General features: G+C 34.8%; 5 protein-coding genes across 10 annotated transcripts in view; 2 read left to right on the top strand and 3 right to left on the bottom strand.

Moving 5' to 3' along the window:
• The window catches only part of LOC118746052 (alanine--tRNA ligase, mitochondrial), a 4,011-nt gene extending 282 nt beyond the window's left edge, over positions 1-3,729 (bottom strand). The window contains exons 1-11 of the mRNA XM_036479786.1: positions 3,429-3,729; positions 3,178-3,351; positions 2,962-3,107; positions 2,699-2,902; positions 2,498-2,642; positions 2,302-2,441; positions 1,263-2,245; positions 933-1,089; positions 582-867; positions 298-518; positions 40-241 (exon numbers count right to left, since the gene is read on the bottom strand). Coding sequence (XP_036335679.1) covers positions 40-241; positions 298-518; positions 582-867; positions 933-1,089; positions 1,263-2,245; positions 2,302-2,441; positions 2,498-2,642; positions 2,699-2,902; positions 2,962-3,107; positions 3,178-3,351; positions 3,429-3,596 — 2,826 coding nt within the window. The 5' untranslated portion in view covers positions 3,597-3,729. The remainder of the gene's footprint in view (positions 1-39; positions 242-297; positions 519-581; positions 868-932; positions 1,090-1,262; positions 2,246-2,301; positions 2,442-2,497; positions 2,643-2,698; positions 2,903-2,961; positions 3,108-3,177; positions 3,352-3,428) is intronic.
• Positions 3,730-9,310: 5,581 nt separating this feature from the next.
• On the bottom strand, positions 9,311-27,018 carry LOC118746051 (85/88 kDa calcium-independent phospholipase A2). Of its 4 annotated transcripts, none has more exons than XM_036479784.1 (15): positions 26,597-27,018; positions 21,743-22,035; positions 21,398-21,568; positions 21,199-21,327; positions 20,376-20,729; positions 20,039-20,304; positions 19,740-19,928; positions 19,571-19,674; positions 18,972-19,508; positions 18,820-18,907; positions 18,638-18,640; positions 18,334-18,457; positions 9,815-9,938; positions 9,646-9,739; positions 9,311-9,583 (listed from the first exon to the last, which is right to left on the bottom strand). In XM_036479784.1, the coding sequence occupies exons 1-15, from the start codon at positions 26,604-26,606 to the stop codon at positions 9,445-9,447; spliced, it is 2,625 nt and encodes an 874-aa protein (XP_036335677.1). In that variant the 5' UTR covers positions 26,607-27,018; the 3' UTR covers positions 9,311-9,444. The 4 variants fall into 4 exon arrangements, with proteins under 4 accessions (XP_036335677.1, XP_036335675.1, XP_036335676.1 ...); XM_036479782.1 differs by lacking the exon at positions 26,597-27,018 and adding an exon at positions 22,587-22,721; XM_036479783.1 differs by lacking the exons at positions 18,638-18,640; positions 26,597-27,018 and adding an exon at positions 22,587-22,716.
• A 4,515-nt stretch (positions 27,019-31,533) lies between these two features.
• Positions 31,534-46,788, top strand: LOC118746050 (akirin-like). Its single transcript, XM_036479781.1, has 4 exons — positions 31,534-31,839; positions 44,172-44,488; positions 44,560-44,919; positions 46,547-46,788. Exons 2-4 carry the CDS (start codon positions 44,251-44,253, stop codon positions 46,555-46,557), a joined length of 609 nt encoding a protein of 202 aa, XP_036335674.1. The 5' UTR covers positions 31,534-31,839; positions 44,172-44,250; the 3' UTR covers positions 46,558-46,788.
• A 13,161-nt stretch (positions 46,789-59,949) lies between these two features.
• Positions 59,950-109,939, top strand: LOC118746049 (cytochrome b561-like). 3 transcript variants are annotated; one of them, XM_036479780.1, is made up of 4 exons: positions 59,950-60,405; positions 101,259-101,462; positions 106,096-106,459; positions 109,235-109,939. In XM_036479780.1, exons 2-4 carry the CDS (start codon positions 101,264-101,266, stop codon positions 109,395-109,397), a joined length of 726 nt encoding a protein of 241 aa, XP_036335673.1. In that variant the 5' UTR covers positions 59,950-60,405; positions 101,259-101,263; the 3' UTR covers positions 109,398-109,939. The 3 variants fall into 3 exon arrangements, with proteins under 3 accessions (XP_036335673.1, XP_036335671.1, XP_036335670.1); XM_036479778.1 differs by lacking the exon at positions 59,950-60,405 and adding an exon at positions 65,446-65,679; XM_036479777.1 differs by lacking the exon at positions 59,950-60,405 and adding an exon at positions 80,299-80,812.
• An 8,333-nt stretch (positions 109,940-118,272) lies between these two features.
• On the bottom strand, positions 118,273-138,485 carry LOC118746048 (adenylyl cyclase X E). The gene is made up of 20 exons (XM_036479776.1): positions 138,336-138,485; positions 136,184-136,330; positions 135,945-136,104; positions 135,502-135,872; positions 135,284-135,408; positions 132,215-132,253; positions 131,252-131,396; positions 131,055-131,191; positions 130,699-130,990; positions 130,547-130,612; positions 130,356-130,480; positions 126,424-126,642; positions 126,055-126,301; positions 125,890-125,976; positions 125,565-125,833; positions 121,779-121,873; positions 121,552-121,703; positions 119,077-119,239; positions 118,756-119,016; positions 118,273-118,697 (listed from the first exon to the last, which is right to left on the bottom strand). Exons 1-20 carry the CDS (start codon positions 138,441-138,443, stop codon positions 118,375-118,377), a joined length of 3,531 nt encoding a protein of 1,176 aa, XP_036335669.1. The 5' UTR covers positions 138,444-138,485; the 3' UTR covers positions 118,273-118,374.
• Between the last annotated feature and the right edge of the window lie 5,694 nt (positions 138,486-144,179).

Genomic DNA, 144,179 nt, shown 5'->3' with positions numbered 1-144,179 from the left:
ACAAAATAAGTGCATACATGTATTTTGTTTTCGTGCTACCTTTGGAACACAACAACGTGCTTTTACAATACTCTCACACATGCTAGCTACGAGTATCGGACGATCGGTGCACAGTTTTGTAGCTTTTTGCAGAGGCACCTCTTCGACTAGTGCTGAACTTGTGATGTAGTGCACAATGAACGGATGCATATCAATTGTTTTTTCTTGTAGTAATGCTTTCATTTCCACTTCAACAAATTCTCTATAATTAAAGAATGTATTACACCATTTAGAACTGAAAGTATTAATGTTACTTACTTTAAGGTTGTGCGTGTGGTTTCTTTGAGCTTTTTGAGTATATCATATATACGCTCTAATGTTCCGATTTTAAAAACGTATGGCAAAACAACTTCCGTGTGCAATAAATTATGGCGTATCTTTTGTAACTCGATTTCTGTAGCGTTTGTGAGCTTATCAGTCTTAAACTGTTCCTCCAACATATCTACACGATGCTTCAGCAGTGCCGCCGTTTTAAGAGCCTACAAAATAACATTTAAAATAATTATTGGCTTCAATTATCTACGTATTAAATATAGTCCCACATTTTCAGCGGCAATTCCAGCAACTGCGGTGAAAGCAAATCGTGCACGATTGGTTTGTCTGAGGTTTGTGATGGTGAAATATTCCAACTCTTGCGTGTTTGTGATATGCGTTCCACAACATAACTCCTTTGAGAGTAACTGCGGATGCTCGCATTTTATGCTAATCAAACGTAAGCCAGTCTCAGGGTATATTTCACCAGGTACCATAGTGATATCGTCTTGTTGTAACACTTCGCTGGCATTTGTATATGTTACGACTACTGGCACCCTCGAGTTAATGGTCTGTCTGTCGGTTTTATTTTGAATAAGTTTCAATTATTTTGGACTCTTTTGGTTCAATTTAAAATTTACCCAATTAAATCCTCTATTCGAACAATATCGTCTTTTGTAATACGCTTGCCAATTAAGCCAAGTTCAAGTTTGCAATTATCACTGGTAACGGAGCTAGATACTTGATAGGTAACTTTGTTGAAGAGCGACCTGATGGCACCATTTAATAAATGTGTTGCTTCAAAAAAAAATATATAATGATTATTTTTTCAAATGTCTTGTGAGCGGACGTATCTATGTATATTCATCTCATGGTGATATAATTTTACTATATATTCATCCAATCGGAGTCAAATATTTTTAACTAATTTGTTTTATTGTTGGGTTGCCTAAAAAAATAATTGAATTTACCTGTGTGATGGCAAGTTGTTCTTTGACGGTGATTTTCGTTTACTACAAGCTGAATTTGCGCACCAGTCGTTAGAATAAACTCCTCTTTGAATTTCGGCAGTTTGCACACGTGCACAATGCAATCATTTACATGCTTAACTTCCACAACAGGCAATTGTGGTTTAGAACGATCATCTCTTTCAGATGTCAATAAGATGGTACCGACATCTCCTTGTTGACCACCCGATTCATAATAGAAGTTACTGACGTATGTTACAATGTGCAGGAGATCACTATCGGTCAATGAACTATTTAAAAACACTGTGTCCGATTCTGAGCCACCATATACCATTCCGGTTACTTGGGCCGAAAGTGTAGGAATAATGTACCGTTTATTTTTCGCATCATATTTGTAAGCATATTTTAAACTATTATCCGTTGGACCCAACTTTTGAGTTAGACGCGCGAGTGCTTCGTTCGAGCGTATTTGGCTTTCTAGTTTATCTTCACTATTGCCATTGAATGAAATTTTCGATTTAAACTTAGCATTTGAAATCTCTGTGAGGTATCCCCGCAAATCACATTCCATGTTTTCTAATTCCGCTAATTTTTTGAAATGCTCCTCCGTTAGTCCATACGTATCCGTAAGTTTGTAAAGAAATTTACCGGGTAGCACATTATTTTTAAATGTTTCTTTTTGTGCTTGAAAATCACGATATGCGGGCACAAATCCGGGACACTCCCTCAAGTCTATATCTTCCAAGTTGGGAAATTCTGTCAGAACCTCTGCAAATGCTTTTGAAGAGCTTTCTCTCAGCAATTTAAATACTTCTTGTTCGTGCGCTATCAACTCGAGGATTGAGGTCTGTTTGTTATTCATTTCGGGATAAGCTGTTCCTATAGTCTCTACAACCACAGGTATGAGTTGTGACAATAATTTCTCATTTGTAAAAATATTTTCGCTTATGGTAAGGGCTTTGCGTAGAACTCGACGAAGCTTTTGACTATATTTTTGGAAAGATTAGTAATACTGTATTTTCATTCTAAATACTAGACATACTTTTGATCCGGCAACATGCCATCCGCAAGACACGCCGTTATCATGCGTGCATGGTCTGCTAAAATTCTGTACCCTGTGTCCAAAGTAGCGGCCTCAGTGGCAGTTGGAAAAGTACCACCATAGTGTGGAGCTTGGGTAATCTGAAGAACTAATTTGTTATAATCAAGTTTTTGTTTTCAAGTAACAGAAATCTTACTTTTTGAATTGCGTTGAATATGGGCGTGAAGAGATCTGTATCATAGTTTGACGATTTTTGCTGCAAAATTGCAGTTAATCGCTCAAACCCCATGCCGGTGTCTACATGTTGAGCCGGCAATTGTGTAACGGATCCGTCTTCGTTTCTAAAAAAAAATCTGGTGTAGACATAAACGTTATTATATCTTAAAAGTGGTTATACCGATTGTATTGGATAAAGACTATATTCCACAATTCTGTCAAATCTGGCTTATCAGCATTAACGAACTTCGCACGTTCATGACTATTGCTCGTTGTGGGAAAATGGTCAATGTGTATTTCGGTACACGGCCCACATGGACCTGTCGTACCCATTTCCCAGAAGTTCTCCTTGCAACCAAATGGCAAAATACGTTCAGCAGGAAATCTATTTTAAAGTTTGAAATGCATGTATGCTAGGGATTAGCAATGGTAATGGCTACAAACCCCAAGCTGCGCCAAATTTCGAAGCATTCCATGTCAGCAGGTAAGCCAAGTATCTTATCACCTGCAAAATAAGTTACATACAATCTGCTGGGATCGATGTTGAATGGACCACGTAAAAGTTCGAAAGCCATTTCGCAAGCTCCTTGCTGTCATAATTGAATTTAAATCTATCATATCCGATAATAGTTTATGTGCATATGTAGTTAAGAAAAGTACCTTAAAGTAATCTCCGAACGACCAATTCCCTAACATTTCGAAAAATGTATGATGATAGCTATCTTGTCCCACAACGGAGAGATCATTGTGTTTTCCCCCAACTCGCACACATTTTTGGGAATTAGTTACGCGCGGATAGGGTGCTTGAGCATTTCCCAAGAATACTGATTTAAACTAGAAGCATTTTAAAAATATTACTTCCATAGTGTTACTTCAATGTGTGTATTTATATGTAGTTATTCGATACCTACTTGATTCATGCCAGCATTAACAAATGCCACAGTAGGGTCACAGAATGGCACCACCGGGCTGGAACGCACAAATTTGTGGTCATGGTTAACTCTGAAGTAGTCAATGAAACACTTGCGTATTTCTCTAGAAGAGAGTATTCGTTGCAACTTCTTTGCGGAAGAATACATGGCACTGAAGTAGCGTTCCCTAAATTGAATAATAGGTTTATCTATTATTTGTTAATTTCCATAACCATTAAAAAAGCCGACACAAAAGATTGCCATGAAAAGCACAATAACAAATAAAATAAGGGTGTTCGCGCAAAATAATTTGTACGAGTTACTAACTTACGGCGCGTTTACATTGGACAATGCTGATATAATACAAGATTCCGCATTCCCAGCGACGATGTAATTTCTCAAGTAAAAGTAAACAAAGCCGAATGGGAGGATAAAATAAACTGTAAAATAGTAAATTTTCTTAATTTTTCGACAGGAAACGCGGTTTTATTGTGTTAAATTGCAAAATATATGATTTATAAAAATAATTAATAGCGAAAATGTTAAAAAACGGAGATTTTTGTGAAGATTTTTTAGCAAGTTTAAGTGCAACTAAGGTTTCTGAGGCGTTGTTTACTTTTACTTGAGAATTGTCAAAATCGGCAAATCCCAATTAGCTATTTCTGGAACGTGTCACATTTGTTCGCTACTTCGTGATGTGATAAAAGGAAAAGCTGGCAGTACTCCGCAAGGTTGTTGAAATTTCTTAAAATATGTTCGAAAAATATCTTAATATGGAAAGAACTGCTTTACACTGTCAAGGAAAAAAATTGCCACTCAACTCATCGCAATTTTTAGCAACTTCAATCTTGCACTTTATTATACTAAAATTAAATTTTTCTAGAGTCTAATTAAAAAGTTTACCATTTAGGTTAAACCTTGCAGAAATTTTTAAATTTTTGTACAAAGTTTGATCCAAACCCAGAGATCTACCACATTTTTTTGAAATCTACCACATTTTTTCCCAGATTCTACCACACAGAATGTTTTCGGAGTCCGATCACTGACGGTTACCCAGTACTAAAATAGGGAATGCATTCCTTATTTTTCTACCACGAAACGTTAACGACTATGAACGAAAATATGCATCGCAATATAAGCCAGCGGGTAGTCTGTGTAAAATAAAAAAAATTTTGATATTTGTTCCCGATGCGCAGACCTAGTTGTGTTTGGAGATAAACAATTTCTGTTAAATTTCTTTTAAATGTCTATGTGGTATATGGCGAATTGTGGTGAATTGTGTTGTATGCAAATCGCGGTGAAAGTACTCGCAATACCCAGCACCAAGGCGAATTAATATAAGGTGATAGATAGCAGGAGTACAAAAACAAAAATTTACATGTATTTTGTTTTTGCTTTGGCGACATAAACTGTCAAAATCTGTAAGAGTGTGTGTAGAAATTCAAACAAAATTTTTCAATTTGATAGAAGCCGTGCGGCGAAACACATACACAAAATCAGCTGAGCTAGTAACACCACCTTATATAAATTCGCCTTGCCCAGCACTGTGCGTCGCCTGGGCAAAAGATTGTCGTACACCCGATTTACATGATTCAAGTACATGAACGAAAGACACAAGATCACGCGGGAAGGAAAGAACGAAAAGTTATTTTCTATCTGCCGAAATCTCGACGCCATCTTTGTTGTAAGAAGTAAACAACGAAGAGAACGGAGAAAACCGCGAAATTGTTGAACGCATGAATAATCATTTTTATTATGCAAATTCTTCTATAAATCACGCCGTTGTGTTAACCCTGCAAAAATCGCGACTACTCCATGCATGCGTGTAAAGAGTACTCCCTAAGGACCAAAGAGTACTCCAAAATTAACCACAATTCATATAAAACATATGGTCCAATTAACATTGCGATGTCCTAGGGCAGGACCATATACTCCATCCCTGCATTACATCAGAGTAGCACAAAACTACTCCAACATATTAACAATGGGCATTGTTGTTATATTTTTTCGTTTGTACACGCTTTTGTTCTTCACTTCTCAAATGCTTTTTCGAAATTAATAAAAACCAAGACAAAAATTAAAAATTACATGTTGCCTCTGACGGTATTCGAACCCGAACATGCTGGGAGCTAAGAACTAACAGCGAGCATCTCTACACGTTCAGCTACAGCCAGACATGCAGATGTGCTTTCAAATGCTCAACTTCAATCACGTTTCGTTAAAACACGAGCAGTGATCGGATAACAAACAATAAGCTGGCGCAGAGACACGAGTTGGTCCGCTACAGCATGACAGAGGAACACTTTTGTAAGTACTCCAATTTACCACAAATAGAGTACATGGTCCAACGATTTTTGCAGGGAAATTATTCTTTACCTTATGTGTACACACGTGTTCACAGGCGAAAAAGAAGAAAATTGCAGTAAAAAGCCACGACCAAATTGTAAACAATGAAGAAATGTAAACAAACGGCTATTGTCAAAATCGTTAAACTTTTTTCCTAAATGCGATTCTAACGGGCTACTCTCCTGCCCGCGTGATCTTGTATTTTTGGTTCATGATTCAAGTACTTGAAAGATTCTCTTTTGTGTTTTCTATTTGCTTTACCAAGTTTCAATTCTGTTGAATTCAAGTTGTTGATTCTTTAAATGGGAAGCAACGAAAATGCCAAAAGCAAAGCAAGAAAGTTGAAACGACTTGACGGCACAGACGCATGTGTACTCGTCCCTTTTCTTCTCATCCCCTCTCTTCCACATGCGGGCAGAATTGAATTCAATACTTGAACTGTGTAAAAGCAGTCTTACGTTACTTTCGGCAGGTTTTGGGGAATCGCGATTGAATTTTGGAATGCAATTTCTCAAAAACCCGAAGATTGATTTTCAACAAATTCTCGGAGAATGTTACTAGTGTTGAGGCCGATGTTTATTTAAAATAAATAAGTAAATTTTTTTATATAAGTACATGCATACACATATCGAGCCCTACCCGCCAAAATAACGTAAGCGAAATTTTTCAAAATTTTATTTAAGATGCAGAAATGCATCTAGATGCTCTAGGAATATTTTTGCATCAAAATGAAAATTTGGAAAAAAATGTCGCTTACGTTATCTTGACGGTTAGGGCTCGATATACCCAGAAACAAAATTTTTAAATTATTTCATTTTATTGCTTATTGTTGATTAGTTTTGAGTTTATGAAGGATTTTATTTAGTAACACTTTGTCGTATGCGTTATTTGTGCACAATTTTGCACCCACTTTGTATGAAATACGACAAAATGAAATAAAAATGTGTACTAAGTTAACGATACTTTTTACTCAATGTCACGGAAACTAAAAGAGGTAATGCCACTTTTATTACGGGTCTCGAACAGGACCTATATCAGAAAAGTAGCAGTTACCTACATATCGTGTAAGAATGATTTTAGCAAATTAACTTATATTTTCAGTCTTACGCTTTTGGATGTAAATGAAATTTCGATCAGTTGTACCTTAAACTTGCAAGTTTTTACAAATTTTATGTTCGCGTACCTTTTGAAAATAGTTGTATTTGAGAGAGAATACTCTCCTGCAAGTTGCTGCAGGATAACTCCCGAGTATCTATTCAAACATAGTAATTTTCACGCATGCTTGTGTTCTTTTGCTTTTAAAAATATGCAGAAAAAATAATCGGTATGTCTTGCTCAAAATGATAAAATGTGGAAGATTGCACCAACATTTCTTGCTCCAAATGTATCTAAATATTATAAATTGCATATTCGGTACATCTCAGGTCATCTAGAGGTTTGTCTGAAAATAAAAGGGAGTAAAGTAATAAATTTATTTACCATTTTTCCGTGGCTCACATGTCCTTGGTGCTTGTTAGTTCTTGCGAAAATCATTTGAAAACACGTTTTCATTTTATTTGAATTTCCGTTATGATTCTATTTAAAATTTAATGAATATATACATCGACATAAATACTCAGATGATAATTTTTACATATATGTAATGCAATAAATTGAATTAAAATAGGAGCTTCTTATTGCATTACAGCTTGCATATTTGTGATACCAAAAGGAAATGTAAAGCTCCAAAAACACAAGAACAGTTTTAAAATTCTTTCTTATCACAAACTATTATGTTAGTTAACACAATTTCTATAAAAATATATAAACTATGCCCAAATACTTATAATGCCTTACGCTAATGGAATAGACAAAAGTAAAGAAATAATGAAAAAAGCTTGACTTAGCTACTTAAAAGTTTTTTATTAGTTGTAAATTTAATTTATTTGCTACAAAATGTGTATTTTAATATAAACATCCATTCAATTAAGTGGTAGCATTTGGCATCTTTGAAATAAATACTTGCGATTCGAAACTATTATTATAACACATACAAAGGTATTTTTCAAGTTTTTCTATGAAATTCAAATAAGCATTTGGCTAAATTTATAAAACATTTAATATATACTGACAAAAAAAAAAGAATAATTCATTTATAATAAACTACTAGAAAAATATTTGATATAAAATGATAAAATTATTTAAAATAGTATGTAGTTTCAATTAAAATGCTGCTCGCGATGATAGGCTAAATTTAAATATAATTTTTTCGAAATCTTTTTTAGTTCTAACGTACATACATATATACATACAGTGACTCAAACAAGTGACGTCGTGTTGATTTTTTTGAATATCATACTGATTTTTCGAGCTATTTTTTTTTGTTATTTTGCTATAAAAATACCGTTTAAGCTTTAACCAAAGCCATATAAATCACAGTTTAAAACTTAACACAAAATTTAGGAAATTAATTGATTTTTGAAATTTTTTTGGGTGACGAATTTTTTTCATATAAGCATGAATTTCTTATGAAATAAAATGCGGGAGAACGTTCGCAACAAAATTTAAAAAAATTAACGCCAGTTTTTGTAAATTGCACTTGTTATATAAAAAAAAAAACAGTCTCAAAAAAAAATCTCAAAAGTCAACGTGATTTTTTAGCCGGCTGAAACTTGCACTTCAATGGAAAGTTTAAAGATTCAGATTAAAAAGTGGAAATTTTGTTGAATTTACCAAAATTTTTTATAGTTGAAACTGTGATTTATATGCGTTTCGTTAAAGCTTGGACGGTATTTTTTTAGAAAAATACTAAAAAAAAGCTCGAAAAACATTACGAATATTAAAAAAAAAATCAACACGGGGTCACTTGTTTCAGTCACTGTATGTATTAGATTAAACTTATTAATAAAATTTCTCCGTAAGCAGAACAATAAAAAGTAGAATAAAGGCATTGAGATGATCTTTGAATTAAAAAGTATAGTAATATTTTCTCCGTGAATTTTATCGAACCTAAAAGAGATAATAAAGCCGCTATTATAGGCTACACAAATGTACATGAAATATTTATCCGACTCAGCCCAGCTAAAATTGCCATCTTCAAATTTGTTCGCGTTTTGATGGTTTTATATGTAAGTCGGTTGGTTCACAATTTGCTCGAAAGTGACATTTGTGAATTCGTATGTTAGTACACATTGGGCTCATATCAAAATCTAAAATACATGTACATAAATATAATTTTAACTGTTGGTACTAGCAGTAGTCGATTTACTTTCGATTTTGTAGATGGCGTTACTAAGATATTGTCATGCGTATAGCAAACGCTTACCTATCAGGTGACTGACAGTTGATAATATTGGTAAATATGTATTTTGAGAAAGTCGCTTGGACTTCTGCCATCTATGTATCTAGTTTAAGATATTCTGCGTTATTTTAAAAAAGATTTACATATGTATGTATGCCTGTATGTGCAGCTTTGCATTCGTGTGAAGTGTAAGTGCCACCGAATTTTTTAAAGCACTTGCTCATAAAATTCATGATTATATTTTTAAACCGCCTCGTTTTTTGTGAAGAACCAGCTGCACTATTTTATTTGTAACTGCGTACATACCCTAACAAATAACTATTATATCTAAACATTTTTGAAATTACTTTAAATGGATATATTGGAAACGGTCTAAATTTTTCTTATATGCTATTTTAATAAATTAATCATTTCTATTATTTTGTTACGATTGTTGTGCATGTAGGCCTTAGCATGCCATAACATATTGATTAATTTCTGATCATCCTTTTCATCCATAGCAATGTCTTCATATAATTGTGGATTGAACCTGATGCCGGAGATAGAAATTAGTTAGGCTAAAAAAGACTGGAAAAACTTAGTTGTATCTACCTGTAATAGGGCACTCCAATTGTGCTGCACCAAGCCCGTGCCCGATCAACGACACGACCATCAGAAGCCGTTGCTTGATCGACGAGCAAGTTGCCTAAACATTTTGAAAATAAATATATCAGCGTTATTTAATGTGCGAGCACAAAAGTAGCTCAATGTGTACACTTACCAATTGTTGAGATCCCATAGGCTAATTTAGCGGTATCCCATATACTTTCCGGGCGGAATACATCAATATCTTTGAGTGCGGTTACTGGTATCAGACCGGTACCAAGAGAAACTACAATAGAAACCTGTAAAGCGTACAAGAAGAGTTCATTAACTGGGTACATATCTACAAAAATTACTCTATCTTATGAGTATATGTGAACGTTTTTTGTTTGTCCGCTATGCGCACCTAAACTGTTCCATATGTGACGAAATTTGAAGGAGTTATCAAAGTTCATCAATTTAGCTTGATCCGCTAGATGGTGCTGGAGCAGAAATATTTGTAAAATTGACATTTAACCATAAAAAAAATGATGAAATTTGAATGCCCATTTCTGTAATTTTGTTGGCAAAAATCCAAAGTATAAAATGGAGAATAAGGACTGGCCGAATAAAAACCTACAAAATTAAAGATACATTTTTAACCAGTTAACGGCTGCATTTCTTTATTAATTCTGAACATTTGGAATCAACTTTTTTGTTTACTTATTCTTTAGAACGTTCCTGATGATATGTTAACGTATATTTCAAACGCGTTCTGTTTATTCTGGCTGTGAAATGGGATTATCCGGAATGTATAAAGAAACGCAGCCAACAAGTTTTCAAAAACTAACGAATTTTGGTTAAAAGCTTGCCATTTATCCAAGGTAGTTTGGTATTGAAAATGGGCGAAATCGGATGGGCGACGGATTTTGTAGTGGCATCACCAACATTACGGCAGCACTATTAGCTAGGGGCAGGACTGGAAGACAGCAAAGCGTATCTTCACCTGATCAAACGCACGATGGGCCTTAGATTCATTTGAACCTTATAAGCCCATAGGATGGGCGGCCTATGACCGATTTTACTCCAGAAAGAACTGGACCTGCTAATCCCGATCCTAACCAATGCTACGAGGGAAAGTCTGGCACTGGCCTATCTCCTGCAGGCGTGGAGGGGAGCCTTTGTGAAATTAATTCCCAAGATTCCAAATCTTTTCGTCCGATTAGCCTAACATCGCTCCTTATCAAGGCGATGGAGAAGGTTATAGACAACCATATAAGGACTACCACCTCACCGCCTTTGATAGAAATATACAATGAAGCAAAGTATCTAGGGGTTATTCTCGACAGCAAAATTTTACGGAAAAAAACGTTGAGTACGCTGTAACAAAAGCCATACGAACTTTAACGGTATGCAGAAGACTGACCGGCAAATCATCGGGTGCAGCCCTTACAATCAGCGGTGGATATACACAATGATTGTCAGGCCAATAGTTACATATAGAGCAGTGGCATGGTCCGAGAGGACTGCTCTCATAACAGTAAGGGCATCGCTTTCCAGGCTTTAGCGACTGGCGTGGACCTGTATAACAGGTGTCATGCGTGTCTGTCCACCCGCGGCCCTGGAAGTAATCCTGAACCTGTCGCCACTCCACATAGTCATAGAACAGACTGCCAAGAAGGTCCTACTCAACTTCATGAGGGAGGGTACTAGAAAAGACAATGTGATCCCGAGCAGACTGGGAGAGGAAATCAGAATCGAGATTCCTATCTCCCAGCTCAATAGAGATGAGATCGTTACGATAAGAACCTTGGAGGATTAGTTCAGAACTGAACAAGGCAGCAAGGTAACCTGGAACGAGACAATCTTAGATAACACCTTTCGGCCCCACCCCAAAGGTGGTTCACAGACTGCTCAAAAACTGACGAAGGTATAGGGGCAGGAATACATGGCCCTAAGGTCAATCTCCATTCCCTTGGGGAACTACCGCAGTATCTTTCAGGCGGAAGTTTTTGCCATCAAATTTGTGCGGAAGTAATTCTGCAGAGACCATCAAGAAGACAGCACATTGTCATCTGCAGCGACAGTCAGGCTACACGAAAAGCCGTATCGTCGTGTGAAATTCATTCACGGTTTGTATGGGAATGTGTAACGAGACTGATCGCCCTGGGGGAACTCAACACGGTACATCTGATGTGGGTCCCTAGTCACAAAGGCATACAGGGAAACGACAGCCTAGCTAGAGAAGCAGCAGCAACTCCACCTATGGGACTAGAACCCTTCCTTGCTGTCGGCTCTCAAACTATCAGGGAAGAGTTAAGAGCAAAGGAACGACACCTAAGTAGAACAAACTGGAAGAACACGTCTGAACTAACGCAAGCGAAAGAACTTCTAGGAAGCTATAACCCCAGAAGATCTAGAGAACTAATCACACTTTACAAGATTCATTTGAAATTTATTACAGGACTGCTAACAGGTCAATGCAGGCTGCGGGCCCATATGCACACCCTAGGGATTAGCGCAGACAACTCCTGCCGCTACTGCGACCTGAAACCTCACGGCATCTCCTCTTAGAATGTGATGCGGTGGCGAGAAGAACACATTCACTCTCTACAGCCCTGAAACTGATAAGCTTAATCAGAGCACTAGGGCTGGACGAGGTGTGAGAAGCTCTGAGGGCGGAATAGACCTAAGATCGCAGTGCACATCCTCTAACAAATCTATATATCTTCAGACAATTAATGCAGAGCTAATGTGATATGAAACATCCGAAAACGGACTGAGGCTGATTGACTTCGCCGGGGCCCGTAACATGGTAGTACGCAGTACTAGGTTCAAGCACAAAAACATCCATCAAGCTACGTGGCTGTCTTCAGATCGAAAAAATAAGAAACCAAATCGATCATGCTGTGATAGACGGAAGGCAGGCTTCCTGGGTTTTAGACGTACGTACTTGTGGCAGCCAAGATACACAGCCGCCTCTATGCAACAAAAAATGTGCGCACAAAAATGCAAAGAAAGTTTAACGTCGCAAAGCTGCAGCACAACAGACGTCCAATGCATTCGCTACTCGACTCTCACACGTGCTCTCAGAGAGGACTCTTCAACAATCCGACATATGCGGACAGCGGAACCACATTGCGCGCCCATCAATTACCGCCGCCGAGGAAGTAGGGTGCGTTCACATAGAAAGCGGAGCCGAGCCGAGCGAATTCGTTCCGAGCTGAGTGAAGCTTTCAAATTGCAATATGAAAGTGTTCATACGCAAGATTTTTGATAAGCGTTTTGGAGCTGAAAGCAAAGCAGTTTTTGATTTTGAATTTTCTATTTAATTTTTATGTTTCATAACGCTGCTGTTTGAAGATATCAAAATATTCAAATAAAAACGAATTTTAAAACGAATCTTTTGAATAAAATTGGGCAAGTATTAATTACCGCTTTTCATTGACGGCAAGTTTTGTGGTATCTTTGCAGCAGAGTCCATGAGAAGAGCTTCGCTTCGCTTCTTTCAATGTGAACATCAGCAGCTTCGCTTTGTTCCGCCTTGCTTCGCTCGGCTCCGCTCGGCTTTCTGTGTGAACGCACCCTTACAGGTCTATTCTGCGCTGGTAATAAAAATTTTGCTACCGGTAAATAAAGTTCCTTTCAATTTTAAAACACTTTTCGCATTCTGTGTACTCTTGTTACCGATAAATTTTGTTACCATCTCATAAGCTGGTAGCAAAATATTGCCCCGTGAAATATACAATGCCAGAATTTCCACAATTATTCATAGCTGAATTGCTGAATATTTTAACTGCATTACCAACGTACCTAGAATCGCGGTGACAAGAACTGGTAACATTTTGTGGTAATATAACTTTCCGGTTACAAAACATTCGGTAGCGTGCAGAATACACCTGTTAGTCGGATTTCAGCGAGCAAGAAGCTGCAGAGAAAAAATATGCCGCCTACACGGCCACGCTGCGATCGGGCGCAACGCGAATTATGTGGGACTGTTATAGGGAACTGAAGAGGGAAGCGAGACGTATTTTTCGCAATAAGAAGAGAGAGGCCGAAATATGTGAGTGCGAAGAGCTTGAAATGCTGGCCGATAGGAAAAATGGAAAATTCTACCAGAGAGTTAGGCGACTTACGGAAGGTTTAGAGACCAGGGCGAACTCTTGTAACAATAACAATGGCGACCTAGTGTGTGATGTCCACAACGTACAAAATTATGGAGGAAACATTTTTCCACCCTAGCTGTGGAGAAGACCTGAGCTGCCAGTCTTTGATCATGGAGTCGATGTTCCATCGCCTGACTATGACGAGGTACGAATAGCAATAGCGCGCTTGAAAAACAACAAAGCTGCCGGAGCTGACAGCCTGCCAGCTGAGATATTCAAGTACGGCGGCGAGAGTTGATTAGGTACATGCATCAACTCTTGTGCAGAATATGGTCAGATGAAGGCATGCCCGACGACTGAAATTTAATTGTGCTCCGCCCAATCCACAAGAAAAGGAACGAGATACGCGCCGACTACCGCGGGATCAGCCTTCTAAGCATAGGTTACAAAGTCTTATCGAGCGTATTGTGTGAAAGACTGAAACCCATCGTCAACGAACTGATTGGGCCTTATTGGGCAAATCCTCCATAGACCAGGTATTCACAATACGCCAAATCTTGTAAAAGACCCGGGAGAAAAGGATCGACACTCACGATCTACTTGTCGACTTCAAAGGTGCTTTCGACAGCACTAAAAGGAGTCACCAATACACCGCGATGTCTGAATTTGGCATCCCCGCGAATCGCATACGGCTATGTAAAATGACGTTGAGCAATACCACCAGCTCCGTCAAAATTGGGAAAGACCTTTCCGAGCTGTTCGCTGCCAAGCCGGGCTCAGACCTTTCATGATGTATTTAGTCTGATGTTGGAGAAGATAATAAGAGCTGCAGAACTAAACCGCTCAGAAACAAATTTTGTACAAGAGCGTGCATTTGCTGGCGTATGCCGATGACGTCGACATCATCGGTAAAGAGAACCGCGAAATCTGTTCTGCCTTTTCCAAGTTGGAAAAGGAAGCGAAGCGATTGGGTCTGGTGGTCAACGAGGACACGACGAAGTATCTCCTGTTATAAAAAAAAAGTCAACGCATTCGCGCCTTGGCACTCACAGTTGACAGTTAAATAAAGTGGAGAATTTCGTTTATTTGGGAACTCGCATGAACACCGATAATAATGTCAGCAAGTAATCCAATTAATATACAGCGGCTCCGCGTTCCCACGACAGTCGGGTCTACGTAACCGGAACGACCCAGATTTATATCTGTCCAAGGACTGTCACTCCAGCACTCCCCAAAATCTCTTTGGGGAATTTGTATGCTGTTACAACAATAACACCAACAACAACAGCGGCTCCGCTGGCTTGGCCATGTCGTTCGAATGGACACCGACGCTCCAGCTCTGAAAGTATAAAACTCGGAACCCGTGGTAGGAGAAGAAGAGGGAGACCCCCTCTGCGATGGAAAGACCAAGTGGAAAAGGACTTGGATTCAATTGGCATTTCCAATTGGCGTCAGTTGGCACAGAAGAAAACGACTGACGAGCTTCGTTGAACTCGGCCAAAATCGCTTAGGCGGTTACAGTACCAAATAATAGGAAGAAGAGAAGGCGGATGAACTTACAAAAGAAGGCACATCAGTCCGATTTCGCAGTCTTAGAAGGGTTATGGCATGGCGCTCGCAACGCTCACTCTACGAGTAGAATATGATAAATGGACAAGTCACAAAACTTAGGTGGCTAGAATGGAACGAGAAACGGTCGAAGGGTCTTCTCATTCTGGGCATAAGTGACTTAGCCATGAGCCTGCCATAACGACTTCTGCAGAAGCTGCAGAAATAATGAAGAACTAGAAATCTTGAGGCAGCTGTTATGCAGATGTTCCGCACTCTGTAAAAGAAGAAGAAAGTTCGTGGTTTAATTTTTCGAGGGTTTAACCGACATAGCTGAAGTGAGAATACGGTAAATATTCGGTCTCATAGGCTACCAACCGGCTGGAGTAGGAGAGTGTTCACGATCTGCGTGATATAACAACCAGCTAAAAAATACGAGGTTGGTCACTTCAATCTAACCTAACCCCTGGACCGACATAATGGCTAAATCAATTAATTTTTGCATTCTTCCATGATTCGATCAAATTGCTTCCCATAAACACTTGTCTGCATGACTTCTATAGATATTTGATAAGTGTAGAACACGAACAGAGATTAACCTTCGTAGAGAATTATCGAATGACTGGATCCTTATATTAAAAGATAGTTTGGCGGTACTTTTGGCTCTATCATTCTTCGAGGTCAAAACCTCATTGGTCCTGTAGCTCGTTTCTGTAACTCTTCTCTACCGATTATTTCTCTACTGGTATACGAATATACACTGATATGGGTACCGCCCTTCCTTGCGTTAGCTCCCAGCACGATAAAGGAAGTGCTCAGAAAAGAAAATACCAAACTGGCGAAAGATCACGGGTCTTCGTCAGGCTAAGATCTTATTAGGGAGGTATAACCTAGAGATACAGGTTACTCATAAGCCTCAAAGTGAGGCTAAGGATTGTTACAGCTTTTTGACGGGTTATTGTAACTAAAAGCATGCTCACATTATCGTAATTTACGGCTCATTTGTAATTTGCAAGCAAATCATGATGAAATCAAGTAATTTCGCTTTGTAAAATCTATCAATGAATTAAATAGAAATGAGATGATTTATCATAAATCAGGAAACAAATGAAGAAAAAGACCCCACTGTTGAGGAAATTAAAAAAATACCTAAAGTTATGCAACCATTTTTTTTTTTGTTTTGAAATCAAGTACAAACCACACACTCGTACGTGCATGTGCTAATCACATATCTATAGAAATTATGAAAGAAAATGTTAACGCACTTGGTTTATGTGAAGTCATTTGATCGAAACAAAGTAATTTGCGTTGTAATGTGAACATAGTTTTACTTTATTTCAACAAATGTGCTCATAAATTACGAATGAGGCGTAAATTACGACAGTGTGACATTTCGGTGGAGCGGAACTAAAAATTTTACGTTTCGAAATTTATTGGACGTCAATAGAATACTCCTAAATTTATTTGGAAATCGGTTATTACATTACTATATCGAGAAAATGAACACCTTCTACAAAAAAGTGTTTAAAATCAAGGACAATTCTAGAGAGTATTAACTGATTTCAACTATTTTTTGGCCTAAGGCTCAGTTAGTCTAGACTTAATTTACGTAACCTAACCTAATATCGACGCCTCCAAACCATACTATGCTAAGTCTGGCTAAGTCTAAGGTGACTCCGCATGGTACTGTTTTGAAGGGGTCGATATATTGGCCAACGCATTATACTTTTGTTCAGAAATTTTTTGATGTGGCTTATAAGTCGGCAAAGTGACCATCAGCTGAAAAGGGAAATACAAGAACAAAATATTTTCGCTTATGGCTAAGTTGTAGTGTTGAGTGATAATTGACGATATCTTACGCAAGTTAAGCCTATACTATTATTAGCCCTCTTCGCGTACGCATTATCCAGTAAATCCAGTACTAATTTTACTGGTTTTTTACTGGATGTCGTTTTCGTACGCAAAAACTTGCAAGAAACTAGCAAAAGAGGGGAAATTGAGAGAGCAAAATTGACAGCTGAACTTGCAAGTTTTACTGGATTTTTACTGGATAAATTTTTACCAGCAACTATTTTCTAGTAAGAAAAACAGCTGATGGCACGAAGCTTAATCTAATTCACATTAACAAAATACATAATTGTTTGTGGTGCTTTTAGAGTTGCAATTGACAAAATAAACCTATTTGAATATATAATAAGATGGAAAATACTAGTTTTCAAAGAAAGTTGCATCGGAAAATAACAAATTAATCAGCTGTTCATAAAACTTCTTGCTGGTTTTGCGTTTTCGTACTTTCTTGCATATTTCACTCATTGGGAGTAAATATTGGCTTACTCTACGAAATTTGGTTACTGGCAAGTTACTGGATATTTTTTGCTGGAGATTACGAAAACACAACTAATAGTCGTCCAAATTGACGTCCAAAGGCAACGATGCCCCACTATTAGAATTTCGAATCCTACATTTTCTTGTATCCGCTCCACCCTAGTGAACATACTTTTAGGCTGTTACAAGCACAAATGCGCGAGGGTGCAAAATAAGTCTCAATTGATACATTGGCCCGAGCTGTAGGTTACTCATTTTGAAATATATAAAAGTAAGGTTAGTTTTTAAAGAAAAAACAAAAACAAAATTATTATGTTGCCAAAACAATTTCTGAATATAAGCAAAATATCTCGAGCCAATTTTTCGCCGTAGGAGATCTTAGCCAATAATGGTTTCAAATGTGGGCTATATCGCACCAAATCTACGTTTTACATAAATGTATGTCGACACAAGCGCTATTAAGAGAATCAAATCAAACTTACATACTTATTTATAAACATCCAAAGGTAAAATTTTGTCACAATAGAGAAAACGGTTTAGATTTGCATCAAACAATAGTTGCTTCTAAAAACTATACGAATTTACTTCTTGAAAAAGCTATAACGCTCGCAAAAGAGATTTTAAAGGACGGATTAGTAAATTTCTTATTAGTCGGTCTCAACATAATATTTGTATTGCAAATATGGCAAAAGTATTATGAGGCCTCGCGAGTTAGATAGCTTTTGTTATAAAAATTTACCGGAATTGCCTCCTTTTCACGTCCAACACTGCGCAGTGCCATATTGTATTCATGAATTTCGGTCATAGCGTCCAAAGTCGGATTGTTGGCGATTAATCCACCATCGAGAAAACGTCCGAACGCACTGTAAGAATTTGAGTAAGAACAAAGTTTTATTTTCATTATTTTACATGTACACAAATAACATAATTAAAGAACTATCAATAACGCAAGCAGAAAAGTAAATCAATTATGCAAAACCGAAAATAAAAATAGCAAAATAGCCTTTTAATTAATCAAAAATCTTAAACAAGTTTCAACTCACGAACTTAACGTTTGTAGATAAGGTTATATCATAGAGTTAGCATTTGAAAATAGAACAATAAAATAATGGTTCTAAACTTTACAAAATATTCAAGGTGTTATAAAAATTGTTAAAATATTTCTTGTTTTGTGTAACACTATTGTAAAATTATTAAAATCGCGACGTACTGAATATCTGCTTACCGGAAATATGATGGTGCTGCGCCAGTAGCTCTAGCTGCACGCCAAACTAGTTGCTCTTCCGGAGGTGGTGGCGGTACACGGCGATTGTCTGAAAAAAAGTAAGTTCATTTGTAATTATTATAAGGATCGTCTTGATTAAAAATCAAACTTACTTATTGGCGTAACTATTCCTAGGATATCACTGGCGCTGTGATAATTTCTGAACAGATGCAAATCTACCGGCTTGCGATCAGCCATTACACCGGTTATCATAATTTTTGGATGTTTGATATCAGTCATTACTGTATATTCACCTAAGTTATCCTTTAATATATTTTCGAACAATTCACTTGGATAGGGACGTGACCCGACAAAGCATTGTTCTTTCATGCGCAAATACAGGCCCATACACTGGCGCATTGTTTTACCACAGCCGAGACCAAGTGCTAAGATGCCGCCAGTGCTAGTGCCAGCTATCCAATCGAACATATGCGCAATGGGAGTTTGTGAGAGCTTTTCGATTTCGAGTAACATTTGGACAAGCACAAGGCCGCGGATACCGCCGCCATCCAGGCACAATAAACGTCCGCGGCCATAAGGTTTTTCGCTTTTATTGCTAGATTCGCTGCCGATTGAAGCTGGTGTAGTTGGAGTTGGAGCTGCGCTGGCATCTCCACTACCCTCTCCTTCAAGGCTGTTGCTAGGCGATACTAAAATATACAAAGCACAATTTAAGCTTACTAGTATTAAATACTATACATTTGAATGCTACCTTTTTTGCCGTCGTTATTTACTTTGGTGGTAAACATTCCGAGCAACGCATCCATTATACTTTGGCCCTTTTGTTCTTTTTCAGTATCAATGATAACTGTAGGCCTGCCAGTAATGAAAGATCGTTTTATTGATCGAAAATCGTAATTTGGTTGGCATTTAAAACTTACTCCGGTGTCAATGCGCTACCATTAGAGGATGAACCAAAGAGACCATCCATTGCTTGGCGGCTAGTTGATGCCAGCATACTTTCAATATGCTGACGTTGCTCGACTGGTTCTGGGGACTCAGGTGGTATACCATTGTAGGTACCTTTAGCGTTACAACCAGCTGGGCATTTTGTACTCGATCCTGGACATCTAAAAGGAAATGGGTATTGATGATAGTTATACAAAATAGGTAGCAATGTAAGAAAATTTGGCTTCTTCATCTAAGCATAACAAATCATAACAAAATAAAATTTTCTCACCGTTTAGCCCCAACTGAATGCAAAATATAGAGCATTTCACTTTCTTTACCGCCGTTTGAATCACTACCAACCATGTGTCGCGGTGTTTTCCCATCCTTATTTTTTAAATTAATATCGCAACCGAAAACCACTAGGCATTGCACGATAGGTACCAATTTCTTTTCGATGGCAATGTGTAAAGCGGTGTTTCCATCTTTATCGAATACATCAATATCAGCATCATGAGCTAGGAGTGTAACAACACATTCAAAACGGTTTCGACCAATCTGTGGATTAGAAGTTGTAACTAGCGTTTTGTGTTTTATTTAATCATGCAAATTAAAAAAAGAAGTTTTACCATCACATGTAAGGCGGTGCGTCCGTCAAAATTTGTTGCATTGACATCGCATCCCTGCTTAATGAGCGCATGTAATGTCTCACGAGAAGAAGACCAATGCAACGGAGTGCCGCCGAATTTCATATCCTTAGTGTATAGCTTATTTGCATTGGTTTTGAGAAATTCAGCAACCGAAGTAGGTGTACTAGTCTTGTATATTTTGCTCATATTCTTGGCATTTAAGTTAACATCTGCGCCAGCTAATAGTAAAGCTTTTACGCATTCGGGTTTATCCGACAAACAGGCTAAATGTAATGGCGGGAAACCATCCGAATTGATGTGATTGAGGTTTTCTGTACTTTTTGCGGTCAACAACTGGAGCGAACAAAAAATAAGGAATATCAACCCTTCAATCTAATATTACAAAATGTATTAACGGGTATGCATTTAATTATATTTTTATTGACATATTTTAAGAAGGTATTTTTTTTAATATAAATCACAAGAACGATTATCATTCTTGTATAAATCAGATAACACAAGCTGGCCTTATTAAAGTATGTATTCACATTTCTTAATAATTATACTCCATTTTTTTCATTCATATAAATTATCCCGTGTAGCTTCATTCCATAGCCAAACAAAACTTATTCTAACACGACTATGAGTGACTTAAATTTTAAATTAAAATTTCGTTTTAAGTCGAAGGTCTTTTTAACGCCCGACTATGGCTCCGGCCTATAAATCTAAGGCAAAGATGAATTGGTAAAAAAAAATCTTGAAATAACAGCCTGAATTTTACCTGGTTTTGCGGAGGTTAAAACAGTAGGTTTTTTGTACTTACGTTTATGATTTCTTTGTTTGTACTAGCGGCATAATGAAATACGGAGTTACTATTGTTATCCAGATGTTCCATTTTACAAAGCGGCAGCAACGTCTTAACCATTTCATTGTTTCCGCTTTTTATGGCAAGCTAAATATATACAAATACGTAACGTTAAAAATATTACATTATCTTTATTCGATTATGCAAAAACTTATACCTGAAATGGCGACATCAGATGCACATGATCCGCATAATCGATGAATTCCAATACTTTCGGATTACTTACGTAATCAACGAGATTGAAATAGGCAACCAAGTGTGCCAATGACCAGGAGGGATTTTCTGCCAACGCATCACATACTTTTTGTAGCCCGTTAACGTTGTAAAACTGTAGGGAGATACGATTTTAATTAAATAGAAAAATAAAATAGCGGATTATTAAGAGTCGAATTAAAAAAGCGAAATCTTTTATTAATTCAGTTATATGCTTTCATATTCTTCTTTAAGTTTAAATTAAGAAAAATACTTCAATTTTATTACTGCACAGTATGGATAATATTACCTCCTTTACGATAGTAACGAACACAGGCAAGCGATGTACGAAGGCGTTGAACCTATCCTCGGCGTCCTGTTGAAGGGGTGAACGATATAAGCTGAAGCATGTGTTTGCGGGATCATTGACATGACGTTGGAGCACAATTTCATAGCCCGCCTTCTTATCTACAGAATTGAATGGTGGCGAGTACAGTACCATACCTTCATCCCGTCCTATTACCAGCAAGCTTCCCAATGATTCGCCTTTGATTTCAAGAACTTTGTTAGGTGGTGTATCCCCTCCCAAAAGGCGCTGGAGAACTATGTAATGGAAAAATTAAAAATAAGGAACATTTAAAAAAACATAAGTAAGGCAGATTCTTAGCCAGGTTAAATTGTGATATGTTAAATTTAGTTTATCAAAAACCATAGAAAAAAGCGTTTCGTTGCTTTAGCTACAATTCACCCTACAAAAAAATTAGTTTTCATTTTATTTCTATTTTTATTTTTTGGTAAATGCAAAGTTAAAAATTGTCGAAATCAATTAATGAAAAAATTAAGAGAGGCATTCAGTTTCCAAGTTAGTTTTTGTTGAGTTTTGCTCGGAAACAAATTCAACCGAAATTTTTTCATCCATCCGCAGTGAATATACATAAGCGAAAGGTGAACGACTTCGGGCGAAAATTAAACTCAAAACAAAGCTGAATATTTTTAATCACAACCATTCCAAAAAGTCAGTTTGAAAACAGTTAAAAAAAGCTTGTTATCAGTTTTTGCGTGGTGAAATATACAGAGTTTGTGGAATGTAAACGAATTAAAATATATATATATATATGTATGTAACTTCCATGCATTTCAAAACTAAAACTAACCGGATCCAAATATTTCTAACATATTTCACTGACTTGAAGTAACCAGCAGAGGTTAATGAAGGAATATGCAGAACGAACTCTACAGATTGTTTCTTTTCTACATACATACAAGAGTATTCCCAATAAACTGAATTGAAAACTTATCAAGAGCGGTACTATTTATATATATGTATTTACTTATACATATGTATACATATATGTATGTATGCACATGTACATTTTTGTTTTAACACTTGCACTTCACTACGTCGTTTTGGTAAATATGAGACCACGTGTGTCGAGTGATTATTATTTGTTTGGAAAATGATGAACAGATTTTAAATATACATACCCAAAAGATAATTTAGGTAGGCCTTCTTAAGTGAACCCATTCTAAAAGGTTTATCCAAGAAGGGCTGGAAAAATTGCTTCTCTGCTTGCCTTCTAGGAGGACTTTTCCTATTTACAATTGACGCGAATTTATAAGTTCAGATTATTTAGCAATACAAACGAATTTTGATTTTGTATTATATAATGTATTTTAAGTTGGAATAAACCGAATTTGGTATGAACGTTAAACAAATATATCTAAGAAGTACAATTTTTATTAATTAAAAAAGCAGCTTTAGGAAAACTTCTCCAAAGGGCCTTCTGAAGTTCGTCCAAAAAAGCCCTTCCGGAAGCCCTACTATAGGTAGCGAAAGCAGGAGACTTTCAATTCGTGCCCCGCCATACAAAAAAGAAAGGAGGAAGGAATGCAAAGTTGAAGGTCTATTGTCTCTCAGGAAGGCCTTTTGGAAGGGCTTTTAAGTCTTGAATTTATCTACTGGGTATCTGAATGTGCATTAATACTCATGTATTAAAATTCGTATAATAAATGAAATGGATGAAATGAGAATTGAGTATATGAAGCCATAGAGAAGTAAATAAGATTAATACTTAAATTCTTATCAAAGAAATTGTATTTATTTATTTCTGAATACGTTCGTTCTTCTGTATTTCAATTAAGAGATTCATTTGATATTTTAAATTGATGCAATAGTTTAAGTCATACATTTTGTGTGAATTCTTTACATACTACTTGCTACTAAAAAGAGGAATCACTTAACTAAAGAACGAGCAACAGATGATCTTATTCCATAGATTAACAATAAAAATAATTACTTTTCGCGTTTTTTGTTGAACAATAAAGCAAATACTTTCAATAGAATATTCCATGTTTATATCAACCTGAATTTATATACATAGCTAGTTATTAGAGCCTGTTTTTGCAATGTTCAGTATGTTTGTAAATTATCTTTGGGTATGTACTCCTATGTGATATGATGCAAGCCGGTTAAGGGAAAATCAGCGTTTTATTACCTAAATATTCCAATAATCAAAAAATTAAATGTGTTTGATTGCATTTCTTAGGTATTACAAGTAATTAATTAATTACTTGTTTTTTCTTTCTAATCACTAATTTCATATATGTATCTACGTACCTATGTATGTATGTGTGCAAATACATATGTACAAGTATAATCATCGGAAGAGGATCATTTTACAACATTTTGAAAGCAAATATTTTTTCGCCCCGATTTCAATACCGAATATTAATATCAGGAGTTAACGCAACAGGTGTTTGTGGAATTTGTCCTTTAAGTTTATGTACTCCAAATACATTTGCATGCACTACGATTTCGGTTACGTATACCCGATGCTGTGGGGAAAGAAATTCGATTCGCAACCCTTTGTAAGTCTTACATTTTCTATGAACAAATGTAATATATGTATATTAATTACAACACTTTACTAAAATAATTAAGCTAAGAGAGCAAAAATAAATTTTCATGTCCAAAGGTTCAAATCTTGATAAGCACTAAAAGCAAATATACAATTTACTGCCTAATTAGAAATAATATATCTGTGGTCATAAGCAATAACCGCCTAAGTCGACTTAAGAAATAATTGAGTTATATATGCTATCGTATTCTGCAACTGCTATTCCATGTGTATATGAAGTCCCTATCTTTCCATCTAGGCTATTTAAAAAGTTATAGACGAATATATTTTGGTTTCTCCATAAGGTTAACATTTCAATCCAAATGTTTAAAGCGTTTTTTCTCGAATTCAGGTTTTTCGACTTACATTTACACATTTCACATAGAAGTAATTATTATGAATCAGAGCTCTTTCTTTTTTTCATAGAAAGATAATTAGTAAATCCAACTATGCAAGTACATGCATATGTAAGTAAAATATGTACGTGAATCGGAAATTAAGTGAAGCTGCATGACGTGTTGGCTCTGACTCAAATGGTATCAACAACAGACGCACCAGCTTTGTGTTTAGTACACCGAGTAAGTAGTATGCAAGTAACCCTGTAGGCAAATCTTTTCATAAAGTCGCTAAAACGTTAAAAATTTAAAACGATCAAATAAATATGTAATTGCAAATTTTCTAACTCATTGTAACTACGCCAAAGTGTTTTCAAACTGTTGGAAATATATAACGTCGCGTTTCTGAGTTAACCACGTAACTAATTTTTTGGGAAAACTGATATAACCACTTATAACAAAAGTTTCAGCGTCACACAATTTTAAAATAAAACAATAACCTACTATCGGTGCTCACTATGAAGTAAAGAAGCATTTGCTCTATCCTAGTGGAAGAAAATAAGAATTTTTTCTTACATTCTCTAGAATGACTCTATTGCGAAGTTAATGCATAAAAGGGACGATAATAAGCTGCGGATCCCCTAAAACACATTTAATTGTTATATTACATTGACTAATTTTACGACTTTAAGACTTTACGATGCTTACGACGTCTTGAGAATCCCTTAATTATTGTCTCTACAAACGCAGATTGATATTACAGTATTATTTCATAGTACGACTGATAGTATTATTTCAAAATCTATTTTTGATTCATTGTGAAAACTTTTTAAAATAGCTAATGAGTGAAGTTCCGAGGTGGATGATTATCATATCAATGTGTTCGTAAGTGACGAAGGGTCATTTACATATGGACGTTAAAACGAATATGTATGAGAATGTTCAAGAATGCGGAATAAGTGTAAGACTTTTATAGATGCATATGTATGTAGTTCTATATACATAAGCCGGTAGTTATTTTTTTATTGAGTAATGGCACGGTAAAAAAAAATCATTTATAAAAACTAAGTTATCATATGAGTAGTCCACTTGCAAACAGCGTTATGTCATTTTATAATAGTAAGACATAAATAAAAAAAAACGTCTACAACAACAAGTAAAATTCAAATTTCATTCATTTTCATCAGCCTAATAACTTTAAAAGACAAAATCGCAGTATGGTAGTTTTTGCAAAGTTTATGTATGAAAAATTAATATAGCGTGTTTTGAAACAGTAACTTTTACATAGCTAGCTTTTTTTAGCTTTTCGCGTTTTCTCTTCCATGAACATTGGTCGACTTTTTTTTACGACGTCTTCCACTAGGCACCGAAGGTACCACGTTTTCTTGCAGTTTTCTAAGTTCATCACAAGATGGACCACTTTTAACTTGTATAAATACGTACAATAAATATTAAAGCGACTTTTGAAAGTGTATATATACTTACAGTTAGTATTATAGCGACTTTAGCTAGAGTAGGTAACATTTGATGCTATTTTTTTCAGAATATATAAGGATTTTGCAATGTATTATTAGTGGACATGAAACTACTTTAAATACTGGTACGTTAACCACCAAAAACCAAAAATCGAAAAAATTTTACATAGAGCACTTTGCAAGTGGACTACTCATATGTTTTTATGATTACATCCTTTTATAGAAATATAAATACATAAATATGTATGCATAGATTCGTAAACATATATCAGATAAATCAATAATTTGCAATAGTTTTTCTAGCAAAAGTTGTAATAAAACCTCATCAAATGAGAGGTTTTGTCGAAGATACCACTGGGTTTAACTGAAGTCGAAAAAAGTTGAATTAATAAATAACTAATATGTATATAAACCAATATGAAAAATACTTATTTTTATTATTAGTACTGCTGCTAACCATTAAACATTTTGCACGACTTTGTTTACGCCACTTATGTTTCGAAATCCTTTACTCCTTCACTGGTCAAACCGCCAGCTTTCCCGACACATAGACTTTTCGCTCTTATTGTTTCACAAACTTTAGAACAATATAGATATACTTATATATTTTTTCTTATCCTCGTTTATGTAAACAACTGCGTTTTCTCCACCGAGCACAAATTGCAATTTGTTTAAAAAATTTTGTACCAATAATCAGCTGCTAAACTCGGGGTTGCTGCGCTCTCGGATTTCCCAAAAATCCTGCTAAGGAAATTCACAAAAGTAGTGCCATGTTCAATCATGTACATTAGTATGTGCAGGTTTCGAAGAAAAAACTTTTGAACATTTAATCTAATCTGACCAAAACCACAGTCCCGGTATAGTTCTGTCGCCACCAAAATAATTGTCTACATAAGAGTACGTGCTAAAATAATTTGGCAGATGTAGCCCGTAGCTCGTCGTTTTCAAGGTGTGTCAAGCAAAACAGCAAACCCAATCCAAGCGCAAGCCGTGCAGTTTGACGCATTCTTTTGCAACCGAGATACAAAAGAACGCTCGCATATGCGATGTAACAAGATAAACTCGGATATTTATCCGAGTTCAGCAATGTCGGTAAAAAAACACGCGAATTGAAGCGGAAAAACTGCGCTATTGTGAATTATTCTAATTTTAAATAAATATATATAAGGAAGAATAACACTTGCCAACAGATGCTACTTTGGGCTCGGTAGGAAATTAAAAAGTTCTCTACAACCAAAAATTATGATTTACAAGTCTCTATTCGTGTCCGTTGTTCTATATAGCGCAGAAATTTGGACGATGTCGAACAAAGATGAGAAGGCTTTGGGGGCTTTCGAGAGAACTATTCTACGCAAGATCTACGGCCCTGTTTTCGTGGACGACGGGTATCGGAGAAGGTGGACTGACGAACTGTATGAGCTCTTTAACGACATGGACATAGTTGGCGCATAAATATACAGCGATTGCGCTGGCTTGGACATGTTGTACGCATGGATGACGACGCCCCGGTGAAAAGATCCTTCGACTCCGCACCCATGGGTGGACAGCGAAAGCAAGGGCGCCCACGAACAAAATGGAAGGATCAAGTGTTGTGTCTGTTACTCGGGGTGAGCAACTCGCGCAAATACGCACAAGAGATAGGCAATTGGAGAAGCTCTTTGGTCTCGGCCCAAACCAACAAACGGTTGTGGTGCCAAATAAGAAGAAGAAGAATACGCGAGTAACTCTCAAAAGTACTTATTCCATTGGTTTTTGTATGTAAAGCCCATTAAATTAATCACATGTTCAAGGCGAATTTATACATATATACATATATATATATATATGTATTGTGGCGAATACTGCGGCAACGCGAAGCGAACTACGAGAAATAGGCAGAATGTTCGAGGGATGACGTAGATGTTCCACAAAGAGAAACGTCAAGTTGGATGAACACTGCGAACAGCGAGAGAAAGAAAATGAGCGATAAACTTCAGAACGTTCTAGAGTTGCCATAAGTGCGAGCGCAGGTATATAAGAGCCACGACACAGCGGAGTTGAGTTAGTGACGAGTTACAAGTCAGCAAGCTACAAGTAAAGTGAGCGGAGAAGTGAGTTGCGAATAAGCAAGCTATAAGTTTAAGGGCCGGTTACTCAATGTCTGGTTAACTCTAATCTGCGGTTAAACATAGTTATCGACGTTACCGACTCCATGTTGTATGCATGGAGTCGAACACGTCGATAAAGATGTTTAACCGCAGATTAGTGATAACCAGACATTGAACAACCGGCCCTAATAGGCTGTTTTTGCTTACGCGTAAAAGCACATTTAGCGCATTTAGCTCTAAATGCTACTCTAAATGTACATTTATCCATACAAAATTCGTCACCTAAATGCAACTCCATTTTTGCATTAAGAATCTAAATGCTAAAAGCAACCCTGTGATCTTCCAAAATTTCCACGATTCAAACATGGTTTAAAGAGAAAAAGTGGCCACATTGCTTTTTCGAGTATACAGTTGCTAGCTGCGTTTCAGTGATCGCCGATCGAGATTTCTTTTATTTTGCATTACATATTTGGATAAAGTAAAGTTAAGCAAATTCAACATCGATTTGATGCTGATAGAAATCTGGATCAATTTGTGATCAACTTTGTTTGGTTTGTTTTCTAATTAAGTGAGGAAATTTTAATTGACAGCACCGACAAATGAATATATACACAAACAAATGTTCGGTTATGGTTAAAACAATTCAAGTTTTTGTATTGAATTTTTGGTTTAAAATTTATTTTTTCCTTTCCAGTAGGGTTTTTGCACATTATCTTCTGCGTGAGAATTGATCGTAATATATACCCATCTAAATAAGAGACTGGAACACGGCTGTTTGTCAAAAGCATTCGATTTCGAACTCGCGTAAATGTACATTTGCTAAATGCTATAGCATGAAGCGAAGCGCACATTAGCGCGATTCCATCGTTGCGAATACGTTGCGAATTCGGCTGTTAACTTCGAATCCGCAAACGTGCGCACACTTGAGCGATTTTTTCGCGTCGATTTCCGATGTACAATTCACTCAATTTTCCCTTTATTTCGTGTATTTTCGCACTCGGCGTGCCCAAATCGTACAAAATACTATTATTACGAACGTTTTTATTAGTTTTTGTAACTACATTACACGTTTTTTTTTCTTTGCCTTTATTGCTGTGACACCTTTCTTCTTCTTCTTTGACGCCTTCAAAACGCTGCAAGCCGCAAGCCGCAACCTTCTCGCATGCCCCAAAACCCCATCCAGCTAACGCCCTTGTCCCTATGAACAAACCCAGTTGGAGTCGCGCACGTCCTGGGTCTCTCGTTAGTTGAGGTTAGTGGTGAGTGGGGTTAAGTGGGGTTAAGTGGGTTAGTGAAAAGGTGGTTGGAGCTCACAAGACCACATTATCCACCCCTTAAAGGCCCATCTACATGGAACTTTTGGGCTGCATTTGCTTTTGCCTCGTTTTGACAGCACTGCGAGTAATACTATTGCTTGCTACAATGAACGCTTAGTAGCGAATGCTTTGACCACTAAATTAATATACTAAAAACAGAGAAATTAATATTTCGTATCAACAATTGCATTGAAAACTATGTTTCTTGTTGTTATTATTGTTGTTGTAGCGGCTTACATATCCCTGCTTAAATCGGCTTGTCCCTCAATCGTTGTCGTCAAGCTCAACTAATGGGAGATCCAGAGAGCATTTGTGCCTCTCGAGGTGAGGGAGAGGGGGTCAGTTGAGTGGGGCTTAGGGGGCGTGCGAAGATATGTTGTGAGTCATAGTCAAAAAATCGTCTGTCGCCTGTCAAAAAAACGCCTCATGTAAAGGCAGCTTAAGGTATGTAACCATGATTCAATAATAGCTCTGATCCAGTACTCCATGAACTTACAGGCTTTTACACGAACTTGCAGGAAGTTACAGGAAAAATGATCCCGTACTCCAAATTCCTCCAAAATCCTGTAAATGAGAGCGATTTTTGGAGAGTTGTGTAGAGAATGAAGTTGCAAGATTTTACCCGAACTTTTTCTTCTGGTAAAATCATGAAAAGTGTCAAGCGATCTTTGGTTGACGTTTTTACAGGAAAAATGTTTTTTTTTGTTCCCGTACTTTTTGTTGTTACTCACTTTTTACTCTCACTTCAGAGAGTAATTTTGCTGTTTGACTGTTTTACAGGATTTTTCACGAAAAGTATTTGATCAGAGCTTATACAAGGTTCGATAAACTGACAGTTGTCTCTCTCGCACCGCTCCCTTACCGGCCGTCTTCACATGCTTGAAAATCTCGCTTGCGTTCTGCTTTCTTCTCTCGCAAGCGAGATAGAGTTTTGTTGACTGGGCATTTGACAGCATACTTTTTCATTTGTAAAATGTCGCCAAACAAGAAGGTTCAAGCCTTGCAGGCTCTTAAAAGTTTGAGAAAATTAGAAAATCTGCATAAAGAGATGTATACTATTTTCAAGTGAAAAATGGTTGCCTCTAAATTTGTATTTGCCTCCAAAATAAACGATGTTGCTACTCTGAAGAATTCTGCGAAATGAGAACATAGCTGTCAAACAACAAAAATGACAGTTGAAAGCGAGCGAAAGCTCGCATACCGCTCGAAAGAGCATGCTTCGTACTTTTTGCGGTCTACACGTGCGGTTTTTTTCCGGATTTTCCAGCACGTGCAGACGGTCGGTTAGCAGTGGCACCGTGTTGCTTCTTCACAAATTTACTTGGAAAAGTGTAGCTTTGTTGTGAAATAGAAGATAAGCTTTTGTGCAATATAATATATTTGTATATACATATGAAACATATTTAACTGATAAAAACATAAATTGTTTTTAAATTGGATGGTTACATCAATCTCATAGCAGTTTTATTTTAATTTTGAGCAGTTTTTGTTCAGCTAAGTAGCACATAAATTACGTAATTCACGTAGATATATCAATATTACTGTCAATATTTCGTTTAAAATGCCAGATTTCCTGCAAATACATTCGAATTTACAAAAGGAATTTCACTACTAATTGCTTACTTTGCGTACTTTTCTACTACCATTTTCGCACCAAGAGATTTCATTCTCCCCTTTCTTCGTCCTTCGTAAAAGCAATCTTTTGTGAGGGAGTGTCAAACCGCGACTGTCAATAATTATCTAACCTTGTATTAGTTGCGTTCCCTAACTCGCAAGAATTTACAGGAATTTACCAGAAAGCGTTCCCGTGCTCGGTTCACTGGCTTATTTTGCTTTTTGACAGTTTTCAGGTTTTAATCCAGAAAAGTTCGGGAACGCAACTATTATTAAATCATGGTACGTAACAAATGCGTGGTGTGCAAACATGGTATAAAATATTAACCCAATGCAACCTTGCATTATCGAAAGTGATTACTTCGTTCATTTTTCTTCTGAAGCTTATCGAAATTAGTCGTCAGATATCGTCACCAACTTTCATTGTGCTAAGAATTTTACAAAATTTCGGAAATTTCAATATAAAAATTATATTTGATACTCGAAGAAAAGTGTAAAATTTCTAAAAGAAGAAACTTTCAATATAAATTCACTGTGCTTTAAAGTTGCCTTTGAATTGTATGTTCAACAAAAGAAAAATAATCGACTTTCCAAGTCAGTCAAATTGTGCAAATAAAGTAATCTGAAGAAAGGAAAACGAAAAGGTTGAGAACGACGAATTAAAAAGTATTGGTTGTGTACTGGTAAGAAAAAATTTATATTAAGCCCCTTCTATAAGCAAGTGCATTTATATTTTCAATAAATGTGTTCTTTTCTAATTTATTGGCGTATATCTACGATCTATTGCAGTCGTATCTACATGCATACATTAAGTATGTACTATGTATACATATGTATACATATAAGTATGTTCATTTGGTGTGGTTAGGTTTTCAACATTGGAAAACCTTATTTGTGCAACCATCGCAATTCCAATAATGTGATACGCGTTTGTAGATGTAGAAGTATACGACGAAAGAGCGTAAATTAACAAAACGTATCACCAATCCATTGGAATAAATAGAATTCCATATGGAGCATTGGGTGCGATTAAAGTACATTTCCTTACAAGTAAATTTAAATATTTATTTTTAAATATGTAAATATAAATAGTCTATCTTATATTAAAAAACAGTGATGTAGGCAATACAGGAAAACGCGATGGCTACGACTTTATTGGATTTATAAGGATTTCAACGTTCTGCTGGCATTAGTTTTTTGAAAATCCATCTCTGGCTAAAATTGTGGGAAAAGGTCAAATAGAAAATACTAATATCTTATTCAAAAACAGAAAAAAAACCCTCCTTCACTGTGTTAATTGCTTTACGTATGGTTTATGAATGCATAGATGCCCTTCGGAGATTTCTTATATCAGCAAATTAGCATTGGTGAAACTCTTTCCTTTCTGTAGGTTATCATATCACTCCCAAGGTGTGTTAAGTAGAAATATCGCACACCGTCTTCAAAAAAGTCACAACTCAAAATAATACGTTTGTCAGAAAACGCGAAAAACTATTCCTTAGCACATGATAATTATAAGGGCAAGGGCGACTTTACCTTATGTTTTTTTTTTAATTACAACAAAAATTTGCTCCAGCTTTTGCTAAAAGGTAAATAAAAGCTCTGTGTACATTTTTAGTGCTTAATTTCAAAAGTACTAAGTTTTGAGCTGTGACTTTTGAAGACGGTGTGCGATATGTTTAATTACGTTTTCCAGAATTAGGTACTTGTCTGGTCCTATATTAATTATTACTTTTTTTTTATAAAAGTGCAGCTCATTATCTAACAAAAACCATATAAATTCATATTTCAAACTTTGTGCAAAAATTATTAAAATTCTGCAAAGTTGCTTGCATCTAAATTCTCAACTTTTTTGTATAATTTCTTTTTGAGTATGCAGTTTTATAGCCCATTAAATTTTACTATGATAAAAAGTGTAATTTTTAATATAATAATAATAAAAGATTGGCGCTTACACATATGTTAGTGTTCGGCCGAGCTTCTCCTCCGATTTGTGGCGTGCGCCTTGATGTGTAAGTTTTAAGTTGCTAAAAAATCGAGTTGGTGCTGGCCATTTTTTTCACGCCATGCCTTCCATACAAAGTATGTTCGACAATTTTTTTGTATGAAAAAAAGCGTACAGTTAGAATAAAAATCTATCAAAATTAAAGCATTTCCTAGCAACTTAAAACTCGCAGTTTATTATGCTTGACTATAATGGGCTATAAAACTGCATATCGATGGCTGAGTGTAAGATCGACCTATCTCGGCCGCCAGTTCGAAAACGCCCTCTCAGAAAATGTTTCAACATCGCCCTATTTCAGAATTTGGTTAAAGAAAGCCCCATTTTAGAATTTAATTGAAAAACGCTCTACCTCAGAATTCGTTTCAAAAACGCCCTATCAGCACATTTTTAGTGTATTTTCGTTTGATATAGGGCGTTTTTGGCGAACTCTGAGAAATGGCGTTCTTCAACCAAATTCTGAGATAGGGTGTTTTTCAATAAATTCTAAAATATGGCGAGTTCAGTCAAATTCGGAAGTAGGGCGTTTTCGAACTGCCTGGCGGAATAGATCGATCTTCCATTCAGTATCGATAACTCAAAAAAAAATTTAAAATTTAGTTGCAATTTTGGAGAATTTTTATAATTTTAGGAGAAAGTTTGAAATATATACTTTTATACTTTTACAAAAAATAATTAATATTAAATAAACAAAATATATATAGCCAAAACTGGTCTATTATTTTGGCCATGGGCGTATATTGTTGATCATTGTGCCGAAACGGTTGCCCCGAAATAATGTTTTTGCAGTTACCTATAGCGAAAAATATCCAGACGCCTAATTATTGAATTTGTTCATAAAATGTGCAATTTTCGAATTGCCTTGTAGAAACTAGCTCAAGCCAAGCTTTATGCCGTTAAATTTCGTTCTTAAGTAAATTCACATACAGTGTCGGACATGACATTTTGGAACAAAAAAATCAATTAAATTTTGTACTAATTGCAAACTCTTTTTTTTCAATAGTTCTAAATTCCTTTAATTATACAGTTTTATATGGTATATTCACAACGGTGTCGTAAGTGTCGTATTGTTGTATGTCGTAAACGTTAAACGCCTAAAAAATATATTAGGGGTTTGCAAAGTACCATCAAAGACATATTACGAATTTTCCAGGTGTTAAAAAATAGTTGGTTGTGGTTTTAAGCAGGGTTGTTGCGAATATTCGCATTCGCATTCGCAACTGCGGAGCTTCCGCATTAATTTTAACATTCGCATTCGCTTTCGCATTCGCAATAATCAATGCGGAGCTTTTGCGAATGCGAATATTTTGCAAGTGGACCGATAAAACGTATGTATGGCAAAAAAAATTACACATTGTAGCCAATATTTTTGCCTGTGGTCGTAGGAGTATTTGTGTAACAAAACTGGTCAAATGTCATATGTATCAACTTTGATAAAAATGTCTTTAAAATATTATTTCTTAAGCTATATAAGCGAGCTATCAATGGGCAGCCATAAAAGTTCTCACTTCTACTTGACCTTTGACGTACGTCAAAGAGAACATAGTCCTTTTAATAATATATTTTTTCTGTGCTTTAAATATCTACTTTGGGTTCTTTCTTTATTATGATTTTTTTGGACCAATCTTAAAAAAAAACTACACAAAAGAAGAAAGTGTACACTGTAATTCTTAACAAAATTTTCGTGATTTGCTTTTGATGTTATAGGCGGCATACACGGTGCGTCTGACTCGTGAGTGGATGTGTTTGTGAAAATAAATATGTGTTAGTTACACCAACATGACTCCGGGCATGACTCTGAATGATTCAACTGTGTGTAGTCGAAGGCGAGTCAACACGTACACAAATGATTCGCGAGTCGGACGTACCGCGTATGCCACCTATTACATTTATTCGTTTGAATAATTTCAAATGGGGCTCTTTGGGGAATTTATTTTTAGCAAAATTTAAAAAACAGTAGTTTTGTTTACTTGTTGGATAATATTTTTTTCATAGGGATATGCATTGGATCCTTGGCTAAAAACTTCTGTGGTAAACTGTCTCTTTTTTGCTATTTAAAGTCAAAGAGTAAAAGCATAAACAGACGGCAGCGTTGATCTGGATCAACTCGGGAATTAACTGCACAGGATTAAGTCCGAGTTAGCTTTTAAGCTTTTAGCTCCTTCAATAGGGATTTCCAGTAGAAATGATCAACGTCTAGCTGCAAAGAGAATCGATGCTCAAATAATTAAAAAGCTATAGGTCTGACCTTTAATTAGATAAGAATTACGAAACTATCTGTTATTCAAATGATTATAAGAAAACGGGGTGCTTAAAAAAAAATAACAATATTCTGATCCGATTCGGCTGGCAGCCACGACTTTGAAAACAGAATTTAGTTCAAAAATAATAATCTATTTTCCATATCCATCTATTTAGCTCGCTATAAGCACAAATTTTTCACAGCAGTCGCAGAAGAAAGTATTACAAATGAATTACAAAAACTAAAATCGAAAAGTGCTCTAAAGTTACAGGTTCTCCAAATTCTGAAACAACATGACATATGTATCTGGTTTGGCTTGTAAGCGCTGTTTAAACAACGATCTCGCCATTATGCTAGATTCTAATTGTTTTTTAAAAATACTTGACATCCGCATTCGCATTCGCATCCGCGGATGTTAGCTGTTAGATATTCGCATCCGCATTCGCATCCGCGGATGTCTAAAATTCCACATCCGCAACATCCCTGGTATTAAGTTCTTTAAGCATCTATTTATGCTTTTAAAGTTTACGACATACAAATACGACAATAGTCCCTTAAATTTTAGTATACTTATGTGAAAAGTTAAAGTGTATTAAAAGTATCGTAGATTTTTTAGAAATTTTTGTTCCTACGCATACAAATATATTGTACTTATTCGTTATACGGAAGAAAACTACAATAAATCTGAAAATTCAACGGTAAGTCCTAAACACTTGAAAATGTCATATTAGCTTCGTTTCCTTGCAAACGAGCGGCAAAAGAATGCTCAACTCGTGTAAAATTTCCTTTTACCTACTTAAGCAACCCTGTTGGTATCTGGCAAGAAAAATATGATTAGTTTAATGGGATTTATAACAAAAACTAATGAAAATGCGTAATATTTCGAACCAAAAAAAATTGTACATTGAATATCTCTGCCGTTAGTTAAGCTATTTAGGTAAAACTAAAAAAAATTAAAATACAGATAGGTATATACTTCGGTTTCATGCCAGCTATAAAGATTTATCTCAAAAACTACGCTTTGCTCTGAAACTTAAAGAATACAAAGAACCTCCATTTTTAGAAACAAAAAAACAATTTGTACACTAAGTTCAAAATGATAAAAAGTTATCTATTCAATACAAATTAGTATTAAGTTTAGCAACCTTCGGTTTCTGGCATGATTCTAATGCTGGATTTCCACTAGGCATTGAAATGACAAAAAATGTATGCCATTTAAAATAATGCCATGTGGAAATGAACTTAGTGACTATTGTTTTAATGTAATGACACGATTATTTTTTAATGCCCGACTTCGTCATTTGTCATTTTTGCCATTTAATGCATAGTGGAAATCCAGCATACGCCTTCTATTCATAGAGTGAACTAACTTCTATTTATAGAGCGAGTAAATTTTTCTCACTGGCTTTAAAACTACCCAGCGGCGAACTGCTAAATGGGCTCCATCCACAATATGCATTGCGTGATTAAAACACCGCTGACCCAATTTAAAATTGTAATGCGCACTGTAGGCACTCTGCCCACAGTGTGCGTTACAATTTACGAACGAATACGTTTTTTAATGAACGCCCGAAGGTATTCGGTCACATCATACTTTCCGATTACAAACAAAACCTGTATGTAAAGTACGCTAACCATAAAGCGGCCATGCTTATAGAAAAGTAATCTGAATTGTAAACGTTTCATTCCGATATACCTCCTTCGAGGAGTATTCGATTATGTATTGTGGATTTGCGCCGCTGGGTGTGCTCAGACGTTGGTATGTACTAGGGATGTTGCGAATGTGGAATTTTAGACATCCGCGGATGCGAATGCGGATGCGGATGTTTAAAAGCTAACATCCGCGGATGCGGATGCGAATGCGGATGTCATGTATTTTTAAGAAATAATTTAGGAGGGTAAATTAGGTGATTTAGGTAAATAAAAAATGGAAAGGTTAATAATTTTTAATAATCTGCCTTATCCTGATTTTTTCCCGAAAAAAAAATTCACCCGAAAATTTGTATTCCGCCCATAGAAAATATGTATTTATGTACATGAAAACCAAAAGTGAAAAGTCAACCGGTTCGGGGAAAATTAAACTCATAATAAGACTGAACGTTTTTTGGTACTTGAATTTAAAAATTGGAAGATTGTACTTAATAAATACTTTTTGAAGGGTCGTAAATCAAACCTGCGCCATTATACAACTACTCGCTCGAGGCGACAAACTTGAAAAACTGGAGACTTGACAAAATTGTACATTTTTTTCGATTGACACTGCAGGAGAGGACTTTCAGTTATATTTATTTATTTTTTATTGCGGTGCAATAATTACTTTTTGAGAATTTCATCGGGGCTGCAAATGTCGGATGTATCCTCCTGACTTTCATCTTCACAATCTAGCATCATGGCACAATCGTTGTTTAAACACCGTTTTTTTCGAAGGAATTCTTCATTCTCATTCCTTTGGTTGTTTCGGAATTTGTCACGTCATCAGCGTTTCTCTATTTTAGTTTTTGTAACTCAATTTTAATGATTTCTTCTGTGACTGGTTAGATATACGTCTGTGCACTTGCACAATATTCCAGGGACCGAAAATAACAGTTATTTTTTTTCCGAGTTAAATTTGGCCTAATATTTTTTATTAAGAAATAAACGTCCTATCCGAATAATAAAGAAACCGCTTATCCAAATTAAACAAATTTGGTATCATATGAAAGAGGACTGAAATAGCTTTTAAACAGAAATAACGAATGAAGGTTACCACCTCTATTTATATATTTTTATAACTTAATACTAAAGAAATTCATGTAAATACATGACCCAATGTTTGTTCTATGGTAATTAATTACCATTTTTTATTGAAATATTTTTCAATGTGTGGCTTTCCTCTTTTAGATATTTCAGTTTTAAAGCTATTCAAGTCCTCTTTCATTGGATACCAAACTTTTTTAATTTGGATAAGCGGTTTGTTTATTATCCGGAAAGTACTTTTATTTCGGAAAAAAATAACTGTAATTTTCGGTCCCTTTAATATTCGCATTCGCATTCGCAAAAGATCCGCATTGATTTTTGCGGAATTTTGTTAAAATTAATGTGGAAGCTCCGCGGTTGCGAATCCGAATGCGAATATTCGCAACAACCCTGTTACATATATTTGTAAACGTACAGTTATGTCGTCGCCTCCGACAGCTAATGTTTGGGCTCTTTAAGCACTTGCTGACTCCCTCCTGCTCAGGCTTGTCTATGAGAGACGCAAACATTTCCTCTCTCGCGCATGGCGTCCACGGAAGCTAGCAGGGCACGCGATATTTTTTAAAATATGTCCGCGGCAAAATTATTCTTTTCACGGATAATTAACGGCAAATTATCAGATAGTTAGTTTGGGTTTAGCTGGTTTCCTTAATTGGTTTTCAGAAGGTGCCCTGCTAACTTCCGTGGATATTTTTTAAAATGTGTCCGCGGCAAGATAATTCTTTTCACGGATAAACAACAACGGAAGGTGCGATATTTTTTAAAATATGTCCGCGGCAAAATTATTCTTTTCACGGATAATTTACGGATAATTAACGACAATTATCCGATAGGAATTTTTGCTTTGAGAAAAAGTTGTCCTGCCAACTTCAGAGAGGTGCCATCGTATCGATTTCTTATTATCAGTCGCTCTAAAACGTCCGCCGAAGGCAACTCGCCTGATCGAGTCATTTTCTTATTACCTGAATGAGCTGTTCTCTTATCACTTTATTATTGCTATAGGCAATGTTTGGACAATTTTTTCTTATTTAATATTTAATTTATTTTTGATTAAAAAATTACAATTTAAAATTTGGTTAATCCCATCTTTGGCATACATTAGATGTTGATGCAAAATTCATCAGTTTGATTTTTATTGAAAACATATTACTAAAATTACATGAAAGAAATGATGTTGCCGATTTCTCACCATGTCAATAAATCGACGAGTCGCCAATTGGTTGCCATTGACGATTGTTGCCTATTTCTCATGTTTTGCTTGGTGGGTTATTTTTGGTGATATTTTGTATTACTTTTCACTACGCTTTATATACAAAACTTCCCGCTTTAATTCAACGAATATTTATGAATGTACATATTTACGTTTTCGGCAACCCTTAGTAAAACTGGGTCATAAAGGCCCGTTCTGGTGGAAAAAGTGGATCAAGATGGTGGCCAATCTAAAATCCGAAAATCAAGTTTAAGTATTCTAAAGCTAAATGCATTTAATATTTTAGTTCAAATTTATTTATTTCATTTATTCATTAAATTTAAAACTAATTCAATAACGGATTAAACATAGTTATAATCTGAATTAAAGTATATTTACCTATAAATATAATCTCAATCAAAGTTCGTATTTTAATCACCTCGTTTACCCATGCAAATCTCAGATTATTAGCTGTAAAATTTGTTGTGTCATTCTCATATCTCAAGGAAAAGTTAAAACTCTGATCTGTGCCACAGTGATCACTTTTTTCTGCTATATCAAGCAATTTAAATATATTTTAACTTAATATTTGTTTAAAAATACTTTTTACTCTTTTCCTTACTAGCGTCCATTTTTGTTTACTTTTTCATTTGGCATTTCTCCTCTTCGCAAAAATAATCGATAAAACTCGGTTGGACACCGAAAAGTTATCGGTTTAATTTTAGATTATTTTATAATTACAGATTAACGATGACTTATTTCCTTTTCTAATTACAGGTTAGGGAGCTAAGCTCGAAAATGAGGATAATCTATTTATATGTAAACATAGTATTAGAGTGGCGAATGCCTAACGCTGACCAGATGACTGCTTCATGGTTTCCTATGCTCTTTGGAATCCGTGTTGTGGACAATTGTGTTGGCGTTGTCGACGCGCTGGCGTCGTCGTTTCATTTTAAAGTTGCCGATGACGCTGCCACAAAGCCCATCGGCGTAAACTTTAAAGTGCTGAACACCTTGAAACGACTCGTAAAGCCACAGCTTCCAATTTGTTATCTTCATTATCAAAACGCTTTGTCGATGGCGACATGATTTTTCTGAACGCGGCAGCGACATCATGAATTTTTTATGAGTTTGGCATAATAGAAGAGGAAAAACCTATATAATAGAAATAAATCTAAACTGGCCACAACCACAGTCGTCAAAATAATTTTTCTAATTTTTTTTAGATGTTTGAAATTTGGACTTGCATGGTTTTAGTTAGATAACGAACTATACTTTCGTAAAAGATAATAAACATTCAATTAAAAAAAAAAAAACATTATTAGCCAAAACTTGGTAAAATGTCCTGTCTCTATTTATCTTTTTGTCGCCGTATTAAGGCTTTTTTACACTTTTGGCTGACAATTGCGAAAGCCTTATCTCATACATCTAACTTTCTAATGAAATTAAATGAATTGTTTAAAGTAACTTATTTTGTAATTTTCAATAAGGGACACTAAAATGGTGTTTAAAACTAGCATTCATGTTTTTTCTACTAATATAACCCTATTAAACATAATTAGTGCAGTAGTAGGGACCTGATATTTTTATACCCGAGCCAGTAGTTGGCACCTGATATTTTTATAACAGCCAAAACGAATGCTCAGAATGAAGAAAGAAATCGATTAAGCGGTGACTGTCTGTCCATCCGTCCGTCCGTCCGTCTGTGCACTTGGTACGCGTATTTTTTTGAGCCTAGGACGGATTGTATTGAAAATGAGCAAAATCTGACAATAACCACACCTTCCTCCCATATAACGGTAGTTTTCAGAAATAAGAAAACTGCGATATTTAAGTAACTACTGAAGCTTATTCGCTCAAAATTGACATTTACAATGATTTTTAGGTGAAAAGTAAGAATATTGTAAATTTTTGGAAAGTGGGCGTAGCCACGCCCACTTATGATTACATATGTATATCTTAGTTACCGCTCTACACCAATTTCCAGTCAGTTGTGTTGGTCTTGGCAAAACACCAAACAGATGAAAATTAAAAATAAATTGGACAATAACTGCGCCAACAACAAGGTGAAAAAATATATTTAATACGTTCGCTGGGTAGTTAGTGTTCGGCTTTCCCCGAACTTAGACTTTTTTACTCGTTTTTCTTAAGATAGTACCGATACTATCGAATGGTGAGGCCCAAAACTATCGAACAGTTCAACCATCGATAATTTTGCAGGTCTATACCACACTACGGGTACTTACATACAGGGTGTAAAATAATAACTGTCGCACCGGTTTTTTGAAAAATAAAATGATCCTTTCTTTTCCACAGATTTTATTTTAAGTTTATTAATTCGTTTTTGAACGTCAAACTTTATTTCGGCTTACCAGCGGTAAACACTTTGAGAGAAAACGGCAAATGGTACGCAATTCTTCGTCGGTTAATGTAACAATAAAATCCTTTTTTCGCAAAATCTATAAAGGACCCTTTAGTTTTTCAAAAAATAAGTAAATAAGTTCCATTATAAGAAATGTTTAACACGAAGAAAAGAGCTTTACAAAGGTTCAAGCAATATCACAGGATAAATCAAAATGATTAGTTGTTCCTCTACAAAGTCATTACCGGCTCGGCTATTATGATATGTTTTTCATATGCATTGATAGTAGATAAAGCCGACGCACTATGTTCTTGCTTGAAACTCGCCGCATTTAATTTCCGAGGCGAACGTGCAAGTTACGTGCGTTTGCTGTTTTATGTGGATACAATGGCAACGTAGGTATACCAAAAAATACTTGGTACCTGACAATTCCCTCACAATTCTCAATGATACCGCCATTGTGTTATCGTTTTACAAGTAAAAAAGGAAATACAAGAAAATTATTTTTGTACATACTATTTTGTAAAATAAGCAAAAGAAGTAGTGGCTTTGGATTTAGCTTTGATCATAGTACATAACATGAAATGCGTAAAATTAAAATTATCTGGTATTCATAGAAATTTATTAAAGATACCCCTGCAAGAACAGTGACCATCATTTGACAAATCATTTGACTGGCAAGGCTGATAGAGATTTCTGTCACTGGCTACCTACAAGTTTCTATCACATTCTAAAGGGCAGTGTGAAAAATCTGATGTAAACATTTGTGTACATATGATCTTCCGTCTTCTTCCAACTTATGGCCTTATATATTGGTCTCTTTTTAACCAACGCAAAATTTGCAAATGTGTTAGTAAGATAAATGAGAATGTGTTAGTTTCCATCACACAATTCTTGTAGGGACGTAGTCTTGATGTTTTGAAATTTTCCTTCTAAGCCAAGGGATAACTACCCTGCAAGAACAGTGACTATCATTTGACAAATCATTTGAGTGCCAAGACTGATAGAGATTTCTGTCACTGGCTACCTACAAGTTTCTATCAAACTCTAAAGGGCAGTGTGAAAAATCTGATGTAAACATTTGTGTTCCGTCTTCCTCCGACTTATGGCATTATTTAGTTGTCTCTTTTTAACCAACGCAAAATTTGTATATGTGTTAGTAAGGTAAATGAGAATGTGTTAGTTTCCATCACACAATTCTTGTGGGGTAAGCAGGTATAGACAAACCCGTTTGGTCTGAGTTAGCCCACAAAGGCGAGTTGCTACTGTAGTTCATTTTTAGCATACATATATATGCTATGTGCATGTACATATGTACATATCGTCGTTTAAAGTACAAAACCGCGTATCAAGAAAATGCAAAACCTCGTATGTGAGGCCAAGATTTTGTAGGTGAGAAACAATATTTTGAAATGTGAGTGTTTTTCTCTAGAAAATAATTTATGCAACCTAACATACGCGGTTTTGCATTTTGTTGATACGTGGTTTTGTACTTTAAACAACGATATATAATGTAAATACAACTGCTACAAAATTATAAAGGGCTCAGTTTGGAAAACTGCTTCAAGAGAAAAACAAAAGTGTGCAGCAGTTCCTTCATTTGATCTTAAATATATATACATACATACATATGTAGATGTACATATGTACTTTTGTATGTACAGCAATGTCCACGAAAATAGCAGTGTGACGTATTGACAAATATATTTTCTTGTTTTTAATAGGGGTATTAGTCAAAAGGGGTATTACATGAACGCACTACAAGATCAAGTAAAAATCAAAAATTTATTAATTTTTTAAACAAATTCTCTCATCTTATTTAATGAAAAAAAGTTTGATATTTTGGTGAAAATTCGTTTAATTTTTACAATTTTTGTAGAAAGTTTGGAACTTTAATTTGTATGATTTTTGTTGTAGAACTAACTATATTTTTATAAGGAAATAATCAAAATTAAATGCAAGGAAATTAAATTGTCAAAAGTTGTCAATACGTCGTGCTACAATTTTCGTGATCACTGCTGTAAATGTCTATGTGCTGATCTTTCTAGCATTGTTACCACCACTGAGCGAATTGCTATGTTCTCTTATTCTTGACTATTACTGACCCTTTCTGCAGGTAGCTTGCCATTTATGTGGACGTTATTTGAGTTTTTAAGTCATCCCTTGTATTTTACTTTCTCCCACATTTCTTTGAATTCCTATGGAATTCTGGCGATTCTGTATATTCTGAGACATAAGTATATACGCATGCACATATATATGTATACATATGTACACACGAATGCATCCTCTAACCAACCACGCTGCCAGGTGCGGTGCCTTTTAGTGCGTTATTTTGCTTTCATTGTATTCCTTTACCTGTGAACATTTTTAATCTAAATCAGTTGATTCAGTTCTGTAGCCTATTGCACACATTGATTTAAAAAAAAATTTTGTGGCTTAAATTTTTAATTATTAAATACATAAAAATTTTTTTAATTTTAGTTTTCGTTTCGTGACTTTAAGCATATAATACATCATATTCAAGACGGCACAACTATTACTAAGCTATTATTAACAAAAAATGGCATGTGCAACACTCAAACGTACTTTAGACTGGGAAGCGTTAAATCAACGGCCTTCGAAACGCAGACGTTGCAATCCGCTCGGGCATTCATCAGGAAATGGATCATCACCATTGCGCTCATCTGCAGCTGCCATCACTTCCTACGAAAACATTCATAGTCCCAGCGGTAGCCGCATTTCTAAGGAACCACAGCCCAATCCATTCACAGAGGCCAATCTGTCAAAAATTTCTCCAGGTAAGTATAAAGTGGCTTTTCAAAAAGACAAAGAACTAATGCTTCTCTCCGTATTCAATTTTATGAATTAGATAAAATGGCTCAGGATATTCGAGATGAAATCAAACGACTGCACCGCTGTAAACGTCTTCAATTTTCATCGTCCACCATAGACGGTATGCAACAGGACTCAGAATCTAGTGGTTCCGAAATGGGCGCCGAAAGTCCACGTCGTCCAGACACCCCACCGAGCTTGGTGCGTAACCCGGAGAAGGCGCTTTTTACATTTAAACAGGTGCAATTGATATGCGAACGTATGCTGAAGGAGCGAGAAGATGAGATACGTGAAAAATACAATGCTGTGCTGACTACGAAGCTCGCCGAGCAGTATGATGCGTTTGTAAAATTCACTTACGATCAGATACAGAGGCGCTATGAAGCCACGCCAAGCTGTGAGTATAAATTTTAGTTGCATTTACCTACATATTTACAGTGTCGAACATGATAATAGGGTCGTAAAATTTTGGCGTATTTGTTTAATGCTTATTACTTTTTTTATTTATAAAAGTAAAGATAGCTTCTTATCTAACAAAAAGCATACAAATAAAAATTTCAAAATTTGTGCAGAAATTATAAAAATTCTGCAAGGTTTCAACAAATTTCAAATTTTTTAATCAGAATCTTTAGAAAGAATTGTAGCTCATTAATTTTTAGTACAATAAATTCTGCCAAGTTTCAGAATTTTAAATCGAAACTCTTAGAAAAAATCGAAGCCCATTAAATTTTAGTAAAATAAACAGCAGCTTTCAAGTTGCGTTTTGACATTTTTTTTGTCGATAAATTAACGCTTTTTCTTCCATATAGAATAGTTTTCCAACCTACGTGCTACAAAACTGCATACCAAAGTTTTTTCTAAAGATTCTGATTAAGAAGTTTGAAATTTTGGTGAAACTTTGCCGATTTTTTATAATTTTTGCACAAAACTGGAAATTTGGATTTATATGGTTTGTATTAAATAATAAGGCAGCAATAAAAACAAAAGAAATATTCAAAAATTGCCAAAACGAGCGACCCTTTTAATTTTTACGTATGTAAAAATAGTGTTAATGGTATTGTTTCTAAACAAGCATCGTGATTCTTATTTTGTTGCTATCTTCTTAAACGCATTAATGCAAAGCATCAGCCTATTATTTTTTAACTAAAGGTGAAAAGAGTATTATATTAAAAATTGGCATTTTGTATGATTTCACATATTGGACATATTGATATGTCATGATTTGGAAATAAATGAGACTGATGCTTTGCGTTTATGCGTTTAAGAAGACAGCCAGTGTTAAATACAATAATATAATAACTTACACCTGGAAAATGCCTTAAAATGTGTATAAGCAGAATATTAATTTTCTTAATTTATTTCTTCAGTTGTTTATGGCGAACTTTTGCATTTGAACTACAAACAGTGATCCAACCGATCTCAGTGTTTCTATTGCTCATGTTTTTACCTTCCTTTTATTATTACCTTCCTTTTATTAACTCGGGATGTAACTATGTAATATTGATGCGCCTAAAAGATGCAGCGATTTCTATTCTCATGTTACATACCTGATGACAGTACGAATGGCAATTATAATAGGGAGGTTTTAGTTTTTTAAACTATAATTTTATCTGTTCATATACAGCTTTTTAGCACTGGTATGTGTATATGTATGTTTTTCATATCCGGTTTGATACTAGTTCATTGAGGATGTAGCATACCTTTAGGCACTAGGTATTGTAGGTCACTCAGGCATCTTTAATTATGTACATCCGTTTTAAATGATTTTTGACAAATTATTGATATAAATCGAATACTTATTAGAACCACATACAATTGAAATAAATCATTTAACATCCTTAAAACAATCCAGCCTAGTGACCATTAGATTATAATTATTACAGTATAGGCCAAACTCTCCAAAATAAACATTACAATTCATAATTATTAGACTAACAAAACTGATAAGTTTATAAATAGATAGCTATGTATTTATGTATTAATACAGTTCGTTATATAGTTCTATCTTTTATTTTCTATTTCAGATCTTTCATAATCGGACCTCAGGCGTACTTTATTACTAGTCGCTAAGATTTCATCGCAAATATACATAAGTACTGTATGTATATGCGCATTTTTTTTTTGTTGAAAACTACAATGGAATGGAACGCCCATCCTAACTATTGACAATTTGAAGAAGAGAACTGAAGCGAAAGCATTGAAATATTCGTTTAAATTATGAAAAACGCCCGAAATATAAAATGAAATTGATTGACTCATAAAATTAGCTGGCGTATTTAAGTTTTTGCATTAAATGAAGTCATCGTCTTGAAATACCTTTCCGTTAAGGCAATTCTGCTAAAAATATTACTATAGATAGAAAACAAAGAGCCTCATTGCGAGAGTCGTATCGAAGGCAAGTCGTTTGTCGAGAGTATAGAAAATTTCATGTTTTCTGCATAGTTTTCGACGATTTTCGTCGTTTATATTTTTCAGCATGACAGTAGACAATGCCCAGTAGTCACTCCAGCAACACTCCCCAAAAAGTCTTTGGGGAGTTTGTATGCTGTTACAACAACAACAACAACAATGCCTATGTTGGCGAGTCGTACAATTTAGCCTAATTTACGTCTTACGCAATGAGGCTGAAACTATAAGTAAATACATCGCAAAACATGTTTGAAAGCGAGTGTTTGTTAAAAATATATATTCTAATTTTTATAGACTGGGTTGTAAGTTATAAAAAATCTTGTGGCAGGCACATGCGAGATATTCGTAAGAACTAATTTTTTCATCACAACCTTTTTTTATTGCAATAATTATTCGAATACAAATTTATTTTTTCACTCAATTATGCATGTGTGAGAAAACATTCAAATGCTTACGAATGAAATTGAAGAAGCAGAACTTATCAGCCAATCGTTCGCTCGCTTTCTTAACATAAAGACGCCGAAAGTATACTAATAAACTTTTAAGCAGTCTGCGCAATATTTAAGCAATTGCAAGCAAATGCAAATTGTTTAAAAAATAAGAATTCAAAGCTTTGAAAGCCATAACAATTCTTTGAACTACACTCACAGCAAAGAAAGCTGCAAAATTTGAAATAAAACAAAAACACAACAAAGCATCAATACAACCAACAAATAAACAACAATTAAAAACCTCAGCATCAGTAAAACATAATTATATACACAAAACTATATATTATATAAACTTAGTATAGTGCAGATATTAGGCTAAACAAATGAATTGATAATATTATTATTTTAATAATAATAATGAAGTGAAGAAAAAAATAAATAAAACTTGGAACTTATTAAAAGTAAATAACCAAACTATTGGAGGTATTCATTTTTGGAAAGTCATATTTGGTGAATTAATTACCGCTAATAAATTTGGTTTATGGGACGATTGCGGATGGCAACCGTTTTGTTCGATGTTAACTGAAAACTGGCACTTCATTTGCTACACTGGGCATTAGGAAGGAAATAAATAAAAAGTAAAATTTGTACAGTTAAGCAACGATTACAAGAATCCTCGGATAATACGATTTTGGTAGCCTAAAGAGGAACAAGAGCCGAAAAGCAAACGAAAGACGACATCTAGCTATTGTTGTTGCAACCGTTTTGGTAAATAGTCACTATCGAACATAGAGGCCGGGAGGGTTTCTTGATTTTGTCATCGAATTTGCTATTTGATTAAAAAATTTACTACAACCGTTTTTTATATTAACAATTTTTTTATTTGTTGCTGATATTGTATCAGCACTAGGGCTGTGCGTTTATTTGATTAGTTGAATAATCAATTGCTCAATTACTCAATTATTAGATTAATCAAAATTTTGATTACTCAAAACGAGTATTATATGAGTAATTTAAAAAATGATTATTCAAAAAACTGTTCATTTTGTTCATTTGTCTACATAAAGTTTGCTGCTAAATAATTGTAAAAAAAATATAAAAAAACATGCTTCAAAAGCCAAGCATCAAAAATTATAAAATAAAAAACTATTTTGATGTGATAGCCGACCGGGAGTGGGCAAAGTGTCGAAGATGCAACGAATGGCTTAAGTATCAAGGAACTTCTAGTTCCTTGATTTACCATATCACTCGTGTGCATAACATCGCTTTGAGGAAAGAAAGGCCAGAAATGTAATATACTTACATAAAATGTTTAAATGAATTATATTATGAATGTATCTTAAATATTTCCAAGCAGAGAATGTAACAGCAGTGAGGAGCTTCTCGAAGCAGATTGGAATATTACCGATGTAGATTCTACAAGTTTTGAAGCAGAAACAAGTTTGTCCTGCCATAACACAAAGCTTGTGGGTACTAAATCACAAAACCCGCAAACGGTAAAGGTGATTAACGAGGCTCTTTACAAAATGATCGCACAGGACATGCTTCCTCTGAATTTTACAGAAAAATCCGGATTTAAACATTTTTTAAACATAGCACTACCAGGCGGTTCGAGAGCTTCAAGATCGGTTTTTAAATAAAACTTCTACGGCCAATTCCGAACCCACATGCGCGCTACTAGCTGAAATTCTTTATCCTCGATACAAAAATTTAGCTTTCGAAAGTGACGAGCTCCGAAGCAGTGTGTTAGAGAAGCTAACCCGTATGTTGGAATGTGAAAATATCAGAGAAGAAGAACAATCAACACCAACGACCGAGGAGTCCGCACTAAATTTTCTGTTTTTTGGAACAAAAAACCCAAGACAACAAACAGGATATAACCGGTTCGAAGAATTGCAGAATTACATGCATGAAGCAGAATCACCAATACATATAAATCCCCTCATTTGGTGGCGCGATAATAGCAATCGTTATCCAAATATAAGTAGATAGAATTGCACGCCAGTTTTTGGCTATTCCTGCTACAAGTGTTCCTTCCGAGCGTGTGTTTTCCACAGCAGGTGATATTATAACCGCCGAACGGAGTTGTTTATCGGCTGAAAATGCGAGCTTTTTGATTTTTTTGTCGGAAAATAAAGGATTATATTAATGTTCTTCTCTTGAAAACATCTTGTTATATGAAATTAAAATTTTAATAATTTTTATATTAAATGCTGTGGTTTAAACATAAAAAAGGTATTTTACTATTTCTTTGGATTGCTATAGAAAATCATCTGAAACGAAATGGCACTGTCTTTATATACTATACGTATATGGTGCATTCAAATGTTCTTTTTAATATGTGATTAACCGTTTTATTCAAAGGTATGATTAATCAAAAACTCGATTATTCAAGTAAAATGATTTTTGATTAATCTAAAGCTTAATTACTCGAGTAAATTTACTTCTTGATTAATTAAAAATTTAAATTAATCGATTAATTGAGTAACTGGAATTATGATTAACCAAAATTTTGAGTAATCAATTAATCGCACAGCCCTAATCAGCACCTATTTCGTTTATAAAACACGTACTTTTTATATTGGGTAAGGGGATGGTAAAATGAGCTCTAACTAAACCTTGGTTTCCAGCTCTCAACAAATAAATCTGTGTTCGTATGGAAGAGTAGCTTATTTCGAAAGGCTGGCTTTAGTATAAATCGGCATTCGCAGCATACGATTGCGAATCACTTACTGGCTCTGAGCCGTTGAACAACTTTTGGCAAATAAACGTGCAAAAAATAGTTCCGAGACTAGCAAGTCAATATTCTTAAGTCTCATCAAAAAATTCCTTGTCGTTTAAAGAATAAAGGGAATGCCGCATTATACTAAAGCCAGCCTTTCGACATAAGCTACTTTTCCATACGAACACAGAAATATACGAGTATTGTGGTTAGGGATGTGCAGGGTATCCGGTAGATATTCGGAATCTGGCTTATCCGGCCGTTTTTCTGTTATACGAAGATTTCCGGATTTCGATTATAGAACATTCAATTTAAAAGTCTAGTACAGAAATTTTTTTATTTTTTTGTATTTTTATAATCCAATTTAATGTTAGATACCGCTAGTAATTAAAGTCATTATAAAAATAAGCATTTCAGAATTATCGGGCAAAAATATATTTCTATTTTAATCATAAATGCTACCGGAAGCACTAAAGTAGTGGTCTGAAACTATCTATAGTCGACACTATCGATAGTATGCGATAGTTTTTTAGAAACCATCGATAACTCTCGATAATAGTAAAAAAATCCAAGTTCGGAGTTAGTAAAAAATCGCGTTGATTTTTGAGAATTTTTTTTGTTCCATATAAAGAATTTTCGAAAAATCATTTTTGTATGGAAGAGACTGCGTGAAAAAAATTGCCAAAAATCAACGGTAATTCCTAGCTACTTAAAATTTGCACTTTATTATAACAAAAATTGATTGGGCTACAAATCTGCATACTCAAAAAAATTCTAAAAAATCTGATTAAAAAGTTAACATTTTCATGAAAATTTCACGAGTTTTGCACAAAGTTTAGGAATTATATTTTTATGTTTTTGTTGTAGAAGGAACCATATTTTTATACGAAATTAGCGGAAAAATATTATAATGAAAATTGTTGCATATATTGTGAAAAATTTGCTGTTCTAATACTTTGTTCCGGCAGAGTATAAGCGATAAAACACGGCTAATGTAAGAAAAACCAAAACTATCGATAGTATTGAAAACTATCGGTGGCGGTACGATAGTCAAAAACCATCGATAGTATCGTTAGTGCCATCGATAGTTTCAGACCACTACACTAAACACAGTTTCTGAGTTCACTGAGGAAGGTGGTGCGCAGAGATACTTCATTGTCAGTAAAAATAAATTTCGAAATTCTTTGCGATTGTGCTTCTTAGATTTTATAGTCTTGCTATTGACAATATTCAATATTACTAAACCGAAAATAAAAAGTTCAAAACAATTGATATCGGCACCCCACTTTTTGTTTTCCGGTAAAATTAATTTTACTGTCAAGTACTTAAAACCTATTTTAGGTTAGTTTTAAAAGTTTAATTAAATCAAGTTAGGGAACTTTCTATTCCCCTTAAACGAAATCTGTATTTCTATAAATTATTTTTTACTTTTTAGTTCAGATTGTAATAAAGGCGAGTTTTTAGTTTTTTAAACTATAATTTTATTTCTTGTACGGTCGCCGCCTTGTCTACCCATCGTTTGCCTATCCACATCACTACAAAAACTGGAATCAGTATCATAACCGTTGGCGAGCTCCCGCTTGAATAGAAGCTTTACCCAGTTTTTAGCTTTAGTGATGTCAGAAAAAAACGAGTTTGAAACTTGTGCATAGTAGTACGATTTTCACCCAATTTTTTTTTTTTTTTTTTTGATAAAAATACATCAACCACGCATTTTTGCTTAGTGGAGTTCATTGTTTTTTATCTTTTGTCTTTGACGTTTCTCCTCTACCGAAAATTATCTATAAATCAGGGATGCAGACGGAAAAGTTATATTGTTAATATAGGATTATTTCCAGGCCAATTCTTGATACGTGCGGGGAGTTTGTTCTCCGGGAATTTGTTTTTGCCGAGAAAGAAATCTCCCAAGAATAAAGTCCCAGGAGAAGCATTTTCACCGAAAACTTGGGAGGAAGAAATTCAAACTTCGGAAAAGCTGTTCGAAACTTTTTTGAGAGCTCGACTTCGCCATTTAACATAAAAATTTTTATTTATGATAGAAGGAAAGGGGAAAGAGAGAAAACTTTCGGGGAGTTTCTGTTCAGAATCGGCCTTTTTATAACTTGGATTTCAGGGGAGAAATCTTGTAATCTTATTTACGTACTGGATAGTTCAGCTGGAAAAAGCCGATAATCTGGTAATAAGTATATCGCTAAACAAAAAAACCTAACAATATTGTGAAATTTATATAGGGAAGCAGTGTATCGGATATCCGAATCCGGCTGTTATTTTTTACATACTATCCGGAATCCGGCTATCCGCAAAAATCTCTATCCGGCACATCCCTAATGTATACATTTGTCCATAGTTGCGTTCCAGATGCTTCACGATTTGCAAGTTTATACAGGAAGCCGTTCCAGGTCACCACCTTCCATAAGGTTTATTAATGGAGAAAACAGCTTTTCCTGCAAATTCTGTAAAACATGCAAATCGTGAAGCATCTGGAACGCAACTAATATCTATCACGACTCGTTTTGGCTGTTACAAACAAACGGGTAGAAAAATAAAATGACGAAAAATAATAGTTTTTTCACCTTTTCTAAAACTACTGTTACAAGGTAAGCAAAACCTGTTCAGTTAGACTTACAGGTCTATTCTGCGCTGGTAATAAAAATTTTGTAACCGGTAAGTAAAGTTTCTGTAAATTTTTAAACCCTTTTCGCATTCTGTGTACTCTTGTAACCGGTAAATTTTGCTACCATCTCATAAGCTGGTAAGAAAGTATTGCTCCGTGAAATATGTATATAATCAGAATTTCCACAATTCTTCATAGCTGATTTGCTGAATATTTTAAATGCATTACCAACGTACCTAGAATCGCGGTTACTAGAACTGGTAATATTTTTTTGGTAATAAAATTTTCCGGTTACAAAATCTTTGGTAACGTGCAGAATAGATCTGTTAATGAGATTAATAATAATTTTACTTTTTTCAAGCGTTTGTTTGTTGTTTGCTGTATCAATTTTGAGTAAATTAGCGTCGTTCAATTTCGAATATCGAAGTTTCAGCAATTCTGAAATTTACCGTTATATGAAAAGTAATTTTAGTCCGATTTCAAGAATTTTCAACGTCTTTCTATTATGTGGCAAGTACGATAATTATACCGAGTTTGGTACAAATTGAAGGGCGGTGTCACGCCCATTTTACAAAAATTTGTTATATTTAAACTTATTATTTGCTAGAGAGTTATTCCAGACATCAATTTTGAATAAATTCGCTCGTGTAGTTGCTGATTTATCGAAGATTTCGTATTTCTCTAAATTACCGTTATATGGGATGTGGGCGTGATTATTGTCCGTTCTAAAACGCTTTGTAACCCGGAAAAAAGCCCATTTTTATTAATGATTTCTATGTAAAAAGACCTGATCTTTCGATTGAGATAACTAAAAAGAAGATTAGAAATAATGACCATCATTGAGAAAAATTACAAATAAATTTTCGTTTGAAATTTCACCATGAAAATGGGAAAGTTTTGGAAAACGCATACCGCCGTCGGATAGCCCGTAAAATCTTTAGAAATCATAGTTTTCGAATTATTTATCCCATTTTCTGTCTGCTTCCCCAGCTAGTCGCAAAGTAGTTGGTTTTGCACCGCTCAGGGCGCCTGGGACATTTGAGGACTTATACAAACTCGATAACATCCTCAAATTTCGTCTTTCTTATTTTATCAAAAATTAACTATTCGTCCTTGTGAATCCAAAAACTCTTAATTTCGTTTCAATTCTAAAGAAATTTCCTCTTTTATTTGGTACCCATATTTTTATTCTAAATTGCATTGAATTTTTTAAATAATTTTTGGAATTAATCATATCTTTGAAATAACAAAGTTCTTTCAAATAAATTCTCCAGTCAGAGAGAAAAAATAAAAACGCCACTTTAAATAAAAAAAGAAGGTTTTAAACCCATTTATTTATTATTTATTTTATGGTAGGAGAGATAGAAGCGATTTTTTCGATTTGAGTCGTTGAAACGTAATGAATGTCTAAATCCCCGGGATCCCGGGACTGTGATAACGACATCCCGAAAATCCCGGGATCGTAAAAAGCGAAAAAATTAACATCCCTAGTACATACATATGTATTATCAATACCGTACTTTTACCAAAAAGTGTCAGGCAATGGAAAAGTGGCGTGGCACCTCCCAAGCCAACTGAAATTTCCACGTCGCTTAACTCTGGGGCTGCTTATGCTAACGTTTTAAGATTTGATACAGCTGCTGTTGCTCATACGCCACCGCATCATCTTAATTGAAACCAAAAAAATGTATGTGTGCCATCTATAATTTTAAGTCTATATTTTAAAAAGATATACGTACAAAATTTTGAAAGTTACTAACATTAGAAACACCATTTAAAATTCAAAATTAATTGAAAGTTCTTACCTTGCAGGACGCTAAAGAGAACAAACAAAAACATAGACTTATCTTATTTATTTATTTGAAAACAATAGCTTGGCAAATGCACGACCAAAATGTTGCATACAGCAATATAATTTTATCGAACGCAAACTATGTAGTCACTTTGAAGACAATGTACGATCTTAGTAAATTTACTACGATTTTAAAAATTTTAATATTTGCTACCCCATTACGCTTATATGTATATATATTTTTTTCATTCAACTTATGGCCAGCAACGATCTATAAATAGCTATTACTCAAAAAAATGTAAACATTTTGCGATTTTTGTGTTTTCGGTCAAGAATAATAGTTATTTATGAATTTTTATTTTTTCAACCAATTTTTTATTTTTATTTTTTTGGCCGTATTATAACCGGTGTTTTAAAAATTAATCTTTAAGATCATAAAAGATTTAAATCGGTTATAAAAAAGCAGTTTGCATTACAGCGGCTAAAAACGATAAAAAATCCAAAATAATGATTATTTTTGATCGAAAAATATAAAAATCCCAAAATAATGATACATTTTGACTGAAAAAATAAAAACCAAAAAACAACGATTTGGCAATGATCTAAAAATAAAAATCTGGATGTTTAACAGTTATTTTCGGTCCCTGAAAATTTCTTGAACAATTCAATTAGTCTTAAAGTTATAAGTCTGAAAAATGCACTGGTAACGTACAATTATAATTTCGGGGAAAACTCGCTTTTGAATCTAACGAAATCTTACAAAAATTGTTTCCATTTCCAAATATGTTTATGTATATATGTATGATGATTTTCTTAACCTTAACGAAAATTATAATTGCGTTCCATAGGTACTCTTTAAGCCGACTTATCCACTTTTTCCTTTTCGTTACATATTTAAATTATATATCCAATTGTGGGCATTGCACCTGATATAATGGACATACATGTATGTATGTATGCGTCCATATGTACATATGTTTATGTATGTATGTATGTGCAGATATTTGCAGGAAATTTTTCAATTTACCAATTAGGCGCCCCGGGCGAATCATGTATTGGCGCCCTTTCATATTTGATAATAAAAAAATAATTTATTTTGAATTCTGTGCTATATTTTTATTGAAACAATACAAACATGCATTTGCAGTTATTATTAATAGCTTTCCGTATCTTCAAGGAAAAACTACTAAAACGGAATTTTCCTTTTTCTGTCTAGATTTTCTGCAATTACATATATTTATGGTGGACAGCGAGGCCAAACTACGCGTACATAGGGCCGAGTGCCTCTTTACTGCGCTATCGAGTTTCACTCTCGCCTGCCAGCGACAAAAAGCTAATACACTTTAAATTAAAATTACACGGATCCCCTTATATTTCGGGCCCCGGGAAAGTACATGGGTCGCCCTACCCTAGAGCCGGTACTGCATATGTACGACGTATATGTATGTAGTATGTGTGAACATCTTACATCTGCTGAATTCTACATCCGATTTTTGGCAAAGGACTGACCAAAGCCGCTCATACGTGTTTTTATACATATGTATGTATGTATGTATGGATGTAAATATCTAACTCAAAGAGAAAACGAAATTATTTTCTACTTTTGGCAGGTGTTTCTAAATAAGTAAAATAAAAGTCTGCAAAAAATGCGCTATGCACACGGTGACCATCCGTACTGTATTATACGGGACAGTCCTCTTTTATGTCAATTGTCCTGGTAATTTATTTATTTTATACGGGAAGCTAAATGTTCTGTTCTTCTTTTAATTTCTCTTATTTGTCTCGTATTCAGTATTTTGCCGCCTTAACGGCTCATAGAAATGACATGCCTATGAACCAGTTTTCATTTTTAAATCTGGACGCTTGTGATTCGAATCGAGGAGCACATATGTAGATGGCGATCGCCCCTCCCCCTCAGAGCTCGAAAAAGCAAAATTTTGGATAAAATATATTACCTCAAACGAGAAATTTGAAAAAAGAAATTTTTTAAAAGTTTTTTTATTTTCTTATTTTAATCTTCAATCGTAACCATTTTTAAGGCTTGCACAAGATTATTTATAGAATAAGAAATCGTGTAAAACTCTTCGTCAACGAGAAAAATTAAAACAATGGGTATGTAGATACTATCAGGCCGATTCTGAACAGGATCTCCCTGGGAGTTTTCTCTCTTTTCCCTTTTCTGTTGAGTTGTTCTCCTTCCAAATTTTCGGGGAAAATGCTACTTCCTGGGAGTTAATTATTGGAGGATTTCTTTCTCGGGAGAAACAAATTCGCGGAGAACAAACTCCCTGGGAGTATTCAGAATTGGGCTGTATGAATGTATGGATGTACGTCAAATCGAACTTTCTGATACTACTTTTTGTCTATTTCCGCGGTGCACGTATGTAGGAAATTTCACTTTCAACTGTGTAACCAGACATTTGTATGCGCATAAAAATATTAATGACTTGAAAAATATAATAAAAATTAAAAAGTTAAATTAAAAAGTTAAAAATTAAGAGTTTACTTATCCAAGCGCCCTCGCTTGACTTGAATCGTGCTGGCGAAGCAGGCAAATTCTGAATAAGTTGTTAAGTTACTTAATTACATCTTTCATTTTACCAACATTGTAAACAAGAAATAACTATTTATATTTATATATTGCAATAATAAACCCAAGGTATAACTTTATATCTTGTGTATTTTTTTTTAATAGTAGATGCAATTGTTCTATTAGACCTTGCATCAAATTCACAAAATAAAAAGTAATATTAGGTCCATTCAATAACTTTCCCAGTAAGTAACGGGTGATTTTTTTGAGGTTAGGATTTTCATGCATTAGTATTTGACAGATCACGTGGGATTTCAGACATGGTGTCAAAGAGAAAGATGCTCAGTATGCTTTGAAATTTCATCATGAATAGACTTACTAACGAGCAACGCTTGCAAATCATTGAATTTTATTACCAAAATCAGTGTTCGGTTCGAAATGTGTTTCGCGCTTTACGTCCGATTTATGGTCTACATAATCGACCAAGTGAGCAAACAATTAATGCGATTGTGACCAAGTTTCGCACTCAGTTTACTTTATTGGACATTAAACCAACCACACGAATGCGTACAGTGCGTACAGAAGAGAATATTGCGTCTGTTTCTGAGAGTGTTGCTGAAGACCGTGAAATGTCGATTCGTCGCCGTTCGCAGCAATTGGGTTTGTGTTATTCGACCACATGGAAGATTTTACGCAAAGATCTTGGTGTAAAACCGTATAAAATACAGCTCGTGCAAGAACTGAAGCCGAACGATCTGCCACAACGTCGAATTTTCAGTGAATGGGCCCTAGAAAAGTTGGCAGAAAATCCGCTTTTTTATCGACAAATTTTGTTCAGCGATGAGGCTCATTTCTGGTTGAATGGCTTCGTAAATAAGCAAAATTGCCGCATTTGGAGTGAAGAGCAACCAGAAGCCGTTCAAGAACTGCCCATGCATCCCGAAAAATGCACTGTTTGGTGTGGTTTGTACGCTGGTGGAATCATTGGACCGTATTTTTTCAAAGATGCTGTTGGACGCAACGTTACGGTGAATGGCGATCGCTATCGTTCGATGCTAACAAACTTTTTGTTGCCAAAAATGGAAGAACTGAACTTGGTTGACATGTGGTTTCAACAAGATGGCGCTACATGCCACACAGCTCGCGATTCTATGGCCATTTTGAGGGAAAACTTCGGAGAACAATTCATCTCAAGAAATGGACCGGTAAGTTGGCCACCAAGATCATGCGATTTGACGCCTTTAGACTATTTTTTGTGGGGCTACGTCAAGTCTAAAGTCTACAGAAATAAGCCAGCAACTATTCCAGCTTTGGAAGACAACATTTCCGAAGAAATTCGGGCTATTCCGGCCGAAATGCTCGAAAAAGTTGCCCAAAATTGGACTTTCCGAATGGACCACCTAAGACGCAGCCGCGGTCAACATTTAAATGAAATTATCTTCAAAAAGTAAATGTCATGGACCAATCTAACGTTTCAAATAAAGAACCGATGAGATTTTGCAAATTTTATGCGTTTTTTTTAAAAAAAAAGTTATCAAGCTCTTAAAAAATCACCCGTTACTTGCAGCGACAGCGTAAAAGAAAAATAGAGAGTAAAATTGAGAGCAAGAGAAAATTTTCAGAAAAAGTTATTGAACCCAAAACTAGTAAAAACTTGCAACTTAAGTCATTTTGACACTTTCTGACGACTAAGTTTTGGCGCGCAATTTTCGTTTTAATTGGAAATAGTCCCATCGTCATCCATTTTTCATCCATATTTTCATTTCACTAATTATGTTTCATCAAATCATCCTCTTAAACAGTTTGTTTACATTTGAATTTGAAACATAACCTTACTTTTTGACTCCTACAAATTCCTGCTAGTAAAATTTTTGCTTGCAAGAATTTGCAGCTCTCTCGAATTCGCTCTCTCTTGCAAATATTTTGGGTTATTAAATGCATTTCCAGTAAAAACTTGCAAGTACTAGTAACAATTCGTAACCATTTTTTGATATGGAATGGACGTATTGGGCCATATGAATACAAATTAAGCAATTACGTTTTCTTACATTTTTAGACCTTTTACTTAAATTTATTTGAATAAGTCGAGTAAAAGGTTTGGACTTTTAAGAAAAGGCAATTGCTTAGTTTTTATTCATCAGGCTCATTATATCACAAAACACTTTACTTCACACTTCATAAAAATACTCGAACCTACATATATTTGCATGAAAAATTAAGGTTAGATGCCTGTAATTTAACGTTATTTGACAAGTTGATCCCATTCGTCGCACCGACAGCGCTGCCGGTGATAAGATACTTCGACTCGATATCCATTGTTGGAAAACAATGGACCACAATGTAATGGAATAGGGCCAGTCTACACTTGATGAAGTTTCCTGTTCGCGGTTGGTACCAAATAAAAAGGTAAATAAGAAGATATCACATAGCATATGCAGTACGTGAAAGATACGAAAAAATGAGCTTACAAACTAATGTTTGCCTAGTCGAAAGCAATAGATGTTGTGTCAGTCGTTAAAAAAAAAAAGGGTTGGTTATTGCACATAGCCTTCCTTCGCCCCTTGTGACATCTTGTGAAGTGTTAAGAGGCATGATATGTCTTCACTTTTTCTCCACAGTATACGTATAAATTATCTGCGTACATATGTATGTATGCTGGCATAAATTCGCACATTGGTCCATTATGCACTGGATGATGAATCAGCTGAAGCGGCAGCGCAGCAAGAATATAAACAATGGAACTTTGTCTCGTTTCGAGCTTTCGAGTAGAATTTAGTCATTTGTACATACGTTTGTATGCAGGTATTTATATATCTGCATTTATAATTATATGTATATGTATGTACGTACGTATATATTCTGTGCTATATACCGAACAAACAACATCCCATTACCAACCAAAGAGCGGTCGTTTCCATCACCTCGCCATCCATAACAGTCAGGGCTTTTAGTTGCGCGCGTCGACCGCCTGACAGAGCTTTCGTTATAATAGTCTGGTTGTGCTCGCCAGCCGTTGACTTATTCTCTCCTTAATTGCTTTTTTGCATTTTTCGTTTATAAAATTTTAATAATTGTTTTAAATTTGTTTTACTTTCATTTTGCTTCGTAGTTTGTTTGGTTATATCGGTGGCGTTTCGTTAACAAAGCGATCTCGTATACACAAAATTCAGAAACTGTTTCGCCTGTTGCAAAGTGTTTTATGATTTAAACAAAGTATCTAGTTATTATATTAGAAATAATATCTACAAAGGCCACCAAAACAATTGCTTGAATAAATAGAGTGTAAAAACGATTGGGGTTAACATTAGCAACTCGTAAGAGATATACATATACTACATATTGCTAAACATTAGCGGCATTTAAGAGACGACAAAACACATTTACGGTAAGTTTGGCGAGAAAAAAACACTTGTATGTAGATTCCATTGGCAGCGATCTAATTACATACAATGCAGCCACGTCAATTACTTCCAGCTCATAACTTGTGGTTGGCAAATTTAATTGTCCGTACAAGCATTTTCTGAGAGTGAGTGATACTTTACACAGTGTTGTCGAATCCATTTTAAACATCTGCATATACATACGTACAAGTTACGTATGTACCTAGATATTATTTTAAAAGTGGCATAACTAACGATAAAATTGCATGAAATGACTTAGGCCACTTTCTAAATAAACGGTCCATGCGTATCTTTGTACAAAAAATAATTATCAAAAGTTCTCGTATTTCTTTCTATGATAGACACAATCCTGCAGATTGATTATTTTACTAGATAAGAATTTATTCTCAAATAAGTTTATTGTCCAATCAAATATGTACATTAGAGTAGACCAAGTTTTGTATGGTAAAAAAAAGAAGATCATCGTTGAAAACGGAGCACCTCTCAGTTTTTTTCCTTTTGGTATTTGCTAAATTTATACCAATTGTCAATTTTCTACTGTAACCAGTGTTTAATGACCTTGAAATGCGTTACTTTAAACTGGCAAAAATAGTGAGATTTTTTATAAAAAGCTATTGTTGTCATGGCAACTGAAGTTTGTCGCACCTCTTTCGGCCCGGTGGCGAATTTCGGAAGGTGCCCCGAACCATATCCCGCAAAATTTAAATAATAAATTAAATTATTAAATAATTTGAATTTTACTTTTAAAACCAGTGGCAACCCTCTTCAAAATGTTTTCAAGCTGAAACCTTAAAGCTCTTTAGTCTTGCACCCATACGCTGATACATATGTATATCAACTGCCTTATTCCCTTAATTAAAGGTGAATTTGATTTTTTAACAGGTGGCAACCCTCCTACATGTAGTTGAGAAATCAGGCCTTTTCAAAACCATTTGATTGATTTATCTTAAAAAAAAAAAAATTTGAATAAAATTTGTTAAAAGCTGGCAACAGCGAAACAAAATAAAAATAAAAAACTTTGAAAAAATAATGCTAATTAAAAAATATCCTCTATATATTTGCCGAATCAGTACCTCAGAACTCTATAAAAATAATGCTTTTGAAGCAAATTAAATTTTATTTTTTATTTTTTTTTTTAATCTAATGAATCGAAAAAATATTTGACATAAAAATTAGGTGCAACCCTATTAAGAAATACGACAGGTTGAAGAGTACATATTTTTAGTGCAAATGTACTGTGTATACATACATACATACTTACAAAAAAATACTCGTTGACATTAGTAAGATACAAATTGGTATTAAAAAAACGTGGCAACCCTCAACAAAAATGTTTCTCCTTCAAAGTTCTTAAAAATACATTTCATTTGATATCCATATTGAGTTGTTTTACTTAAATTTTGTAGAATCGAAAATAAGTGGCAATTTTATACTAATCAGCCTCATTGCGTAAGTCGTAAATTAGGCTAAATTGTACGACTCGACAACATTGGCATTGTTTACTGTCGTGCTGAAATAAGTAAATGACGAAAATCGTCGAAAACTATACAGTGCTGCCAAGTTTTTCCGTTTTAATACACTAGTCGAATGGAAATTTTAGGCAATGACGTGCAATTTGCGATACGATTCGACTCTCGAAAAACGACTTGCATACGACACCACTCTCGCAATGAGGGTGAATATCTTAAGGGACAACCCTTACTATATAAGCAAAGCATGGCTTAAGGGATTTCTTTTAGCGCCCGGAAAAAGTAATATTGTATATTAGTTTGCTTAACACAAAATTAAATAAACATACGATAGAAATAGGTGGCAACTCTATTCAAAAATATTTATAAATTGGGGCTGTTCGAAACACTTTCCATTAATTAGATGCCCATATTATGATGTGCTATTTATTTTGTAACACATTTCGAATGGGTGGCAACCTCATACGAATATTTTCGAAATCAACACCTATCTGAATACAAAATTTCAACAAAATCGTTAGAGCCGTTTCCGAGAAACCTATGTGCCCAGACATTTCATTATTATATGGCTGTCACTTGCCAGACGGTATCAAAACAACTCTTGTCAGAAAAAATTTTCCAGCAACAGGATTGGTTTCTACAAGAAGGATGTTTTAGGATACAACAGCACTGCTAAAAATGATCTCAATTAAGGAAATCTTTGCAATACCAAAAGTGATTATCTTAAATGGAAACTATTATTATGGAGCCAGTCCAGGCTCTAAGAAGATAAATTTGTTTCAGGATAAGCTATCCTGTGCTATCCTTACCCTTTTAGTCCTGGCGCTACCAACGTAAACGTACTAGAGGAAATATATCTAGCAGCTGAACTGGTGACTGAACTGGTGATATTTCGTGATGGTGCCAATCCGGACACTACGAGAGATAACCGTTGTTAAAAAAATCTGTTCAGCGTTCAGTTCCCTCTGATTAATTTTTGTATGCTAGGGCGTGTCCAGATTCTATTGGGTGACAATATTGTTAAGAAAATCTATTAAGCGCCGGAATAGATTATCTGTAGAAGAAATTTCCATGCCAGAAGCTGCTTTGGCACTGTCAGGAAAATCTCAGTTATAGAAATCTAGCCAGGCTCTACACGGAATCAGGTAGTTGTCTTGAGAATTTCCGACCGGGATTTATTCAATCAACAGTTTTTTTTTACTTTACCGGTATTTTTCTCCCATTTATACTGAACTCATCCACACGAGGTCTAATCGATCAGAAGAATGGGATTTTCATTAAAACGGCGTTTTTATTTTCTTCGGAAAAACTACGTCCGAATTCATTTTTTTTACACAATATTTCTAAAGTGCGAACCTTACAAAATGTCCTCAGACACCTTCAGAATCTTCTAATGCAAAGCTACCGTCGTCTGCGGTTACAGCAGGAATGTAGACAAAGTTTTGGTATGTGAATGAGAATACGGCTTTTAAATATGACTACTCGACTATCGCAAAAATTTATCTTTTGATTTATCTATTAAAGCGTAGAATATAACGCTTTAAGGTCCTGGTTTTGGGGAGTAATCTTTTGCGAGTTCCGTATCGAATAGTTGTCATCGGTACTAGCAACGCCAAAATTTATGATTGAGATTAAACCATTTGGGGTTCGGATGCTGCGTAAAACTGTAGGTCCCTCCCCTTTGTGTGACAACATCAAGACGCACACCACAAACTGAAGGAGAAGCTTGGTCAAACAAGTAAAATAATGTGTAAGCGCCAAATTTTTTTAGAGCTGCAATAACGGTCACCTTTTGAACAAGTATCTAATCTAATGATAGACACAACAAACAATATTAATAGACAAAAGAAACAAAATATAGTTTAATAGTGCAGAGGTACTCATCAACGGTACGTAATAACAACACTGATAACTCTCTCGTAAATATGTATGTGGTATAACGATGTTTTGTATCTTTTATCTACTTAAACGTGGCGAAGAGTAAAACCACAGCAAATTGTTGCGTTAGAGATGCTCTTAAAAAGTGAACACACTATTGCTTCTGACCAGTGTTGCCAGTTTAGTTTTTGTAGGTAGATCTAGCTAATATTTTCGACGTTTAGTTGGTACCTCATAGGTCCCATACTAATTTTGTTTAAGTCCAGGCATTGGATTATGAAGAAATTAACGGTACTCTAAAATTTGTATATGGGAATCGAAGTTGGTTCGTTTTGCTTAAAAATTACTTGTTGTTATATCTATTACACCGTACAACAAATACAAAAAAATTTCCGAAACACTCGAAGCAATCAATATTCTTTCGAAACTATAATAAAACTGCGTTTGTAGTTTTTCTCTCTAAGTCAGGGTTTTTAAAGGACCTTGTAATTTCAAAGATATGATTACTTCAAAGAATTATTAAAAAAAAAAAATCAATGCAATTAAGAATAATAATATGGGCACCAAATGAAAGATAAAATTCTGTGGATTTAAAAATATATATATATTATTTTTTTTTTGCTTTACGGGGATGAATGGGTATTGCCTTTTTAATTAATTTTATTTTTTTAAGCGAAATTCGAGGATGTGGTCGAGTGTATATTAGTCCTTACCATCTACGTTTTCAATACTTACTTATCCTCAAGCACCAAAAAATTTAATATGCCTTAGTTCTATAGATTTTTCTCTTTAATTTTTTGCCCATGCGGTTTTTCTACGTTGCACTAAATTTTTTAAAATAATATTTTGCAAATTTCAAAGTTCTTTAAAAAATCCTGACGTTACAGAGAAAACCTATAAACACAGTCTTCCTATATTTGGCTTAAAATAGACTGTCGCACGGTGGTATTATGTAGTATGTAATCGAATCGTTATAAATTATTAACCGCCTAGTTTTGTTCACAACGTTTTCTCTTAAATATTGTAATATCTTCCCTGGCTCGTCGAAATGGAAAGGAAACTGTGAAACTAAACCAAGCTAAAGCTCCATAAATCAGCTTATATAAATATATAAAATAAACCAAGGATATTTTTATATTTTAGGAATAGATTTGCAGATTTGAGCTAATTTTATAAGGTATTTTTCTACTCCAATTCAATGTATGTGAATATTTAAGTTCATATTTGTTTGCATTATAATAATCTACTTATTTAATTTATTTAGATATTCTTAAAGAAAATATTTTTAGCTATTTTGTTTGGCTATGAAACAAATTTGTTTAGCTATTTTTAGCTATTTTTTTAAGAATGTAGCTACAAGCCTAAAGTTTTCTGGTAACACTGCTTCTGACTACAGCATTCTCTTTGCCTTACAAACGTTTAACTGCAATTTTTGGGGGTTGCGAAGTGAATATAACTACCATATGTTTGATAATATTGGAAGAAATATGTATTGTGTTTTTGTTTTTGGGGTAAAATCAGAGTGAGGAGTCCTTAGAGATTCCTTGATTTCACATCCTTTTAGTTTAGAGCAAAAGCTTTGCGTCATCAGTGGTGAATTGCATAGCTATTAGCGAATTGAACAAAGATTTTCTTTTTGTGAAAAAGTTCCAATTATACAAAAATGAAGTAATATTGTACAAACAAGTGATTGTATCGACATACATATGTATGTGTACTCGTACATAGGCAGTGCTTTCAATTTATCAAGTGATTCTGTGTGACTTGCAAATAAACTAAAGAGAAGTGTATTTATAAAAATTAAAAATTCGCGCAGTACAAAGGGAAAGATAAGCGTTCAGTTATTAAATACAGGCCGACAGTGAGGCAATACACAATTTTCAACCATGAAAATTCCAATTTTCATAATAGGTAAGTCAGAAGAATGTTGTTTAAATAACAAAAAAAGACATAAAATATGCATGCAAGAAAATAATAGGTAAAGTAAAAATGAAAGTCCATTTATGTGTGTTTTTATATGTCAGTATACATATATATATTAGTTTATTTAACTGTGTGTGTTTACTGCATTCACATATACATACTTACGTATAGAAAGAAGGCTATATCTAACATTTTTGTTGCTTTACAGAGTAGTCACAAAACTTTATAAAAATAAAGATTCTTAATTTGCGAATTTTTTCTAAACACTGACTGTTAATAAACGCCGAAACTAATTTATTAATGTATTAGTTGTTTTCAAATTCTATTAGGTCATTAAAGAGTAATCTACGGACTTTTGTACAAAGCGGTGAATTTCGAAAGAAAATTAGTTAGAGTTAGTTAGAGCCTTTCTATGTTAAGGTAACGATATCTGCATACTAAATATGTACATACATATAATCGTATATTTCCTATTGAAATATGAAGATGTGGGCAGATAGAAGTTTTCCTTATCTCCTCCTACATACATATGTATGTACATATGTGCATACACAAGTGCTTAAATATTATATCATTTACAATTCCAGAAATCATTAGCAAGCAACAAGTTTATCGAGAGAATATAACAAATGCAGTTCACTCTCTTTAAGAGAGAAGTACCTGAAATAAATGCGCATGAACACATTACGAGCACGGTTGCCACTTACTTCTTTTTGTGTTTACCAAAATGCGTACCAAAATTAAAAAAAATTTACCAAATCATGTTTTAGATATATGGGTGTTTCTAGCGGAAGGTCTACCGCGAAAATAGTAAAAGTCATATAAATATAAGGTATTTATGGGCCAATTTGTCTGCTTTTTAAAATACATATGTACTAGGTGGCGCCAGTGTCGTATTTATGGTCCGATTTGGTTCGCATTTGGCGTATGTATGTCGTTGAAACAAAATAAATCATAGATTTTCAAACAATTTACCCTGAATTGGTGGTGAAGTCAAAATATGAAGTATATTCGTCCATAAGGCCATAAGGTATCAAAATGCCGTCTCTAGTAATAATAAAATAATTACTAGCATGTTCACTCAGTTTTTTAAATGTAATTATTCCATTAACTCCCATGCTAACATTGACTATCCTTTTAAACAATGACCAATTAACACAATACCTATCCCAGTAATATCTCCCGATGACGTCGTAGTTTATCTGAAATCCTTAAAGCAGTCCTTTGGTTATGGTCCTGAGCAGATCCCTACTTGTTTTCTTACAAATTGTGCTGATTATCTCTATGAGCCGTTAATAGCTTTATTTAATTTGTCTCTTAAAGAGAACGTTTTTCCAACTGTATGGAAGGAATCGTTCATTGTCCCCTATTTTTGTAAACTTGTAAAATTAATTTTAAATTACACGAGCCACTCCGTTGCTTATGCTAGGATTTTAACTCTCATTCCAGCACATTTGATATAACTGATTCGCTTCTCAGCATTAATAAAGCGATACTATCCTCTCTCAATAAATGATTGACTAACATAAATACTTAATAATCAGCTGATGAATTTGCCTCTGTAGCTGAATAGTTTTAGATCTCGACACTTAAAAAACTCCTTCCTTTCGTGACTCGGCGCAAAAATTGAAAATAATGGTCTCGTACGTCATGTGGGCTGCGCCCCTCGTGCGGATGGGTGGGAAAGGAGGGTAAAACCGTTCTGACTATTATTAAAAAAAAAATTATGTTTTTTCCGTTAGAAATTCATTCAAAAGCTATATTACCAAAAATATAACGATGGAAATTTATGTCACGTAACGCCATGTCACGTCACGTTTCAAACATGGGGTTGTAAAGGAAAACTGAAACAAGTTGCATTTATTCAAAAAACTCTAAAAACAACAAGAATTACTCCAAATCATATTAAAACAAATTTCATTAAAAAAGGCCATCCACAATTCGCAGAGTTTTGCGATTTTATAAGAAAAGAAAAAAATCAACTTAAATTTTTGTCACATAACGTCACTCTCTTTAATTGCGTATACAACATGCGGTTCGGTTTTCTTTTTTTCGGCTAAATATAGAACTAATTATGTGCTACACAAGCACACAAGGTTGACAGTCTTACGTGATGTACGGGAATACCCTTATATGGTATTAATTTTCACAGTGTTCGTGGAAACACCTTATAAAAATGCATATATGGTCCCCATTAGCGCACACAAGGGGTGGGTTTCGGCGTTCAAATATGAATTTTTCATTTTTCTTTAGAGCTCTTAAAAGTTTAACTGCGAATGAAAACATTGTCCTAAAAATACGCAATGCATACCCACTTACTGTTGTTTTTTACACTTTACGGCCTAGAAGAGTTTACCACTGATATGTACTTTACATGGATTCGAAGATTTAATTTGCCAACTTCGAGTTCGGTCCACCAAAATGTGCTACATAATAAAAATACAAGTTCAGCGAATTTTTTCGGTATTCGAAATATTAAAAAAGTGAGGCAATCGTAAAAAATCACCATATCTATCGAAACCAGAAAACAGAAATAGAGGAAAATGAACATAAATGTGAAAAATTTCATGGAATTAATTAATTTATTTTTATTAAAATCCTTTTTAAAATGCTTTATTACTTTTGAACGTTGAGCGCATCTTGTGTTTATAGAACTTTTTTTTTAAACAATTTACTTTTAAGCAAAAAACACAACCTACTTCAGTTCTCATATACAAATTTAGGAGTACCGTTAATTTCTTCATGATCCAATGATCGGATCTAAATCAAATTACGGGACTACGCTTGAGGTACCATCTTTCCCATAAAAAAAGAATTATTGAAATCGGTTTGCGGGGTCCAAAGTTATGCGGTAGCATACATAAGAAAAGAAAAAAATATTCCGACGAATTGATAACCTCCCCCTTATTTTGAAGTCGGTTTAAAAATGTTTGAGTTCTTTGTTAATTTTATGTAAATAAAGTGCAATTTATGAAAGAGAAGTTGCCGCCCAAAAATACATGCTTAGTTTTAATTTATCTACTTTTAGGTACAATTTTTTCATATTTTTGTATAAATTAAAAAGTGTTGCCATGAAATAATTTAAATTTATCATAAGCTTATAACTAAACTGAGCATTACTTCGTTGAAATGGGTCACCTTTTTTAACACATATATGGTTCGTAGTTGGGCTTTTAAAGCAAATCCTTTATTTCTCATTTGTCCCGTTAAATTTTTGTAAATCCCGTATTTTCGGGACAAATTATGCAATTGTCCCGTATGGCTAGAAAAAAAATCTCTTCGTCGATTTAACACCACCAAGGGTGGCCCATACTAATTTGGTTTAGTTGCGATCATTGGATCGTGAAGAAAGTAACGGTACTCCTAAATTTTCAAATGAGCATTGAATATTCTGCGCATATTTTTGGAACTTGACAAAAAATTTGATGAATGCCAAAAGTAAATAAAGTCTTGAGAATTTTGAAACAAATGTTACTTGGATAAAAATCAGATTTTTAGTTATGAAGCATTAAGAATTAGTACCACCGATTAACGCTTCATACTAATTGATACTTTAGTCTAAATACATATATGTATGTATGTATGTACAAATTTAAATATCGTATTAAATTAATTATGTGCATAATTACACATAGATATTAAGTACCTATGTTATTAGATAAAACAATTACAGCGTAATAGAATTAAAGTTGAAAATAAATTGCACTCTGCCCATCGCGCGAAACTATGTACATACATACATAAATACTACAAAAAAGAATTGCACATAGCGTTCAATGACGAATAAGTCAACTCAAAGCACCTGTTTATAGTGTGAATGCATTGGATTTATAAAATGTTGCTCCCTACTTGGAGCGGTTCACTAAACTCAAAATGCGACTCTTCAAATTTAACCCTTTGGGAGGTGAATATTTAGGGCATTGGTTGGCAGCTAAGTAATTTCATCATACATACATATCACTCATAACAGTTGTGACAGTCTTTTAGTAAATGTGTCCATTGGTTTAAACTTTTTGTATATTAAGTTTGAGATTATATTCTAATACTTAAATTTGAAAGAAATAAGCACAAATTAATCTAAGCGAAAAAATACAATATCAACTAAAAATCCTTACAATAACTCTCCTGAGAGCTGCCTCCGCTTAATTACCGACATCTAACTTTCCGAAACTAACGGTTTAATATGACATTCAAAAAAGGTCATCAGTCGCGCGATCAAAGGGTTAACCATTGCGATGGCACAATTACCGGTTAACATCCAAATGTGTGGGCGTTTATATATGTACATACGTACGTATGCAAGTATTTGTTTGTAAATATACACATGTACTAGGGTGTTCGCTTTTTTCCAAAACCGGTTTAAGAGTTATTCGAAAAATTTCAATTTGAAAAAAAACCGGTGGCCGATTTTGAAATTAAGAAAAAACCGGATATACCGACTTTATTTTACACATTTTTTATATAGTGAAAATGCTTATCTTGGTATCAAGTCATGACCAAAAATTACTATAAAAATATTAACAGTAAAGATAGTTTTTATTTAGAAAAGAGCAAGGCAAAATAGATACAAAGCTTTTTTAGATCAAATAAAAATCAGTGAAAAATTCACGTCTGGTCTTTTTTTTAACACTTTATTGCATTTTTTCTGGCTTTGTTCGGTTTTGAGTAGTGCTCTTGTCGCCGTAACCGAGCGCTTAGAGGTGCCTAGTCGGGAGATCCCTTGTTCAATTTCAGGTCCCAGCAACATCAACAAACGTTTTTTTTCAAATAGTTGTCGCCCCTCGCAAGACAATGGCAAACTCCCGAGTGTACTTCTGCCATAAAAAAGCAGAACAAAAATTGGAAGAGAAGCTCGGTGAAACAGGCGTTTAGGCGCCAAGCATTCATATATTGGAATCAAATATGATATACTGTTCATCCCCAAAATAACCTAGGATATAATTTTAAAACTATTTATTTAGGGGTGTCCCTTAAACTGGAAAACTTCGAAAAACTTAAATCTTTTACTCTGAGTTCAAGATTTGGATGAAATGAAAAAAAAAACGAGTTTGTTCGATCGAAAAATACGGTTTGTTCGATATTCGAAAAATCAAGATTTAAAAAAAAAAACAGCCTGTAGATTAAAAAAAAAAAACATAAACGGTGGTAACCGGTTTGGAAAAACCTAATATATACAAAAATGTGTTATTTTATGAGAAAGAATAATTAGTCTAGTTTTAAAGTTAAATACATATGTATCATAATTTTATTTTTTGAAGATTTCTGAACGGAAATATTCTTAGTCGATCAAAAAATATTTACTTTTAACGATTTTGTTGCATGTTGCACCATGTAAAATAGTTATATGGGAAACTTCAATGCCCCGGCGATTTCAAAAAAAAAGGTCTCCGTATGTTCGATAATCTTCAGTTCTGGGTGGTAACCCGGGGAAAAAGTTGCCTTTCCTGTGTATTTTTGGATCACCCTAATTTATATCCATAAATAGTTTTGCAAATGTAAATTAAGAAAACAATAGTAAAGCAATCACATCTATGTACAAACAAAAGAACCTACTTGTCTGTATGTAATTCTTGACGGCAATCATATTGATTGACTAATGGTTGGCGTGAATCATTAAAATTCGATACAGGTGTAACCGTGGCCGGTATTCTAAAGCGGCTGGGGCACCTATACAAAAAACTTACATACATACACATTTATATCTATATTTACTAATGTATTAATGTACGAGTATATACTACATATGTATATATGTATATATCTACATAAGTAAAAATTGAAAAAAAAAATGATATAGAAACAATATTCAAATCAATCACCGCAAAGTTTTACAAACATACTTAAATATTTACTTCTCTGTATACGTATCGGATTCCATTTTCCAACTTCTAACATTATGACATTCTTGAATGGTTTTCAATTCAATTTTAATTTTTGCTATCAGAGCTACGAATTTAAGTCGAGATCATATCAATTTTCTGATATTTTTTTACTGTTGAAACCGTATAAGTATGTATATATGTGTGCGTATGTAAATATGTATGTATGTAGCTCATTGCTGAAAGAACTTTTGCCCAAAAACAGTGACAAAACTGCTATCAAAGCATCATTTGGTTTCCTACTTTTTTCCAAGAGTGATTGTTTTCTATACAGTCATTAACCCTTTCCGTGGATTTTTTTATTATAGTGGCCACGTCAGAAAACCATTTTTACGTTCGTTTTGCAGCGTTTTTTTTTTGGAAATCACATGCTCCCATTAGAGTAGAATAAAACTGAATTTAATCCCTCTTTGATGTTAAACTCCGATTAAATGCCGATTAGAAGAAAAAAAATGTTTTTTGGGGGTTATTTTTCATCTTTTTAGGGCTTAAATAAAAGGAACAGAGCTAGGCGCTAAGGATTATGATACTCAAAGGACCCCCGAATCATTCACAAGCGGTTTTATCAGACTTTTAGTTACTTAGGGCCGGTTGTTCAATGCCTGATTATCACTACTTGCCGGTTAAACATCATTATCGACGATTTCGACATCATGCATATAGCAGTGATCGATAAAGCAGTCCTTGTATCTAACCGGAGCTTCTACCTCCGATTTTTGCTAATCAGACATTGAACAACCGGCCCTTAGCTACATATGTTGGTAGCTGCAGCCGCCATACCGATTCCGCCATCTTTGATTTGAAAATTCTGGCTATAAATTCAAGATAAGGGACCCCAAAAACCTAAAAGTAACCACTTTTAAGCTTTTTTGTGAGATTAATAGGAAACAATTTCGGACCGAGTCATTTAGCTATGACGACTCATGCTTACGAAGTAATACCGAAGTACTTCACATTATAACTGGTATATGTTGAATTTTAAAGGGGAAGAGTAGTACTATTCAGCACTAAAAAATCTCTAAAAAACGATGTGTTTAACTAAGGTGGCAAAAATTTTGTTGAACTGCGTTATTCGTAAATACGCTACGTATTTTTAATTTTCTGAATACTTGGACTACTGCGCCACATGGCAGTAAAAGTATTACCCTTTATATATGTATGCTGTTAACATTTTTAATTTTACCTGAATAGGACCACTAATAGCAATTTTCTGAATATCCCGACTACAGCAGCATCACCTCGTGGATCCTTTTTTTGTAGAAGTATTTCTTTTCGTATATGGAGCAATATTACTAATTTCAACTGAATCGGATCCCAATTACGGATTTTATAAATATCCCGACTTCAGCACCAACTTGTCCTTGCCACGTGTCTATGGAATGTTCTGTCCAAATTTGTTACGTCTTTTCATATATCGATATATTTACACATGTATGTACGCAGATTACTTACACTGCTCTTCTTTATACGCTAATTTTTCGCATTGCTTTTTTCGCATATGGGCTTATGTATCTTTATTTTAAATAGACTATAATCACTTAATTAAAGGCTAAAAGAGGCAAATATCATGAAAAAGGATAGATGGCAACATCGAATATATTTGGAATCGTGGTAACTTTATTTTCGAAACTACTCCATCTCTCCGAAAGGAACAACTGCGACAACGAACAACTTAAACTCCGGAAGGAAAGCCACATCTGGTATATTGACGGCTCCAAGCAGTCTGACTACGGAGCAGGAATGTACGACACACAATCCAGACGGCTCCTTTTCAGCGGCATGGGGCAAGGTAACTCTGTCTTTCAGGCCGAGGTTAACGCCATGTGTAGTCATGGGCAATGAAGTGGCATATATTCTCGCCAGAAAAGGGGCTGCACAGGGATTCATAGGCCCAGGATCCTTTACCGGTCTGCAATGGAGCTCCGTTAGGCGAAACTACTATATCTGGATGAAGAACGAAACGCAACATTAATGGAAAAATACGGAAGGTAAAATACAGGCTGCTGTGGTGTAGTGGTAAGCAGCGCGCGCTTCCATTCCGCAACGCCTGGGTTCAAGCCCTGGTCAAAGCAACATCGCAAAAAAAATATAGAAAGGAGGTTTTTTCTTACGAGGATCAAAGATAACCTGTAGTTGAATAGAGGTTTGTTACAATAGATCGTTTCGGTCGCGGTAACTAGGTGACCGCTCCCTTCACTAAATGTAATCTAATCACTAAGCAAAAAAATGCAAATTACGAAAAATCCGTTCCCTGGTAATTACATACACGTTATCAAAATTGGGTGTGATGGTTAATTCATTTCACCAGTTATTTTTAATTATCTATAAATACATATGTATGTATTTAAAAGGCGTGGAAAATATGTCTGCCAAAAACTTACTAAGCACTGCGTATTTATATGATTTTATCTACAATGTACATTAGCGTGGGCCGAAAATCCGCTTTTTTAGAATTTTGATTGGTATTTAATAGCAAAAATATGGTTCACTATGCTCTAAAAGCAATCTGTGTGAAAGATGAAAATTTTTGGTCAATATCTTAGGCTCGCCTGAGTCCATCAAAGTTCAATATGCTCAAAAGATAAAAATTAATTAATACGTTAATTAATACTGTTTTTTTTAGTTAAATTGCAAGTATCTTCGAAAGTATTAGTCCTACATAATTTGGTATATGGACGTTTTTTGTAGAGAATCGAAGTAAGCTAAGAAATTTTTTTTTACCACTTGAACTTTGATGGACTTGGGCAAGCCTAAGATATTGACCAAAACTTTTTATCTTTCACACAGATTGTTTTTAGAGCAAAATAAACCATATTTTTGCCAATTACCAACCAAAATTAAAAAAAAGCAGATTTTCGACCCACGCTAATGTACATATCGCACACTTAACTCAACGTTCATAGAGGGAAATTTAACTGCTTTGGGAGCGTACAGATTCAACGCAATTAATACAAAAGCAGGTATCACAGTAGTTTTGTAGTTAATGTATTTAATCATAAAGAAAAAAATATTTCCATTAGTTGGATGTAAGTCCTATGAATTGATTTATGCAAAAAAATCGCCCAAATTTTTTTAGAGTTGATCTCGAGTTTTTCGATTAGAAAAAAAGGCTTTTAAAATACATATCAGTACAAAGGTTTATGAATATTTTTCTAAATAATTGCAGACATTTGAAATTAATTGCAAGTATTTTCCAAAAAAGTGGAAGCATTCAAACGTAAATTTTTTTTCTTTAATTTTTGAACATAAATAAATAAAAAGCCAGTGCTTTTTTAAAAATCGCCACGGATAGATCAACGCGAAATTTAATTATCTTTTATTTAGAAAAATAGAAACTTGAAATCGGTTCATATTTGGGCTCTCAAAATTAATTTGTCCACAGCAGACCTTTTTTGCCCCACTGTGTGGCGTGTGTTGCTACGTCTGTTAAGTAAAATATTTTTCATTTTAATATAAGGTAAATATATTTATGTTAATTTTATTTTATTCTATGCTTATTGTAGCAAAAAGACCTATGTATATCCTTGCTACAACCGTTTTCGGTTTAGACTGAGACAAAAAGTTTCGGTAATTTCCTGTTTTTGCCAGTTCTTCCAGTTTTTTGTGCCAAGTGTAGACAGATTTTTCTGCATTTGGTCTTTCCATTCAGTTCTTGGGTGCCCTTACTTTGTTGTGCACGGATGGGTGCTGAATCGAAGGATATTATCGCAAACGTAGAATGTTAAAGTATTTACAGTTCGCCATTCCAACTTCTTCGGTACCCATCACCCACGCGAAACTCTGTGAAGCGTTTTCATCTTTATTTGATAACGTCCACGTTTTCGCGCTTTATAGTGCATTCCTACAGCTATGAAATCTGAGATTTCGGAAATCTTTCGATATCTAGGAGGATTTTCAATAAATTTTCTTTTGTATTTTAATCAGATTTTAAAGAATTTCTATTGAAGTCATCACTTTTATAAAACGAACAGATCTTTTAATACCAAAAAGATGAAGTGTCATAATGTTCTGTATAAGCAAAAGTAAATAAACGTGAGTAAAGTGCTTATAAACAATTTAGCATAAATAAAAAAGTAAAAATAAACAAAATTATTACAAGGAATGCAGTTTTAAATATTACCTGTGACCGGCAAATGTCTAGGTGTGGTGAAAACACGTATACGCGTATTCGAGGTCGATTAAGTGGGAATGCACTATTATAAAGGGCTGAGCATGATGAGAGATTTGTAGAGCATAGTTTTTGTTCGTCGATAGAGGGATCTGCTATTCAATTTTCTACCGATTCTAAAGAAGCAATTTTTGCAAAGGTTGTTCTCTGCTTGGTGTCCAGGTTGACATTATTGGTAGTGCTTGTGCTGGATCCTAGGTTAACAAAGCCCTTCCGTGAAGTTATATCTGCCATCAGTCAGTTTTGTTCCAATAAGTGAAGACTCTTTGTTTGCTAAAAATTATATTCATAAGCCAACCCTTTTTTGGTCACTGATTCGGTATCAGTGGGCTGATCAATTTTTTGCCCGCTGACCGCCAGCATAACAACGCCCTTAGTGGGTTCAAATTATATATTTTTTAAAGCATTTCACTCCGTACACTGATTCGCTTGTTCCAAACGGGTTTATAGCGTGTTTTCTTCGAATATTTTTAGGCGGTTGTTTGAACTCTTGATTTTTCGAATACCGAGTAATTCGGATTTTTACAATCGAATAAACCCGGTTTTCAACAAGTTTATTTATATACCACAATCCAAAAACTCTAAATACTTATTTTATTGAAAATTGAAAAATTATATTTTTAATAAGTTTATGTCTTAAAAGAAGCGTGGACGAAAATCTTTCACCGTTTTGGTTTGTTGTAGCAGCGTACTAAACTCTGCCTAAATCAGTGAATCGACTAAATGCTATCTTCATTCTCATCTACCGGCAGGCTCTGGAAAAGGCCAATTCCGATGGTTGTGGGCCGTAGGGAGTGGGTTGTTCGATGAGCTGATGTGATTGGGCGTGTGAAGAGGTGGTTAGCATGGTCGGGACATCCTATTCAAATTGGACAGAACAGTTTTACTTGCACCCAGTATCTAGCTTCCTCAACATTGGTAATCTTGCCGTGGCGGCGCAGCTTAAGGCACCCGTGCTGATGGATGAATGGCCAGTGCGTAGTAAAAAGTGTCTGGTCGCTAACGGTCCCCTCCTATGCCCGAGCAAGGTCGGTTGTGGAAGTGCCTTCTCTATGCATCCCGGCGCTGCGGACTACCCGTAGGATCAAAAATGGAAACAACTAATAACAAAAACAGCAAGAGCAACAACGAAAACCCGGCGAAGGTGTGACGTTGCCAGAGAAGGAACAGCTCCTGAAATCCGCTGATAAAGCAACGAACCCTACAGCTATTTCCTCTGTTGGTGCAAGCCATATCACCTCAGCAGGAAAAGCTGGAAGCAGCAGTAAAACGGAAGGTGCCGGTCATAGTACCGCCCTTTTGCAATTAGATAATTCTAGTGCGGATAGTGCCATAGTACACCGAAAAAAAGCCAACATGCAGCAAGAACGCGGCCGGTACCTAGCCGGAAAAGCACATGCAGCAGCCGGATGTGAAGACGGGTGCGATGAGGAAGATAAACTCAGGGGCATGGAGGAACGTACTGTCACCATGGTAGCTAGGGAAGCTCAAAAAAGAAATCGCTCGGAAGCAAGGGAGTGTAGCGGAGTCCGCAACGTCCACTAAGCAAAGTTACTTTAGCGATGTTGCAAGAGACCACCTTCAGGCTTCTATTATCGACGAAGGTAGAAGAACGCCGCTAGCAGTGCAGCAAAAATGGGTTGAGATTGATGTGAGGCTGTCGAGTTTAGTAAGGCATTACGTCCTCGCCAACCCTGACCGTCCTTACCCAGAGTTTGACTCGTCGGAGTCCCTAAGTTTCTACGGTGCATAAAGCTGCAGAATAAGAACATCCCGGCAATAGGCAAGTGGGAGCTTATCAAAGTCAAAGAGCCGAGGAAGCCCACCAATAAGCCAATTCTCCTCGCGATTTGCCCAGAATCATTGGAGCCCTGGCAAAGGCCGACAAGAAAATTCGGTTCGGCATCAGAAAAGCCAATATAAGGGAAATACTTGGTGAAGCTAGCTGAGAGGAAGAGAATCCGGATATCGACGGTGCAGGTGAGCTCCTCATGGGAGTTAAACTGAGCGATGAATCGGACCAGTAAGATAGTTCAAATAAATCTGCAGCACGCGAAGTGTAATAAATAATAGTGCTACCAGGAAAGAAAGCGCGGTTATTTACTCAGATAGCTCGGCAACACTCCTGGCTATTTCATCTACTGTAACCAATTCCAAGCTAGTCAATGAATGCAAGATGGAACTACGCTCGGCGTCTCCGTCAATGTCCATCTATCTTGTTTGGGTTCCCGGCCATAGGAATACAGAAGGCAACGAGAGGGCAGACGAACAAAAAAAGAAGGAGTTAGACCGAGATCTACATATCGCGCACTTTCTTCAAAGGTGTACTAATTCAATACTTATCTTATTAATTTAACTGAATTAAATTTTTTCAGATAGGTGGCAATCCGCTTAAGAAATGTCTTCGACAGTAAACTTTCTTAAACTTCTTCATGTAGTTTAACATCAGAATTGTAATATTTCTTTTATTTTATCAAATTAAATGAATAAGATTTTTCAAACCTCAAAACCTCTTTAGTTTGATGCCCATATTGCAATATTTAATTTATCTTATTAATTAAATTAAATTAAAAATTGCATACAGGTGGCAACCCTCTATAAAATTTTCTTTGAAAAGGTAATAATGTCAATTGACTTTATTTCCGTTGATCTTATTACCGGAACAGCTGGACATATTTTCCGGCAGGGTCTGCAATTCACTTCCGAGTGAATTTCAACCCCTGCCAATTTGAATTTAACGCGAATTCGACTTAATTTCTCTCGGGAGTGAATTACAGAACCTGCCTGATTAAGTTCGATAAACTTACCGAAATCGAAAGACACACAGGTCCTTACAATTTTGGGGCTCCTCATGCCATCCAATGCGGGTATATACATTTCGGAAAAAGTCGTTTTTATTTATCAAGCGAAACTTTTCGAGTTACATAAATACACACATACATATTTTCGAGCTCACAAACAGCCCTATATTTGGTTAAAATATACTGGTGAATGTTAGAAAAATGACCAAATTTAATGATTTTGTTGGAAGTAAATAATCGATGTTTTATGTGGATGGATAAACTTGGAGAGTAAAACACCATCTAAGCTCAAAATTCTATTCATTTCGATTTCATTTAGCGTTGAGATTAACAGCGTTTCGATTTTTGCGACACTGTCTTTACCAAAGGTACATACATACTAGGAATGTTAATCCCGGGATCCCGGACTTTTTAAGGTCTCGAAAATCCGGGATTGTTGGCAAATAATCCCGGGATTTTCGGGATTTGTAATTTGCACTGATGGCAAAAATAGAAACTCTTTTCCTTGACCAGTATTGGCTATATTTCTTTTTTATTTAATAATTAATATTTTTTTTATAAATGTCTAGCTCATTCTACATACATATAACACCGCGCGATAGTAAATTTTAAACACAAATATCAATATATTCGCGAAACCATGGGGCAAATATAGTAAAATTGCGTTTTTAGTTTTTCACTCTGACATCAGTAATTTAAAAATATTTTAAAAAATTCAGAGAAATGTGTTCAGAGAAGAAGTATGGGTATAAAATTAATGAGCAAATCCTGTAGAATTTAAACATATTTAAGTTTCTGGTGCAGAAGGGCTGGTAAATATTGAAATTGTCATTTTAAAATTTTATCCTTGAAATTTCGCAATATTTGTTTTTGAAAAAATTATATGTTAAGGGCTTATATAAACTCGATAACATCCTCGAGTTTCGTTCTTCTAACTTTGACAGCTTAAAAATTACCTATTCGTCCTTGTGAATCCAAAAAATTAAAATTTTTTAAATTCTAAAGAAATTTACATTGCATTTGTTACCCATATTTTTATTCTATATTGTATTGAATTTTTTTAAAATTTTTTGGAATTAATCATATCTTTGAAATTACAAAGTCCTTCAAAATAAATCCCGCTGTAAGAGGGAAAAAATAAAAACGCCACTTTAAATAAAAAAGTAGGTTTCAAACCCATTTATTTTTATTTATTTATTTCATGGAAGGAGAGCTTCTCAAACAATATACAAGCAAATTTTTCGATTCAAGTTGTTGAAAAGTAATGTATATCTAAATCCCGGGACTAATCCCGAGATGCCGGCATTGTGACAACGCCATCCCGCAAATGCCGGGATCGGAAAAAGCCGAAAAATTAACATACCTAATACATACCTATATAATGGCAGGTAGACGGCCAGTAGTTTGTGCTGTTGGCGGCTACCGCTTTTGGCTTGTGCGAGCTTCAGGTCTAAACAGCGATTCAGTCGCTGGAAAACCATCAAAACGTGGTGTTGGTGCGCGTAGCAGTCTACGCTGTCATAGTTTTTCGTATTTTTCTTAGCAACACTTTGAACAGCTCAAATGTAGTAATTTTCACAGTTAATTTTTAAATCGATTACCTGCATTGCGAGTGTTAATTTTAGTGAACAGCGTAAACAGGCAAAAAAAAAAAAGAAAAGAAAACTAAGCAAAAACAGAAGGCGCATTAATTGCTATATATATATATGTACACGCTTAGTTAATTGTTATTGTTTTAATACGTGTTTTTTTGTTGTAGTTGCATTACTGTATTGTTGGCATTTAGTGTGCAGTGCAGAATTGCGTGCGACACACAAAGCATAAGCGTTGCACAAAACACGAAGTAAAAACGAAAGAAAAATAAAATTAAAAAAGTACAAAAAACAAAAAAGTTAATAAATCGAATTAAGTGGAAATTATAGAAATCATGCCGTCCGAAAACCATAAAGATATCGAAATCGGCAACAAAGTGGAAAATGTTGGTGCCAGCGACAATGTGGAAAGCGTAAGCGCCGCTGCCGCCACCCCCGCTAATGCTGCAGCAGCCGCAGGTACAGCAGCGCCCAGTGCAGTGATAGTCGTGGCTAAGGAATCGGTGCCCGCCGATACCATTACGAATGGCAGCTCGAACGTGAAAAGTACGACGACGTCAGCCGCACCGCCAAGTAAGGAGTCAGCAGCTTCTCAATCGCAAGAGCAGCCGAAACAAGAATCCACTGCCATGCAGGCAAATCTGCACCCGGCCATGCAACCAATGCAACAATCTGTCGCAGGTAAATTTGCACTCGCTTTCTGTGTATGTATGTATGTATGTATATACGTATGTGCACTTGCCGTCTTAGCCACCGCAGCCGCCCAACACCTTGACACTTGGACCATTAGCAGCTGCAACAAGTAGATTTGCTAGGCTGCTGCGGCAGTAAAAGTTGTTTTGCCGGCTTGCGTGTGTATGTACTACATACATATGTACAATGTATCCATGCACACAGCCAATTCATTTATGTACCTTAATATGTGTGCATAAGTTTGTAGTAAAAGTAAAACTAACTTGTAGATCTTTGTATGTATGTAAATATGTTCACAGGTATATATCGTGGTTATGCGCGACGCCGTCAAAGCGGGCGCGTTCGCCTCTGGTCTGGAGCGCCGTTGTTCGCGTTTTGCGCTCAATTTCACTTTTTTCACTTTTGGTAGTTTACAAGTTGTTCGTGTTGTCTGAAGTGAATTTTCCATGAATTTCCAATGTTAACATAAATATTTGTGAGTCTGTGCCAGCTCAGTATAGGTAAAGCGATGTTCGACGCAAGTAAAAGTAATTAGCATCTGTAACCCAATCGCCTTGCAGCGCCTTGCCCTTTGTTGAGTGGTTTAATTAATTAAAACTAACAGCACAAATATTTGTTTGATGTGTCATGTACTAAATAACTCCACGCCATATATGCTTGTATGTAGATATATATGTAAATATGCACGGTTTCTATGTACGAGTATAAGTACATTTAAAAGTTTGTAAACATCCACACCCAAGTCACTTTGCATGCACCCATTTCCATACTGCAAATATGTATATCCAAGTATATACGAGTAAGTATGCATATGTATGTATGTATGTATGTACATTGATATGCATACTGGTTTATCTATGAGTATGAAGTGGCATAAACATGTACATATATAAATATATGTAAATTTTAAATACTTTGAACTGACAGATTTTCCTTAGTATGCATCCCTATGCGCCGATGCCCTTGTGCAGTCAAACTTCGATATAACGAATCTCCACGGAACCAGATAAACGTTTAGTTAAGTATTTTAGTACATATAAGGAATACTGCGACCCGTAGACGAATTCCTAACCCTGAATACTCAAGGTACTCACTGTTGCCCTAATAATTTATTTTAATTTATTAAATATCCAATATCTGCAATATTTAAGAGACTACTGCACCTTTTAGCTAAAGGATAACCGAAGTTTGTGGTAGATATTTTCGGAACCAATCCAAAGCAAGTTTGAAGTTTATTCTCCTATTAGAAAGATTGGATATTTGACTGTCTGAGCAGAGTACTTATCCTTTCGACTCCGACGTTGCCTTAACTTCAACTTGGCTTGTTTAAAGGCTTATCATCTGCGTTGTTTGTGTCTTTGTCTGATAAACTGTAATCATAATGCTATTTATGGCGTCTTCTTAAAGTGTGATCATATCGTCCCCTTTTTGCCAGAAACATGAATGTGTAAAAATCAAAGTGTTGGGAAACCAAGTTTGAATTTTTTTATGAGACTTAACTCCAGAGTCGCTGCAGCCTCCCAAAAAAAAGTATCCCAAAATTTAGCCTAACAAGTATCCACGTTTTTGAAGTGTTGAAGTGAAACTCCTTAATCGAGTTCGGAGATGGTTGCGAGAAATGTTTAACACCATATCATAAAATCTGTATCGTTCGTTCGATTTTCAAAAATGAGGTGTCAAATTAAAGGGCTTGACCTGTACATGTGCAGTATGGTTTTGGTTTTTTAAAGGGTTGCTATATATAAGAAAATCAAATCAAATTATCTATTAAGTTAAATGAATTATCCCAATATGGGTATCAAAAGAAATGGTTTTCAATAAACTGTATTTTTTAGCTCCATGAAGGAGGGTCGCCTGTTTGAAAAGTCGAATTGAAGAGGTTACTTCACCAGCCTGTTGGCTCACCCTTTCCTCAAGAAATAATGAACGGGCATATATTTCTGTTGCAAGCATGGGTTGCCTTGTGATATTTTTTCACAAAAAACTTTAGAAACCCGTATTAGAAAGCGTATCAAATTTCTTAAGAACTGAGTGCTGCGTTTGACACAAGAAAATTTCTTAGCCATTGCTTGTACGTCATTTTATATGGAGTTTTTGGTTTTCTTGAGAGCTGCATACTGGCCTTTAGAAAGGTATCCGAATTTGTACTGGGAACAAAAAAAGTATCCACTCAAAATTCGTCGCAAAAAGTATCCATTTCGATCCGAATGGATCAAAACGGCAACATTGCTTAACTCTACATTCAAGTTCCTGAACAGCCCTATTGTAAAAAACTATGATTTCCGTCTACGCATGCTATTCTGGGGATTTTAAATAGGGTCTTCCAGGAATAGCCAATGGTAGATTTTCCAGGCACTCAGCTACACCTAAAAGGCATAATCAGTCTTTCACACGGTATCGTCGATAGGCTCTTATAAATATTCAATTTTAAGACGGCTTATCCGGATGTAATTTGCGCAAAACAGCGAGATCACACTTTTTGTGGATTAGCCAAAGGCCACTGAGACTATAATCTTCGCGCAGCGCTTCTTCGCCCATTTTGTACAGCTCAGTTGGTATACTATCTCCTGCGGGGAGCTTTAATGCTATTCTCATTTCGTTCATTACGATCCTCCAGTCGATCACGAAGCTATGTGAACATCGTCATCGGTTTGTAAAGAGCAGTGTGGCCAGATTATCACAAAAAGCGGGGCTAAATTTGTTTTGAAAAAAGGTTAGAAAAAGTAATACCCTGTGAAAAATGAAGTTTAAAAGTCTTCGCCAACTTGATAACTTCCGCGAAACCGATTTTATTTAAATCAATTTTTAAATCATTCCCATCAAAATACAAAATAATATCTTTCAGGTTAATAACATCACTTCACTTTATGCAAAATGGAGTTCAATTTCAATTCAATTTCAATTTTTTTTTTTTTTTTAATCTAAAGAAGTAAGTTTCTCAAGGAAATGGTACCATTCTCTGTTATTGTAATATGTGAACAGTAAACAGAAGTTTTTGAAACATTAAGTATTTTTAATATGGTAATTACTTTTATAAGTTCCGGGCCGAATATTACTATGAATAGTTTAAGTAAAAAAGGCTAGAAAAAAAGCCACGAAGTCAGACCGAAAAAACTGAGGCTATGGCTTAAAATTAAGTGCTAAATTTAGCCTTAATAAGGCTAACGTGGTCACACTGGCAAAGAGATGTAAAAATGTGCAAACATTACTCCCATAAAGTTTCAAAACTTTTCAGCTACAAAGTAGCAGTGGCTTTCATTTCTTAACGCACTGTATACATAAATATATGCACAATGTTCATACATATGTATATGTAATAGACCTCTGCATGAGTTGATTCAAACTTCTAGTCAAACAGAGTACAATAGATTTCTAATACTCTTCTTCAGCGTTTTGAACTTTGTAATTTATGAATATACATTTTGTTTTAAATTTTCTACCTTCAAATGGGAGTATGTGAATGAAAAGCATTCAAACCCATTTTGGTTATAGATTTTCTACAAACAAGTTTGTTCGTATTTTAATAGATGTTTTACTATTTCAATTCAATTTATGTTCACATTGTTTGAATATTGTTATGACGACACACATACCAGAGCAGTATTCACTCAAATTCAAAAAAATTTTAAGCCAAAATCATTCATTCGATGCCATTTTGAATGAATTCATGCAGCCCTCTAATATATAAGTATGTTCGTATATATGTATATTTAGAAACTTTAAGAAATGCAGCATAAATCCTCAAAACTACATGATTTTTGCAAATATGTACAAAGTATGTACGCATGCTCTTTTGCTCACTCTGAATTTTTAATACACATCTTTTATACCAAGAAAAATTCCTTTTTTATTTTTTATTTTTTTTTTGTCGTCTAGGCATGCATGCTTAATTAAGATTATTCCGAGACGATATGGGAATGTAAATGAACAATTGAAGAATAGAGATATTATTATTCATCAGTGGCTTCATAAATAAGCAGACAAACAATAGAGTATTTACATTCATACATATGTTTGTATGCACCTATGTATTTTGTATTTATGTACGTATATACATAAATATAAATTAATTTTTTAATTTTTATTTACATATACTGGTACATACATAAATATGCACATAAGTATAGATGCATGTTTGTATACGATGTATATGTATTTGCATGTGTACTTATGCATGTACATATATGTGTGTGTACGTACACATTAGGGTGCCCACCGATTTTTTTTTTTGAAATTTTAAAACACTACCACCAAGTTTTCCTCCTTTCTATGAGAAATATTATTGCCTATTTTTGCAGATTCTTTATAAATCATTTAGAGGTCGCGACTTGTTATTTTAGGTCAGAAAATACGGTTTTGTAGATTTATCACTTTTTGAATGACTATTTTTCATTCAATTCTGAAGATCGAACATGTCGTGAAAAGAGGATTTATAGGCCTTTAAAACGATGTATAATAATTTATTGTCAGACTTGGATTGTTGGGAATTTTCATCGGGCAAATAACAAAAAAAAAAATTGTTTCTTAATTTTTAAAATTTCGACCATCGCTAATTTCTACTATTTCAAAAAATGTATTACTATGTAAAATCAAATTTATTTTCAAATAAATTGTTACATCATTTATTGCAATCGCAATAATAAGAAAAGTTGCCTAAATTCGACAATTTTTGTGCGATTGCAATAAATGATGTATCAATTTATCTGAAAATAAATTTAATTTTAGATAGTACTACATACTTTGAAATTGTGGAAATTAGCAATTGTAAAAATTTTAAAAATTACAAAAAAAAAATGTTTTTTTTTTTCTTATTTGCCCGATGAAACCTCCCAACAATCCAAGTCTGACAATATACATAATTTTAAAGACCTATAAAGACTTTTCTCGCAGCGTGGTCGATCTTTAAAATTGAATGAAAAATAGTCATTCAAAAACTGATAGATCTACAAACCTATTTTCTGACCTAAAATGAAAAGTCGCGTCCTCTAAATAATTAAAAAAAAAATCTATAAATATAGGAAATAATATTTCTCATTAAAAGAAAGAAAATTGGGGTAAGGTCTTGTAATTAAAAAAAAATGTATGGGCACCCTAATATACATATATGTACATATAAATATATGCAAAAGTTTATTACAAGCGCCAAAAATTCAAGGTTATCATGAACCTTGCTACGAATGTGTGCGACTTATTTTTTGTCTTACCATTGTTCTTAAAAAATTTTCTGTTTTATCAGTTTTTGTACCTTCGTGAAGGTTTTAGAAATAATTTTCTTTGACAATTGTTTGTTATAACCAACAATGAATGTGTGCATATGAACATGTGTATGTGTGCATGTTTTACATAACATGTTGCCAAAATGGTTATCACAGGTGTATGTGCATAAACAAACTTTTTGATTACTTTTTCACTCCCAACTATTTGTGTTTTTTTGAATTTCACGTATTCGTTACTGAAAAAATCACTCAGAATATTGCAAAAATTTTAAAGCTGACATTCTTTTTCGATAATCAAATATGTATGTATATGGACATATGTATAAATATACATACATAGATATGTACAGGGCCGTCGAGAGAAAATCCGGGCCCGCGGATAAATATGTGCCACAGACCACAATAAAACTAAGGGATTCCGCGAAATATTTGGGCATAAGTAGGCCTTGATAAAAAATATTAAGCTTGATTCAAAACACCGAAGAGCGGCTGCGGAAAGCCACTGTTGCCATACATAGTTATAGAGGAGCAACCGTCTAAAAATAGGGGAAGGAGTTCCGGGGTCTGAAGTTGCCATAAGATTATGCACGGACGGCTCCAAATTAGAAAACAGGGTAGGAAGAGGGGTATATTCGGAACAATTGGGAATACAACGATTTTTCCGTCTACCTGGCCACTGTAGTGTCTTTCAAGCCGAACTGGCAGCTATACAAGAAGCCGTTGACAGCCTAAAACAAGTTGTTGTAGCTAGGTCAGGCGGCCCTTATGGCGCTTGACTCTGTCACTAGTAATCCGAAAACGGTTGCCAACTGCCGCAAATCACTTTACGTGATGGCAGAGCAGTTCGCCTTGCCCTTGGTATGGGTACCGGGGCACGAGCTTACAAGAGGGGGGTACTTCCACTCTACTTTCACCAGGCTGGAAGGAGATAGGTATGCCACTCGCTTCCTGCAAGCTCTTACTAAGGGAACACTTCCTTGAAGAAGCGGCCAATAGATGGGAACGCACTGAAAACTCTAATTCAACGTAGCTTACATGGCCAAAATTGAATATTCAGAGATCGAGAGAAATTCTCACTCTTAGTAGAGGCGATATCTCACTGGCCATTGGCCTGCTCACAGGACATACCTAGGGACACGATATCGAACAGAAAGTATCGATATGGTACTCATTTAAAGTATCGCTTTAAAAATATCGGGTACCCATTAATATCGGAATAAAAAGACTCGATATTTCAAATATCGATACCAAAATCCAAAAAATGTATATGAATATAGGTCTCGTATATAGGCCGCTGTGGTGTAATGATTAGAAGTGCTCAAAACTTGAAAATGAAAAACAGCTTCCCAGTAAAACAAAATCGCCGTTCAAAGTCGCCATAAAACTGTAGGGACCCCTTTTGTGCCACAACATTAATAGCACAGTATAGACAGTAACCAACCTTTTTGGGTTGTTGTTGTTGTAGTTGTTGTTGTTGTAGTTATATTCACTCCTGAGGAAGGCACGGGGTTGTGTGCTGCTATTTAATGGCCTTCCTCAGACTTTTTCTTAGATTTCAGGGTTGTGTGCTGCATTATTATTAGATAAATAAATTTAAGCATTTGACAATACGTGATTTTATTAAAAGAAAATTATAAATGGTGTTGAAAAACCAAACAAACGCTCGTGCGAAAGCTCTATTTTTGTGTGTTGTTAAAATTTATACATGGCGTATTGATGGTAATGCAAGCAATGTATTCTTTTGTGGATTTTATGTTACTTGCGAATTTAGACAACGTGCGAGCTGCCAGGTTCTGTTATCAATATAATTAACACAAGCTTTTTCGCGTAGTTGCCTTTCAATAAATAGAATAAACAAATATTCGCAAATAAATTGGATTTATTTTATAACTGACAACTAAAGTACGCTTTTTGTTCTTTTCTCCATTTTGATTTTGACTCTTTATTACCGCCAACAACTTTATGTGTATACATATTTACAAGCTGTCAAAATTTTGCGTAGTCCCACGAACTAGGTAAAAACTATGGCATTCGTATTCACAAGGAGAAATCTCAAAATTTTTGTTTGGTATTTCCAAATTTTGTCTTTTTTATCAGTTGGCAAAAGCCCTCAGTGGCAGCGCTCCTAGCGTTGAGATAGTAATTTCATGTCAATTAGTAGAAAAGATCCATGTTGAAAAACTTTTTTATTATGGCGAGAAAATTTTACATTGCTGTGCCAATTCGTAACTTTTTACTGCTGGAAATTTTTGACAGTTGCTCTGGTGCAAAAGAAGTTGAGCACTGACTTTTATTTTTCTAGAACTAAAAGCCATGCATTTATTAGACGCCTTAGTAATAAAATTAGAACAAAAAAATTCTTCAAAACCGTCAGGACGGGTTGAAAATTTTCATTCACCTCATAGTTAACAAAAATTTACAATCCGTAGTACTTTTCTATCAATTCGCAAATGCCGTTTGCACAAAAAAGGTTATGAAATGCGTTTTATTTAAATCGTTTAGAAAATGAGTCATTTATGTATACCATTTTATGTGGAATTATACAATAAATTTCGTTTTACACTATACTTTTGGAAACTATTTGGAGTTAATTATTTGTTGTTTCTTAAAAGCGTGCTTGGAAGGCGTGTGTACCAATAATTTCATCCCTAGCATATTCATCCTCGAGGAAGACAGTCGACAAATTCACCGAAGGTTGTTTACTGGTTATATTGTGATTAATAGCCCGAACACAATGAAAACGACGAGCTATGGACCATAGCTGTCAAATTATTTTAACACGTACTCTTATGTAGATAATTATTTTGGCACCGACCGCGCTACGCGATGACTGTGGTTGTGGCCAGATTAGATCTATTTCTATTTTTCCAGCGACAGCTTAGGTTCTTCCTCTTCTTTTGTGTCAAACTCGTACAAATTCATGATGTTGCCGACGCATTCAAAAAAATCATGTCGCTATCGACAAAGCGTTTAGACAATGAAGATAACAAATTGGAAGCTGTGGCCCGTAGCTCGTAGTTTTTAATGTGTTCAGAACTTAAGGCGCACTTTACAAATCGGAGGAGAATCTCGGTCAAACACTAACATATTGTGTAACAACACGTAGAGATTGAGGTGTTGTCTTAAAACACCGAAGTCGCGGCTTCAAATTCCACAACATGCAATCCTAACTATATTACACATTTCTGCTCTTAAAGCCCAATTTATTATTAATTGTTAAGAACATTATCCTTGTAATGTGAGTGTTGCGAAGACATTAATAGTAATACGAAACTTGTTATAAAATTAAGGTTAAGTGAAAAAACCGCGTGTCTTTTCTTTAAAAATCCCGAATTCAACCGAGTTTTTTACAAAAAATACAGTTCTCAGTTGTCATTACAGGGTTGCAAAAGGTAAAACTATTCAATTTTCAGTACAACATTACAGGGCTGCAAAAAGTTAGTAGAAAAGTAAAAGACTATGCAATAATATTGAACAGTGAGTTTATTACATTCGATACGATACTAGGGTTCTGGTACTCGATTCCAAAAAATATCGTTTTAAAATTATCGAGTAGAAAATATCGGTATCGAATGCCAAAAGTATCGATATGGTATCGTATCTTATCGAAATTCGTGTCCCTAGACATACCCTGATAGGAAGGCTTGCAGAACGCCTCGGGGTCAGTCACAATAATTACTGCAGGCGCTGCTACGGCGAAGAAGAGTCTGAATCAATCAGGCACATACGCTGTAATTGCCCTGCACCGTGCAGGAAAAGACAGCCAAATGCCATTGGTATAGGCTCTCTAGATGATCTAAGCGTAACTGCCAAGTTTGGAATACGGCAGTTGCTAAGGTTCGTAAACTCTAGGTGCCTTACTATCATTAATGTTCTTTGTAACTTTTAACAATTCTTCCACTGTAATTGGAGGCGGTTGCTCTACGGTTTGATATGTAGTTGCTACCGTTGTAATAGGATCGTCTTTTGGAAAAAGAGGTTCCACAATTTCTGTTAAAAAATTAACGTTTGTGAGCTGATGGGGTTTGTTGACAAGTTTAGACACACATTGTAGGCGTTTCCCCACGGCTCGACATTTGCATCTTCACAAAGCTTTTCGAAGCATTGGTTTTTACTGCGAGCAATGGACATTTTTAGATTCTTCCTGCACCGCTTGTATCGTTCTCTGAGGATTTGTTCACATTGGTTTAAGCGGTTTCGCTGATGACAGCGCCTGGCTGCATTGCAGAGTTTTCTGAGCTCAGCTATTTCATCGTTCCACCATTAGACTGGCCTTCGATTGTAGGATTGACCGAAGCGTAGATGCATTACACGCTGCTGCTAGTTTATTTTTTTGTATGTAGGCCACTATGGAACTCGCGTTTCCACGGGTTGGTCGTGTTGCGCTCCAAACGAAATCAAAGAGGTCAAGGTCGAACTCCTTCTGCTTCCAGCTGTATATTTGCGCCTTTTCATACGTTTTTGAGCTCTTATTGGGTGATACTTCAGCAAAAATTGTCATACTTATAGTCGCTATTGGTATAAATATCTGACACATGCCATCATATTTTCCAATTACTGAGCCTTTCTTTCCTTTTTTAAAGGTTAAGTTATTGCCAGTGTTGATTAATATGAGGCTCGGCTTAATAATTCTAATACATATGTATCAGACTCCCACGGTGGTTGGTGCGCACACTTCCCCATACCACGTATGTTTATATGTATGTATGTATATACTTTTATTTTGCAGTGCTAATGGGAAATGGTAAGTAACCTACAAGCATTTTCTTATTTCTAAATGCAGTTTGTCTTCGTTAAGTATTCTCTGGACAGCAACCAAACTGTCATATGTAAGCATGTCAGAATGCAATATTTTAACCAGTCGGAAAAAGTCAGAGAGTTTATTATTTGTGTCAGGTAAAAGAGGGTTGAAATTACCATAAACCCTAAAAACATTTGAGGTGTTTTTTTGTCTCTAAAGTTTTACAACTTTAGGGTTTTAGCATCTTCAAACACGGTTTTTTTAATATTAAAATACAAATATTTTAAAATTTTTTTTATTAAACCTATATTTTTTGGTTCATCGTAATTATCTTTATAAAGTACAGCAGCCTTACAAAGGCTTGTCCTCTGAGGTATGGTAAGAAAGCGCGCACACCTTGCTGGAATGAGAACCTTACAGTGCTACGGAGGCAAGTAAGAAAATCCTTCAACGAATGCTACAGGAAGAAGATATGGAACCTATACCGAGAGAACCAAAAGAAATACAAAAGGCGATATGGGACGCCAAGGAGGCTTCCTGGAAGGAATTTTGCGAATTCATCGAGGATACCAAGGGCACTCACAGCCAACATATATTAAAAGGTCAGATCGGTCATGGACCGATTCAGTCGGGGAGTCGCTGGATATCCTTCTAAATACTAATTTTCCAGGGTGCAAAATCGATGTAGTGGAAACCGATGCCCCAAACCGTATTCCAACCCTCTCCATGAACCTCTTGGAGGAGCTAATGGAGAGGGAAAAGATAAAATTTGCTATCTTCAGCTTCCCACCCTTTAAATCACCGGGTATGGACGGTACTACCAGTCATGCTTCAGAAAGCTTCTGAGATGGTCATTCCAGTCCAAGAAGCAATTTTTAGAGGGTACCTAATACTGAATCACGTTCCGTTGAGCTGGAGGAAGATTAAAGTAATTTTTATTCCTAAAACAGGCAAAAGGGGCCATGAAAATGCTAAAAATTTTCGACCAATAAGCCTAATGTCCTTTGTGCTCAAGAGGTTTGAGAGGCTTTTGGATCCGTATATTAGGAACAAGACGTCCAATTTATCATGCTCTCAACATGCGTACTTGAAAGGGAAGTCAACCGAGACTGCCCTAGATGAAGTGGTACGTACAATTGAGTGTTCGCTCTATTATAAACAATTTATATTGGCGTCCTTTATAGACATCGAGGGGGCCTTTAATAATGTCAGTGTAGATTCCATCCTCTGCTAAATAAGGTGATATACCTTGGAGTTATTCTTGATCCCAAACTTAACTGGAAACCAAACACTGAAGAGCGTGCAAGCAAGGCCATGGTGACTCTCTATGCAGTCAAGAGAATGTTGGGCAACAGATGGCGTTTGAAACCAAGAATTTGGTAAGATGTACACAGCTATAATTCGACCCATAATCTCTAACGGGGCGCTGGTCTGGTGGCCAGTTAAAAAGCGAAGCGGAATTCAAAGGTCAGCAGCCGCTAGCGTAACCGGTGCAATGAGATCCTGTCCGAAGGACGTCTTGAATGTTCTTCTTAACTTATTATCCAAAGATATATTTATCAAAAATTAAGCTGCTATACAGCGCCATCAGACGAGCTCTGGGGTTCTGAAGGAAAAACCGTTGGGGCACGGTTCCATCCTAGACGCAATACCGTCTGAAATTAAAGTGCTGCCCACTGACTATGTCCTGTCGAAGATCTGGGTTCACCATAAACTCTAAACGAAATTCCCAAGTCGCAGTGACTAGAATCAGGATAATTTCGGGTTCTTGCGGGGTTTAACTGTATTTACGCATGGGTAAAAATGGAATGCGGAGTTGGTGCAGGGGTTTTCATTGAACAATATAACCTTCGGCCTACCAGACGGCGTTTTCCAGGCCGAACCAGCGAGTACGCAGGTGAACATCTTCCGGGATAGCCAAGCACCTATTCAGGCACTTTATTCTACCTCTGTAAGATCTCAACTAGTGGTTGAATGTAGGAGAGAGCTGGCCTATATTTCTGAACAGTACGAAATTACCCTAATATGGGACCCGGGATATAGCGGCATGTGCGTGAGTGTCGAGCCCTAACCGCCAAAAAAACGTAAGCGACATATTTTTCAAAAATTTTCTTTTTGACGCAGAAATGCCCCTAGAGCATCTGGATACAATTCTGCATCAAAAAGAAAATTTTTAAAACATTGTCGCTTACGTTTTTCTGGCGGTTAGGACTCGATATATATTCATTAAAAGATCGTACATGGCGTATGAGTAACATTCTTTCCTAGTCATATTTCATAAAAAAAATGTAATTACTACGCATTTTCATTTGACCATTTACAACTTTATTTATTAATAAATTTCTTCTTTAGTAGCTTGATGTTTTTGTAAACGAATTATATTTAACACCAATCAAAAAACTTTAATTCTTTATTTTTTCGCTGTTGAAAATTTCATTTTTTTTATTTACAATACAAACTTAAAATGCAAATATCTTGCGAAAATGACCTCATCTAGAAAAACGGTATAGAAGGCCGTAATCTACGACCCAAAATTAAGTTTATAGATTTCGGCGTTTTTTCGTGTCATTTCAAAACTTTAAATTTTCCTTACAGTGTTTTTAAAAGTGCGATATATTCCCGTCCGAAATTTCTTATTTTCAATAATTTCGTTCGTTTGCATTTACATACATATTCCTCGCTTTCCTCATGTCTTTAGGAGTCATATGTATTAATACTCATCATCGTTGTTTTTGTTCTATCCACATTTCAATACAGCACACATAGGAGTATTTATGCAGAAAATCCGGTCAAAACTCAGATTTACCAATTGTTGCAAAAGTCCAGTAAAAGATACTATTCCTAAAGCTAAATAACTGATCTATTAAATAGTTGCCATCAAAACTTCCTCCGCTGCTTTCCCTTTGACATATGTCAACCTGAAAATAGTCAATGTTGTGATAGTTAGTTTTTTTCTCCACGCTTTAAGTCGTTCTATTTGTTTCTGCGATAATTGTGTTTTAGTGAAGACATATTTCAAGAAAAAAACCTTTTGAATTATGGGGAAGAAGGTCATTTCTATCATTTAAGACTAAATTTAAGTAAATTGCTTTTCATATGGCCTTCTTTTAGAAAATTTAAAATCGGTCTATTTTGATATTTTTATTGAATAATATATATGTATATTGGTATTTTTGTTTACTTGCCAAGGTTTGTCAAAGTCTGGTTCTTTGAAATACATATATGTAACTACAGTTAGCTTTGAGCAATTAAAGCAAAAACAGTTTTGCTCGCATGTGCTCCATTTTGATTTTCGGAGGACGAAACACGATGGCTGCATTTCTTTATTAATTCTGAACGTTTGGAATAAAATTTTTTTTTTTATTTATTCTTTAGAACGTTCCTGATGATATGTTGACGTATATTTCAAACGCATTCTGTTTATTCCGGCTGTGAAATGGGATTATCCGGAATGTATAAAGAAACGCAGCCGATGAGTCGTAAAATTGGATTTTACTTACAGAAATGTGCAATGTATAGTTATAAGGAGAGCCGCATTGTTAGCAGGTATAGGTCTGACCTTTAATTTGGTAAAAATTGCGTAACGTTTGAATACTATTTGACAAAGATCTATGAAAAACCCCGATCCATCGCAAGTTTTTTTCCTACTTTTTTCTTCATTTGTAAAATAACTTAAAAATATAAGAAAACGAATGCCGAAAAGTGTATTCGAGAGTCAACAGCTTTCAGTGAAACTGGGTGCCCAAATTTACTGAGTTGCATACCCTTTAATTTTAAAGACTTCGGGAGATCCTTTGAAGGACTATGAAACTGGACAATAATCTAATCGGCTTCGGCGAGAACGATTGTGTCCTTAGAACAATTGAGTAGTCCACTTGCAAAGAGCGCTATGTAAATTTTTTTCTATTTTTAGTTTTTGGTGGATTACGTACCAGCATTTAAAGTAGTTTCATGTATACTAACAACACAGTGCAAAATCTTTTCATATTCTGAAAAAATAGCATAACATGTTAACTCTTCTTCCAAAAGTCGCTATCATACTTATTTATAAACTTTCAAAAGTCTCCATCTTCTGATGAACCTAGAAAACTGCTTTAGGTCGTATAGACTGTTAATGTTATCTTATGTCATGGTATGTTATGTTATAATTATATAAGGCTCTTATTTATCCAAATTTAGTCATATTTATCTACATAAGTTATGACACATTCGGTATGTGATTACGACTTGCTTAACATTCGATGACAAATAAAATAAATTTTGATAAATATTTGGAAAAACCATCGATAATGTTTTAATGAATATTCATTTCGTCACGATATTAAGTACAGTTTGAGATTAGGCATTTAAGTGGTATGTATATTCATACATACTACGTACAGCAATCCAAGAGTGTAGTCGTATCTACACATTGATCAACATAGCATAGGAACAGTTATTTAGTTCGAGTGCCTACAGTGTGTGACAAGTACGGAGTTACTTTCGTATAAATATAGGGAAAGTTATTAGCAGGTTTTTTTCAGATATTTCATTGAAAATAGTGCCAAAACGTTGCAACTTATATTAGTGTCGATTTTATTTTTACTAGTTCTCTCAACTCGAGAAATTTAATTTTGACAAACAAGAATGTATTTAATGGCATTATTATTTGAAACTTTCCACCAATAAGGATGTGTTATCTTATTTAAAGGTTGTACTCTTTTTCTGGTTGACTTGAAACTGACTTTTGTTATGGCGATTCTCAAAAGCGGTAACAAAAACTTTCTGTTTTGCTAACTTTCCAAAGGCGATACCAAATTGATGCCATTTAAATATATGGATTTCGAGAGGGTATGTATCTCATCGAATTTCGATAGCTAAGCTTGCGGGTTTAGGCTTTCATTCTGTATTTCTAAATTGGATTACACATCCAGAGATGTTAAATATTTCAAATACAAATACAAAATACGTATTTGTATTTCATACCTAAATACATTTTCAGAAGAGTATTTTGTATTTGCATTTTAAACACTTTTTAAGCAATAATGGTATTTTGTATTTTTAAATACTTTTTCTATTCTTCATTATTCGTCATATCATAAAGTTTTCCTGCACAGCACTCTTAGCTTCATACCAACTCATTTCTAAATCTTTTGCCATGTTGGCATTTATTCGTAGTAAATATTCTTCGTTTTCCGATCCTTAAACCTTAAAATTTTTGTACTGGTCTTTTATTCGGTCCAGGCTGGGAGACGCTGTATTTATTTGGATATTTTTTCATGTAATTATTACTAACAGGTTAGAGTCTACTCAGAGGGGTTTTCCACGCTTTGCTTTTCGCTCGCTGAAATTTACAGACTCTATCCGGTCTTACCGTTCTCGTTGTATATTAATCAACCTTATGTTCTTAGATGCTATGCGTACTCTTTTGTTTTTGACATCATCTCGAGTTGTATTGATTGTCCGTACCTTCTTATGGAAATGGGGTAAAATGTTAGTATTTGCTGTGTACTTATACGGTGTTTACATGCGGAGACTTTACAGGCAAGTTTTAGTTGCAAGCAACAATCGCCTGGTGTTAACGGTTTTCCAGCTAATCGCATCCAATGAATTTGGGAGGCAACCAACTTTTGATTCAACTAATCCCCTATAAAATTTCCTATAAAATCTCTTCATGTGAATACGGTTTTAGACAGCAGGTAAAAGAACAATTTGGAGTAACTGCCTTTGAAATATAAATTAGCGGTCAGATCTGGGTAAATTAAATTATTCTTATTTTCGTTGTGGGTGTTTCCGCCAGGGTAGGAGTATGATGTAATGTGGAACGATTTTCCGTCATCGCAAGACACTGAAGATTACACAACGCCGTAACTGGTTTGTCTCCAAACCAAATTTGACAAGGGATGACGGAAAATCGTTCCACATTACAAATGCAATGGGCTGGGCAAAATGAAAGCGTGAAAGCGTAACAAACAAACAAACTCACTTTCGAATCTATAATATTAGTAAGGATTCCTTTCAACTGAATTGAAAAAAAAGATTACTTTCTCAATTTATTTCAAAATGAATTGAAAAAAAATTAAATTACTAGCACGTAAGTAGTTGATAAATAGGAATACGATATGCAATGCCTTGTAATGGAATTTAAAAACAAAAAAATACTTTTGAAATGACTTCTAAGGAATTGAAAACACAGGCCAACAAAAATGAAAAAAAATGTTGGTGCGACAAATGTTAAAGCTATTTTTGATAGACTTTTTTGTGATGATTACGAATCCGTAAGTACAAAGGATCCAACACGTACAGGTTTTGAGAAAATCGAGGTCAAAGTGACAAAAAATCGGGCTTTTGCAATATTTGAGAAGCTCTAGCAAAGAGTAAAAAGGTGATAGAACCTTCCACTTAGGCTTAGAACCCTGGACTACTATCCTTGAAAATACCATTCCTGCACATTGAATTTATGGTCACTTCCACGGTTCTACCACATTTTTACTCTTTGCTCGAGCTTCTCAAATATTAAAAAAAAACCCGATTTTTTGACACTTTGACCACGATTTTCTCAAAATCTGAACGTGATGGAATCTTTATAATTACGGATTCGTAATCAGCTCAAAAAAGTCTATCAAAAACAGATTTAACATTTGCCGCACCAAAATCAGTGTTGCCCTGTGAAATTAATAAATTCCTTCGCAATGGACTGAAGGAGTTTATTACTAATTACAATTCCTTGTACTTTGTAATTGGCAGTAATTTAATTCTTTAAGAGTCCAAAAGAAAAGTGCTATAGTTATTGGCCTGAGTGTATTTTTGTCGTAAACAAATATTATCTCAAAGAGTACTATTTATTATGAATGTTTTTCTTAAAGATTAATCTTTAGCTCAACTCATACGGTTTATAAAATCTTAACAAGTAGTTTACTAAATATGTAGTATAGATAGCGTAAGTGTTCGTACATATGTATGTATGTTCATATAAACATATTTATTCGATTAAAAATGTTATAGAATACGTGTTGAGCTGTGTAGTTTTATTTTTAAGATAAGGACTTAAATGTGGAATATAGAGTTTATTTAACGACCTCGTATCAAAACTGATATTACTTGGTAAGGGGATAAGAATAAAAACTATCAACTGTTGAACTAATTTTGTTATGTTTTTTTTTTTTGTTAACTATAACGAGTGTATGACAATTGAAGGAATTATTTATTATTATAAATTATCGTCCCAATATACATACACATGTATAATGTATATGTAAATATATGTATTGTACATAAATATTTTGTTTCTTTTCTGAATCGGACGATAACCACGCCTACCTCCCATATAACGGTAGTTTTCAGAAATACGAAAACTGCGATATTTTAGTAACTACCAAAGCTTATTCACTCAAAATTGACATTTATAATCATTTTTAGGCGAAAAATAAGAATATTATAAATTTTTGGAAAATGGGCGTAGCCACGCCCACTTATGATTACATATATATATCTTGCGAACCGCTTCACCGATTTCTCCCAAACTTGGCACAGTTGTGGTCTTGACAAACATATCAAACAGCATTTATATTTAAGAACTAATATAACTCAATACTACTTGAATTAAATAAATATTTTTTCAAATTCAAACAAATTTCTTTTAATTTTTGGCGCCATATTGGATCGGCCGTTTTGTTTTTTGTTATTTTGACTTCAGATGCGAATTCAGCGACCTCAAAAATCCCTGTAAACCTGAATTTAGGTGAATGCACTCATTTCTTAAATTATGGGCACAAAATGGGTATCAAATATCACTGTGCGCAGTCGCGAAGGACAGAACAGAATTATCTGCCCACGCTGCATTCCCTGGATGGCTCCCAGTTATTGCTGAGTTAGATATTTATCCTAAAGAGAAGTCTAGATTGACCCCGTTACCTGTTGATAGCTTTGTATGTAGTTCATACATATGTACGCCGAGTAGTCGATTACAAATTATAGTTCATGTATAGTTAGTTGAGTTTCCTACAGGTTGAAGGTTGTCGTTGAATATTTTAACTGAGTGGGTGGTGCCACGTTCATTTTCGCAAAATTTCATAACTGTATATTTACGGAAATATCGTAGATTTTGCTTTTTTCGCCCATTTTCAATATCAACCTACCTTGTATAAAAGGCCACCTGAATACTAAGACAGATACTTCTCTCTTTATTCTGAGCATTTTGGTATATTTGTATATGTCTACATATAGCCATTTCGACTACTTTGGCCTGTTACAAACAACCGTTATAATGCCCTTGTGCCCAAGTGCGTATATGTACATTTTGATCGGAATGAGTATGGAACATCACTATTTATGTTTTTGGGTACACTCAGATTACGAAAACGGAGTCAGTTCTGACATAAAGTTGTGCAGTAAAAAGTTATTTGTTATTGTTATTTTATAGGCTTATAACAATTATATTCAGTATTTTTTATCGAGCTTCAGGAAGTTTTTAAGGTTTAATGGCTGCTAAAACTTCTACCAAAATGTAAACTGTTAATTTTTTCCACAAAAATTTTCATCAAAAACGGCCTATTCACGAAGTAATTTTCAATTAATCTGTCATATCTGAGCTACTAACAGCCGGTTTCACCAGCAATTTAAAAGAAAAATGTATTTTTAATTTTCTGTCAGTTTCCATATAAAATAAAAAAAAATTTAAATCATTTTATACTTATATTACGTTCAAATTGGCTCCTTTAACTTGTTAAATGAAAAAGAGCTTTTTGTAAAACACAATCGTCCACATTGAACATTTGGAGTTAACTTTGACGGCTGTTTGATTTCAAATGAAAATTCAAAAAAAAAATACTAATATTCAAAATCAAGTTTTTGTGTCCAAATTTGTTTTGTGCGAAGGTCTGCTTCATGATATTAACGCATACGAATTACTTAGAGACTTCAAAATCGTTAGTTCATATGCACTATTAATCTCTGCGTACGATGAGACCTCATGGGAAATAACTAATTACCGCCTTGGCAGACATGCATACAATTTTGATATTTTTTGATAATTTTCAATATTTTTAAGAAAATAAATTTTTTGAACGTTGGCGTGTCAAATGAAAGCTTTTGGCTCTTTCTGATTGGCTGAAGCAGAAAGCTTTCTGATACAAGTCTGCGCTGAACTGGTTTTCAAACGAGTTAAATGATTTAACTGGTTTAATTTTCCAACAGCAATTGCATGCGATTTAACTTGTTTATAAACACGTTTTGTTCATTTAACTGGTTCAAGCCCATTTAACATGTTTAATAGCGTGGGCCGAAAATCCGCTTTTTTAGAATTTTGATTGGTTATCGCAAAAATATGGCTCATTATGCCCTAAAAAAATCTGTGTGAAAGATAAAAAAGTTTGGTCAATGTCTTGGGCTCGCCCAAGTCCATCAAAGTTCAATGTGCTAAAAAAATAAAAATTAATTAATTAATTAATTAATTAATTTTTTTTTACTAAAATTTTCATTAAATTCGAAAGTATTAGCCCACCTAATTTGGTATATGGACCTTTTTTACAGAGAATCGAAGTAAGCTAATTTTTTTTTTAGCGCCTGAACTTTGATGGACTTGGGCGAGCCTTAGATATTGAGCAAAAATTTTAATCTTGCACACATATTTTTTTAGAGCACAATGAACCATATTATTGCTATTACCAATCAAAATTAAAAAAAAACGGATTTTAGGCCCACGCTAATAATTAACATACATATGTATGTTTACAAAAATGTTTAATAGGAAAAGAAAAATCGATTTAAGTAGTTATTAACCGACTTCAAAAAAAGGAGGAGGTTATCAATTCGTCGGATTTATTTTTTTTTGTGTATGCATGTTACCGCATACCTTTGGACCACGTCAACCGATTTCGAAAATTATTTTTGCATCGGAAAGGTAGTGTCTCAGAGGTGGTCCCCTACTAAGCTGGTTTAGATCTGCTTATTGGATCATGAAAAAATTAACGGTACTCCTAAATTTTTATATGAGATTTGAAGTCGGTTTTGTTTTTTGCTTAAAAATTACTTGTTTTTTTTATATAATGTCGTTGCTTATCTTTACCACGTACCCCTTCTCAAATATTTGCAACGCCACTGCTTCGATTTGTTTGCATTGCACTTGTTGTGTTAACAGGTGGTAAACAGGTGAAAATATGTTTATGAATGCAGTTACATTTGTTAATAGTATGTAAATATGTATGATATTGAGCGTACGCATGCATTTGGTATCAAACAATTTTCAAACTTTCCATATTTTGAGTAGTGACATATGTATGTATGTGTAGTTATGAGTATTAGGTATGCGTAAATGCTCTAATTTTTCTATGTACATACAAATGTATGTATACACATGATATGTACTATAATTACTGTTAGTATATACTCATTGCAAATAATAAATATTGATCTGACATACGTTTGAATAACTTCACACATTTATTTACATTCATAAACTTTATTACTAATAATTATTATTTTATTTCTTCAATTATAGGTAAAATGGATGAAGACGCCACCCTCACCAATTTCAAGGTGTTGTACGTGGTGACGCAGCTATGCGGTATAACAATGATCGTTCTAGCTGGTTGTTGGGTTGGCATACATTTCGGTGGCTTTAGTGGCAGTGCCACTCCCAGAGTTGAATTTAACTGGCATCCGCTATTTATGACAATCGGCCTAATATTCTTATATGGCAATTGTAAGTAATGAACCAACTTATGCAGTAAGTAAGTAGTAAAGCATGCGTAATTATAAATAGTTTTACAAATACACACATGCTGGCCAACCATATTTTATTAAGCAGATACCAAAAACGTACATATGTACATATTATGTATTATATGTACTTATGTTTTCCAATGCATACATACATTTATGTGCACGCTTGCAGATAAGTACCCAGCCAGCAAAAAATCTGAAAAAAAACAAAGAAAGAAAGGTGGATGAAATGCTGATTTTTGTCCGTTTACCGATTCCATTTGCAGATATTTTGACGATCCGCTTTCCTTTTAAAGTGTGCGGCAAAAACGTTTTAACAGAAAAGTCCCATAAAAGGTTTTAAAACGGATACGTGTATGGCTGTTTTCCTGAAACTTTTTTAAATTAAATTTTGTATTCAATACTCATGCCTTCTGCACTTCACAGATGCTTTTTCATTGTTCGGAAAAAATAAAACAAAAATAACAAATCTTTTTATTGCTTCTGACGGCATTCGAACCCGGCACCTCCTGAAATCTAACAAAGAATAGCACGCTCCTCCCCACACTCCGCCACTGCCAAATATGTATAAATGCTTTCTAATGTTCACTTTGAACAAATAAAATAAAATTAATGCTTTTAAGAAACATTTTTTTTCTAACGTTTTTCGGATACGAGACCACACTGTCGGAAAAACTTACGTATACATATCGGCTGGCTGGGTAAGTAAATTTCCAAAGTACATACATACATATGCATACATCAATATGCATGTACATTAGGATTGTCCAAAAAAAGTTTAAAATGTAAAGCTCTCACCCGCTACGATTATTTTTTTGTTAAAAAAAATGATATCTAGAAGTATTTCATGTATTTTATATAGTTGAAAAACACTTTTTCATAGAAATGGTATAGAATTTTTAAAAATCAACATTTTCGATCGGAAAACTCTGTTTCTCTTCAGGAGACTTCCAATAATAACACCCTATTGTTTATTTTAGCAATAATAATTTAATTTTAATTTAATTTAATCTAAATTTAATTTATTTAATACTAGCGATATTTTACGGGTCTCCCATTGCATTTTTTTTGGGGTTTTTGGGAATCTACAAATAATAGTCATTATTAAAAAATGATTTAATAAATAATTTCGGCGTTGTTGTTGGAAGAAAATATTGATTTTTTTTTAATTCTGTGTCATTTCTACGAAAAATTGTTTTTTTCCCATATAAAATATATGGGCTTTGAGGCTGTTCTAAATACCAGTTTCTAACGAAAAAATACGAGTATTATTTTTTCCATTTAGAAAAATCGTAGGGTGTATGTATTTTTGGAGCACCCTAACGCACATGCACAATATTTGAAACATGCTTTTAAGCATTGGCCATATGTACAGTAATAACAACATCAATACAATTTATATTGGTAATATTAATGGCAATGGTATTAAAATGTTATGGTAGTTCACAAACTAAATAAATTACACATAATTTGTTTTAATGAAAATCATTTTATTTTGCTATGTTAATGAACTGGTGTAAATTCAAATTAAGATGACGAGCTGAAATGTTAACTTTCGGAGGCTTGCCATGGCTTTTGGATGTTGCTCGAAAATAGAGTGGCAGCAAACGTAAAATGTGAACAGCCTTCAGCCCAAAAAGGGTACAGAGTATGGGTGTATTCGAGCTTCTATAAACGCGGCAGTGTTGCTTTTTATGACAGAGCATCACGTCCTACACGAAAATTACAGCAGCTCTGCCTCTATCACGCGTTCGATTAGCAAAATTTTTACGATCCGTTATTCATCACTAACAAATGGAATGCAATATATGTATGTACAAATTTTTCCTGCGCAATTTCTGCAGAATTTCAGTAGGTGTTTGGTTGAGCATCAGCAGCATATCATCAAGAAAGCAACAAGGCTGCAATGCATCTTATAATACTATCAATTTCATTTTTAATATTTACCTACATTCTGATATATTTATGTATATATTTTAAAGTTACTAAAGTCTTATTTTAGATATTGCCTATCTGAAGCCTCGCAAAGTATCCCAGTAGACGGAATCATAATGTTTCATTTCACTATCTGAACGTTGGGTTGAGTTCGATTAGGCTGGATAGCAGTCTACGAATGGGCTCACCTAGACTCAGGTCCTTTAAGGCACGCCATGGCGTTTTTGTATTTCGTGCCTCTAAAATCACTTAAAGCTCAGCCGAAATTGAGCAAACAGACTAAACTTTCTCCGAGGAAGTATCAACAAATATAAGCGAAGCACTACTTCACTTTACTAGGCAGGTATTACAAGCAACAGGAAACAAGTAATTTTTAAGCAAAAAACAAAACCGACTTCAATTCTCATATAAAAATTTAAGAACACCGTTAATTTCTTCATGATCCAATGATCAGATCTAAACCAAATTAGTATGGGTCCACCTCTGAGGTACAACCTTTCCTTAAAAAAAAAAAGAATTACAGAAATCGGTTAACGTGGTCCAAATTTATGCGGTAACATACATACAAAAAAATATTCCGACGAATTAATAACCTCCTACTTTTTTTTGAAGTCGGTTAGAAAGAGCACATTTTTTTCTACTGTGAAGCTCCTACTTGGCCCAGACTTCGCGTTCTAGGATCACTGTATCTAGAAGCACATGACCTACATAAGTAACATTTAGCCAAGGAACCTCACAAAGGCTTTTTAAAGATACGCTGAACAAAGAAGACCTGCAACCCAACAGTGGGTTGAAACAATATTTCGTCCTTAAACCTGGTATGTAGGTGACCTGCTCTCTTCTCTAAATATTACCATAATCCAATATACTCTGACCTTAACCGTCACAATTACTTTTACCACTGCAATTATCAAAACCGGTACCATTACCATTTATATTACCATTGTAATTACCAATTACTCGCCCTAAATAACATATTTACATACATACATACGGAAAAGTCAGTTAAATATATTTCTCTCAATACATGATTTGACAACTATCAACAAAAAAGTTACTATAACTAAATCATGTGTTGATAGAAACATATTTAGTAGACGTAACTGAACTTTTTTGAAGTGAAACTTCTTTAGCGGCGGATGGTTGGTTGGGAGTAAATTGGCAAATTCAACGGAAATTGCACACGGAAATGGTGCAACGGAAATGGTTGGGGCTGAAACAAATGCTTCTTGTGTGTATGCATATGGTATTCATTTCACAAAAATTTGCTAATAAAAGGTTAAAGAATAACACTTAGAAAAAGACCAATACAAGAATGAAAGTAAAGGTCACTACGTACATAGATAAAGAAAAGGATAAAGGCAAAGTTAAAAATAAAAATAAAAACAAAGATGCGTAAGGATAGAGGCAAAAATGAAGACCAAGGAAAATTTAAACACTTTGCTTATATAAGGGCAAAGGTGATGGAGAATATGTAGATGAAGAAAATGATAAATATGAAAGTAAAGACAAAGAGGAGGATGGGGATACCGATAAAAGTAAAGAAGATGGGGAGGAAAGATTAAAATAAAGGTAATTCATGAGGAAATGATATATAGAGAGACACAGAGACTCAATCTGGGAACTATTTTTGGATTCTAGAGATTTTCGGGAATCTCGGGACTTATCCATAAAATAATCGATATTTTTATCGGTTTTTTCATCGACTTTTTATCGATATTGTTATTGTTGTTTAACAATTTTGTTAGCGATATTTTTTATCGATTTTGTTATCGATATTTTTATCGATTTTGTTATCGCTATTTATCAATTTTGTTATCGATATTTATCGATATTGTTATCGATATTTATCGTTTTTTATCGATATTTATCGATTTTGTTATCGATATTTATCGATTTTGTTATGGATATTTTTATCGATTTTGTTATGGACATTTTTATCGATTATTTATCGATTTTGTTATCGATTCTGTTGTCGATATTTATCGATTTTGTTATCGATAGTGTTATCGATTTTATTATCGATTTTGTTATCGATATTTATAAATTTTTTATCGATATTTTTATCGATTTTGTTATGGATATTTTTATAAATATTTTTATCGATTTTGTTATGGATATTTTTATAAATATTTTTATCGGTTTTGTTATGGATATTTCTATCGATATTTTTATCGAGTTTCTAATAGATTTTGCTACCAATATTATTTTCGATTTTGCTATCGAAATTTTTATCGAATTTTTCATCGATTTTGTTATCGGTATTTTTATCGGTTTTGTTTTCGATATTTTATTGGATGTTACTATCCATATAGTATAAAGATAAAAATGAAGGAAAACAAAATTACATAAATGTAATTAGAACGAACAGGGATAGAGTTAGGGATCTAGATAGAAAAAAGAAAAAAAAATATAACCTTAAGCAAAAGCATGTATATTGGTTATGAGACAAAATAGATATGTATGTAACGTAAGTTTCACGTCTCCAGTGTGGCCCAGGCACACTTACTGTTTTTCTCAGTGTATGTATCATATGTATTACTTTAAGGTTATCTACTTATAATTATTGAATGCAAATAATATGCAAGTAAGAGCATTTAAATATTTATATTTGTAGAAAAAGTAATCCAAATATTTATTGAATATAATCCTCATTAAAATTGTTTACTTGTTTTCAGCCATTTTGGTATATCGTGGCTTCCGCAACGTCAGCAAGAAGACCCTGAAAATATCACACGCCAGCATTCATTTGATCGCCTTTGTATTGACCGTCATTGCTCTGATAACCGTCTTCGATTCGCACAATCTGGTTGATCCACCAATACCAAACATGTATTCCCTGCACTCCTGGTTGGGAATCGGTGCTGTTATCGTTTTCGGTTTGCAATATGTGGCAGGATTTACAGCTTATTTAGCACCAGGCTGGCGGCAGACGCTTAAGGTCGCTTATATGCCACTGCACATCTACTTTGGCCTATTTGGATTCGTTTTAGCCATAGCAAGTGCTCTAATGGGCATCACCGAGAAAGCTATATTTGCAATGTGAGTACATATATTGTGCACGATTGAGAGAATACAAAGGTTGCGCCGATCTCGGACCGCTTTTCCTCTCTTAACGAATTTGACAGAATCGTTGTTTGCATGACGTCACACTGGTGCAACTTGTTTACGTTTTCCTTGCAACATTTTTTCTTGTTCTTCCATTCTTGCTCACGTTTTGGCATTTCTCTCTCGCAATTGCACCAGTGTGACGTCACAGACAAGTTATTCTCAAAAATCCTCTCCGATCGGCGCAATCTTGTATTCTATCATTCTTGTATATTGTGTAGAAATACATATTCATCAGTGTTGCCAGATTTTTTTAACTGTTAAATACTAAGAAAAAAATTGCATTTTCAGCAAAAATACTTTAACCTTCAAAATCTAAGGAATTTTCGGAAAATTAAAACATGTTCACATTATCGTAATTTACGGCTCATTCGTAATTTAAAAAGAAATCATGCTGAAATCAATTAATTTCCCCGTGTAAAATCTGTCAATAAATTAAGTAGAAATGAGATGATTGATCAAAAATCAAAAACGAAATGAAGAAAAGAAACCTGCCATTTATTTTAGCATGTGCATTGATTTTTTTGGCTTACTTCGTTGAAAACAATTGAGATGAAAAGGCGTTTTTGTAGAAAACCATGGTACAATAATTACAGGTATTGTCTTCCCAGAGAGCGCATATTCAGATCTGTCTTATTTGAAAAATATCATTGTTGCCCACACTAAAAGGTGTACTGTGAGGGCAAAGGGATATTTCTATACCATAAATGTCCACGTTTTTTTTTTTGTTAAACCTTCTTGCAGAGAACTTATTTAATTTGAAAAAGCCGAAAAATAAACATTTGCTTAGTAAACAAATCAAAAACTTTTATTCTTCACTTTATTTCAAACTTATTTCAAAATTAAATTGAGAGAAAACCAAAAGCAAAGCCAACTAAAAGTAAAAGAATCAACATTGAAATGCGTCACAATGAAAATAAGGTAGCACGAATTGCGATGTGAAGCAAAACTTTCTGGGAAGACAATACCTGTAATAATTGTACCATTTTCTTCCGCATGTTCATTTCCTCACAGAGCACACAAAGTAGAGAACAAAGGTGGCGCCCATCTCGGTCCGTTATTCCACGCTCAGTGTATTTGACAGAATGGATGTTTGTATAACGTCATACTTGTGCAACTTGTTTACGTTTTTCTTGCCAAACTTCCTCTTGTTCTTGCATTTTTGTTCGCGTTTTGACATTTCTCTGTCGCAACTGCAGTGTGACGTCACACAAAAATTATTCTCAAAAATCCTCTCAGATAAGCGCTATCTTGTATTCTATCATTCTTGAACAGAGCACTCACTACTGAGGTTGCCATAGTGGTTGCCTCGTGTGTATTGAACAAGAAAATCAGTGTAGGTCATTTAAAATATTCGATTTATTTTAAGATATTTATTAAATAACTAGCAGACCCGGCGAACTTTGTCCCGCCCAAAATTTCTGTATTGAAACAGTTTGGTCCAACATTTTCACCAACAGTTCACGTTCATGATTTTCAGTGACGCATTTATCTTCTAATATTACGGTTTGGTGGTTGTCAGAAGGCATATTTCCATTGCCGTCTTAAATATCTTAGCAAAAGTGTATATGCATACCAAGATACGTAATAGTTTCAGTGTGTTTGAAAGGCGCAACGCCCACTTTTAAAATAGCCCCAATTTTCTCTAAGAGTATGGGATTGATTTCATATATCTCCATACCTTGTTCGAGTACTCTACCATGAACACTTCCAGAGATATGCAGTATGAAAAATTCGGTTTGTATGGAAGGTGCCACGCCCCCTGCACCTAGCGGTATGAATGTACTTTACATCCGATTCTTATACCTCCCATATATACGCAAAAAAATTTTATAAAGATGGGTCGGACCGTTTAGGAGGAGTTCGACCACAAACACCGTGACACGAGATTTTTATATATTGGATTTCAAAAACGATCTTGTGTTCAACTCCAATGAAAATGTAATGACAAAAATTTAAAATTTTCGGCTTAATAAATGAATATTTGAAACAAACATGCTTAAATCTGATCGGAACTAAATAATTTATGCTGTAATATGAACATAGTTTTAAAATTATTGGTGACATGCATAATTTAGAATTTTCAACAAATTTCATGAAAAGCAAACAATTAATTAAACTAAAATTAAACTTTTACTTAAAAAGCAATCAGAAAGGCTTTTGGAAATACGAAGTTAACGCCAATAATACGCGGAAATACTAAGAAATATGGAAAAAGATTTTTTAACAATTTTTTTCGTAGCTTAGTACCTAGTACCTAGTTAAATTGCATATTAGTTTTGAAATTTTCACGTAAAAAATACAAAAATTTACTAGCTTAAATTAAATGTTTTTTTAAAAACCCAACAGTTTTAATTAGATATACTCCTAAAGACTAAGTAAATCAGAAAGACTTGTGGAAATTCAAGGTTAACGCTAGTAATACGCGGTAAAATTAAGGAAAATGAAAAACAATTTTCTTAGAAAATTTACGTGATGGAAGTTTTGCATAATTTTGCCTACTCAAATCACTAATAAATTGTTTATGGATGAAACCATCGTTATAACCGATATAAAAAAGTATTAGAGATATCCTTATTTTCGATAATCTTCAGTTCTGGAGGTAGCTGGAAAAAACATTAGACCACCCTTATGTACTAATGTATAGGATATATTTACTTATATGGTTCTCTAAACTCAAATTAAAATATATTTCAATATTTTTTTCAGTTCCGATTACTCTTCGTTCTCGAATGCCGGAGTGATGGGCAACAGCTTGGGAGTGTTGTACGTGATTTTTGGCGCCTTAGTTATGTACTTGGTCACTGAGTCTTCCTACAAACGGAAACCATTGCCGGAGGATACCATTCTGTTGACGGGCGCAAATGAGTAGACGCTGACGTAACACTGCATACGAAGGGGGGGAACGTTCGAAGATAGTGAAAAAATTACAACTTTATGTTCTTACTTAACTTTGTCTTTCTACGCTATTACGTTTTTACGTTAGAACACATTACGTTTATACGGACAAGATTACCGCGAGGTGCTAAGACAACGATGCAAACATACATATGTATATGCGGACATATGCACTTACATATGTTAAAATAAATGCACAATCAAACGCACATTTTTATAAAAAGATGTTTGTCGAAAAATTGGGTGCTTAATCAATTTTAAAATTTCGGTGCTTATCTTAAGTATTTTCTGTTTACTGATACATATTTGTGTATTTATTTGTTTTACGCAACTAAACATACATACTATATACTGATATATTTATATACATACATATTTAAATATAGCATATACATATGTACTAATTTATATTTCCAAATGGTCTGGGGAGGCCGTATACCTACAGCACAAAAACTGTGGTGCTTGTTAAGGTTCGTAAGCGCTTAATGCAATTTACACAAATACATATCGTCATTTCAAGTACAAAACCGCGTAACTGACATTTTTTGCCAAAACCTGGATTTGCTTACCGAAGCTCTTGGCTCAAGCCTTATCCATTCGTCCTGAAATATAGTACTAGCCAGCAATGCGATTCCCCAATAAAAGAGAGAACCATTTTACTCTCTATAAAATAATTTATGCAACCTCATATACGCGGTTTTGTATTTTAAACGACGATATATAAAGTACGTACATATGTACATTGTACACGCGTATGTATTTACCAAAATCAAGTTAATAATTAAAATTCTTAAAACAAATTTGTTGATTTACACTTTTGTAACTAATTAATTTTCTTGATCTGAGAAAAGTTTTTTTTTTTTTATTTCGAAACTGTATCTTATTTCATTTAGTAATTTCTTTTTAAAAATTTATACACATACATAATATATATATACAGATAAATATTTATAAATATGTAGACGTAAGTACATATGAATGTACTCGTATTTACAATTACATACAAACAAAAGACAAATATCCATAAGTGTTGTTGGATGTATTCATAAATTTATCCTAAGCTTATGTATGTATATATATGTTAACATTTATTAAATAAAGAAATATTTAAAGCTGACACAAACGGAAGTTATTAAATAAACGGGGCACTGAACAAGTTCTTAGACATGACCCATTATTGCGAAGAAAGGAGCGGCCAATTGTTTCGAAGTGCTTCCTGCGCGAACACCATTTGTTGGTTTTTTTTCTTATTTTGGAAAATCTATAGAACTGATCTTTGGTCTGGCTCATATGTATATGAACAAATCTCACGAGTTGTTTTCTAGTGTCACTCACTTCTTTCACCAGAAAAAAAAACGCTAAAGAATTCTTTCATTTATTGCAATCAGTTTGGGAAGTCTTCAATTGGAATGTTCATATCAGAGCAATGGAAGTTGGCATCAAATACAACATATGTATCTGTGAAGTTTACTTCAAAATGTTAAAATTAAACGATGCCAAAACGAACGAATCTAATATAATAAAACTAGTGTGTCACAAAATGAAAAACAAAATACATTGAGTAAAAGATGAATAAGATGAATATGATTTCAGAAACCAAAATTCCATTTTTACAATTTTTATTGGCACCATCGAAATGCATTTCTCACAAACTTCGAATTTTTTCGTTAAAATTTTTTGTTTTCTTAAATCGTTAGCACATGTCTAAAATTTTTAGTATACATTCCTTCAGCTTCTAGAATACGAGATTCCACGTGATGCAAGGTTTTAAAGCAACGCACCACACATTTTTACGATTTTTACGCGTTTTTTTTTTGGAAGTGGATTGTGGGCGTAATTTTAGTCCGATCTCGAAAGCTTTCAACGTATAGCTTTTTTTGCAATAATTGTATTGAGTTTAGTTCAAATTAATAAATCAGTTACCGAGATACACATACAGTGAACCAAATAAAAACTGTGATGGGACATTTTAGTAAGTTTTGGCTATTTTTAATTAGTTAATTTAATGTGTATTACTTTTTTGTGAAAGTATAGCTGATTAATTAACAAACACGATGTAATTCCAAATTTCAGACTTTGTGCAAAAATTATAAAAAATCTGCAAATTTGGACCAAAATTTCTAACTTCTTTCATTTGACATCTCATTTTCGAGAATCGAACGAACGGTGCAGATCTGATGACTTGAACAAAAATACCTTTGGGTAATATATTTGTATGTATATTGGTTTTCTTTATCGCTCTGTAACTTTTTAATGAACAAATAAAAAGTTGTGCCAGAGGATCATAGTTCAATAGTATATTGTACAATAAAGCACACTGCAATTGTTTATTTAACCATTTTTAATACTAAAGATTTTTTATTTATCCCCTATTGCATTTTCTGGAGGTTTTGGCGGATCTATAAAATATCGTTACTATGAAAAAATGGTTAAATAAATAATTGCGTATTATTATTGGGAATCTCCTGAAGAGAAACAGACTTTTCCGATCGAATAATATTGATTTTAAAAAATTCTATACCATTTTTACGAAAAGTTGTTTTTTTCCTATATAAAATACATGGAAAACTTTGAGCGCTTTGAACGACCTCCAAATATTTTCTTATTTCAAAATAAAAAAAACGGGCATATTTTTTCGGTATAGAACAATCTTAGGGGGTGAGAGCATTAAAATTCCGACTTTACTTTTTCACGTGCATTTTTGGACCACCCTAAAACACATACTTCAAACGGGTTGCATTCGATTCTGCTCTCCAAATAATCTTAATATGTAGCTCATTATAAACTCAAACAGGAACAATCAATGCACAAAATTTGGTAACGTAAAAATAAAAAAATGATAGGAGAGTCACACTTTTATCTGTGAAAATTTCCAAATTTTATTTCTGAATTATATCATACATGTAACGCAGTAAGAGCTAGTACGGTCCGAAAACATTACAGTACAGATATATCAATAAACACGTACGAAAGAAAATGAACACATACGTTTATAAATAAACATGTACACAACACATATACAAAAACGGCACTCAAGTACACAATACATTGACAAAAACGGTACAAGACTATCTCGCTTTGATTTCGGAATGCTTACACATTAAGAAGTTAGCTTACTGCCAATATAGAAGTATTACATATATGTATGAATTATGTATATGCATATTTGGTTTGAATATATGTACGGTTGTAATTTTTTTGGACTTACATAACATATGTAACCTAATTTTTGTTAATAAAGGTGCGAAAATTATGCATCCGAATAAAAACTGTCGAGTCATGCGAAAATTCGAACTAATTGAGAATTGCCCATATATATGAAGAAAGTAATACATATATATGTATGTTCATAAGTTATACTGTGTAAAAATCTTAAAGGCCAATATTTAATCACTTTTAAAAAATATGACTTCTAATTAAGGCGTGCGAGTAAACGTGTTAGATGATTGCGTATGGTGTTACGGGGCGTATACGTTACATACGCAACTACGGGTATATGAGCAGGGATGGGCGTTTTTGAATGAATTATTATTCAAATAAAAAATTAAATTTTATTCATAATTTTTCTAATTTACTTGAACGATGAATAAAAATTTAGTCGTTATTTAAAATTACTTGAATGAAGAATACAAATTTATTAGTTATTTGAAATTACTTGAATGAAGAATAAAAATTTATTCGTCATTCAAAATTGTTGAAATGATGAATGAAAACTTATTCTTATATATTTTTTTTCAATTATTCATTTTCCTGATTACGCCCATCCCTGTATATGAGCACGAGTGGTAATTTTTACTTTTTTAGTATATCTGTTTCAAACTTTCATTTAAATACAATTTCGCGTTGGAAACTGCTAGCGAAGTACGATACAACCACGCTTGAATGCATTATACAAATTACAAACACTGGCCCTTGAACAAAAGTCAAAACAAGTGCATCGATGCTCTATTGCACAGTGGTTCAGCCGGAGGTCAGAACTCAAAAATATGCATATTGTCTAACCTATGATTGATTGACAGGCAATCAGTCAATATTAATGGTACTTTATTAAAGTGCCTTTTTTTTTTGCGATAAAAAATTGTTTAGATTACTACTGTGTTTTGAGTGACATAATTCTTCTAACTTTATATTTATTTTATGAAAAATGTGGAATTTATTCAAGAAACGCTGTAATGGGAATTCAAGACAAAGGTAAGTGCTCCTATTTAGAACAATAATTACCAATATTTATTTTGCCCTTAATTAATTCCTGTTTTATTTTTTACATAAACTTTTAAAAACCCTGTCACTCAGTGCCACTCTTAATTTTTTTTAATGAAGAACCATTTCCTGTAGATTAAAATAATATATATTTTAGCTGCACGTTTTTGCACGGTTATTTTATACACGCCCGCTACTAGCCGAACCTAAATACATCTTTTACCAGCTTTTAAGCTTTTTTTACAAGATTTAACAAACTTCCCGATAAGATATGTAGAGGCTTGACACTGCAAACTTAGCTCAGAACCCGAGGACAATGCAATTCGAAAGATGAACTAATCCACTAGGTGGCGCGGGTGTCGAGATATTTGAAACCCCGTATTTATGGTCCAATTTGGTTCATATTGATAACGTGTATTACTTCTATGGAAAGAAATAGCACCACAAAAATTGTGCCGTAAATATAAATGTTTATTTTTTTAACAACTAATAAAAGCTTGTTTAGTAAAATTAATTACTTGTTTTTTTATTAACAGGTAATTAATCCATTTGCTCCTTTTCAAAGAATGAAGTGTTTGAGTTCTGATATCTCCTGAGTGGTACAGAAGTGGAAAAAAATGAGAAAGTTTTGGGACATCTATTAGAAGTATTGCCAGATTTAGAAAATGTGTATACCCGTGATATTGATTTGCGTACCAAAAATATATGTAAAAGGCTTCGACGGTTTTGGAAAGAGGCTCATGGGTGAAAGAAAACGGGAAAAGCAAGCATTTGAACTGGTTGGACGTGATAAGTTGTATTTTTACCAAAACATGCATCAACAAGTGAACGGCCTGTATCATGGTGGAATAATAACAAGGTGTTGTCAGTTACTTAACCTCACTTTTTCGGCAGGTCTATTCCGGTCACGCATTTTAAAGTAGTAGAAAAGGTATTCATTATTTACTACTTTTAATCCGTTGGTGCATACTATTTCAAATTAAATGTAGAAATATTTATAATTGCAGGCTTATAAGCCTGAATATATGTTTATATCGGCAGCTCCACACAGCTTGGACATATATTGTAACTTTAAAAAAGTAAAGGCGGTAAAATAAGGCAATTTCCTATAAGACTGTAAATGATTTTTTAAATAGATTAAAGCACATAAATATCGATAATATAAGCAAATTCCTAATTTAACCATGCAGTCACTCTATTCTAGCGTATCAGTAGTCCATTTGGCTCAATATTATGACAATGCAGCAAAAGTTCTCTTCTATATATATAAAATAATAGACGTTTTCGTTGTTCGGAGTTAACTAAAAAACAACTGAATAGATTTCAGTCAAATTTTCAGAGGTTAGCCCTTGCATATATGGTCTTATTATAGGCTCACAGAAAACTCGGTAGGTGGCGCTGGGGTCGAGTTATTTATAAAAATTGTATTTATGAACCGATTACTTTTAAATTCAAAATGCAAGCTACCAGCATATTGGCAAAAACGTTTACCAAAAATAGACCTGCTAGGGGGCGCGGGAGTCGAGTTATTTATAAAAGTCGTATTTATGAACCGATTTCTTTCAAATTCAACAGGTATAGTTTCAGCATAGTGGAAAATACGTTTACCGAAAACGGAGCCGCTAGGTGGCGCGGGAGGCGAGTTATTTATAAAAGTTGCATTTATGAACCTATTTTGTTAATACCATATATGTAATACTCCTATATTGGCAGTAAGAGCTAGTACTGTCGGAAAACACTACAGTACAGATATATCAATAAACACGTACGAAAGAAAAGGAACACATACGTTTATAAATAAACATGTACACAACACATATACAAAAACGGCACTCAAGTACACAATACATAGACAAAAACGGTACTAGACTGTCTCGCTTTGATTTCGGAATGCTTACACATTGAGAAGTTAGCTTACTGCTAATATAGAAGTATTACATATATGGTTAATACACATTCGAAAAGTTTATTACTTTCATGATGATTTTTTTCATTCTAAACATATTCAGCCTTATAATGAGTTGCATCTTCCCTGAACCGGTTCACTTTTCGCTTTTGGTTTCCATGGGCAAAACTCCGGATAAGGAAGATTATATACATAAAATGATAGCCATTTCCGTTTTTCGGACTAAACTCAAAAATCACTCAATAGAGCCCAGTCAAATTGTCGGAGGTCCTATTATAGGCTACTAGAAAACACGCTGGTGGCGCTGGAGTGGAGTTACTTATAAAAGTCGTATTTATTATCGGATTTCGTTCAAATTCGCAGCGTGACTACCTGTATGATGAAAAATTCCTTTGCTATAAATGGAGCCTCTGGAGTTTAGGTATTTAGAAAATCTGTATTTTTTATAAAATCTGATTGGAATTCATAATGCGTATTCATTTCATGACAAGCAAAGGTTTTGCAGAAAAGGCACCCAATGGATGGCGCTGCACCTGAAATATATAGAAGCCCCCACGGGGTTTGTTCTGCTTTGACCCAATGTTTATTTTAGACCAAGTTCTTTAAAAATCGCGATAAAACGAATTACTAAAATGGAACATTTTAGATACTCTTTCCCAACGAATAGTAGTATAAAAATTAAGATCGGCAGCACTGAAAATAAGCATGCCGATCTTGTCAAAATTACAACAAACACGTCGCTACTGACAACACCTTGTTATTATTCCACCATGGGCCTGTATAATGTTTGTTGTAAACTTTAGAAAATTCAAGCAAAAGTGTTTCGACAGTGACGAAGTGCTTTCTATTATAACTGAAGCGAAACTCACCAAAAATCAGAATCTATTAATTAGAAATTTTTTTAATTCAAGAAAAAATTCTGTGTTGCCATCGTATCACAAAGTCATTTTCTTGTGTTTAGTTTAGTTTATTTCTTAGTTTTTAGTTAAAATGGCTTAGTGTTTCGCTTAAATTCAGCTGTACCATACCTACGACCTTTTAATAAAAATCTATTGGCTTTATAAAAATCACATTTTCGACTCATACATTTTTCAAAATACCAATCTGAGAAATTTGGGGTTTTTATATAGTAAAATATCGTAGAATTTGTATCTTTCGAAAATACCAATAATAGCTTACCTAGAGTGGAGAATAGTTTTTGCAAAATTTAATTTTTTAGTCACAATTGCAACTCTGCCAATTTCACATTAGCAACACTGTAAAACCATTGATGCCAGCAATCAGGCGAATTTAATTCGCCTAGTCAGTACAGTTGGGAAGTTCACGAACTAGTTAGTTCAACGCGGTAGATCATTGAATTGATCGAACGAACTAGTTCGAAATTCTAAATGAACTATTCGCTCCAGATTGCCGTTTTTTTAAATTTTATTTATACATATTGAATAATGCAATTATTTATTCATTTATTATTATGAAACTATGATATTAAACATTAAATAATAATAGTATATACATATATGTTTAACTAAAAATAAATTGGCTTCGAATAATTACGATAAAAAAGGAGACAATTTTGATGAATTATTTTTTTTTAAATTGTTGAATTTTTGTGGGTTTTGTACAAAGTTTTAAACTTTGACTTATTGGCGTAAGTTATGCATTAATATATATTTTTATAAAAAAATCAGTGAAAAAATGTATCATTTATATATTGTATGTACAATCAATATTGTATGTACAACAAAGAAGCAATTGGATTAAAAAATTAGAGTTTTTTTAATAGAATCATGCCAGTGCGCGGAGAAATATAACGGGAGTTGGCATCCCTAGACTGTACTAAGTTTGGATGAAATCGCTTAGGTGGGTACACACATTTCATGAAAAGTGGGCTTGACCACGCCCATTTTAAAAAATTTATTTAATACTACATTTTTTTATTAAAGTTCACCCCTTATATCGATTTTTAGTAATTTTGCTGCAGTAGTTACTTAAATATCGCAGTTTTCGTATTTTCCAAAAATACCGCTATACGGAAGGCAAGCGCTTTTGATAGAAGCAACATTTTGATATGAAAGAAAATATTTTTTAAAGCTAATGTAATTCTCTTTCACGGAAAAGTATTGTCATTGAGCCACAATTACTCCTTGACCTTAAAAAAATTGGTCTAATATAGTGTTCTTCGAAAAAAAACATGCAAAATCCACCGGATTTATTAAAAAAAAAAAAATATAAAAAATCGTGTATGTTTTATTATACTAATAATAGATTTTTGAGACGAAAAACATGATTCCTCTGTTTAAAAATTGAAAAAAAATTCAACACCTCAGTTTAACAAATGAATTATTTATTGCACTTTTTTATTTGCATGTAGCTGTGCATTCTTCTCATAATTATAAATCACTCGAACAACAAGTAGGTTATAGTGCTATTCAATCTCTTAAATTTGAGTCATGGAAGAATTTTTTAGGCTCCCTGAGAGCCAAGTTATAACAATTTTAACCCAAACTTCGAAACTGCTGTACGAGTTTTTACTCTGAAATTATAAAGAAAATTTGCAAAAACGTCCAATGAAATTTCGAAGTTTAACTTCAGAATCCGATGGAAAACCGAAACGTTTTTCTTTGATGAGGCACCCTAATGTGCATGTTAAAGGTTCATCACAATCAACTTCGCCGGTCGCACTCGTCGTAAAACTGTAGGCCCTCCCCTTTGTGTGACACAAGTCAGAGGAGAAGCTCGGCCAAACACTAACATATTGTGTAAGTGCCAATCTATTGTTATTATTAGGTAGCATTTTAAACAATTCAATTACTTGCTTGTATTACGTTGACTAAATATGTTAAAATTAACAAACAGTTGTCTCTTCGTCTGCTATAACATCCTCCAACTTCGCCGACATTTGGTCAATCTTTACGAAATTCAAAGATTCGTCAACGTTTACAAAATACGTAGGTATATGACCACGTCCTTTCACGAGTGTATACCCCCGATAAGTACACTTAACATTATAAGTTTTCAATATTTTTGCTGTATTCTCTGTAACTTGAATGGCGCCGGCGATACCAGTGGAATCCATACGCGATGCCATATTCACCGCATTTCCCCAAATGTCATAATGAGGTTTATAAGAGCCCACTACTCCCGCCATCACAGGGCCGTTCGAGATGCCTTAAAAAAAATCCAAAAAATTAATTATGATTAACAACAAATAAGCATTCGTTATTACCAATTCGCAAAGCACCTCTGTCCTCGTCATCGTCTTCGCATTGCAAATTCTCGACGTTAAAGGACTTCATTGTGCGCATCAGATCCATAGCGAACTCCAGCATTATGAATACTACATCGTTATATTCCTCGGACTTAGAGCTCTTTTTATTGTGGCCCTCGTACTCCTGTAGACGTATGCTTTGAGCGCCTTTGCTTGTTGTAGGCAGCTCCTCATCATCGACAACTTCAAATCCTTCTTCTGTGTCATGTTGTCTGCTTGCTGGAATAAAATATTTTATATATAAGTTCTATCGAGCGTTCTCCTTTCTAAATTTCTTACAATAATGGCTTCTTCGCCCATTGGGCAGCAGCGAGGAGCTGCGATAAGCTGTTTGAGTTTTTCGGTGCTCTGATCGTTTTGGATCCAGACCACATGCTGCCATATAAGTCCAGCCGGCCACTTTGATTTTTTCTACCTTTCTCGAGCCTCGATAAGTACTCAACTAGAAAAAGATGATGTAAGTTTTCTATTTATTCAAAATATTAGAACTTTTTGGTTAAAAATATGCACACATATGTAAATATGTACATATGTAGACTTTAGACTATTATCTACTCGCACTTTACAAATCATGTACGTTAGTTACATTTACAGACTCGGTTCGGATTATAGAAGAGACTGATGTTGGCGCACGCTATAAAAACTTATTGACAGTGTTCTCGCTGGCAAGACCTATAACAGCGGTCAAATAGCAATTTGGGACTGGAATATACATATGTATGGGAAAAAGAAGTCTGATGTGACTTATTTGATGTAAGGAAAATATGATGAAACCAAAGACTGAACCTCAGAATTCTGTTTGGCGTCTCTAGATTAATAGCGGGTTGAGAAAGATTCTTTGCGACACAGTCGACAAATTAAGCCTTCGCAATGTATTTTTTGCTAAGGACTGAGCCTGAGCGACTTCCAAGGGACCAGAAGCCCATAGATGCTTCCGGATAAACCCTAAAAGAACAATAAATCAACGTTTGTGATCGGCGGAAGCTCCATTTCCTATGCTTTTAATGATCCGAGAACCAATCAAGATATGCAGGTACATTCAAAAACAACACGAAGAAAGCTTAGCGTCGTAAAAATTAAAGCACATTCAAAAACCACTGGTAGGATAAGAAGGAAAGAAAACATAAAATTAGTACGCAACTCGACCAAAAGGGGCGACACAGGTTTCATGAACAGCGACGTGGTTGCTGAAGTTCTGCGCCCATTTCCACTTGTCAGGTTGACGTAACCGGAACGACCCGGATTTATATCTGGCTAAGGACTGTCACTCCCGCAACGTTTTCAAAAACTATAAAGAATTTGTAGGCCGTTACAACAGCAATAGCGACATATACTTTGAAAGCCGGAATCTGAGCCTGCTTTATTTGTACTCGTCTAGGACCGAATTCGAATAGCTGCAGAGGGGTTCAAAAATAATGAACTATTTGAATGCGGTAGACTGTAAGGTTCATGAGCTAATTCATATGCAGAATATGATTGAACGGACCAATGTCTCTTTGCTGAAGTTAAGACGGATTCACCGTTCGTGCCCGGACACTTTTTGTTAGTAATTTTACGCGTTCCTCTCCCACTCTGTCTCATTGAGAGCGCGACAAAAATGTGATTTTCTGTCCGAACGACTTGATGGTTCTGGTTGCCGCGTTCTTCTTTAAGGCCAGTATGCAGCTCTCAAGAAAAGCAAAAACTCCATATAAAAATGGTTAAGAAATCTTCTTGTGTTAAATTTACTTGAGGCAGTACGCAGTTCTTAAGAACTTTGCTACGCTTTCTACTGCGGTTTTCTAAAGTTTCTTTGGCGAAAAAAGAGCAAAAGGTAACGCATGTTTGCAACAGAAATATATGCCCGTTCCATTATTTATTGAGGAAAGAGTGAGGCAACGGTATCCGATGTCAAAATTTCTTGGACATACACACAAAATAATGGAAATTTTTTTCTTGGCCGTTTCCTTGAGAGCTGCATACTGGCCTTTATATGCGTTTGCAGCGAGTTGCTTGTATTATTTGCCTTCAAAATCGTATGTAGGCAACAATATCATCAGCTGTTGGCTTCAGAACAAAATAAAATGTGCCGAACTGAACGGTGAAACGTACTTCAGTACCCTCTCCGGAAAAAATGTTTTCGAGAGCAAATAAAAAGTTGTCCGGATACGAACGGTGAATCCGCCTTTAAAGTTGGAACTGTCTAATCCACAAACCGTGAAGAAGACTGATTAAAAGAATGTCAACTCATTGGACCCTACGGCTGATCTCAGATTCCTCTAAAAGCCACTAAGAGCTGACACTTATTTACTTCGGGAAACCCCGAAAATCCAACCCGCAACCTTGGACTGAGTAGACAGTAACGTAGCAAATCCATTTCTTGGCGAGCAAAATATTGTATCCCTCCATATCTTGGCCTCGTAGTTAAACTAATTGTATATTTGTTGTACTCATACCCAACTTGCCTATATCTGGCTGTTGTCCGTTTTTTTTTAATTTTTTTTGGGTGTAAGCCAGATTTGAATAACTTTATAGAAATTTGGTAACTTTCCAACTTTTGATCTGGGTCTTGAACACAAGTTTAAGTGGCCATCCAGAACGATAGTTTGTTCCCAATCGTGCCTACGCTAAGACCGAATATTGACTCTTAGCAACACAGCAGCTAAACATATGTAGGTAATGGGGCTTTGCCTCAAATGAGTAATTTTGGACTGTACGGGACTAACAGTGTTTTACAAACATGTTAATTGAGTGTTCTGAAATCCCAAAACTTACCACTTCGTCAAAGTCACAAATAATCTCGTTTAAAACTCGTATGCCCACTTGTTCTGTGTCATAATTTCGTATTGTTGCAAACATAACGGCAACATTATCGTACTCCTCATAGTAGAGCTCATTTGTCATCTGTCGCGACATGTAAATATCGGCTGTAATGAGTAAGAGAATTGTGTACCTACATATGTCATAAAGTTTTGCGGTGATAGGAAACCTTAACCACTCACCAACGTGTGACGGTAAAATATTGTTGATAAGTATCGAAATTGTCTCATTTGTAAATTTAGCATCATCCTGCTTCTTAAGTAGTTGTCGTTTCCAACTAAAAGTAAAATAGATATTATTGTTGATGACTTTTAATTAATTTGTTTAATGCATTTTTTTATAATATGGGTTCAAGTTAGAGATGGGCGCGTGAGTGATTTTGGTTCACGTTCACGCACGCTCACGTTGATGGTTTACAATATATTTGTTTAAAAATAATATTTTGTCGACTTCGCGCTCGCGTCCCTCGCCCCCTCCCCTCCTTTCGCAATTATGCACTGCTGGCATTATGACCGTTAAGAAAAAAGAATAATAATAAAATGACACTAGTTCACTTCTGAAACTGCTTTTTAATGTCCAAGTAATGGGAATTATTGCGTATGGTGTTATTGCATGCACCCCACCCATGGCGGAATTATACCAGGAGAAGTAATATTAGAGTGAGAAGAAATATTTTGACACTGCCTTATTTGAAAACATGCCTATAAAATGTGACTACATATAAGACAGCCGAATGTCAGAAAATAAAGCGAGAAAGCTTATTACTTCACCCGTTTATTGCGCCATTCATCCCACCTGCTTGTACCGAGTATACGTTCAAATTTAGAAGTCTGAGAGTAGGTAAAATTTTACATATTTTTACATCACTATTTCGTACCGCATGTTCGCTTCGTCTTCGTAAACGAAATCCACATTTCGGATATGGTGAAACCAGTGATGATAATGCAGAAATTTTAACTGAAGATAAAACTCAAAACAATAAGGCAGCCGAATGACGGAAAATAAAGCGAGACGCTGTTTTATTAACCGACTTCCAAAAAAGGAGGAGGTTATCAGTTCGTCGGAATATTTTTTTTTTTTATGTATGTTACCCCATAACTTTGGACCACGTCAACCGATTTCGATTCTTTTTGCATCGGAAAGGTAGTGTCTCAGAGGTGGTCCTATACTAATCTGGTTGAGATCCGATCAGTGGATCATGAGATATATATATATTTTTTTTATATGGGAGTTGAAGTCGGTTTTTTTTTTGCTAAAAATTACTTGTAACTTCACCTGTTTATTGCGCCATGGTTCCATGCAAACATTTTAAGGTTTTCCAGCAATGTTTTCAACACATTTAAAAAAGCATGCAGATAAAATTCATGCAAAAGCGCTATGTCCAATTTGCTGAGCAGTTATTAAAGACGACTCTTTTCCTATATTTTGTTAGACTTTTCATAAGTAAAAATATTTTGTGAATATTACTTTCTTCATATGAATTATATCACATTTTTTGTTTAATTGTATTTTTGGAATAAACAAAGTTCTTTTTCTTTCTGGTCGGTAAACTGTTTTTGTAACAAATAGTATAAATAAGCAATGGGAAATAAGGCAAGATTTGTTTTAGTTCCAACCTTTGTTGGAAATAAAGAAAAACTCAGATTTTTAAAATTGAAATAAAACAAATTTTGGGTTATTGCCGTTTGTGTTATTTCACCCCTCCTAACCTAACTTCACCTATAGTCTGGCGACCTTACTAGTCTGATTAGAAAATACCAAAAGGGAAGATTAAACACTATTTTATTTGGCGCTACTCGGGTTTTGCGAATGAGAAGTTTTGAGTATTTTCGAGGGACATGGATATATTCTAAAGAGCTTTCGGTATTGTTTCTAGGCTTCAGAGTTGTTAATGGATCTTTTGGGAGTTTTCGTCTGTTCTCGTAATTTTTTAGGAGTTTTTGTTACCTTTCTGCAGTTTTTTCGGTAATTTTCCCGTTTAAATAATTTGACTTTACTTTTTTTAATATAAAAAAAATAGTCGGCATTTCTTGCTTGAAACTTTTGCCAATATTTAACCGACTTCAAAAAACGGAGAAGATTATCAATTCGTCGGAATATTTTATTTTTATTTTTTTATTTGTTTTTTTTTTTTGTATGTTACCGCATAACCACGTCAACCGATTTCCATAATTTCGTTTCCATCGGAAAAGGTAGTGTTTCACAGGTGGTCCCATACTAATTTGGTTTCGATCTGATCATTGGATCATGAAAAATTTAACGGTACCCCTAAACTTGAATATTAGAATCGAAGTCAGTTGTGTTTTTTGCTTAAAAATTACTTGTTCTTATTATCTTTTCATTGTAAAATCGATACTAGGTACAGTCGTATGAAGTTTCCCGTACAGATATGTAAATTTCAAAATTATTTGCCAATGGGTTAGGTGGAAACAAGTGCTCGGGAAATTCAAAAGTCTTTAGGTCCAATATGCTTAAATACTTCACCACTCATATTTCTTCAATGTAAGATCGGACGAAGTGCAATAATAGGAGTAAGCGCCAACTGAATTTATTGACAGATATAAGAGTTGTTGGTGGTGTCTTCTGCGAGAAACTTCCATTAACCTCATTCACTGTGTTTTTCAAACGAAGATGCTTACAATGCTTAGATGCTTACAAGTCCAATACCTGTCAAGAATGTGAACATATGTATACCCCGATAGCTTAGCGGCAATAACAGCCTTTGGGTCTACGATGATAAGCTCGAAAATTGTCACGGAGTGCCCGACATACCTTTCGACCGCATCAGAATACCAACGAGCAAACTCAGATGAGTTTCAGGCTATAGCCATATTTGGTGAAAACTGCGTGCCGATGAACTGTCAAAAGCATTTTCGAGGGGTTGTCGCCGGTTAAAGGTTAAAAGTATCGGGATTTATTGGAAATCTGGGAATGAAAGGTAGCAAGTGCTTCTGGTCAGGGCTAGATCCGAGGTCCTCTAAAAGGCCCTGTAAATTAAACAGGACTGGTGGAATTCTTAACAGACGGTTTTTTTTTTTTGTAAGGCTCAGCATCACCTCAAGCTCTTACAGTAACAACCGCATGGAAGGTGATGAGGTGGGATCATATAAGCATCTGCACCTTGGCCGTTATGCTAGCTTAAGTAATAAACTTCTTGGGTCTCCTTTTTTCACTCCAGATAAGGCTCCAGGAATAGATTTTAGTCGGTTGTGGGCATATGCTACTTTATTATTTACTACCAAAACTTAAGCGCTGCAGTTCGGTTCTCTTCGGTAGTTGACTGCACTCCCAATCCTGAAATCGTGTCACAAATAACTGATTTTTAGTTTCAGCTCTAAGTATGCCTGTTGCCATAGACCCAATATAACCTAACCTAAACTAGAAATGAAATGTCTCCATGAAAAGTTTGGAAATAGAAGAAGCCCGTGCATGAAGTGCATAATATGGGGTTTGATTCTGCATTTTTTTTTACCTATCTGCAGCTGCTTACAGGTTAGTACCGCGGCAAATGCAAAACGCTTCTCTTAGTTTCGGTATATTAAGAAGTACCTACATAAATTAAACCCCATTTTGAGAGGGTAGTTTAAATTAGGGACTTCTAATACCTAAGGATTATTATCTCGCCTGTATAAGCTAAGATTTCACCACGAGCAGCCTATAAAGCCCACATCCCCTGTACGCTGGGAGATAATACCAAGCTTCTGTTTAAAATATTAAATAATAGTATCCTGGATGACCAAATTTGGGAATAATCAATACTTTCGGAAGAATACTTTCCTTTAGTCTTACTTTCTGTATACATATGTACACATGTAAATTATTATAATAAGTGATATTATATTAAATGTCTTCTAATTTTATACAGAAGCTGATGAAGGACTGAAGACATTCCGTTGGTCTTAGTGCCAAAGCTATAAACTAACATAAAAGCAAATATGTAACGTGTAAATGGGCGACTTGATACTCACTTATAATCAACTTTCGCTATGAACTCCGTCTGCCTATCCATTAGATGAAATATACCCAGCGTTATGCACATCACAAATATATGTGAATATTCTGGATATAAGTGATCGTTAGTGCTAAGGCTCTGGCCATAAACATAACTATACGAGAGCGTTACGACTACTGAGTAAAAAATTAATGTGAAAACACCAACACTCAATTTGAGTACGAATGGAATCCGTGTAAATAGGAAGGTTATGCAAATGGTCAACATAAAACACTCTGTGATAGCCTAAGGGAAAGTATTTAATTATAAAAAGTTCACCATCAACTAAGTATTTGACGAACCCAAGCATTGAATGTAGAAACATCATGCCTGGCGACACGCAAATTCTGCACATTAGCTGCATCATTTATATGATTACCGAAATATATCTGAAAAAAAAACAACATATTAGCTACATATTTAGTACCATGGAAAATAAACTATTGAGCGCCTATCACTTATCATACCAATTGCAAGATAATGCCAGTGGAGTGCAGGATAAGCACCACTAAGTACATGCCAATGCGAACAATGATGTTACTTTGAATGCGCTCCGATAGTTTATAGAGACATTTGCTGACTTTTCTCATTGGCTTCGATGACTCTGTCTCGCTAATAAACATTATCCAAAGCTTTTTGTACCAAACCAAGGCCAATAGCAATATCATTACAATGTTGCTGATTCCAACTAGTATCCAAAACGCTAATGTTTGCCTAATGAATTATGAAATGGTATTTGATTAAATGTGAGTTTAAGATATTACTATTGTATGTATAATCGTTTGGTCACAAATCGTTGCAAGTGAGCTATAAATTTCAATTTGTATTTTACTTACGACGTATTGACCGCCTGCATTATAATGGCACACAACAGCGTTATGTACGAAACGAAAACGCTGTACTTGAGCATAATATCTGGCTGCTTCATGAACATGATTTCCCAGCGCCAGTCTTTGAAAAATAAAAATAGCGACGTAATATTATTTCGAAACCGTTGTTCTTCCATTTCATCTTGGGTTGAGTGCTTCTCATGACCGAAACATATTTTGGAAAACCTGGAACCAAATAACGATAGATATTAGGTTTCGTTAGGTTGTCGTGGCCGCCCGAGAGGGGCTCAAGTAGACATTTAATTAGATTGTCCATTATGTTACCACAATGTATAGATTTTTTTTTAAATAAAAACTACAGGTAATCTACGTTAAGTTGAGAAAAGCACTAAGTGCTTAAAACAAAATTTCCGCTGTCAGCTGATATCCATTCCAGAGATTTCATCGGGAGTGTAGACGAAATGCGCCCCAGGGGTGTAAACCTTAGTTTGGCGAATGCCGGACAACTGAAAAGGAAGTGGATACTATTAAGTCGCACCGTGAGGGTTTCTAAAGGACAATGTCCGGTTAGTACAACTGTGAGAGTTGACGCTTAGCCAGCTGCTGAAGCTTTCTTCATGGTTTTAGTCCAGCGCCCGTTGAGCCCACTGTACGCCCATCTGTCCAGTAGCAAGCCGCAGGTTGCCAACGGAATTCCGATGCCCGAGGTTTTGACCTCGACGCTACCCTGCTTAACAAAATCATCAGCTCTACAATTTTCATTGATGTCCCTGTAAGGGATTCAAAACAACTTGATCTGGAAGTATTCCGAGTCGATTGAGAGAGAAGTGAGGCATTCCCCGACCAGTTCCGATGGCACCATTACCGTTTGGCTAATCGGCAGAATACTGGTGCGTAACGATAAAAAACTTTATAATCGATCAATGTACGACATTTTCCAAAAAAATACCGCCTCAAATCTGTTCCTTAAACCCTTACGAACTCTGCGCTCCTGCTCAAAGTTTTTGTAGAAATAGTTACTCTAACTAACTTTATTATCTAGATATCTGACTTCGGCAAAGTACAATGAGTAAACATCGGAAAACCTTCCAAATAGAGCAAGGGGATACCTTTCTGGACTCGCTAAGTAATATTACACTGCTTCCCTTTCAGAGCCGGATCGCGACCTGTGTCGAAGATTGACCTGGCTGGGTCATTTATAAGCCGCAATCAGGCGATCTCCGAAAGGGCATACTCTTTACTCGGGTATAGCAAAACTCTGATCGGGTGAACTCTTGCGGTATCAATTATGGATACAAAATTATAAGCCTGAGACATCTCAACATCACCCAAGATTAGGGCTTTGATACCGGTCACGGCATCCGGTCCGGCGCTTGCTACCAGAGTTCAACCCAGGCATACCCACGTACGATCGGAGAGAAATTTCAATTTCAATTTATTTCAATATTAAATATTAGTACAGTAAGACAAAGATCTTTTATAGTACAACAAATAAATTCAATACAAACACATACATTAATACATATAATTAATTAAATCATAAATCATCTATTCATAGGTTAACAGAGATTAACTTTAAATATTAGATGGTTCATCAATTGTTACAAAAGTAGCTATATAGAATGTTTTTGAAGTTGCTTTTATTGATCTTGCTTCTAATTGCAGCGGGAATTGAATTCCAGATTCGTATAGCATTAATGAAAAATAGTCTAGTAGAGGTCTTAAAGTTAAAGAAAGGCACCATTAGATCACAGGAACGCTCAGACTTTGGAAAAATTAATTTCTCATAAAGATAAAGAGGGGTCTTTGTGCTGATGAGTTTAAAGAGAAAGATGCAGTTTCTTGCTTTTAGATAATCAGTGATATCACATCCTAACAAGCTACATCTCCACGCAGATATATGGTCATACTTCCGCAATCCATATACATAACGTGTGATTTGGTTAAATAAGGTGCCAATCTTATGGGATGACCTGGAGTCAAGCTTACTATATACCACCTCTGCATAAGTAATAATAGGTAAGATTAATTGACGCGCAAGCTTTCTTCTAGTGGGAATCGGAACAAACGGTGCCGATAGCCTTAGCTTTCTTAGAGTATCATATACTTTGTTCACAACCGAATTAACGTGATCAACGCAGCTAAGGCTAGAATTGATAACAAACCCCAAATTGGTTACTTTATCAATAAATTTTAGGGGTCTGGTTTCAAGAAAAACTGAAGGAATACTGCTAAAAGGGACTTTTGTCTTAAAGACAGGTAGAACATACGACTTCGCAGGGTTAATGGAAAGGCCGTTAAGAGCAGCCCAAAGCGAGATAGATGATAAGTCCATATTCAAATCAGATGTGAGTCTGTGCAAATCTCTTGACGGACCCGATAAATATATCTGGATGTCATCGGCATATGCATGCATTTTTACATATTGGCATGTCATGAATATGTCATTTATGAAAGCACTAAATAACAAGGGGCCCAAAATAGGCCCCTGGGGAACACCGCGTGTTACGGATTTAGTTCTAGAGGTTACTGAACCAACCTTCACAAGCTGGGTTCTACCTGTTAGGTAGCTTTTCATAAGAGATAGTGCAGTTTTACCGAACCCGAAATAATATGAAAGCTTAGAGCAGAGCAGTGTGTGATCTACGGAGTCAAATGCTTTGGAAAAGTCAAGTAAGCACAGGAGGGAAACTTCATTATTATCAAAGGGAATTCGCAAATCGTCAAGAATTTTTACTATCGCAGTTGAACAACCATGCCCTGCTCTAAAACCTGATTGAAAAGGAGATAACAAGTTCTTTTCGGACATATGTGACATGATTTGCTCTGACATTAGGGACTCAAACACTTTTGACAAGGCAGGCAAAACACTAATTGGACGGAAATCACAAGGTGAGCATGCTCGTTTGGTTTTAGCAACTGAACAAATGGAAGCGGATTTCCATAACTTTGGAAAACAAGACGTGGTAAAACAGTGGTTAATGATGTGTGTCAGTGGACTTATGATGAACGGCATAACTAACTTAATAAATCGAATTGGCAGACCATCCTCACCAACCGCATTTGAGTTAATTTTGAGGATGCATCTAGTCACATCACATTCAGATACGGAGGAAAATTCAAAAGGTACGCTCGAATACGTAGTCGACGTAGGATTTGGGGCGAATTGTGACATACAACCATTAGACGAGGCACTACAAAGAAACACATCATTCAGACTATCAACATCTAACATACACTCAGTTCTGTCTTTGGCATGTACCTGGAGATTTTTAATGTTCCGCCATAATTGACCAGAGGGGAGAGAAGGATCAAGTTTGACTGCAAAGTATTTTCGCTTTTCTGCCTTAACTACCAAGGTGGCTTTATTTCTAGCTACGCGGAAAGCATCCCAGTTAGCTGTTGTACGGTTTCTCTTCCAAGTGCGGTAAGCCTTAGTACGGGACTTGATGGCTTCCCGCACTTTACCATTAAACCAAGGGCATGTGATAGTTTTTTTATAGCGTAATGGAACATGAGTGTTATACGCAGATAATAATTTGTTGTTTAGATGTTCAAGCTTTTCATTCACGGATTCGAAATACCAACAGTCATACCAGTTTACATTGTCCAGTTCACGATACAAAGCATCCAAATCAATCGATCGGAAGTCTCGATATACATACAGTTTCTCTTCGCTTACACCATTAAAATTAATATCAAGAGAACAAAAAATCAAGAGAACAAGAAATCAATAGCAGACGGATCGAGAAACAATTGAAGTCTGTAGTCTTGTTTCAGGGTCCTATAGTAAACATTGGCCAGCAATTTTTCTTCTGTTTGACTACTATTTGAAGCAGGTACAAGCGTATCAAGCAAAACATTTTTCAACGAGTCAGTGGTCTACGTAGCCTTCAGAGGTACATACACATATATTATTGCATAAAAATTAGACTTACTGTATCCTGCCAATAGGCATTCTTTCTACTTCTCGGCTCATTTCCAAAGTCGCTTGTGTTCGAATTTGATTATACTGACTTATGCTGCTCTGCATGAAATTTGTTGGGATATCATTTCTGGGATCCTTAAAAAAAGACGTTCACTAAAACTCTCAAAAGATGTAAGTGGAATTGTTTAAATTTACACCTACAGATTTTGTTTCTAAACGTTTTCGCATTGCTGCTGCTGGTCGCCTCATCGTAATGTACGACGAAACCTGTAAATCATAATTGAATTGCCTGTGTGCATCTTAAAATTGATTACGAAAATCTGTTAGGTATGTATTCCATAGCTTATACTAACTCTTGCTGATGGCGGTTTTATTAGAAAACTCCGAATATGATATTTGCGCAAGACCGGATCATAACGCGCCTTCGCTGTGCCCTCCTCATACATAAACTCACCGTCCAGCTGTTGCAAAGTCTGTCCGCTAACATGCACACGACCCGCCTCACCAGTCGACTCCAGCCGATTGGCTATGTCCACGTCTTTGGACCAAATATCGAATTGCCACTTGTTTGCACCAATGACGCCAGACAAAATATTCCCAGAATGTACACCGATACGCATATCAATGTCCAGCTTTCGTTTCGATCTAAAGAAAATTTAATGCCAGATTCAAGCTACAGGAGACAAATTACAATTGTGGTTATGGTTACCTCACATCACGTATATCCTTTATCATACGCAAGCCAAGGTAAACGCATGATCTAGCGTGGTACTCGTTGGGGATTGGAACGCCGGCCACGCAATAATAGCAGTCACCTAAAAACTTAATACGCAAAACATCGTACTCCTGCAAATGAGATCGCTTTAATTTTGAAAGAATTTTTAATCATAGACAATATTTGCTTACCTGGGATGCTGTGTCGAATTTTACAAATAAATCGTGTAAAGTTTCCACTAATGTTTTCACATCCAGTGTTGTAGTCAGGTAAGTGTAGTTGACTACATCCGCATATAAGATTGAAACATCATCATGCGGTTCAATGAAAAGCTTTCTATGTAGAAAAAAGTAATTTTAAATAAAAACGAGTTAATAGAATGTAAAAAAAAAGAAATCTCAATGTAACGTGAACGCGAAGCCTGGCTTTGCCGAAATAAAGAAAAAAGAAACAATGTAAAAGTGCCACATTTTTAAGTAGATTTGTTCATTATCAAGTAAAGTCTTCAGGTCGATTGGTTCAAAATGAAACAAGGGCCTGCGACGCAACGGGGGCCTAAATATGATAATTTTTGGAGCTATGAAGACCGCCTGATGAATTTTATGTTAGCTAGTCTAGACATTTTTAGTTGTCGATAGTTCGTCATCTGAGACAATTATGTATTTCAAAAACGTCGTCTACATCTGTTATAGGAGGGATTCTCAGCCTTCTTTCCTAATGTATCATTGAAGTTTAGGTTAAAGTACGTTTATATATCGATGGCTTAGTGGAAGATCGACCTATCTCGGCAGCCAGTTCGAAAACACCCTATCTCAGAAAGTTTTTCAAGAACGGCCTATTTCAGAATTTTATTGAAAAACACCCTATCTCAGAATTTGGTTGAAGAACGCCCTATCTCAAACGAAAATACATTGAAGATGTGCTGAGATAGGGCGGTTTTGAATCGGCAGCTGAGACAGGGATAGGACAGCGGCTGATGGCGTTGAACCAATAACTGACGCGTTCAGATACAAGTAACCGGCCATTTAAGCACAAGAGGTGGGAAGTGAATTATGCCACTTTCAAAACAAACGGCTCATGTGTATGAAAAGTGTATACATGGCTTAGAATATAAAGTTCAATTGTAATTGGTTAATGGAAAGTTTATTACTTACTCAGTGTCCATTTGTCGCCATAGAGGTGTCGGCGGGGAGCTAAGATATATTAAAGAGAGTCAAAGTGAACCAATAGTCATAAGCCCCATTCAGACCCGTTATTAGATACAGTGACTAAAATAACCATTCACGTGTTAATTTTTTAATATTCACAATGTTTTTCAAATTTTTTGTTGTTATGTTTTTAAAAAAGTATTGTTCTTGTTACATACAACCCAAACTTTTAAATTTGTAGGGTTCCAAGCAAAGATTTTGAAAATAAATGGATTCTTGTGAAGTGGGTAAGAATACAAATTATAATTTTTTTTTTTTATTTTAATTAGTCGGGTTTGTGTTAGTTATTTAATTTTTTTTTTAAGTAATATTTTGAGCCTATATTTTTTTCCTAATTTTAAAAAAGTAGTTTCATTCGCTGTGGCTAAGTGGTTAGAGGTGCGTGCTACCACTCCATACGCCCTGGGTTCGATCCCTGCTCCGGTCAGCATCTAAATTAGGAAACGTTTTTTCTAACAGCGGTCTCCCCTCGGCAGGCAATGCAAAAACTACGAGTGCATTCCCCACAAAAAAGGTCCATTCCCCGATTCCCCACGCAAACTGAAATTCCCTGCAAATCGGGGAATTCCCCACGAGTTGGCTTTCCTGATTAGGACGTGCACCGCAAAATGGAGGAGAAACTCGGCCAAATGCTTAGCGAAATTGTAAGCACTAAAATTGTACTATTATCAATCAAATTAAAACAAAAACAAGTTTTGTCTATGTTTAAGAAGCTCAAGTTTGCGAAGACATCCTCTCGAGAACATACATACATACATATTAAACAGGCTATTTCTAAATTCTGATCCAGTGATGACAGGTATGACCATAAGCTGCCTGATGTACATACATACATACATACATACAAATCGTCGCCTGGGTAAAAGATTGTCGTATGTTAATTTCGACAGGTTTTGGGAAATCGCGATTGAAGTTTGGAATGCAATTTCTCAAAACCGCATAGATTTTCTCCAAAATCTCGAAGAATATTGCTAAATCACAATATTCTTAAATTACTTAATTTTTTTTTTATTGTTAATTAACCGACTTCCAAAAAAGGAGGAGGTTATCAGTTCGTCGGAATATTTTTTTTTATGTATGTTACCGCATAACTTTGGACCACGTCAACCGATTTCGATAATTTTTGCATCGGAAAGGTAGTGTCTCAGAGGTGGTCCTATACTAATCTGGTTAAGATCCGATCAGTGGATCATGAGATATATATATATATATATTTTTTATATGAGAGTTGAAGTCGGTTTTTTTTTTTGCTAAAAATTACTTGTTAGTTTTGAGTTTTCGAAGGATTCCATTTAGGAAAATTTTGTTGCATGCGACATTTGTCCACAATTTGGCAGCCACTTTGTATGAAATACGACAAAATGTGATCAAAATTTGTACCAAATTAACGATACTTTTTACTCAATATCTTGGAAACTAAAGGAGATATCCAAAACCTGATAACACCAATTTTATTTTAAAATATATAACTGCATCTATAACTAAAAATCGTGAAAATTGCGCTAACGACAATCTTTTATCCAAGCGACGATATGTATCTGATGATGAGTCGTAGGCTCTAAGGACTAAGTATGTGTCTGATAATGAACACACATAAGCCTCAGCCACGCGAAGCAAGAGGGAACGTGCCTAAAATTAAGTTGAAAATTAAAACTAAAAACTTTTAACTGAACCTTAGTACAAACATTAAAATTATGTAATTAACAACAAAAATAGTTTTGTACGGCCAAATCGATATAAATAGCTATGTGCGCCGACCTTTTTATTTATTTTTTTTTGATAGGACATCTACATTTTATAAAAACCATTCGAAATTTCTGTTTATATGGAGAAAAGTACAAAAGGCCATCGCAAAAAATTTATTATTTAAAAATCATAACTTGCACTTCATTACACTAGAAAAAATTTGAGAGTTCGCAATTTTGATGACGATTTGTCGAATTTTTCTATATTTTTTATGAAGTTTGAAATTTAGTTTTAAGACTTTCACCATGCTATTTCGGCAAAAATATTAAGATTTGCGTGAACTGGGTCAATTTAGAAATACTCCAGAAATTGAGTTTTTTTTATAAATAACATTAGTTTTTATAAATATAGTTAGTTTTTATAAATATAAACAATAAATCACCTCATATAATAGCAAGGTTAAGGTTTAAAACTTTTTTATAAACTTTTATCAATGGAATCAAAATAATGTAGTTTTTAATCATAAGGCGCAAACTTCCGATAAACATCATATGAATACCCGTAATGATATTTTTGAAGGCATTTTCAAATCAGTTCAGCTCACTTAAATTCTAATATTTTTCCGAAACATTTTGGCGGAAGTCTTAAATATATTAACTTTTTTGGCACCCTAATGTATATGGCTTTGGCTATAGCACAAAGACTACAAATATGTAACAAAACAAAAAATTTAAAAACATTGTAAACATTAAAAAAAAACATATGATTGTTTGAGTCAGTACATATACCGAGCCCTCGCGCGAAATTATCGCTGTGAAAAAAAAAAACAAATTTTACAGGATAGAGTTTTTTCTACTTCTCTCTGCCTTAGTTTTCAATATTAAAACCAAATTTTAGAGGTGAGTTCTACCGCTCCGTAGGTCCTTGATTCGATCCAAGACCAAAGCAATATCTAAAATTAAAAAAAAAGTTTTTTCTATCAGCGGTCGACCCTCGGCAGGCAAGGCAATTCTCCGAATTCCCTTGAAAAAGATTCTTACAAAACCATTTGCCTAATGGAAATTCAGAGGCGTCACAAAATTGAAGGTCCTTAAATTTTTGTTGTATAAAAGAAAGAAAATGTGGTAACAATGCATTCGATAATACATACATATATACAGTCAATTTTTACTATAGGGATTTAAGCTATAATATTTAACCATTTGCATCAAAAAGTCAATTACGGAAAAAAGGTACATACGATAATTTCGCGCACATCGGGCCGATATCTGGGTTGCATTCATACACAGAAATGTGTATGCATTTTTATATCTGCAAATCAATACATACCCCACATCGTCATTCGTTGATCGTCTATGTTTTTTATTTTCCTTCATGTGTTCGATCCGCATCTTGACGTCTTCTTCGATTTTATTAGCTATTTGCGCTGGTATAATACTCAAGAGTAAGCTTTTCTGAAATGCAACGCCCAAATTTTATGCATTCATACTTTTGCTACTCAAGTTTGCATTCATTAAAAAAATGTATGTATGTATGTATGTACATACCTCCTGATCTCTAGCAGCTCGTAAAACTAAAGTTTCTTCAACACATTGACGCTTATCGAGGAATGTTGTACGTATGGCGACTTCACGTGTCAGACGAAAGAACAGACCCAGCATATTGACACAGGTCATAAATATGCCTTCGGATATGATTTTTGGCAAATCAACTTCTCTTGTGCCATCAAAACGGCGACGATATGTTACGAATGAAAATAAGATAATGTAGCAGGCGGCAACTGCCACACCTAAAATAAAAGCCTGCACGTCTTCGGCAATCGGCATAAATATGTAGATGGAATATATGATAAAGCTATAGTAGGTCGGTACGGTAATATTATAGTCCGTGACAGCGCGATAGATTGGCACGGATATATCTAAATGTGTACAAAGATATTACTAAATATTTTAATTTCAATTGAAAACTCAATTCAAGCGTGCCTCCTCACCCATCACCACAAGCGCTGAAACCGCTAACCAAATCGTTGCAAACGTTAAACATTCGCAGCGTTTATTGACGGTCGTGCGAAAGTTAAAAACCAAAACGATGAGTATAACTGTGGTACAACCCATGTATGTTCCGATATCTACGTAAATGTCACGGTTCTCCTAGAAAATACATACATATATATTTTGTTTCTTAAAAATTGGTTCCTGTTAATTGGAAGTAAGTGAATGGCGTACTTACGCTTTTAGAGAATGAGACAATAAGTAACATGGAATGTACAATCGTGTTAAGTATTAGAATGAATATGAAAATGCCAAGATGGCTTAGACGCAAACGTTTCATGTAGGATACGTAATACTGTTCCAGTTCCAGATTGCGGCATTTCTTCTGAAATCACCAAACGAAATCGGTAATTATTGAGAAATGTTAGCTATTCGCAGTCTTCGTATGTATACATATATAGTGGCGAAAATATAAATAGGGAAGAGACATTTTAGCATTATTTGGTTATTATTCGTAAGATAATTTTCAATTCTGGCAACTATCTTGAAAGCCCATAATTGTCTTTCGAAAGACTATTTGAAGGATCTGCTAACGAGGAGGTCTTAGCCTTATGCTGTTCGCCTTTTAGCGATAAGTTTTTTCAAAATTAAATAAAATTAAGTTAAATTAATTAATACATATTATTTTTAAAACAAAATAAATAAAAACAGAAAATTAAATTAAAAAATAATTATATATAAAATGCAAATAAAGCAAAAATAAATAAAACTATTTTTAGAAATCACTTGAAATTAAAAAAAAAAAATATTATTATTTTTATAACAATAAAATCGAAAAATATATTAGAAAAGAAAAAAATTAAATCAAAAAGGAAGAAAAAAGTATCTACTTAAAACTTTAAAAAATTTATACATATTTAATTTTAAACAAAATCTAAAAATTAATTAAAAACGCATGGACCGTAATTAACAGCTAAACTTGGCCAGATATTTTTAAGTCGAAAATAAAAGCCCCTCCTAATAATAAACAAACCGCTTATCCAAATTAAACAACAATTTTGGTATCAACTGAAAGAGTACTAAAATAGCTTTAAAACTGAAATATTTAAACGAGGAAAGCCAGCAGAAGGCCAGCTATTGTAAAATATTTAAATAAAAAATGTTTTTTAATTACCATAGAACAAAAACCTTGGGTCAGGTATATGCATATCTTTTGTATTAAATTATAAACAAAATATATAAATAGAAGTGGTAGCCTTCGATCGTTATTTCTGCTTAAAAGGTATTAAGTCCTCTTTTATTTGGTACCAAATTTGTTTAATTTGGATAAGCGGTTTGTAAAAAAGACTAAAAGATAAAATAAGATCCTAAAAATTTAATTAAAGAAAAAAATATATTTTTATTTGTAAAACAACAAAATCTAATAATTAAAAGAAAGTGAAATTAACAAAAAATAGATAAATTAAATTTAAAAAAAGAAAACAATTAATAAATTTAGTTTCTAAAAATCAAATGAAATTAAACCAATATCTCATCTATAAACAATAAAATCTAAAAACTTTAAGAAAATTGAACTAAAAAAAATGTATGTATTCAAAAAAGAACAAAATAAAATAAGTTCCTAAAAATTAAATGAAACTAAAAACAAAAAATAAAAAAGAATTAAATTGGGGGAACAAAATTAAATTAAAAAAGAAAAAAATTAAAAAATATAAATTTTTCTTTTTAAAACATTACAATCTAAAAACTAAAAGAAAATTAAATTAAAAAAGATAAAATTTTAAAGTAAAAATTAAAAAAAAAATCCGCTGCTCTAGGACTCGAACTCGGATACCTCGAAATGTTTGCCAGTGCTCTGCTCACTCCGTCATTGCGACTGTTGGAATAAATTTTCACCACGAGTGGTGTATGAGAGAGCTTTTTTCTAAGGCTTTTGTCCCAGAATAACAAAAGTCTTTCGAACTATCTTGCCATCTTTCTTTCATTAGTCTTACGAAATACTTTTTACTATCTTGGCCACAATTGCCCTGAAAGTTTCATCAAAATTTTGAACTTTTAAATTAGGTTTCTTAGAAACATTTTGTAGTATAATAAAATTCAAGTTCAAAATTGCTACGACTTACCATTGATTTTTGGCAAAAAATTTAATGGGTTACAAAACTGCATACTCAAAAAAATAAAAAAAATCTGATTACAAAGTTCAGTTTTGATGAACATTTGTTAAAATTCATTTGTAACTTTGATGGACATAGTTTTTTTTTAGATAGTGAACTATATTTTTATAAAAAAAATAATACAAATTTTTTAACAAAGAAAAATAGTTAAAATGTCTATTCCCTATTTATATGTTCGCCCCCGTATGTAGGTAGTACAGTATTGATACTACATACCTTCAAGTAGCCAAGTTCCCATTTTTTTTGGTTGACCAATTTTGATTCATGGCCCTCATCATCAAAATCGTGGCTATCCTCGGTTGAGGACTCTAAGAATGAATTCATATTTTCGATCCTTCGGCAGACACTTATTTATCTATGTTCGACATGCATGTGTCCTAAAAATTTAAGCGCATTTATAAACAAAATAATTAATAAATTTTACACAGATTATTGTTTAGTTTAAATAAATCGTCAGTATTCATGTAAAACACATTCTTGAACTAGGAATGTTGAATACAATGGTGCAATACACGACTAACATAATTTTTCTTGGAGTTCGTATTAGGTATAATGAGTTTGACTTTAGAAATACTAAATTGTTAATAACCAGGGATGGCAGCGATTAATCATTTGATTAAATTAATGGATTATTTTTGTACGATTGTCGATTTGATTTTATCGTAGTTTTGTGTTTTATTAAACGATTATTAATCGATTAATTGTAAAATAATCGTAAAAATAATTGCAAGAAAAATAAATTCTGTAGTTTGTCACTATAATCAGAAGATCTTTGGGCCCCTCATAAATCTCTTGCACACAAACGAAGGCGAAAAGTTGATGATTTGCGTCACCCACAAGATGAAATGAGTTTTTATATAAATTATCAAGCCCAGAACTAAATCGGAATGTCATCGACGCTTGGGAGGATATGAAAACTGTTTACCCAAAACTTTACGGACTTTTGAAAAAATTGTGTCATTTAGTTGGTAACTCGATGCCTGCTGAGCGCCTTTTTTCAAAAGCTGATGCTACAGCCACCAAGAAACGCAACCGCCTAAAAACAAAACGCTTTTCAAAGCTTTTGTTTTTGCCAACTTGGTTAAATAAAAAATAATTATCACCGCTAAAAATACTCATTTTATTTTATTTAAGGCTAATTAACAAGAACATTAAAAAATTTGTATGGAAAATTGTTTTTGTGAATACTCGCTGTAAAAAAGTACCTTTATAAATTCGATTAATCGATTATTTCTCAATAACTGCAATTATTTTATTTTTTTTGTTTGTGAATAATCATATGCTTAATTAATCGATTATTTTATTTTTGTTTGCCATCCCTATACATAGCCAAAGTTTTCCTTTAGGATTGCGATGAAGAGTGGAATGAAGCCAATAAAAGCAGGGCAGAAGTCAGAAGACAATTGAAAATTTTTTGAACTTTGAACATTCGTAGCAGTCATTACAAGTAGATGTGTGCATTGTAAAAGAGTGCATTAATGACTTAAGAATTATTTTACAGTTTAATGCGAAGTTCCCTCATTCTCGCGTCATCATACGTCCAAGTAATCAAAAAACTACATAGTGAACAAGTTGTTAAATAAATTCATATTGATCGATTTGAATGAAACAAAATGGATTATTTAATTGATGGATGTATTATATTAATATAGGTAGTATATGTATGTACAAGTAGATATGTATATGCACATTAGGGTGGTGAAAAAAAAAGTAAAGTCGGAATTTTAGTGCCCGTACCCTCTATGATTTTTATACCGATGAAAATATACCCCTGTTTTTTTATTTTTGAAATCAAAAAATATTTAGAGGTCGCTAAAAGCGCTCAAAATTGTCTCTGTTATTTATATGGAAAAAAACGATTTTTCGTAAAAATTGTGTACAACTTTTTTTTAATAAATATTCGATCGGAAAACTCTGTTTCTCTTCAGGAAATTCCAATAATAATACCCAATTGCTTATTTTACCAGTAACTATTTTGAGAGGTCCCCCTAAAACCCAAAAAAATGCAAAGGGGTGGGGGGGCTCATTTTTCTTTTTTTTATATATCTTTTCGATATACATAGAACAATGCAAGGGGGTGGGGGCATAGAAATTCGAACTTTAATTTTTTTCACATGTATTTTTGGACCACCCTAATTTTTATATGTACGTATACCTATTCGCAATAGGCCATCGATATGCCGTGCATGCATCTATGGACTTTCACGATATCGTAGCGATACAAATCGTTGACTGTATATAGAGCCTCCTTGCAGGAAGTCAAATGGTAAGAGCCTTATTGTCGGTTGTGACGCTAGCTCATAAAGCATTACAACCCTATCATTCCGTCGATTTGTAATGCAAATACATTTGTCTCACTAGCTACTAGTAGAAGACATGAAATTATTGATAACAAAATTATGGCCAACCTCCTCAAAAGATGGATAGTCTTGGAGGAAGAGCGTCTCTCTGACTACACTGTAGGGACGCTAAATTACATAAAAAACTCCTAGACACGTAAAATTCATTTTTGGTCGTAGATTCCGTATTTGTATACCTACCTTCTAGATCAGGTCAATGAAAAAATTTCCAACTTTAACATAGAAAATGTTACTCATACGCCATGTTCGAGTATGTGCGAGTACGGCCATGTACGTTATGGCGTATGAGTAACATTATTTCCTGCTCCTATTTTATAGCTTATTTTTTGTCTGCAAAAGAAATAAAAAAATTAAAAAATCTTTTATTTTTTAATTTGATTATTTTTTATAAAAATTAAAATAACTTCGGTAATTGACCTGATGTAGAAAAACGGTATACAAACCCGTAATCTACGGCCCAATATTAAGCTTACATGTTTCGGCGTTTTTTGTGTCATTGCAAAACATCAATAGGGGAATTCGCTCTTATGTGTATTCGTTGTATGTTGTGTAATCGTAACTGCATGAGCGTGTGATTTGTTGTTGCTAGCGGTACATCAAATACACATGCAACAACAACCACACGCTCGTCCAGTTACACTTACGTAGGATACAGCGAATACACAGAAGCGCGAATACCACTAATACCTTACCGTAGAGACAAACCGTTGGCTTGCAATTTTTGTATCCCAGGAGAAATGGAATTGAAGTTCAAGGTAAAAAGTTCGCTTTGCTTCTCTATCTAATTCCGAGAAGGCAGAACAGACGTAGCCCTTGTTTATGCCGATAATGTCGCTCTTGTAAAGTATTGTGCCTGAGCGGTTCAGTTCTGTGGCTGTTATTATCTTTTCCAAGATCACAACTCGTGTAGAAAACAGTACTCAGACTACATGTCGTTCATTGTAATGTTTTCATGTCCCTTTTAATCCGCTTTCAATCTGCACGATTTGCGAATAAACCTAAGCAGATTGCTGGATGTCAAGGAGCTGAGGTGTTGGGCTCTCAACACATCGCGGCCAAATGCCTCATACCTAACTCTTGCAAAAGCGTGGCTGAAGCACAAAAAGTGTTCCTGCGTCTCATCCTCTTCATGGCATGATGGTCAAATGGAGTTGTCATTTACGCTTATCACAGTCAGGTGCTTGTGCCACGTGAAGTGACCAGTAAAGCAAGCTCGTTGTGTTTGTTTGGGTGTCACCGCAGACACTTAAGCTCCTTCCCCTCCGCCTACTTTTCATCACTTAGTCCATGGCTTTGAGGATTGCAAATGCCTCAGCCTGAAAGACCGAAGTATACTCCCAAAAGAAATGTGAAGCTTATTCCTATTAACTCCGATAAAGACCCCAAATAATAGTGGCATACTAGATGCCTGTTGCATTGAAAAGTGATTAAGACACTAAGTGACAATAAATGCAACAGTGCGTCAAGAGCAGCGCCAGGTGTTGAATAGAAAGTACACGTACAGCACACGGCAATAGTTCTATGAAGTTTCGCAAGCAGATTTCTCACGCTATTAATTGATAGTCTGCTCCACCATATCACTTACGCATAGCTGATTATGGGTCTGATCATAGAGGTATAAATCCACGTGATTACCTCTAGTGACAGACCCCACGTTTTGCCAAAGACCTGTTTACATTGCCAAAATGTCGCCAATGCTTTGAAGGTCTTGTATTCCATGTGAGATTTCCACAATAGTTTTATATCCAGAATTACCCCCACATACTTCACTTCGGGGGAAGAGCGAATTGTGACTTCTTAAGTGTGAGTGGAATGAGACTATCCAACCTTCTAGTGAAGAGCACAACACTATTTTTGGTTGGGTTAGCGGTAAGCCCATTTCCATAACACCAAGTGTCTATGATATTCAGTATTGTCTACGCTTTCCTGCAAATAGCCGGCAGAGATGGGCCCGTGACTAGACAGGACGTATAGGCTTGAGCGTAGATATCAGCATATCTCCGTAGTAGAAAGATTGAAACGAAATATGTTAGTGCGAAGAACTTCAGATGTTGGGCGACAGGGTAAACGTCCAGAAACGCTATCAGAAAGCACGTATTCATCCGTTCAGGCAACGCTAACTACTAACAAGTTTGCCACAACAACAATGTGAAAGGACGAAAAAAAATTGTTTTAACGGACTCATAACGACCCTATTAATTAAGCTAGAACTTGACTTGAGATATGAGGTATTATGACGATCTACATATGTATGTATGTGTTCATATTTCGATACCCATTGTGTACATTTGCATTTTTATCACACCGTAATCAGTTGCCTCCAATTAATGATAGTTATGCAAACACTTTCATTTCTTATCGCGCTAATTTTAAGCGTTGCGTCAACAGTGATTGGTCAAATGTCATTACAAATATGACAAGTGTATCCAATAAAATGTTACTAAATATACCTGTTTGAGCTTTTCACATCCACACACATATGTAAATTTTAATTTTATAATTTCTTGAATTTAATTATAATGTTTATTGCAGCGCAATTGCGTTTCCAAAATTTTCTTTCTTCTTTACTTGTTTCACTTAATTATATTAAAAAAAATAGACCATCCGTAATTATTTGCAAACATTACATATGTATATAGTTAGGCTTAAAATACGACACTATCGTGCAATTACAAAAAATTTAAATTAATTACTTTGTATTGGTACTTATTACTTAAGATTCGAGCATTTAATCCCGGATGAATTATGAATACTGATCGACGCACCAGCCGCGGATGTTCCGCATTGTCAATCACTCGATAAGTTATATCGCAAATTACTCATTGCACTGATAAGCAGCTCGAACTCTCGAAATACCGCTCTTCGCCTATTGAAACAAACAAAAAAACAAAAAACAAACACTGAAAGTAACACTACACCGAATATACTTCTGAAGACCGAAATCAAATTGCACTACCGGTAGGCTATTTGTACACCGTCACGGTCTGAGTTTGATGAGGTACTAAAGTAACTCTTTGGTCCCGCACAGAGTTCTCCGCCACCTGTCTGGTGTTATCAGTTGGAGGTGAGAGTTGCTTTTTTGGATTTGATTAAATGAGGCATGAATGGCATGTGGGGAGTGTTTGATTTATGAAGTACTTATTTCACATAAACATTAAAAAATAAAAGCTGATAAAACATTAGCTTATACCCGCGGGTTTCTTCTTCTTCTTCTTTATTGGCGCTGTAACCGCCTAAGCGATTTTGGCCGAATTCAACAAAGCACGCCAGTCGTTTCTTTTCTGTGCCAACTGACGCCAATTGGAAATGCCAAGTGAAGCCAAGTCCTTTTCCACCCGGTCCTTCCATAGCAGTGTGGGCCTCCCTCTTCCTCTGCTACCACCGGCGGGTTCCGAGTTGAATACTTTCAGAGCTGGAGTGTCGGAGTCCATTCGAATGAGATGGTCAAGCCAGCTTAGCCGATGTGTTTTAATTCGGTGCACTATGTATATGTCGTTGTAAAGCTCATACAGCTCATCGTTCCATCGTCTGCGGTACTCGCCGTCGCCAACGCGTAAAGGCCCGTAAATCTTCCGCAAAATCTTTCTCTCGAATACTCCAAGAGCCGCCTCATCAGATGTCGTCATTGTCCATGCTTCTGCGCCATATACCAGCACGGGCATGATGAGTGACTTATGGAGTGTGGTTTTTGTACATCGAG

Source organism: Rhagoletis pomonella, unplaced genomic scaffold, assembly GCF_013731165.1.
Source record: "Rhagoletis pomonella isolate Grant_MI unplaced genomic scaffold, Rhpom_1.0 Rhpom_scaffold_00010, whole genome shotgun sequence".
NCBI lineage: Eukaryota > Metazoa > Arthropoda > Insecta > Diptera > Tephritidae > Rhagoletis > Rhagoletis pomonella.
This window is presented reverse-complemented; position numbering and strand designations above follow the sequence as displayed.

Excerpts from the sequence above, each read along its gene's own strand:
- LOC118746051 (XM_036479782.1), bottom strand. The coding sequence starts at position 22,608 with ATGTTAGAAATATTTGGATCCG. Across the intron at positions 21,328-21,397 it reads ATCTGATGTCGCCATTTCAG|CTTGCCATAAAAAGCGGAAA; the intron begins GTATAAGTTTTT and ends GTATATATTTAG. Across the intron at positions 9,939-18,333 it reads GTGAAAAGGAGGCAATTCCG|GTTTCTATTGTAGTTTCTCT; the intron begins GTAAATTTTTAT and ends TACGCTTTACAG.
- LOC118746050 (XM_036479781.1), top strand. The coding sequence starts at position 44,251 with ATGGCATGTGCAACACTCAAACGTACTTTAGACTGGGAAGCGTTAAAT. Across the intron at positions 44,489-44,559 it reads TCTGTCAAAAATTTCTCCAG|ATAAAATGGCTCAGGATATT; the intron begins GTAAGTATAAAG and ends TTTATGAATTAG.
- LOC118746049 (XM_036479777.1), top strand. The coding sequence starts at position 80,467 with ATGCCGTCCGAAAACCATAAAGATATCGAAATCGGCAACAAAGTGGAA. Across the intron at positions 80,813-101,258 it reads AATGCAACAATCTGTCGCAG|GTAAAATGGATGAAGACGCC; the intron begins GTAAATTTGCAC and ends CTTCAATTATAG. Across the intron at positions 101,463-106,095 it reads AATATTCTTATATGGCAATT|CCATTTTGGTATATCGTGGC; the intron begins GTAAGTAATGAA and ends ACTTGTTTTCAG.
- LOC118746048 (XM_036479776.1), bottom strand. The coding sequence starts at position 138,443 with ATGAATTCATTCTTAGAGTCCTCAACCGAGGATAGCCACGATTTTGAT. Across the intron at positions 126,302-126,423 it reads ATGCAGGCGGTCAATACGTC|GCAAACATTAGCGTTTTGGA; the intron begins GTAAGTAAAATA and ends ATAATTCATTAG. Across the intron at positions 121,874-125,564 it reads ATAGCGAAAGTTGATTATAA|TTGGAAACGACAACTACTTA; the intron begins GTGAGTATCAAG and ends TTTTACTTTTAG.